Here is a 144179-nt window from a genome sequence, read left to right as displayed (position 1 = left end):
CCCGCTACATCTGAGAGTAGACGTACTGGAGACCCCTTTTGACTTTTTTCTGCTAATCCTAAATTTGAAATCACCTGCATGAGCAGGTCGGGGGAGAACAGATTGTTCAGCTTTACTGTTTTCTGTTTTGCTTGTAGAACACACGATGTAGTTTGTAAAGCTGGTGCTGGTGCTGGTCCTGAGTTTGCTCAGCTGAAAGCGATTTAGGTTGAGTAATTTAATGATTGGAACATTTTGGGGCCTTTTCTAGGGAACTGAAACTCTGAACATGGTTTATGAATCCTACAGCCTCTGACTGTTCCCAGCTGTTCTCAGCCTTTACAAAGTCTCTCAGCAACTTTTCATATCTGGCCTCACAGAGATAGATTTTCATACATTTTGTTTCCTTGAAATATTTTCCAGTTAGGATCAGGCTTTGATTGTGATGAAATCCCAGAGGCAAGAATAATCCAAATGGGCAAACACTTACTAATCATTTTGCTGGAAGAGTCTTTGGACCTGGAGTCGGGGAACATGCGAAATTCCTTCTGAAGGCCTGACAGTGTTCTGTTGAGCACAGAGATTCATGCAAAGGGAACTACGAGAACAAAGCCTGCAGTGACGGTTACCGCTTTGTCGGCTTCTTGGGGATGAACAGTAATTTGTGGATTAAGTGAATGATGCTTGAATCTAAAAAACTGTCCTCAGCTGAACTCGGAGCACCCGTGGTCAGAGAGCAGATTTCATCTCCTCCATTGAGACGGCTCTGGACAAGGTTGTCACTGATGGAGCGGACTTCACAACAGCGTCAGGGTGAATGCTTGCGCATCCTCAACAAATACTTTCTTCTTGTCCTCGCATTTTTCTATGCTCCCTTCATGTTTTAAACTTGATTTCATGTAAAGGCCAAGATCATTACTGATCTTAAGTCGTTTTAAAGAGCTGGACGTATGTCAAGGAGAAAAACATTGAGGGCAGGGTTCCAGAAAACACATGCCCAGATGACTTCATCTCTAGCTTGTCGCACGGTGTTGCTCTTGGCCAGAATGTGGTGATTAATATTCCCTTCAAACTCTGGAAGAGCTAGAAGCTTCTAAAATGTTGGGGTTTGCAGCAAAGTGTTTTGTTTAGGTTTTTAAATAACCGTTCCACTGTGGCGGAGAGTTATTTTTGGTTCATTCTTCTTCAATCATGTGTGATTTTGGATAAGCAGAGGCTTCTCAAATTAAGTTGTGGATCTGTTAAGACTATTATGAGACGTCTGCTGTTTAAGAGTCTTAGACTAGCAGGACATGGATTTTGGTTTCTATGATTAACAAGCAACAACTCTGGGCTCAGGTGAATTGAGGCAATTCACTTGGCTAAAAGGAGCAGGGAGTAGAACTTCCAGAAGGTCTTAGGACTCTTCAGTTTCACTCAGTGTTTATGAAGCAGCTGTTCCATTGAAGATTCCTTCCTGGCAGGCAAGAATCACTGATGATAAAGCTTGTCCTCCTGCCCGCAAGGATCTTAGAGTATGATTGAAGGGGAGGGGGAGGGGGGAAAAACATTAATATTAACAAAAAGACTTGATCCTCCCCAGAGAGACAGTCTGTACATGTGTAAAATGGTATCAAGTGCTGACCTATATTCACCTTCAAAATGTACGGTATGGAAATCCATGAAACTCAGGTTGTGTGAGTACGTACTCAAGGAATGAATCAAGTGATGTGCTGGGTAGACACTGCATTTTGCATGGTGGCTAAGTACCACTTGAGATGCCCACATCCTACATCAGAGTCCCAGAGTTCCAGCCCCAGCTTCACTTGGGATCCGGCTGCCTGATAATGTGCACCTGGTGAGGCAGCAGATGGTGGCTCAAGTACTTGGGGCCCTGTCACCCACGTGGCAGACCTGGATAGAGTTCTCAGCTCCTAGTTTTGCCTTGGTCTGGCCCTGGCTGTTGTTGCTTTCCCTTTCTCTATCTCTTCCTCCCTCCCTCCCTTTCAAACAGATATATGAAATAAATATTTCCGTTAAAAAATTAGTGCTGGATGACTGTATTTAAAAATATGTGCTCAATTATTTCTGTCTCTGAGAAACGAAACGGGATTAGCTAATGGAACACGCTGTAATTGGTGAGGTCCGTGTCTATTTCTAAAAAACCTTGAAGAGATTCCAAAATAAGGCCAACTGAGAGCACTCATGGTGCCTGGGGATCTCTCTGTCAGCGGTATGAAGTGCAAGTGCAGACAGCATCCACAAGTTTTCCCAAAACATCCCTCTTCCCAGGCTTATGGGCCATAGAAAAGTTCAGTCTCAGTAGCATGTGAGCCTCCCAAGGGAGCTCATCAAAACCTGGTGGAGGGAGAAGGGTGATCAACCAGCCTTTAGGTCTGAGCCACATTTTCCAGGAAGTAGAAGGAGGGGCCCGCAAGGTATTAAAAGGTAGGGTGATTGCAGATATGAACATGAAGGTGCCTCCAGGGAATAGAAAGCTACTTGGTGGCCCCTTATGGACTGGTTTTTCCTCCATGGCCATTCTTGCCTCTGAATTCTGCTCACCCTGTTTGACTTTCTTTTCTTCGACAGTTTCGGTGCACACCTGTCTCCCCATCATTTGAGCAATTCCTCACTTATTTTCTGTGCAAGGTGTACATCTTGACTCTGTAATTAGATCATACACGAAGTGATTCGTTTATTCAAACTTGGGGCATCCCCCATATGGCAGGCACCAAGCTCAGACTGAGGTGCAACAGTCAACAAGATCCCTGCCCCTACGGATGCAAACTAATGGCATGATTACAACTAATGAGAGATGCCAGGAAGGGAATGACCAAGGGGCTCTGATGGAAAATAGCAGGTGGAAAGTCTCAGAGGAGGCAACCTTTACCCTGAGGCTAAAGGAAGGGAAAAGGCAAAGGGGCTTAAGTAAAAGAACATTCTAGGCAGAAGCATGTGTGAAGGAAAAGAAGTGGAAGAAACTCGACCTCTTCAAGGAAGTGGCTAGATGGTCAAGAAGATGAAAGCTTGGAGAGCTACAGGGAGCACAGGAGACGAGCAGTTTAAACTTGAGATGAGGAAGGGCGGGCCCAGATCAAGCGGGCTATGAAGGGGTCCCCATGTTACATTTCAATCTTTTAACATCTGCTGCTCGGCCCAGGACTTCCTTCCATAGTCTCTTTGGCCCCCAACACAGACTTTTGGGTCAGAATAAACTTGGAACAGGTGCTCAGCTGTTGAAAGGACTGAACTCCTAGTCCCAGAGCAACACTTCCAGAATCTGGCTGCCTGTCCATCCTCCCAGCCCGGCTGCAGCATGAGCTGAGACAGCCACAGGCCGCTCCCCAACGCTTGTGTTCAGCCGTGTTCAGCCCTTGCTCAGGCTTCCCTCAGAAAACGGCCAGTTCAGTGGATGGGGTTGACTTTCGTTAGCCATGCCTTGTTATGAACTCCCTTCAGGCAGGTGGGCCAGCATTGTGGCAAGAGAGCCACACTGCCAGGGATTCTGGTCCTGGCTTCTTTTTGCAGCCTGTCTGCTGTGGGGTAATTCAGTTAACCTCTTGAGCCTCAGGCTCCTCTCCTGTGAAACAGGGGTAATAGGTGGGCTGTCTAGGGGTGTCTATGAGGATTCAACGGGATGCTGCATAAGAAGCCCTTAACACAGTGCCTGGCACATGGTAAGCCCACAGTAAGTTGGTAGCTTCTGTTATAACTATTAGTGTTAGCATTGTCAACCAGACAATACTGGCAATTCCCTAATTCCACCCTTCCATCCTCTCTTTGAAGAAGCACCAAGGCTCAGCTTCACCTCTAAGGGGTTCCCAGGCAACCTCAGGCAGAAGTGGTGATTTGCAAACCTCCACCACCGCGGCAGTTCATTTACTTGTCTTCAGTGGTACTGGATCCTTTCCACACAGCGTGACAGTGCCTGGGTCTGTCCCTCCTTACTCAGACGTGAAGCCCTTGAGAACAGGCATGGAGCCTCTGTACAGTAACTATTGATTCACATCCTTTTACATTTTCATATCACTGAGAATGCAGCTTAATAATGGCGTGTTGAAGTTAACTGACAGCACTCTTTTTTAATTAAAAAAATTGATTAATTGATTGATTTGAAAGGCAGAGTTACAGAGAGGGGGAAGGAGAGACAGAGCAGTCTTCAATCTGCTGGTTCACTTCCTAAATGGCCACAATGGCCAGGGCTGGGCCAGACCAAAGCCAGGAGCCAACAGCTTCATCCAGGTTGCCCACATACTTGGGCCATCTTCCACTGCTTTCCCAAGAATGTTAGCAAGGAGCTGGATTGGAAGAGGCTCAGCCAGGACTGGAATTGGTGCCCATATGGGATGCTGGTGCTGCAGGCAGTAGCCACCTCAGATTTGATGAACTATGGCAGCTTTGGGCACAGGCTTTAGGGTAAGGCCGCCGGGGTCATTTATCTAGCATGTGATCTCAAGCATATTCAACCTTCATGCCTATTTACCCCTCACAGGCCTGTCTAATTCCATCATTGCTTCTGATTCTTGGAAGGCCAGACTGACCTATTAGTGAACCTCCTAGAAAACACATCAGTGCCTACTGGACCCAAGCAACATTTCCCCACTGTCTTTCCTGGAGAAGGGTCGTCCTGCCAGGGAGCTGAACTGAGAGGCTAACCCCACGGAGGCCTGTGCCAACATGTGGCACATGGGATCCACCCGGCCACACCTGCTTACGTGACTCTCTCTGCCCTCTCCCTTCGTGGGCCACAGGAAGTCTGTCTGAGATCCCTCTGTGAAGGCAGAACTCAGGGATGACCTTCAGCCAGGCCCTTTCCCCTCCTGCCCCGCAGCTGACCTGGCCGTGTGGGGAGACCTTTCCCCTGGTTCTTGATGTCCACTGTAAACATGACTTTGGCAGTGCCTGAGTAGAGCCCCAGGGAGTGCTGCCTTTGGGATCGTTTCTTGGCCAGAAGCCAAAGAGCCCCAGTTTTGTCTTCTACCAAAAATATATCCTGTTTCTTCCCAAGTCCTTTGCTTGATTAAAGAGTAACTAAAATGCTAGGTAAACACACACACTATTTTTTTTTAAATTTTCTTTAATGAATATAAATTTCCAGTGTACAGCTTATGGATTACAATGGCTTCCCCCTCCCATAACTTCCCTCCCACCCACAACCCTCCCCTCTTCCACTCCCTCTCCCCTTCCATTCACATCAAGATTCATTGTCAATTCTCTTTATATACAGAAGATCAATTTAGTATAAAGATTTCAACAGTTTGCACCCACATAGAAACACAAAATGAAACATACTGTTTGAGTACTAGTTATAGCATTAAATCAAAATGTACAGCACATTAAGGACAGAGATCCCACATGAGGAGCAAGTGCACAGTGGCTCCTGTTGTTGACCCAACAAATTGACACTCTAGTTTATGGTGCCAGTAACCACCCTAGGCTGTCGTCATGAGTTGCCAAGGCTATGGAAGCCTTCCAAGTTTGCCGACTCTGATCATATTTAGACAAGGTCATAAAAGACAGAGTGAGGATAGTAACCAATGATCCTAAGAGTGGCATTAACCAGGTTTGAACAATTATACAGCATTAAGTGGGGAAGAGGACCATCAGTACACACAGGTTGGGAGTAGAGCCATTGGTGGTAGAGTAGAGGTTATGATTATGAAGGAATGAGGCCCAAGTGCACTAGACAGGGTCTAGAACAAAGGACAGAGTCATTATTAGATGTGCTAAGAAAGGTGCTGTCTAAGCTACAATTATGTTTTCTGATTGAGAGGCAAATAGAACCTGATAGAAGGGGCTTGATAATAATCTGGTGGGCTTTAGGCCTTATAAATTCAGAGGCCCAGACCTATCTATCTCTTCACATGGGGTATATCCTAAGGGAGGTGTGAACCTCCTAGGGGAAGGCACTCTGTTGACTTTCATTACTTGGCTGGCCTGGGAGGAGAGCTGGCCAGGTAAAGGCAGGGGGCATCTCTAACAAGAAATTTACAGTTCTGCCTGCAATGTTGCTGACCCTACTTGACCATCCCCTCAGCTGCAGTGGTCACTTTGGAAGTTGGGCTGAGTGAAGGGCTTTTCAGCTTAGAGCCAATAAGATCTGTGGCTCTGACCTGGGCATCCTTCGACTCCAGGGCAGGTCCATTTCCAGTGATCCAAGTCTTGGCAGAGCTGCCAGGGCTCTTCACAAGCTGTCTTCTGCTGAAGCCCAGGCTTACCACATTGAATGCACTGCAGTGGACTAGCCTGTTGGGTCTCCTTGAGGGCAGATCACTGTACAGATCAGCCATTAATAGGCCTGCCACCCATTGCTTCTGATGCCTAGCTTTCTTTTCCTCCTGGTTTGTGTTAAAGCAGACCAGAGGATGCAAGTCAAGGGAGTGCCCAAGTCCCATCTCTAATCTTTGGTGGCCTGAACTACAAGTCTATAGTCACAGGCATGTTCTGTAGTAGTTTGTCTAAGGTAGACAATGCCCATGAGGAAAATTATATTCTCACTTTAAAACTTTATTTCCCTTTGGTCTGAAAGGGAGGTTTTTTCTACTTACTGTATACTTCGCTGATGGCGAAGTGAATCTAGCTATGAGATTATTATTTAAGTTCTTATTTTGGCTATGCTATTACAGAAAAATGTTAGCCATCTCTTTTATAAGGTCTAAAGGTTAAATTGTGCGTCCTACAGATTCCTTCATAATAGAATTAGCTTCCTACCTTGAAGAGAATAGAGAAATGAAAGAATAAGTTGGGCTTAGAATAGAGAAATGAGGGAGCAAGTCCTAGATCGCTTGCTGACAATAGCAATATCACATGAATACTTAGCAAACCGTTTCAACCATTAGATAACAACTTAAGAAAACATTTACCAGAAGGTCCAATGCCTTCTATAAATTTTAAGAATCATGTATTTGAAAACACCTCTTAAATATCTAACATGGTGTAGTTTGTTTAACCTGTAAACTTAAGCACAACCATTTAAAATGTTTTTAGTTTCTTTCTACCAACAAGTTTAAAACATATGATACACAGATTCAGGTCACACAAATTAAAATGTATCTTTGATTGATTTTAGCAGCTTAAATTTATGGACAATCTTATCTATAAGCCATTTAAAATAAAACTCTTAATAAAATTTCCTATGTGGACATACAATATGTACACACATATAACATAGCATAATAGACCAATATAGCAATTTTAATAATAGCTTTTAAAATCTTTAACTCTTTTTGTAGATTGCCAATTGATTTGAATTGCTTTTTGTTTTTAGATTACTTTAACACATTGGTTTAACAGAGCATCAGAGTTTAATTCTATGTCAAAGAGAAATTGAGCTTCCTGTGATCTTTTGCTGTGAGGTTTCCTTCCTTTACCTTCTTTCATATTGGTGACCATGTTTCTGTGTTTCTGTGTGTAACACATCTTTAAGCATCTTTTGCAGGGCAGGATGAGTGGCAACAAATTCTTTCAGTTTCTGTTTGCTATGAAAAGTCTTAATTTCACCTTCATTCACAAATGAGAGCTTTGCAGGATATAGTATTCTGGGCTGGCAGTTTTTCTCTCTTAGTACCTGGGCTATATCTCGTCATTCCCTTCTAGCTTGTAGGGTTTCTGATGAGAAGTCTGCTGTGAGTCTAATTGGAGATCCTCTGAGAGTACTCTGACGTTTCTCTCTTGCACGTTTTAGAATATTTTCTTTGTGTTTCACTGTGGTGAGTTTGATTACAATGTGTCGTGGTGAGGATCTCTTTTGGTCATGTTTATTAGGGGTTCTATAAGCTTCCTGTACTAAGATGCCTCTGTCCTTCTCCAAACCTGGGAAATTTTCTGCTAGTATCTCACTGAAAATGCCTTCTAATCCTTTCTCCCTCTCCATGCCTTCAGGAACTCCTAGAACCCGAATGTTGGGTTTTTTAATAGTATCCTGTAGATTCCCAACAATATTTTTTAGATTTCTAATTTCTTCTTCTTTTCTTTGGTTTGCCTGTTTCCTTTCCTGTTCTCTGTCTTCTAAGTCTGATATTCTCTCTTCTGCTTCGCCCATTCTGTTTTTAAGGCTCTCTAATGTGTTTGTCATTTGATCTATTGAGTTCTTCATTTCATTGTGGTTTTTTGTCACTATCACAGTTTCATGTTCTACTAGTTGTTTCATTTCATTTTGATTCCTCCTTAATATGTCATTTTCATGAGAGAGATTTTCTATCTTGTCCATGAAGGATTTCTGTAGTTCAAGAATTTGTTTTTGAGAACTTCTTAATGTTCTTATCAGTTTTTTGAGATCCGCTTCTTGCATTTCTTCTATCTCATCATCTTCATAATCTTGAATTGGGGTGTCTTTTTCATTTGGGGGCGTCATAGTGTCTTCCTTGTTCTTGTTACCTCGGTTTTTGCATTTGTTGTATGGCATGTTGGAGATATTTGGTTTCTTCACTGTGGTGTTTTTTCTTGTTACACTATGGCTCTATATTAAGTGGACTGTCTGCTTTCGGTGGAGCCTTAGAGGCTTGAGATGAGTGTGGACTGAGAGCTGTGTTTGGTTCCTCAGGGTTGAGGGTGTGTCAAAGATGACACTCCCAGGTTAGGCGTGGTAAATCTCTCTTTCTTTCTTTCTTTTTTTTTTTTTTGATTCAAAAGGGAAGTAATTCCGCACAGCTGAACGTAATTGGAGGTAGTTAGCAGGCGAATGATATACCCACAGGAGCCAGAGATTGGAAGCTCTTTCCCAAGGACCACACAGGGAATCTGTGCTGCCCTCAGTGTGGGCTCCAATTCTCTTGAAGTCTCCCACTGGGTTGCCAAGTTAGATGCTAATCTCCTGTTATTTCACCCCTCCCCCAGAGTCAGGTGTTTCTGCTAGGCTCAGGGCCGGTGCAGACCTGAGGTCGCCCTGCTTATGACGTATGTCCAAAATGGCGCCTGCTCTTTGTCTTGCTCGCCTTTGAGGGGTGAGCAGAGAGAGAGAAACTCGTGTCCGTATCGGTCACTTTTTTTTTTTTTCCCCTCTCTCTCTTCTAGTTAGCCTGGTGAACTTTCCCCCACGGAGTTTCAAGCCTCATTCCCTCTAGTCTCCTCTTTCTGCTTGCCCGCTGGTGTCTCGGGCTATGGAGGTTCGGCTCACCTCGCGTTCCAGCGCTGGTGCGTTGAGTCTGCCGCTGGTGTCCCGAACTTGGGCTCCCACGCTCTCCACGCAGGTCCACTATGAATCACTAGTTCCGGAAGAGTTTCCTCTGCTGTTTCTTCCCCTACTCTTCCTTGACCCTGCAGTATCTCCACTTTTATTAACCTGTGTGTCTTGCTGAACTATCAATGTGCTCCCTTCCTATTCCGCCATCTTGCCCGACCCCACACACACACTATTTTTATTCCCACCTCCCATGCATATATGCTTGCCCCATCCCAAATGTAGGCTTCAGATCTTAGAGTGATGCAGCAGCCCCATTGTTGCAATGGAAAAAAATGAAGATACCTTCCCTCAATCCAATGAACACTTACTTCTGTGGTCTTCCCTTGTTCGCATTGCCCACTTGACCAGCTCAGCCACAGGGTGAGTAGCCATGGCAGGAAGGAGGGAGACTTTGGTTTCTATCCAAAGAAACCAGTGACTTTCTGGAGATGAATTACACATGGTAGCCTCAAGGACAACCTGCGCTTTAGCCATCAACACGATGAGACCTGGATTGGAGGCCAACCCCTCACCCTTAGACTGGCCCACCATTTTTGGAAGCTATGCTCTTTGTCTGGAGGGCTCAGATGGCTTACAAATGACCAACACAGAGTACATAACTCAGATTATCATTTTGAACTGTCCAGTGGAGCTTGCATTATAATGATATGTGAGACTAAAAACATGAAAAAATCAATAAAATGCAATGTAATTATAAATTAGTCTTTTTACATCATCAGTATTATTTCAAATAACTGCCCTCCTAGGACATGCCCAAGACAGTCATCAGACACATGCATACATTTGGACACTTTGGAAAGCTGCAGCTGTGGTGAAAAGCGAAATGCTGCACTTCTGGCTCCCTGGTTTTCAAAGGGAGCTATCCCTGCTGCAAGCGAGAACCAACTCCTTTCCCCTCAGCTTTGTGCTGGGATCACAGGTCCTGATGCGGTGGTCTCAGTGCCTTGTGCCCCTCTTCCCTGATGGATCCCTGGGGCCCAGGAAGAGGCTGCCTGCACAGCACACCACCCTACCTTCCCTGAGTTCCAGGTCATGGTTGGCATCTGGGATAAAAGTGCCCCGGGGGTGCAGGGGATTGGAGAATAGATGTTTAAAAAATGCGGGGGGTGGGGGGAGAGTAAGACTCTATCAGTAAGCTCAGGCTGCCACAACAAAACTCTGTAGACTGTGGGCCTTAACAACATACGTGCATTTCTCACAGTTCTGGAGGCTGGAAGCCCAGATCAGTGCCCGCCAGGCTCAGTTTCTGGGTGACTCCCTGGGTTGCAGGTGGCCCCTTCATGACTGTGTCCTCCCATTGCCTTTCCTCTCTGGATGTGAGAGAGAACAAACTCTGGTGTCTCTCTCCTTCAGAAGATGCTGATCCTGTCAGACTAGACTTAGGACCTACCCTGCCTGCCCCCCCTCCCCCCCATTTAAGCTGAATTACCTCCAAGAAGCCCTGCCTCTATATATAGTCATGCTAGGGGTTAAGGTTTTGGGGCTGGCTCTGTGGCGCAGCAGATTAATGCCCTGGCCTAAAGCACTGGCATCCCGTATCAGTGCCAGTTCTAGTCTCAGCTGCTCCCCTTCTGATCCAGCTCTCTGCTGTTGCCTGGAAAGGCAGAAGATGGCCCAAGTCCTTGGGCCTGCACCCATGTGGGAGACCCAGAAGAAGCTCCTGGCTCCTGGCTTCAGATTGGTGCAGTTCCAGCCATTGCGGCCAATTGGGGAGTGAACCAGTGGAAGGAAGACCCTCTCTCTCTCTCTCTCTCTCTGTCTCTCTGTCTCTCTCTCTCTCTGCCTCTCCTCTCTCTGTGTAACTCTGACTTTCAAATAAATAAATACATCTTAAAAAAGGACTTCAACATATAAATTTGGAGGGACAGGGACACTTTGATCTAATGGACGTATAAAGAATCATATTCCACACTAGTTTGGTACTAACAGTCTCCCAAGGGTTGTGAGGATCAAGGGTTCTAAGCTGTGGCTGGAAAATGATCATCTCCTAGGGAGACTTTACAAATACTAAGGCCAAGGACTCCTGCCCAGAGATGCTAATCCAGCTGGGGGTGGGGCCCTGAAGTATTTTCCTAAAAGCTCATTCAGGTGATTCTAACATGTATACTGTTAAAAATAAACTGAGGCACAATGGGGATTTTACAAGTTTATTTGAGCAAACAGTGACTTCATGAATCAGCAACTTCAGTCCAGGAGCGGTTCAGGAGCTCCACTAAGAGAACACGAGGGGAAGGCTATTACAGGATGAACCAAGAGTAACACGAAGACGGAATTTCATTGGCTAGTGTTGCCTTACTCAGACTGTCCCATTGTTGATAAGTTTGTGGACTGCTTCTGGTTGGTGGTTGGTCTTAAGTTCTGTTTTTCTTCAATATAGGTGTTTATAAGAAATAGCTCATCCAGTTTCACCTTTGTTTGCATATCAAGCAAGGTTTAGGAACCCATGGGACCTAATCGATTTTATCTGCTTGAGGATTCTTTGGACCTGGCCCACACATTCATTTTCATTAATAATCCATTGAGACCAGCTGTAGGAGACAGCTGGTCAACCAACACCTGACCATGCTCCTGGGGCTCAGCCAGAACAAGACAGACTTCAGTGAAGAGGAAGTTGGGATGAGTGTCTATGGTGTATGGGGAATACACATGTATTGGGTGCACATGGGGAGAACATGGTATCTTCACATGCATGCCAAATGTGCACGTGGTGAATACCGTGTAAGACACATGAATGCATACAAAACCACAAACAGCATAAGCCCTGAGACCGTCTCCTCACTGGGTAAATTCCAGGTGATGCTACTTTATCTTCTTCTCTGTTAGTCTTTTAAAATCTATTTTTGAATATTGATACTGTAGACAAGTACCATGTGATTTCTTTTATATGAGTTACCTAAACTAGTGAACTCATAGATACAGGAAGTAGAATGATGGTATCCAAGGACTCAGGGGAAGGAGGATGGGCAGTGATTGTTGAATGAGTACAGAGTTTCATTTGGAAGCATGGGAACATTCTGGGGATGGATGGTGGCGATCATTGCACAACACTAGCAATGTGCTGAATGCCACTGAACTGTATACTTGAAAACGGTTGAAAAGAGTTTTTGCTTTTTTTATGGGGAGGTTTCCATTTTTTGTTTTTTTCATTAATGTGTAATACCTGTACATTGTTATGGCATGCAGTGCAATATTTCAACATATATATACTCAAAAAATCATAAACTGATCTAATCAGGTAATTAGCATTTCCTTTTCTTTGGAGCCTATGAAATCATCTCTTCTGGATCATCATACAGTATAAAATACATTATTGTGAACTGTAGTCACCTTACTCTGTTATGCTTATTACCTCTATCTGTTTTGCTATCCATTATCCAACCACCCACTCTTTTATCCTTCCTAGCCTCTAGTAATCACTATTCAGACTTTTTAAAAAAAATTTATTAATTTATTTGAAAGGCAGATTTAGTAGGGGAGAGGTCAGGAGAAGGGAGGAGGAAGCAGAAAGAAGAGGGGGGAGGGGAAGGGAGAGAGGAGGGGAGAAGAGGGAGGGGAGAGGAGAAGGGAAAAAAAGACTGTAATAGTATATAGTTCCTATCAATTTGTTTGACAAAGATTTAAAGCATGCGGCTGGCGTTGTGGCATAGGTAAAGCCACCATCTGCGACACCAGCATCCTATCTAGGTGCGGGTTCCAGTCCTGGCTGTTCCACTTCTGATCCAGCTTCCTGCTAATGTGCCTGGGAAGGCAGCAGAAGGTGGCCCAAGGCCTTGGTCCCTGACATTCATGTTGTGGGAGACCCAGAAGAAGCTTCTATCTTTGGCCTGGCCTGGCTCCAGCTGTTGTGGCAATCTGGGGAGTGAACCAGTGGATGGAAGATCTCTCTCTTTGTCTCTCCCTCTCTCTGTGTGTAACTCTGGCTTTCAAATAAGTAAACCTTTTTAAAAAAGATTTAAAGCAGAGTTTGACAAAACTCTGTACAGAAAAACTAATTCATAGAGAGATTTCTGTTCTTTTTTTAAATTTTAGTTCCCATGTAAGGGAGAACACGTAACATTTGTTTTTCTGTTATCTGCCTTATTTCACTCAACATGATGTCCCCCAGTTCCAACCATTTTGCTGCAAATGATAGAATTTTATTCTGTTTATAGCTGAATTATATTCCATTGTATATATATCTGTATAATATTGCATTGTGTATATATATATATATCACATTTTCCTTATTCTTCATCTATTGATGGGCATCATGGTTAATTCCATATTTTGGCTACTGTGAACAGTGTTTTATAAACAAACATGGTAGTGCAAGCATCTCTTTGATACAATGTGTTCCTATCTTTTGGATACATACCCACTTGTGAAATGGCTGGATCATATGGCAAATCTATTTCTAGTTTAAGAAATCATGCTCTTTTCCACAGTAGCTATACTAGTTTACATTTACATTCCCATTGACAGTGTATGAGAGTTCCACTTCCTCTTTTTCCAAATCCTCATTGAGCACTTGTTCTCTGTCTTTTGGATTATAGCTATTCTGACAGTGGTAAGGTGATATCTCATTGTGATTTTGATTTGCATTTACCTGATGCTATTGATATCAAGCATTTTTTTTCATATATTTGTTGCCCTTTTGTATTCTTTTCAGAGCTGTCTATTGATATATTTTGCCTATTTTTTTTAACTGGATTGGATATGTTTTTGTTATTGAGTTTTTTGAGTTGCTGATATATTCTGGATATTAATCCTTTGCCCAGATAAGTAGATTCAAATATTTTCACCCGTTCTCTTGAATGTCTCTTCACTTATTGTTTCCTTTGCTGTGTGGAAGCTTCTGAGTTTGATATAATCCCTTTTGTCTAGTTTTGCTTTTGTTGGCTGTGTTTTAGAGGTTTTATCCAAGAAGTCATCACCAATACCAATGTCTTGAAGTTTCCCATACATTTTCTCCTACCAATTTCATGGTCTCACATCTTAAATTTAGGTCTTTGGTCCATATTGAGTTGATTTTTGTGTATGGTGAGAGGTAGGGATCTAATTTCATTTTTTTACATAATCCAGTTTTGCCATTACCACTTTCTAAAGAGACTATCCTTTCTCCACTGTGTTCTGATCACTTCTGTCAAAAATCAGTTGGCTGTCTACTCTATACATGCACTAATTTCTGGGTTCTCTATTCTGTTTCATTGATCTATTGTCAGTTTTTATGCCAGGAGCTTTGAAATCAGGTATTGTAGTACCTCTAGCTTTCTTTTTTTGTTTGCTTTTTTGTTTTTTGCTTCTTGTGTGTGTGTGTGTTTTGTGTTTTTTGTTTTTCTTTCTTTTTTTTTTTTTTTTGACAGAGTTAGAGAGACAGACAGAAAGGTCTTCCTTCTGTTGGTTCACCCCCCAAATGGCTGCTATGGCCAGCATGCTGCACTGATCCAAAGCCGGGAGCCAGGTGCTTCCTCCTGGTCTTCCATGCAGGTGCAGGGCCCAAGCACTTGGACCATCCTCCACTGCCTTCCCGGGCCACAGCAGAGAGCTGGACTGAAAGAGGAGCAACTGGGACAGAATCCGGCGCCCCAACCGGGACTAGAACCCGGGGTGCTGGTGCCGCAGGTGGAGGATTAGCCTAGTGAGCTGTGGCACCAGCCTGTGTTTTTGTTTTTCAAGATCACTAGCTATTTTGGTCTTTGTTATTTCATATGAAATTAAGGGTTGCTTTTTATAATTCTGTAAAAAATGTCATTAGTATTTTTTTCTTTTTTTTTCCCCTAGAAATCAATATTTAAGGCATACAAGCTTCTTGCATTTCATAAGTAAAACTCTAGGAACATAGTGATTCTTCCCACCATATTTGTCCTTCACCCGCACTCCCGCATTTCTTCCTCCTCCCTCTCTAATTCCCATTCATATTTTTTACTAAGATCTATTTTCAATTAACTGTATACATTTAAAATTAACTCTATACTAAGTAAAGAGTTCAACAAATAGTATTTAAAAAAAGCTGTTCCTCAACAGTTAAGACAAGGGCTGTTCAAAGTCATCGCATTTCAAAATGTCACTTCAACTTCTATAGATTACCGTTTAGGTGCTCTATTAGTTTCCATAGATCAGGGAGAACCTACAATATTTGTCCTTTTGGAACTGGCTTATTTCACTAGGTATAATGTTTTCTAGATTCATCCATTGTGTTGTAAATGACAGGATTTCATTTTTTCATGCTGTGTAGTATTCCCTGGTATATATATTCCACAATTTCTTAGTACAGTCTTTAGTTGACAGGCATTTGAGTTGATTTCATATCTTAGCTATTGTGAATTGAGCTGCAGTGAACATGTAGGTATAGATAACTCTTTCATATCTGATTTCATTTTCCTTGGGTAAATTTCCAGGAATGGGATGGCTGGTCATATGATAGGTCTATATTCAGATTTCTGAGGTATCTCCATACTGTTCTCCACAGTGGCTGTACCAGCTTACAGTAGATTAGGATACCCTTCTTCCCACATCTTTGCCAGCATTTGTTGTTTGTTGATTTCTGTATGAAAACCATTCTAACTGGGATTAGGTGGAACCTCATTCTGGTTTTGATTTGCATTTCCATGATGGCTAGTGATCCTGAGTATTTTTTCATGTGTCTGTTGGCCTTTTGGATTTCTTTTTTTTTTTAAGCTTTTATTTAATGAATATAAATTTCCAAAGTACAGCCTATGGATTACAATGGCTTCCCCCCCATAACTTCCCTCCCACCCACAACCCTCCCCTTTCTCGCTCTCTCTCCCCTTCCATTCACATCAAGATTCAATTTCAAATCTCTTTATATACAGAAAATCAGTTGAATATATCTAAAGTAAAGATTTCAGCAGTTTGCCCTCACATAGCAACACAAAGTGAAAAATACTGTTGGAGTACTAGTTATAGCATTAAATCACAATGTACAGCACATTAAAGACAGAGATCCTACATGATATATTTTTTAAAAAAATTGATTAATTTTCTATATAATTCCCAATTTAACACCAAGTTTTTTTTTCATTTTCAATTATCTTTATATACAGGAGATCGATTCAGTATATACTAAGTAAAGATTTCATCCGTTTGCACCCACACGGAAACACAAAGTGTAAAAATACTGTTTCAGTACTAGTTATAGCATTACTTCACATTGGACAACACATTAAGGACCGATCCCACATGGGATGTAAGTACACAATGACTCTTGATGTTGATTCAACAATTAAACACTCTTGTTTATGGCGTCAGTAATCTCCCTAGACTCTAGTCATGAGTTGCCGAGGCTATGAAAGCCTTTAGGGTTCGCCGACTTCGATCTTATTCCGACAGGGTCATAGTCAAAGTGGAAGTTCTCTCCTCCCTTCAGAGAAAGGTACCTCCTACTTTAATGGCTCCGTTCTTTCCACTGGGATCTCACTCGCAGAGATCTTTCATTTAGGTCTTCTTCTTTTTTTCTTTTTTTTTTTTCCAGAGTGTCTTGGATTTCCATGCCTAAAATACTCTCATGGGCTCTTCAGCCAGATCTGAATGCCTTAAGGGCTGATTCTGAGGCCAGAGTGCTATTTAGGACATCTGCCATTCTATGAGTCTGCTGTGTATCCCATTTCCCATGTTGGATCTTTCTTTCTCTTTTTGATTCTATCAGTTAGTATTAGCAGACAGTAGTCTTGTTTGTGTGATCCCTTTGACTCTTAGACCTATCAGCGTGATCAATTGTGAACTGAAATTGATCACATGGACTAGTGAGATGGCATTGGTACATGCCACCTTGATGGGATTGTATTGAAATCCCCTGGCACGTTTCTAACTCCATCATTTGGGGCAAGTCCGATTGAGCATGTCCCCAATTGTACATCTCCTCCCTCTCTTTTTCTCATTCTTGTATTTAACTGGGATCACTTTTCAGTTAAAATTTAAACACACTAAGAATAATTGCATGTTAATTACAGAGTTCAACCACTAGTACTAGAACAAAAAAATACTAAAATTGATAAAGTATTACATTGTACATCAACAGTCAGGACAAGAGCTGATCAAGACAATGTTTCTCATAGTGTCCCTTTCACTTCAACAGGTTTCCCCTTTGGTGCTCAGTTAGTTGTCACCGATCAGGGAAAACAAATGATATTTTTCTCTTTGGGACTGGCTTAATTCACTCAGCATGATGTTTTCCAGATTCCTCCATCTTGTTGTAAATGACTGGATTTCATTGTTTTTGACTGCTGTATATTATTCTATGGAGTACATGTCCCATAATTTCTTTATCCAGTCTACTGTTGATGGGCATTTGGGTTGGTTCCAGGTCTTAGCTATTGTGAATTGAGCTGCAATAAACATTAACGTGCAGACGGCTTTTTTGTTTGCCAATTTAATTTCCTTTGGGTAAATTCCAAGGTGTGGGATGGCTGAGTTGCATTAGGTAGGGTTATATTCAGGTTTCTGAGGAATCTCCAGACTGACTTCCGTAGTGGCTTAACCAGTTTGCATTCCCACCAACAGTGGGTTAGTGTCCCTTTTTCCACACATCCTCTCCAGCATGTATTGTTGGTAGATTTCTAACCATTCTAACCGGAGTGAGGTGAAACCTCATTGTGGTTTTGATTTGCATTTCCCTGATTGCTAGTGATCTTGGACATTTTTTCATGTGTCTGTTGGCCATTTGGATTTCCTCTTTGGAAAGATGCCTATTGAGGTCTTTGGCCCATCTCTTAAGTGGGTTGTTTGTTTTGATGTTGTGGAGTTTCTTTATTTCTTTGTAGATTCTGGTTATCAACCCTTTATCTGTTGTGTAGTTTGCGAATATTTTTTCCCATTCTGTTGGTTGCCTCTTCACTTTCCTGACTGTTTCTTTTGAAGTACAGAAACTTCTCAATTTGATGCCATCCCAAATGTTAATTTTGGTTTTGACTGCCTGTGCTTCTGGGGTCTTTTCCAAGAAATCTTTGCCAGTACCTATATCTTGCACGGTTTCTCCAATACTCTCTAATAATTTGATGGTGTTGGGTCATAGATTTAAGTCTTTAATCCATATTGAGTGAATTTTTGTGTAAGGTGAAAGGTAGGGATCTTGCTTCAAGCTTCTGCATGTGGAAATCCATTTTTCCCATCACCATTTATTGAATAGACTGTCCTTACTCCAGGGATTGGTTTTGGATCCTTGATCAAATATGAGTTGGCTGCAGATGTTTGGGTTGATTTCTGGTGTTTCTATTCTGTTCCATTGGTCTATCCATCTGTTTCTGTACCAGTACCAGGCTGTTTTGATAACTACTGCCCTGTAGTATGTCTTGAAATCTGGTATTGTGATGCCTCCGGCTTTGTTTTTGTTGTACAAGATTGTTTTAGCTATTCGAGGTCTTCTGTGTCTCCATATGAATTTCAGCATCATTTTTTCCAGATCTGAGAAGAAGGTCTTTGGTATCTTGATTGGTATTGCATTGAATCTGTAAATTGCTTTTGGGAGAATGGACATTTTGATGATATTGATTCTTCCAATCCATGAGCGTAGAAGAATTTTCCATTTTTTGGTATCCTCTTCTATTTCTTTCTTTAAGGTTTTGTAATTTTCATCATAGAGATCTTTAATGTCCTTTGTTAAGTTTATTCCAAGGTATTTGATTGTTTTTGTAGCTATTGTGAATGGGATTGATCTTAGAAGTTCTTCCTCAGCCGTGGCATTGCCTGTGTGTACAAAGGCTGTTGATTTTTGTGCATTGATTTTATATCCTGCTACTTTGCCTAACTCTTCGATGAGTTCCAGTAGTCTCTTAGTAGAGTTCTTTGGGTCCCTTAAATAAAGAATCATATCGTCTGCAAAGAGGGATAGTTTGAGTTCTTCCTTCCCAATTTGTATCCCTTTAATTTCTTTTTCTTGCCTAATAGCTCTGGCTAGGACTTCCAGAACTATATTGAATAGCAGGGGTGAGAGTGGGCATCCCTGTCTGGTACCAGAACTCAGTGGAAATGCTTCTAACTTTTCCCCATTCAATAGGATACTGGCCGTGGGTTTTTCATAAATTGCTTTGATTGTATTGAGGAATGTTCCTTCCATACCCAGTTTGCTTAGAGTTTTCATCATGAAAGGGTGTTGTATTTTATCAAATGCTTTCTCTGCATATATTGAGAGAATCATATGGTTTTTCTTCAGCAGTCTGTTAATGTGGTATATCACGTTGATTGTTTTGTGAACATTGAACCATCCCTGCATACCAGGGATAAATCCCACTTGGTCTGGGTGGATGATCTTTCTAATGTGATGTTGCATTCTATTGGCCACAATTTTATTGAGGATTTTTGCATCTGTGTTCATCAGGGACATGGGTCTGTAATTCTCTTTCAATGCTGCATCTTTTTCCGGCTTAGGAATTAGAAAGAATTTGGGAGGATTCCCTCTTTTTCAATTGCTCTGAATAGTTTGAGAAGAATTGGAGTTAGTTCTTCTCTAAATGTCTGGTAGAACTCAGCAGTGAATCCATCTGGTCCTGGGCTTTTCTTTGTTGGGAGGGCCTTTATTACTGTTTCAATATCTGTCTCAGTTATGGGTCTGTTTAGGTTTTCTGTGTCTTCCTGGTTCAATTTAGGTAGGTTGTATGTGTCCAGGAATCTATCTATTTCTGATAGATTTCCCTGTTTGCTGGCATACAAGTCCTTGTAGTAATTTCTGATGATTCTTTTTATTTCTGTGGTGTCTGTTGTTACATTTCCTTTTTCATCTCTGATGCTATTGATTTGGGTCTTTTCTCTTCTTTTTTTAGTTAGTTGGGTCAATGGGGTGTCAATTTTGTTTGTTTTTTCAAAAAACCAGCTCCTCGTTTGGCTGATTTTTTGTAATGTTTTTTTTTTATTCAATCCTGTTAATTTCTTCTCTGATTTTAATTATTTCTCTTCTCCTACTGGGTTTGGGTTTGGTTTGCTGCAGATTTTCTAGATCCTTGAGATGACTTGAAAGCTCATCTATTTGGTGCCTTTCCAATTTCTTGATGTAGGCACCTATTGATATAAACTTTCCTCTTAACACTGCTTTTGTTGTATCCCATAGGTTTCGGTATGATGTGCTGTTATCCTCATTTACTTCCAGAAAATTTTTGATTTCTCTTTTAATTTCTTCTATGACCCATTGTTCATTCAGGAACATGTTATTCAGTCTCCATGTGTTTGCACGTGCTCTAGGGATTCCTGAGTTGCTAATTTCCAACTTCATTCCTTTATGGTCTGAGAAGCTGCATGGTATGATTCTAATTTTTTTTTTTGACAGGCAGAGTGGACAGTGAGAGAGAGAGAGAGCCAGAGAGAAAGGTCTTCCTTTTGCCGTTGGTTCACCCTCCAATGGCCGCCGCGGTAGCACGCTGCGGCCGGTGCGCCGCGCTGTTCCGATGGCAGGAGCCAGGTGCTTATCCTGGTCTCCCATGGGGTGCAGGGCCCAAGCACTTGGGCCATCCTCCACTGCACTCCCTGGCCACAGCAGAGAGCTGGCCTGGAAGAGGGGCAACTGGGACAGGATCGGTGCCCCGACCGGGACTAGAACCCGGTGTGCCGGCGCCGCAAGGTGGAGGATTAGCCTGTTGAGCCACAGCGCCAGCCGATTCTAATTCTTTTGAATTTGCTGAGACTTGCTTTATGGCCTAGTATGTGGTCAATCCTAGAGAAGGTTCCATGTACTGCTGAGAAGAATGTAAATGCTTTCTGTGTAGGATGAAAAGTTCTGTAGATATCTGTTAGGTCCATTTGGTCTATAGTGTCATTGAAATCTACTGTCTCCTTGTTGATCTTCTGTCCTGTTGATCTGTCTATCTCTGAGAGTGGAGTATTGAAGTCCCCCAGTACTATTGTACTGGTGCCCTGTAATTAGGTGCATCTACATTGATGATCGTTATATCTTTCTGTTGAATGGATCCCTTAATCATTATATAGTGCCCCTCTTTGTCTCTCGTAATAGTTTTTGTGGTAAAGTTTATGTTGTCCGATATTAAGATGACTACGCCCGCTCTTTTTTCATTTCTGTTGGCATGGTATATATTTTTCCAGCCTTTCACTTTCAGTCTGTATGGATCATTGTTGGAAAGATGAGTTTCTTGTAAGCAGCAAAAAGATGGGTTTTGCTCTTTAACCCAATCAGCCAATCGGTGTCTTTTAACTGGACAGTTCATGCCATTAACATTCAATGTGACTATTGAGAAGGAGTAATTTTGCCCTGTCATTTGCCAAAGATTTTTTTCTAATATGTGGTTTGAGACTCCTGTGATCTTTTGCTGTGAGGTTTCCTTCCTTTATCTTCTTTCATATTGGTTACCGTGTTTCTGTGTTTCTGTATGTAAGACATCTTTAAGCATCTTTTGCAGGGCTGGACGAGTGGCGACAAATTCTTTCAGTTTCTGTTTGCTGTGAAAGGTCTTTATTTCACCTTCATTCACAAATGAGAGCTTTGCAGGATATAATATTCTGGGCTGGCAGTTTTTCTCTCTTAGTACCTGGGCTATATCTCGCCATTCCCTTCTAGCTTGTAGGGTTTCTGATGAGAAGTCAGCTGTGAGTCTAATTGGAGATCCTCTGAGAGTAATCTGGCGTTTCTCTCTTGCACATTTTAGGATCTTTTCTTTGTGTTTCACTGTGGTGAGTTTGATTACGACATGTCGTGGTGAGGATCTCTTTTGATCATGTTTATTAGGGGTTCTATGAGCTTCCTGTACTAGGATGTCTCTGTCCTTCTCCAAACCTGGGAAATTTTCTGCTAATATCTCACTAAAAAGGCCTTCTAATCCTTTCTCCCTTTCCATGCCTTCAGGAACTCCTAGAACCCGAATGTTGGGTTTTTTAATAGTATCCTGTAGATTCCTGACAGTATTTTTTAGATTTCTAATTTCTTCTTCTTTTCTTTGATTTGACTGTTTCCTTTCCTGTTCTCTGTCTTCTAATTCCGATATTCTCTCTTCTGCTTCACCCATTCTGTTTTTAAGGCTTTCTAATGCGTTTGTCATTTGATCTATTGAGTTCTTCATTTCATTGTGGTTTTTTGTCACTATCACAGTTTCATGTTCTACTAGTTGTTTCATTTCATTTTGATTCCTCCTTAATATTTCATTTTCACGGGAGAGATTTTCCATCTTGTCCATTAAGGATTTCTGTAGTTCAAGAATTTGTTTTTGAGAACTTCTTAATGTTCTTATTAGTTTTTTGAGATCTGCTTCTTGCATTTCCTCTATCTCTTCATCTTCATAATCTTGCATTGGCGTGTCTTGTTCATTTGGAGGCATCATAGTGTCTTCCTTGCTCTTGTTACCTCGTCTTCTACGTTTGTTGTTTGGCATGTTGGAGATAATTTATGTGTGTGTTTTTTTTTTTTTTTTTTTTGCTGTGGTGTTTTTTTCTCGCTATACTATGCCTCTAAGTGGGCTGTCTGCTTTGATGGATCCTTAGGGGCTGTGATGGGTGTGGCCAGAGAGCTCTGCTTGATTCTTCAGGTTTAAGGCTGTGCAAAAAGCGACTCACCCAGATTGTTCACTCCCTTGCTCCTTACTGGATCGTGCTCTCTCTCTCTCTCTCTTTTTTTTTTTTTTTTTTTTTGACTCAGTTGGGAAGTAATCCCGAATGGCTGAGTGAAATTGAGGGTAGTTGAAATCTGGCCTCTGTGAGTATTCGTTTGATCTACCCCTGGGACCACACAAAGAGTTTATGCAGCCCTCAATGTGTTCTCAAGTTTCACCAAATTCCAAAGTTACTGAGTTTGTGGCTGCGCTTTAGATATGTAAAATGGCTCCTGCTCTTTGTGACAAGAGAGGCCTCTGCTTTTCCCCCCAATGTCTCGGGTTTCTGCTGTCTTTGTCTTACCTCCCTCCCATTCCCGCGCTGGCGAGAGTCTGCAGCTCGTCTCCGGTGGTTGAGTTTCCACGCGGTGGGCTCCCTGTAGGTCCTCTGTGTCACATCCACTAGATCCGGAAGCGTTTCCTCTGCAGTTTTTTTCTTGAGTCTTTTCCTGAGGCTACAGTAATTCCACTTTTATGAAACTTTATTTTCCCAAACTACGGCGCACGTCCTCACTATCCGCCATCTTGGCTCCGGCCCCCTGAGTGTTTCTTTTGCAGTACGGAAGCTTCTCAATTTGATGTAATCCCATTTTTAATTTTGGCTTTGATTGCCTGTGCTTCTGATGTCTTTTCCAAGAACTCTTTTCCTATGCCAATGTCTTGCCGAGTTTCCCCAATGTTCTCTAACAATTTAATGGTATTGGGTCATAGATTTAGGTCTTTGATCCATCTTGAGTGGGTTTTGTTTAAGGTGTAAGGTAGATGTCTTGCTTCATACTTCTGCATGTGGAGATCCAGGGTTTTTTTTTTAGCACCATTTGCTGAAAAGACTGTTCTTCCTCCAGGGATTGATTTTTAGCTCCTTTGTCAAAGATAAATTGGTTGTAGATGTATGGGTTGATTTCTGGAGTTTCTATTCTGTTCCATTGGTCTATCCATCAGTTTTTATACCACCACAAGGCTGTTTTGATTATAACTACCCTGTCATATATCTTGAAATCTGGTAGTACATCCTGAAATCTGGTATTGTGATGCCTCTGCTTTGTTTTTGTTGTGTAAGACTGCTTTAGCTATTCAGGGTCTCCTCTGTTTCCATTTGAATTTCAGCATCATTTTTTCTACATCTGAGAAGAATGTCCTTAGCATTTTGATTGGCATTGAATCTACTAATTGCTTTCAGTAGTATGGACATTTTAATGATAATGAATATATGTCTTTCATTAAATCCATTAACATTTCTTTTAAATAGCTAGGTGCCCTGTAATTAGGTGCATATACATTTATAATAGTCACATCTTCCTATTGAATTGATCTCTTAATCATTATAGTGCCCTTCTTTGTCTCTTTTAATAGTTTTTGTATTAAAGTCTATTTTGTCTGATATTAGGATGGCTACATCAGCTCTTTTTTGGTTTCTGTTAGCATGGATTATCTTTTTCCATCCTTCTACTTTCAATCTGTATGTTTCTTTGTTGGTGAGATGTGTTTCTTTGAGGCAGCAAATAGATGGGTTTTGTTTTTTAATTCATTTAGTCAGTCTGTGTCTTTTAACTGCAGAGTTGAGGCTGTTATATTCAGGGTGACTATTGTTAAATAATTATTTTGCCCTGCCATATTTCCATTAATAGTACTATTTTTTTAGTTTGGATTTCCTTTGTACTTTTACTGGGCAATTTTCTGCTTTCACCTTCTTTCATAGTGATGTTCCTGTTTCTGTGTGTAGCACATCCTAAGCATCTTTTGTAAGGCTGGGCAGGTAGTTAGAAATTCATTCAATTTCCGTTTGTCATGGAAGGTCTTTATTTCACTTTGATTCATAAATGAGAGCTTTGCAGCATGCAGTATTCTGTGTTGACAGTGTTTTTTCTCTTAATACTTGGAATATATCTCAGCATTCTCTCCTAGCCTGTAGGGTTTCTGATGAGAAATATGCTGTGAATCTAATTGGGGTTCCTCTGAATGTAATCTGGCATTTCTTTTGTGCACATTTTAGAATATTTTCTTTGTTTTACTGTGGATTGTTTTACTACAATGTGTCATGTTGAAGATCTTTTCTGGTTGTGTCTATTGGGAGTTCTGTTTGCTTCCTGTTCTTGGATGTCCCTTTCTCCAAATTGGGGAAATTTTCTGTTATTTCATTAAAAAGGCCTTCTAACCCTTTTCTCTTTCCATGCCTTCATGAACTCCTAGGACGTGTATGTTGGCTCATTTTATAGTTTCTTGTAGATCTCCAAATTAGAAATTAGTTTTTTCTTTTTTTTTTTTATCTGACTGTAAAATTTCCAGAAATTTGTCTTCTGGTTTGGATAGTCTTTCTTCTGCCTCTCCTACTCTGTTGTTAAGACTTTCTACTGCATTTTTTTATTTGATCTGATTTTTTTTTCTCAATTTCAAGGGATAAATTTAATTTAGTTTGTGAATTTGTTTCTGATTGCTTCTAAGTAATTTGGTGATTAATTTTCTGAATTGCATCTGGCATATTCTCAATCTCTTCATCTTCACCTTCTATTGATGTATTGTTTCTTTGGTGGCTCATAGTGTCTTCCTTATTCTTATTTAAGTTTCTTCCTTTGTTTTTCAGCATTTGTATAGTGGGTGTTTTTTGGTTGTCTGGTTGCTTTTATCCTTGATTTGTGTCTTTGTGACCTAGTGGGACTAATACTTTCAGTGATTACCAGGAGGTGTGTGCTGGGTGTGGCCTGGGTGCTCTGTTCAATATTCCAGGGTGGAGCAAGTATCCAAGTTAAGGGCCCATGGGGCCTTGCAGCTCTCCTCTGATAATCTGGAGGGAGGAGGGTGTTCACTTTTGTTTGTGTTATCCGCCCTTCTCCTCACAGCTGTGGGATGCCCCGGTATTAGTCCCTGGTGTGTTCAGCACTCATTCACACTGCTTAATGAACTGCACCTTTGATCTGTGGAGTCTTTCCTGTCAGCATGATTCCCTCTGTTAGGTAACCAATGAGCTTGGGGGTGTGGGGAAGTGCACTGTGGTTGCCCAGGGCCTAGCCACACTTTGTCTCAGACTCAGCTCCCAGGGTGTTTTTTTAGGTCTGTGGGTTGTGGGCAGAGGTATACAGAGCCCCTGCCCACTGGAGGCTGGCTCACTTCTCAATGGTGGTGAATGGGTACAAGCTTCCCATAGGTGGGGCTTCCCCTTGCTGTACAGCTTTCATGGAGGGGAAGGAATTATTAATTGTTGTGGCCCTCACTGTTTGGGTGGGGGGTGAGGTGACCCCTGCTATTTCTGGGCACAAGCATGGCAGATAGGGATAGCAACCACTTGCCTGTATCCAAATAAATAAATAAGTAAATAAAACAAAGAAGCAAAATGGCTTCTCCCAGCTGCAGGGTGAGGGGAGGGAGGAGAGAGGTGCACCGCTTTCTTATTTATACATTCATTCATTCATCCCCATGTGGAACTTCAAAACCAGTTCTCCAAGCTCTCCCTCCTATCTGCAGCTCCATGGGCCTGTGGATTCCCCTGTCACCTGGCCTGCCAGTCTGGCATTCTCCTGCCCAGATCCAAGCCTGCACTGGTTTTGTTTGTTTGTTTGTTTTTTCTTATTTGCTCATTCGGCATGGACCTGGACTGTCTCTGTTGTTTCCGCTGGGTTTCCCACTGCAAATTTCCCATGGTTTTTTCTTAGGTCTGTAGTTTCTCCCCTTTTTAAAAATGAATTTTGTGCCACATGATTCAGACCATCCTGTCACTATTCCATCATCTTGGAACCCCTCTGGATTTGTTTAACTCATGAATTTGCTTCTGATTACTTCTAAGTAATCCTGCAATCAATTTTTTGAATTCTTTTCCCAGCATTTCTTCAGTCTCTTTATCTTCACATTCTTGTATTGTTGTTGTGTCTTGTACAGTGTCGTTGTGTCCCTTTGGGGGCGTCATATTGTCTTCCTTGTTCTTGAATTGCTGGTTTTGTTCTTGTTTTTTTTTTGTTTTTTTTTTTTTGTTTGTTTTGTTTTTTTGTTTTTTTTTTTGTTTTTTTTTTTTTTTAGGCATTTGTGGAGATACTTGTTTTTCCCCCTCTGTGATGGATTTTATTTTTGGACTATTCCTGTGTGGCTTAGTGGAGTGTCTGCTCTTTCAGTGACTACCTAGTGATGTGTACTGGGTGTGGCTAGGGAGCTCTGTTCAGTGCCCCAGTATGAGTGGAATGTCCAAGGTGACATCCAAGTTGGGCATGTTATGCTTCCCTCCCTCCCTCCCTCCCTCCCTCCTTCTCTGTTTATCAGAGGGGAGGTTTGTTCAGCTCTGTTGGCCTAGTCTCATGTTTACGACCTCTCCTCCAAGGAGACCAATGCCTGGATGCTAGCCCTAGTGGGTACAATATTCATCTATGCTGCCACAGGAACCACACAATGGATCTGTGCATTCCTTGGTGTGAGCATGGATCCCACAGCAATAATCCTCACCAGGGAATCGGGGAGCCCTGAGCATGTGGAGCTACCCACAGTGACTGTCCAAAGACCCAGCCATGCCATGCACTCTCCCATGCAGTCACAATGTTTTCACAGTCCCAGCATATAAGGCTCCAAAATCATGAACACTCAGCCTCCAATCAATTCTCCAGCCAGACTCAGGTGTCTCCTCTCAGCTGGTTGCTGGGCAAGTGGACACAAGCTGGAGTAGCTGTTATGTATATCCAAAATGGCACCTGTCCTCTTTCAGCTAGTTATAGGATGATGGTGCTGGGTGGTCAGCGAGTGAGAAATGTGTCCCTTTTTTCCCTCTAGATTGGCTGGTACACCATTCCCCACAGGGCTCCAAGCCATACTCATGTCAGGCTCTTCCCATAGGTTTATTGCCAGTGGCTTGGGCTGCTACAGTATGGTCTCACCTCACTCTTCAAAACTGGTACTGAAGCTCTTGGCTGCTCAGGTCCTGAGCTGTATATGTTCACACCCTCCAGGTAGATCCACAGTGTCCCTCTAATTTGTGTGGGGCTTCCTCTGCAGTATTCTCCCTAACTCTTCCCTGAGATTACATGCTCTCCACTTTTTAAAACTATCTTTCTCTAGACTAGAGCAGTAAGCTCCCTCCCTATTCCACCATATCGGAATCCTCCTTTGTACTCTAAATCATTAGTATTTTAATAGGGATTTCTCATTATGGCTTCAATTTGCTTTTCCCTGATGGCTAGTGATATTGAGTATTTCTTCATATATCATTTGCCATTTGTGTTTCTTTTGTAAAGTATCCAGCTTCTTCCTCTACTTTACTGTATTATCTTTGTTCTTATTGTGTTTTTGGGTTCCTTTTCTATTCTAGATAATAATCCTTTGTCAGATGAATAGTTTCTCCTATTCTCAGTTTTTTTGCTCGATTGTTTACCTTGCAGAAGTTTGATGTAACTCCTTTTGTCAAATTTTGCTTCTGTTGCCTATGTTTTTGAGATCTTATCCAAAGAAGGTATTGCCTATACTAATGTCTTCAAGTATTTCCCCCATGTTTTCTTCTAATAGTTTTAAGTCTTGCATTTAGGTCTTTCATCAATTTGGAGTTGATTTTTGTACAGGATGAGTCAAGCTTGGGTGGGGAGCAGAGGTGTCAAATTTCAATCTCCTGCACATAGACATCCATTTTTCCCACCACCATTTATGGAAGAGGATGTCTTCCTCCAATGTACATTTTTGGTATCTTTGTCAAGAATTGATTGGCTGTTGATGTATGAATTCATTTCTGGGATCTACACATTGTTCCATAACTCTATACATCTGTTTTTTATCCCAATACCATGCTGTTTTAGTTGCTATAGATCTGTAATATGTCTTGAAATCAAGTATTGTTCCAGTTTTATTCTTTTTGTTCAAGTTTGCTTTGGCTCTTCTGGGCTTCCATATGAGTTTAAGATTGCTATTTATTTATTTAGCTATGAAGAATGCCCTTGGTAATTTGGGGATTATGCAGTAACTATTCATTGCTTTGGATAATATGGATATTTTAATGATAGTAATTCCTCCAATCCATGAACTTAGGAAGTCTTTCCACTTTTGTGTGTGTCATCTTCAACTGTTTTCATTGGTGTTTTGTAGTTTTCATTATAGAAGTCTTTTCATATCCTTGCTTAGATTTGTTCCAAGGCAGGCTTTGATGTTGCTGTAAGCTATCCTAAATGGTACTACTCTTATCATGTCTTCCTCAGAAAGTTTATTATTGGGATATAAAAATGACACGGATTTCTGCATGTTGATTTTATACCTTCCCACTTTACTGACTCTGTTTATCAGTTCTGTTAGGTTTTTGGTGGAATCTCTAGGTTTTTCTATATATAAAGTCATGTCATCTGTACAGAGGGATAATTTAACATCCTCCTTTTCCTCCTTGTATGTCTCTTTCTGTTGCCTAATTGTTCTGCACAAAATTCCTAGCACTATATTGAGTAACAGCTGAAAAAAAAAGTAAAATTCCTTTTCAGGTTACAGATAATAGAGGAAATGCTTTCAGCTTTTCATCATTTATGATGATGGTGGCTATGTGATTGTCATATATAGGCTTTACTATATTGAGATATCTCCCTTCCATACCTAAAGTATTCAGGATTTTTATTATGAATGGATATTAAATTTTATTATACATTTTTTCCTATTGAGATGATGATTTTTATACTTCATTTTGTTGATGTGATGTATTGAATTTATTCATTTTTGTGTGTTGACCCATCCCTGCCTCCTTGAGATAAAGATCACTCACTAATCAAGTGGGATTTATGTGATGTTTCAGTTTTTCAGTATTGTTAAATATCTTTGCATCTGTGTTCATCAGGGATATGGTGTAGAATTTTCTTTTTTCTGTCTTGGTCTATTCTGTTTTCAGGGTAACACTGGATTCATAGAGTGAGTTTGGAACCCTTTGAATTATTTTTGAATAGTTTGAGAAGAATTGGTGTTAATCTTTCCTTAACAGGGAGGATTTGGCAGTGAAACTATCTGGATCTGTGCTTTATTGGGAGACTTTATTTATTTGAATGGCAGAGACCGAGATCTCCCACCCACTCCCCAAATTCCCAGGACAGACAGGTCTGTGCCCAGCCAAAGCCATGAGTCCAGAACTCCATCCAGGTCTCCTAAATAGGTGATAGGGACCCAGGTACCTGAGCCATCACCTGCTGCCTCCCAGGGTGTACATTAGCAAGAAGCTGGATTTGAAACAGAGTGAGGATTCACACACAAGCGTCCAATATGGGATGTGGACATCTCAAGCATCTTAATAACTGTACCATAAAGCCCTCACCTTTTGTATTTTTTTGTCTCCATTTATTTCTTCTCTAATTTTTATTTCTTTCCTTCCAATAACTTTGGTTCTTGCTTTTCTATGTCCTTGAGATGCTGCACTGCTACATTGTTTATTGGAAGTGCTTATTGCTATTAAATGTCTCTTCATACTGCCTTTTGCTCTATCCCATGGGTTTTGGTATGTTCTGTTTCCATTTTTGATTCCAAGAAATTTAAAAAATTTGCCTTTTGATTTCTTCAATGACCTATTGTTCAGCCTTCATGTGTTTTTGTTACTTCCAAAGTTTGCTTTGTTTAGTCTGTTGTGGTCATAAAAGATACATACTATTCCTTTGGTTTTAATTTATTGGGACTTATAGCTTAATATATATGGTCTTTGATTGTGATCCATGTACTGATGAAAAGATTGCATTTTGCAGCTATTGGATATGTCTGTTAGGTACATTTGGTCTTCACTCTAGTTTGACTTTTTTGGTTGTTTTTTTGTTTGGTCTGTCCATTGATGAAAGTGGAGTGGAGGTCATTTTGGAGTTTTCTCACCATTTAGATCTAATAATGTTTATTCTGTAAAGTTCTGTGCTCCAGCATTAGGTGCATACACATTTATAATCATTATATCTTATTGAATTAATCCCTTAATTATTATAGTAACTTTGTCTTTACAATTTTTGTCTTAAAGTCTATTTTAAGTCTGCCTACTTTGTTTTCCTTTGCATTGGAATTTCTGTATTCTTTCACTTGGAGATTCTGTGTGTCTTTACAGTGAAATGAATTTCTTGCAGACAGCATATATTGTTAAGTCTTGTTTTCTTTATATCTATTCAGCCAATCTTAAAATGGCTTTTTAAAGTTGATATTATAAGGTACTATGTCCTTTCAGGTAAATGTTAAGGTTTTCAGTTTACCAAGCTCCCATTATTCCTGTCACATTGCACAGAACCCTGCAAGCAACCATTCCTCTCTTGTATTATCTATTTCAGAGGCAATCTTATTGTTCTGCTTGTGAATTTTCGGTACCATGATCCTTCAGCATGCCTCCACTCTCCATCTATGGCTCCACAGAAACCCCTTAGACTTCTACACAGCTGCTCATGGTCTCCACTTTCATCCCCGCCCTACCCCCAGCCCCTTTTTATCTCACAGCTATTTCCTAACCATCCAGAAATTCTCATTTACCACAATAGCCTACTCCAAGGAAGTTTGAAGAGAGTGTCAGGGTTTGTGTGTGGGGAAAAGGAGTGGGAATTTAAGGGATCTTTGAGAATACTGTAAGTGAACACAAAGGATAAGTGGTATGCCATTTCCTTTAGATTTTATCAAATGGGTGGCAGTGAAGTGATGATAGCATAAGTGGCCAAAATGAATTAGCTATTTCATCTATTCATTCTAAAAATTATGGAAAAGCCATTAGGAGCCAGAACTTGCATTCACACAGTAGCATTGAGAGATTTTGAGAAATCCAAGACTCACTGGGAAGTGTATGAGCTAGCTTTTTGGTAACACAACTAAAGTTCCTGAGAAGAGCTCCTTAGGAAAGGAAGGAGGTTTATTTCAGCTTAGAGTTTGGGAGGTTCATAGGCCGAGATGGGTGACTCCGTTAGTCTGGAATCTGATGGGGATGGCGGAGAAACGATCCCAGGGTGAGCCAGGAAGCAGAGAGACACAGAGCAGGCTCGTCTTCCGTGTCCTTCAGGGGCTCCACCCCGGCAACCTAGTTCAACTGAATTGCTTCCCAAAAGCCCACTTTCAGATACAGCAGTTGGATGAAGCCTGCACTCTTAATCCCTCAAGAATTAATATTCATGCATTAACTGCTCACACAAGACATTAGGATTTAAACATCTGCATAGTCTGAGGAGTCGAATTCTACTCAAACCACAGAGGGGACCAGACAGACTGTGGACTATTCATTCTGTGGAACAGGAGAAAGGCCAAACATGAGGCAAAAACATCTACTCTTTCGATTGCAAGGGGCAGACATTCATTGTTGTCTAAGTTCAAAAAATGTATTGGCTCACAGGATAGAAAAGTCCAGGACGAGTTTGCCTTCAGACTCAGCTGGACCCAGGTACTGAACATCTTGAAAAATTTATCCTCTCTTCTCTGGAATCTCTGTGGTCTTCGTTCTGGGGAAGACTGATCTCTTATGGTAACCAGAATGTCACAAGTTTACTTCTAGTTAGCTTAGAATTTCCAAGTGATAAATAAAGGTCTTTTCTAAGAATTTCAATGAGCTCAACTCCAGATCAGAGGGAAAACAGAAAAACAAGAGGTTGGCTCTACCCAAACTGTACAGACTATGTGTGGGGTCTTGCTCGGATGTTTTCCCAGTGGCAAATCCAACTTCCCCTTCCCAGAGAGGGAATGGATCCTGGCCGAGGAAATCATTTTCCTCACCAGAGTGTGGAAATTTAGATAATGCAGTGTCCTGATGATCTAGTAAAAATCAGAATATGTTTCCCTGAGGGACCAGTACTTAAACTTGTCTGAGCTTTTAAGAAGGATATGATCTGGCCAGAGAAGGTTGAGAGAGAGGGGAGACCTATCTGGGGAGGAAACAGAATGAGTAGTGTGAATCCTAATCAGTGATTCTACACGAGAAAGTTCTGCATGGTCAGCCTGCTGTCAGGTGATACCAGTACCTGCACAGTGTGGAATGGAGCCCTGAGAGATGCCATGAGTCTACCACAGCAGAGCAGCCTCAGGACTGCCTCTGTCTTTTAGCAATGCTATAAGCAGGACAAGCAATAATGCGAATTGAATTGGCCTCAATGTCCTATCACAGTTACCCACTGGTTAAAAACACACAAGTGAAATACTTACAGAGCTGATGAGAAAGTTGCACTATTGCTCAGCTTAGGGCACAATCTGCAAAGTAAATTTGCTTTGGTACTCTTGGGTTTTTTTTTTTTTTTTTAGTCTTTGAATGTGAGCTAAGATAGGAGATACCTTTACCATTAAGCTTTCCATAAGCCCTGTGTGAAAAGTCAGGTTAGAGTTTGAAGCACAGTATAATAGAAGAAAGTGATCCTGAGCACTTCAAAACGGACTCTGGGCATTTACTTATTTTGCCTTTTAAAAATATAGATCATAAAGAAGATTTGTGAAAAATCCAGCCCTTAGCCTGCTTGAACATCCTTCACAGTTGGGTTCATCATGATTTAAATTCCATGTTCAAATCAGGAGCCGGAGGATAGCTCCAAGTCCAGAAATGCTTTGACATTTCTAAGGTTCTTGGGTTTAAAACTTCTGGTATACTTCCCTCAAACACCTGGATCCATTATCAAGGAATTTTATTTTACTGTGGGGCTCTCCACATGTGCTAATTCTACAGGGGAGGCAGTTTTGATAAATAGTAGGTAACCTTTGTTAGGCAGTCCAGCCCCTAAACAGATGAAAAGAACCAGAAAACACAGCCAGAGAGACTGATCAGGGCCATAAAAACCACCCCAACCAACGTTTATTCTTGACTTTTGTCACTGCTCCTTTCATGCTTCCTCATTTTCTTCCACATGTTAAATATATAATAACCAAAGTTTTATTAATACACAAATAGAGAAGACACGTGCAGCATATAGCATGATGGGTAGTGAGTAGACTTGAGCCACCTGTTGACTCCAGCACCGGGGTTTGAGAGGGAGGCCTCTGTGGAAACAATAACTTTGTTCCATACATCCCCAATCCCCAAGTTGATGAACTTCAGTCAAAGAGCACCCATTAGCCATGCGGGGTTAAAGACAGTTAATAACAACACAGAAGAGTTCCTGTTGGTACTAAGGGACAAGGATGCTCTTTTATTTTTTTCTCCTGAGACCGCTCTTTTTTCTCTGACAAATGTTATAAATTCAGTGAGCTCTACCAAAGGAGATATTGATGAAGGGAACACAGGTTGGAATGAGAAAAAGCATAAACGGAATCCAGGAAGTTCTGTAGTAGACAACTGATAAATCTTCTTGATGAAGAAAAAGAATGTACAGGGAATTTAATCAGCGCATCCTTCCCCAAAGGAGAAAGCCATATACATTTCTGGTTTGGGAGTTTGCAGAAGGGAAAAATGTTAATGTCCATGGCTCATGAAACATTAGTAGTATAAAATTAAATGGCAAGAAGGAATATCTGTAAAAAAACATTATACGTGCTGGATGAAAAGTAAAATTATGAGACTAACTGCTATGTTATTGAAATAGCACTTGATATTTCCACTTAAACATTGCTTTCAAAATCAGCTTCTCAGGGGTCTGGCTTCAGGTGCCTGAGCATTCTCAACATTATCTTTGCTGTTATTCTTCTTCATGCGGATAAACACGACTGCTAAAATTATCCCTAAAAGAGAGAAGCCAAGGTCAAATTGATGGAATCTTAAAATGTACTGTCACATTCATTGCTGAAGCAGTATCTTGGTAGGAAAAAGTGACTCATGTAACTTCGTTTTGTTTGTAGTTAAACGAAGTCTCATTGTCTTAATGAATGAGGGACTCGGGCACTGGCTTTTTTGGATAAGTAAGTATACCACTGTAACTATGAGTGTGCATCAAGTTCAAAATCATTCCTAACCTGGGTCTAAGTGTCTTACAGAGCTCCTGAACATATAGACCCTCAGTAAATATTGATGCCTGTCCTTCTTCCCCTTCCTTATGGATCCAGGCTATGCTACTGAGTAGAAAACCTAAAATACCTAAGCTTTCTGGTTTCTCCCATCTCAGCAGTAAATATGTATTGTCAGTCAGGGCCCACTGTGAAAAAAGAGGGTTCTTCAATTCGTTTGTTTTAAAGAAATGAGTCTGTCAGTAGGTTTACAGGAAGGATCATGGCAGAAAAGGCTATGTGCTCAAATTCATTCAGAATTTTGCAATAATTCATTCCCTGTTTTGAAAAGAATGGGGTCTGAAACTTAAAATCCTATTGTTTCTATATATCCCCCAAATCATGCAATCTTTACTAGTGGTAATATTATGAAATTAAATGGATAAGAAAATTGGTCCAGAAATTCAATCCATTCAAGATGGGAGAAAAAATGCAGTAAGAAAAAGCATAGAAGTAGAGCTCCATTGGTATGAAAGGTACACAGTAGTGCACAGAGAGACACGATGGTACCATGCACATGTTAGGGTGGGTCACGGCCATGTCATAAGGACTTTGTACTTAAGAATATAACGAAATAAGATCCCTGTTAGACCCATAATCAAGAGTTCACATTGGCAGGTTAAGGTTAGAAAAGGCCAGGGGTAGAGAACAATCAGGAATATTTACAATTATCCCAGTTCTTCATTCAAGAGAGAAAGGACATGAAACTGTGCTCATGAATCAATGGAATATATATTTCTAATACATTTGTTTTGAAGACAACAGTTGAAAGAGGGTAGTTACTGTGGTGAGCACTGAGTTGTTTCTAGGGGAAAGAAGGAGAGAGCCAGTGTGAGACAGAAGAGGGGACTCTGCTTTGTGGCCAGGGGCCATAGCAGTCAAGGCTGTGATACAGTACAGTTATTCTGGGTCATAAAGAACAGGGTCCCCAGTCAGAAGATACACAAAGGGAAGATCCACAGCATTTCAGGTACATTAGCATTTCCATGGGAAAGCTAATGTGTCTCTATTGCAACAATGACAAACACTGTAAGATCTGGGTATGTCTTAGCCATTGCTTTTTGCAAGCATGGGGCCTGACACATAGCAGGGGCACAGCTACTGCATTCCTCTCCCATCATGAAAGTTTGCTAACCAGACATAAAACAGACCATAAAATAAACTTATACTTGAAAGCTTTTCCTGTTTCCTAAACTAACCAATGATGCAGTGATAGGTAGAGGGTGGTACTAATGCACTGTCTTCCAGCCCGGAAAATTTGATGTGGTCAACTCGGGCACTAGGCAAGAATATAAACCACCAGTGGACGTCTGAGCAGCCACCAGACCAGCACAGGACAGCAATCCTTAACTGTGAGAAGTTATACTCACCAATGATCAGAAAGGTGGTCAGGAGGATTCCAACTGCCATGCCCACAGTGGGTATCCCCGACTGTTTAGCTACTGGCCGGAAACACCTTTCTTCCACACATGAGCAGAAACTAACTGAAAAGCAGAACAGTGTTTGGTAGAACAAATGTTCAAGTGAAAAGTTGTAGCATCCCAAGTCAAACACAAGAATTCCTTCTAACTGCTCATGCTGACAGATACGATCCTAAGTTGCCCGTGGCTAAATACCTACCTGGTAAAGTGACAGTCCCTTCCAAGGGTGGCCGGCCCCCATCATTGATGCGAACTGAGATGTTATAAACCCTCTCCTCAAACTTTGTGTGCTTTGTAGAGAGTCTGGCATGGGTACCTACCAAAACAGAGCAAAATGAATGTCAGGAAAATGCAGCTTCGGACCCCTGGGTGGGCAGGAAGAAAGCTCATCCTTGCATGATATACTCAGGTTGCCTGGGAGGTATCACCTATATCCCTCCACAAGTATCTTCTCATAGTGGAAAAAGAGCTAAATCTTACCATAAGTTACAAATTCATGAGTTCTTTGTAGAAATGGATTCTAAGTACAGCTGGTCCTCATGACTTCCAATAGTTATGCTGGGTTATTACAGGGTTAGGTTACTGTGAGCTGCTACTCACATTTTCATCAACCGATCCATACATCACCTCATTTTCTGTGTATTTTTAATAATAATGTTGACTCAATATTAAACTCACAGCCAACAGGACTGGAATTCATGCCCGAGCAAAGCTTATTTAAATGTTGTATTTTTTTATAGGGCATACATCATAGCCTCTTGCACATGGGGATAACTAGACTATAGCCCCGTGTTTTGGAGCCATTTTAAACAACACAATCACAAGCATGCAGAACACTGGGTAAAAAGAACCTCTGTTAAAAGAATGACAGCTGAAACAAAAAGGCAGAGTGTCATGTTGGTCAATCTCAGCAGGGAACTTTTGTGTCTGGTAAATCAGATTTTCACTATCCATTAGTGTCCATAATGCTAAAAGCACTTTTAAGTATTGATCTTTGGATTATAAATTTTACTAAGTACTTGAATTTGCAAATATAAAATGTAATTAATAAGGATTGACTGCAAAACAATATAGCATGGGATTTGCAGAATACAGGACAGAACATCTGTAGACTAAATCCTGAGTCTCAAATCTGCCTCTGGTTAGTTTTATAACCTTGGGAAAATTATAACATCTGTATGCCTGAGAATCCCTTCCACTGCCAAAACAGGGAATGCATAATGTTCTACCTGGTTTCCAACATTTTTACTTCCTTTTTTTTTTTTTTTTACCAGAAAATTAGTGCAAGGTAACACAAAATTTCAAATTTCTGAAGATAATCTTGATCTTGTTGCAATTCTTTTTTTGTACCATTCCCAAATTTTCCAGAACTGAGAAGAGGTTTGTATACCTAAAGATCATTGTGGCAGACATTTCCAGTCCTTGCCCAGATTTACCATCCTACCAAAAACAACCAAAATAGGTGAAACCACTGGATTTTAGACAATGAAGGACAAGGATCCCTGAAAGCAAATGATAGAAGTCCTACAACTGGCCCAGCTTACTACACAGGGAGAACACCCAGGTCATAGTGCATGGAGAGGAAACCCAGGCCAAGCCCAGTGATGTCCCTAAGTGGAGGCAATGGAGCTGGAATAAGAGTAGATCAGGACAACTAAAAGTTCACAAAGAAGAGTTCAAAACAGAGGGAGAGTGAGCTATGGAAAGTGGCTAAGGGGACCCCTCCTCCCAACTTGCCCCCAGTCTTTATTTTTTAAATTTATTTATTTGAAAAGCAAAGAGAGGGGACATCTTCCCTCTGCTGGTTCACTCCCTAAAGGGCTGGACCAGACCAGACCCAGGAGCCTGGAACTCCATCTTGGTCATCCACGTGAGTGGCAAGTGCCCAAGGACTTGAGCCATCTCCTGCTTTTCCCACGTCATTAGCAGGGAGTTGGATTGGTAGTGAAAGAAGCCAGGTCTTGAATTGGTGTTCACAGGGGCTGTCGGTATCACAGGCTGTAGCTTAACCTGCTGTGTCGCCATAGTGCCAATGAGAATGTGTATATATGAAAACTACCCATAAGTGGGGAAAGCAGCCCCCAACAAGACTAGAGAGAACAATCTTTGGAATCATGAAGGACCAGGAATAGCCTCTGTTCCCAAGAGCCACAGTAGAAACATCTCAGAATTGCTGGGGCAGGGGGTACAGCACACCAAAGGTTTTTACTTTAGCACATAGGAAAAAATGAGCCCTTAAATAAATATTGCTCTGATCTTGTCTAACAAAATATAACTGCATTTCAGAATTGGGCTCAAAAAGGTTTCTGGGAATACAAAAATTTTGGCATCCAATATCTGGCATTTAACACTTTTTTAAAAAGCCAGACATGCAATGAAAGAGGAAAATATAATCCTAACAAAGAAAACTCAACCAATGGCAACCTACCCAGAAATGACACAGGGCAAGTACAAGAAAGCAGTTAAAAATATCTCATATATTCAAGAAGTGAGAAGATTGACAGACATGGAAGATATGAAGACCCAAATCTATAAGGTTTGATTATGACAAATTGGACACATACGAAGGAGAATCAATGAGTCTGAGACAACCTCAAGTAGCCTTATGTATATGTGACTGGAACCCTGGAAGGCAGGACAGTTGCCATGTGTATTTGGCCGGGCAGGAGTGGGACAGATAACATAAGAGCTAATGTTTTTTTCTGAAAACTCTAAACCCTCAGACTCAAGATGAGCAAACCTGAGGAATGAGAAAAATGAACAAAACTATAGCAAGGAACATAATTATCAAATTAGAGATAGAATGTTTTTAAGGCATTCAGAGGAAAACAGATACATATTCAAGAGAACAAAGAAGAAATATTACAAACCAGAACACAATGGAAAAATACCTTTAAAGTCTGAATAAATTTAAAAGTATCCCAGTCTCAAGTTCTCTGGCCATGAAAGAATAAAATTAGAGACCATAAAGACACAGAAAATAATTCCCCAAATATTTGGAAACCAAATCACACACTTATAAGTAACCCATGAGTCAAATGTAAAGGAAAATAATAGTGTTTTGAACTAATGAGAATGCAAACACATCAAACTTTGTGGAACATAGCTAAATTAACAACTAAGATATAAATTTCCAGCACCAAATACTTATATAAAAGGTATCAAATTTATTCCTTCAACTTTCACCTTAAAAAAAGAGAATAAAACACAACCTGAGAAGAATAAAGGAAATAATAAAGATCTGATAAGTGGAATACAAAACAGAAAATCAAACAAAAAGCTGGTTCTTCAAGAATTATTAATAAGATTAATAAACTGGCTAGATTTATGAGGAGAAACCTATAATTTGACAATATAATGAGGTAGTATAACTATGTATCTGCAGATAACAAAAGGATAAAAATAACATGCCAATAAATTAGGCAAATATAATGAAATAGACATTATTTGAAAGATAATTAACAAGTTCAACCAAGAATAAGTAACTAGAATATCTATATCTATTAAAGAAACTGAATTTGTGATTAAAACTTCTCCCACAAAAAAATTCTAGGCTGAAATGGCTTCGCTGGTAATTCTCTCAAACTTTAAGGAGGAGATAATACCAATTTTACACAAACTCTTCCAGATCACTTAAGAGGTGGAACACTTCCTGAGTCAATCTACTAGTCCAGCAGCACTCTAACAAAAAAGACATTATAGACCATAACCTCCATAAATATAAATGCAAAAATGCTTACAATTGTAGCAGTTTGTTTATTTTTGACAGTCAGAGAGAGAGAGAGAAAGGTCTTCCTTCCGTTGGTTCACCTCCAAATGGCTGTTACGGCTGGCGCGCTGCGCTGATCCGAAGCCAGGAGCCAGGTGCTTCCTCCTGGTCTCCCATGCGGGTGCAGGGCCCAAGCACTTGGGCCATCCTCCACTGCCTTCCCGGGCTACAGCAGGGAGCTGCACTGGAAGAGGAGCAACCGGGACAGGATCTGGCACCCTAACCGGGCCTAGAACCCAGGGTGCCGGTGCCTCAGGCAGAGGATTAGCCTAGTGAGTCATGGCGCCGGCCCAGCAGTTTATTTTAAAATAACAATATTTCATCACTAACTGGGCTTTATCCCGGAAGTGGATGGCTGGTTTGAGATTCAAAAGTAGAACAATGTAATTCATCAATTAACAGACAAAAATGCACAAACCAACCATAAAGTTATCTCATTAAGTGCAAAAAAAAAGCACTTTAAATAGTATACTATCCATTCCTAACTTAGAAAAAAACTCTCAGAAATAGAAGGAAAATGTTAGTTAATATCATAATTTAATGGTGAAAAAAAATTTTCCCCCTAAGATCATGAGAAAGTAAAATTTCTGTTCTCACATGTCTATTTACATTAGACTAAATATTTTAGCCAATAATGTGGAAAAATAAACTCGCCAGTATTCAGACAACATGATTGTCTATGTAGAAAGATCTAAGGAATCTAAAATAAGTGATGTCAGCAAGATTATAGAATACAAGACCAATAGCCACAAGTCATCAGTTACAGTGTCATTCTAGAAATATTTAGAAATTTTAAGATAGCATCAAATATATGAAATGCTGAGGACAAGCTTTATATGAACTATAATGAAAACGCCATTGCGGCCATTTGGGGAGTGAACCAGCAGATGGAAGACCTTTCTCTCCCTCTGCCTCTCAAGTAGATTAAAATATAGATAAAAAGTGAGCCACAGTAATTAAGATCATATGGTTTGGGCTGGCATTGTAGCACAGCAGGTTAAGCCACCTCCTGTGATACAGGCATCCCATATGAGTACCAATTCAAGTCCAGACTGCTTCACTTCTGATCCATTTCCCTGTTAATCAGCCTGAGAAAGCAGAGGAAGATGGCCCAAGTACTGGACTCCATACCACCCACACGGGAGACCTAGATAGAGTTCCAGGCTCCTGGCTTTGGCCTGACCCAGCCCCAGCCATTTGGGGAGTAAACCAGCAGATGGAAGAAATCTAACTCTGCATTTTGAATAAGTTAAACACAGAAAAAAAAAGATTTTAAGACATTTATTTTTTTGAAAGAGAGAGATCTTTCATCTGCTGATTCACTCCCCAGATGGCTGCAGTGGCGGGAACCATGCCAATCCAAAGCCAAGAGCTTCTTCTGGGTCTCCCACGTGGGTGCAGGGGCCCAAGGACTTGGGCCATCTTCTACTGCTTTCCCAGGCCATAGCAGAGAGCTGGATGGGAAGTGGAGCAGCTGGGACTAGAACCCGCGCCCATATCAGATGCTGGCACTGCAGGCAGAAGCCCCAGTAAAATCTTCAAAAAAAAAAATCATATGGGATTAAACAGAAGAGAAAGTTTAGAAATAGTACATATACATATATATATATATATATATATATATATATATGTGTGTGTGTGTGTGTGTGTGTGTGTGGTCACTTGATTTTTATAAGGTCAACAATATAATGTGAAAAGGACAATGTTTGAAATTAATGGCATTGGAACAATTAGATATATTAAAAGCAATGTACTGGGGCCAGCGCTGTGGTGTAGTGGGTAAAGCTGCTGCCTGCAGTGCCGGCATCTCATATGGGTGCTAGTTTGAGTCCTGGCTGCTCCACTTCCGATCCAGCTCGCTCTGAGCCAGGTGCAGTAGTACTGTACCCCGGCCAGCATCCCCAGGGTCTGACATTGGGAAGCTAGCCCACCTCAGCAACAGGCAATGGCAGGGTGAGCACTGACCCAGCGCCCAGGCTGCATTAGACTTGGTGGTCTGAGGGCTCCCAATGCAATCTAGCATCTTGGCATTTTTAGACACAGGACAAGGAGTCCGAGCCTGCCACAGGTCCAGGAAGTAGCTTGTAAGATGGACTACCCCTTTTTAGGTACTTCTCTAGTTCATACAATACTTCAACTGTAGATGTGGGACAAACTTACTTTTGGAAGTATTGTTAAGACCAAGTAAAAACACATCAACAGCAAACCTGGGGGCAAGCCACAACTTACGGTGATATCTAGTACTAAAATAACAGAAACATCCATAGGCTCAGAGAAATTTCTGGGACAATCATTAAGTAAAACTGAAAGTAGATCTTTGTAAAAATCAAGAGTGGGAATGGGAGAAGGAAGAGGAAGTGTTTCGACATGGGCAGGAGAGAGGGTAGAGTGGGAAGTATCACTATGTTCCTAAATCTATATATATGAAATACATGAAGCTTGTATAGCTTATAAATTTTTTTCAAAATATATTAGATTTGGTTTTTATTGTAGAGCACACGTATCAGGGCAAAGTGCTGCATACACAACTACAAATCATTTTTTGGGAAAAAAAAAAGCTATAAAAAAATAAAACTGCAACTGCTTTAGTTATGCAGTCCTGACTTGAGGAATCCATGCTGGCAAAGGAGTCTAGGACAGCCACTGTCACTATAATGGATCCTTCACTGCTCAGACAATGCTGTACACCAAGAAGCATCAGAAATTTCCAGGGAACCATGGCCTCACCTGAAGAGTGAAAGAAGGTACCAGAAACTAACCATCTAGGAATTTAAACCCACAAATGCCCACATGAATATTTCAAAATAGCTGTTTTAAAGAAATTCAATAAAACTTGAGAGCATACAGGAATTCTTCAATATTCTAGTAGATTTGACAGGTAGAAGTAATTAAGTAAGTCAAGCAGAAATCCTTAAGATGAAAAGTACACTAAGTGAAATCTGAAAATGCAACAGAAGGCATCAGTAGCAGAGTAGAGCAAGCAAAAGAAAGAATTGTAAGCTTGAAAATAAGCTATTTGAAAATACACAATGAAGGAGAAAAAAGAAGGAATGAAGAAAGCTCATGGGAAATATGAGATAGCATGAAAAGAGCAAATATTCAAGTTATTGAGATCCAAGGCAGATTTGGCAATACCAAATGGGTCGAAAGCATATTCAATATTAAAACTTCCAAAACCTGGAGAAAGATACAAGGATCCAGGCACAGGACAGTCAAAGGTCACCAGTCAGATTCAATCCGACTACATCCACCCCCCCCCCAAGACATATTATAATCAAGTCCTCCAATGATAAAGATTAAGAAGGGATTCTCAGAGATGCAAGAGAAAAGAAGCAAATAGCACCATAAAGGGTATCAATTTGCCTGAATGCAGATTTATCAGCAAAAACCTTATAAACAAGAAGGAATGAGAAGAGACTTTCATAGCACTGAAGGGAAAAAAATTGTCAACCAAGAATACTGAATCTAGAAGTTTCCTTCAGATATGAGGAAGACATAAAGATACTCCCTGACAAACAAAAGCTGAGAGAATTTATCTCCACTGGACCTGTTCTTCAAACTGCAAAGAGAGAGGTTAACAAATAAGAAAATATCAGAAGGTAGAGAAGTCATAGGTAACAGTAACTATTACAAACAAATTCAGAAGGCTCTAACATTGTAAACATGGTATATAAACCATTTATACCTTTAATATGAATACTAAAAAATCACTAAGATGTTAAAAGACAAGCAATATTGAAAGAGATCAAATGCAACATTATAAAATTTAAAATGTAGGGAGGAATGGATCACAAATGTACACATCTTTATTAGGATTTCTTATCATTGTTTTTTGTCTTTTTGCCTGTATCTATAATCAATATTAAGTTATCATTTCAAGATGCTTCGTTATAGCTAGAGAAATATTTTTGGTAAACCTCCTGATAACTATAAAACAATAACCTTAACACATTTACCAAAAATCATAGTATACACTTAGAGGAAATCATTCAACCACAAAGGAAGAGTGTAAAAGAAAGAAGGGAACTACAATCAAAATATAAAACAAGTATCAAATTGCAGTACTAAAACCTCACATATCAGTAAGTGGCACAGCAGTCGAAGGCAGCCACTGTGACTACTGCATCCCATACTGGAGTGCCTGGTTGAAACAGCTGCTCTACTTCTGACCCAACTTTCTTTGAATGCCCCTGGGAAGGCAGCAGAGGATGGTCCAAGTACTTGGGCCCTTCCCACGCATGGGAGACCCAGATGGAGTTCCTGTCTCCTGGTTTGTGAGCATTTGGGGCATGAATTAGCAGATGAAGGATATCTCTCTTTCTCTCACTCTGACCTCTCCCTGCCATTCAAAAAAATGAGTAAATAAATCTTAAAGACACAGGATGACTGAATGGATTAAAAATTGGACCCAAATATTTGATACTTATAAGAAATGTACTTTACCTTTAAGGACACACATATACTGAAAGTAAAAGCATGGAGCAAGATACTCCATGCAAATGGAGCCCAAAAGAAAGCAGGAGTAGCCATACTTCTGATACAAATAGATTTTAAATCAAAAGCAGCAAAAAAAGAGAAAAGGTCATAAAATAATAAAGGTTCAATCCAGCAAGGAGAAATAAGAATTGTAAACATATATACACTCAATATTAGAGCATACAAATATATAAGGCAAATATTAATGGGTCTAAAGGGAATTATAGACTCCAATACAGTAATATCAGGGGAGTTTAACACCTCACCTTCAGAAATAGATCATCTGGACAGAAATTGAAACAAAGAAACACAGTTAAAGTGTGTACCTTATATCAACTGGACCTAACATATCCACAGAACTTTTCTTCAACCAGCTGCAGGATATACGGTCTTCTAAACAGCACATGGAATATTTTCCAGGATAGATTATATAGTAGGTCACAGAGTAAGTCTCAACAAATTTAAAGGAATAGAAATCATATCAAGTACCATTTCTGATCATAATACAATAAAATTAGAAATCAATAACAACAGTAACCTTGGAAACAACACAATTACATGATAGCTAACCAACTTACTCTTGAACAGTCAATGGTCTAGAAAGAAATCAAGTGGAAATTTTTAAAAATGAATGAAAATGAAAATACAACTTACCAAAAGCTATGAGATATAGTAAAAGCAACACTAAGAGGGAAGTTTTTAACAATCAATGCCTGCATCAAAAAAAAAAAACAAAACCCAAAAAGTTCTCAAACAATTTATCAGTGCACTTCAAGGAACTAGAAAAACAAGAATAAACCAAATCCAAAATTGGTAGAGGGGAAGAGATAATAAAAGAATACAAGTAAACGACAATAAAGACTTAAAAAATAAATACAAAGCAATGAATTGAACAACTGGTTCTTGGAAAACATAAACCAAATTGACCCCTAGCTAGACTAACCAAGAAAAAAGATTCAAATACGTAGAATGATAGGTGAACATGGTGGCATTACAACAAATACCATAGAAATACTTCATCCCAGGGGCTCTACTTTCAATCCAGCTCCCTGCTGATGGCCTGGGAAAGCAGTGGAAGATGAACCAAGCCCTTGCACTCACATGGGAGACCTGGAAGAAGCTCCTGGCTTCCAATCAGCTCACCTCCAGCCATTGCGGCCATTTGGGGAGTGAACCAGTGGATAGAAGATCTCTCTCTCTCTCCCTGTCCCTCAAATAAATAAATCTTAAAAAATTCAAAACTAATAAAAACCATGCCCATATTTCAAAACTTGCATACCAAAATCTCTATTTCCCACCACCTTTTTAAAGTACCTTTACATATAAATATATCAATTCTTATAAAACTGTTAATTATATCTTCAAAGTCCTTTTTAAAAATGATGATGAAGTCTGTTTTTAGCATTCATTGGAAATCCTGCAAATGACCCTCAGTTATCTAAGCCAAGGGGCCCCTGTGCAGTTACAATCCCTCCTCCCTCCAAAGCTGGGGACTTTGTCGCCTTGGAAACCTTCCCTAGGAGAGTTTGCAAAGCATGACCTCCTTTCCTGGAACAGGGAAGCAAGCTAAAGCTCTGTGTTGAGTTCTGCAAACCCCCAGGGCAAATAAGTTCATCGTCCATCATGGTTTTTCCAGATGTAGTTTTGACAACTCACCATTGATTCTGGAAACTTCCCAGTCCGTTTTTAGGCTTTCACTGCCAAGGGAAAATGTGAACTGGTGACCCCGGAATGACAGCTGATCATCATCAGTGGCCTCGAAAATGAGACTTCCAGGTGCACTGAGGGGATGGCAGAAGAACAAGCCTGTGTATTCCTTGGCGAGCCGCGGGGGGTTGTCATTCACATCCTGAAGGATCAGTAGGAAATCCGCCGTGGAGCTCAAGGAGGACCTGCCTGAGGAATTGAATGATTGAAACCTGGTGTCAGCCTGCTCCCTTTCCCCTTAGATTGAGGTAGTACAAAGAAGACAAGCTTGAATCATTGCTGGTTTAAAAGCCTTAGTAACAGTACCTAATATCTATGTGCTAATATTTTCCATACATCACATCAAAACAACTCCGATGTACATTTACAGACGACAATGCTGAGGCTCAAGAAGTGTGTGTGACTTGCCCAGGGTCACCCAGCTACTGAGTAGTAGACAGGTTTCTAATCCAGGAGGTCTAATCCTAGCACTCACACCTTTAGACAACAGTAAAGAATTACACGAATGGTATGTACTATGCTATAGTGTTGAAAAATATGGGTTCTGCCGCATGGTCAGTTGGTAACTGTGCAATCTTGGAAGTTTTTCGATTTCTCAGTGCCTGGGTTTCCTTGCCCATAAAATATGTTCAGTGACGGTGCCTGCCCTGTAGTGTGGTCTAAGGAGTAAGTTACTACACTAAGTGCTTACTAGGGGGCTGTCAGCAAATTGTAAGCGCTGCTGTTTTCCAGTATCTGTTACAGACTGTTTCTGTACTTTCTGATGGACCTGCTTCCGTTCCAGTGAAACCTGCTTTCTTGCTTTTCTTGTCCACTGTCTTCTGTGTCCTGCCTACACCTAACTCAAGGAAGAAAAAAAACCATTGCGCTCTTGAAGTCATTTCATTTATTCACATTATTTCATTGCCGACAACTGAAACTTAGCAGAACAGGGTGTTAGACCCCGATTTTGATCTGTGAAATTTCTAAAAATGCAAGAAACCCTCAGGGCGCATCCAAAGAGAAGTGTTGATCCCCGTGGGATGATGTAGGGGAGTGCATGGCATAAAGGCTCAGCCAGAAATCTGCTGCTGATGAACCGGGAGCTTTTAAATCGAGAGTTAATGTACACAGCGCGACAGTGGAATGCACTCGGAGCAAGCGACAGAGACGGGCAGCCTGTGGCTGACGCCCCGCTGGAAGGCCCGTCCACTTACACCCAGGCCGCCCAGAGTCGGCGCACGGTCTGCCCTTCCACCACTGGGCCTTCATCTCACAACAGGACTTCTGTTTTTCTGAATCGTGTCATGTGCAGGGACTGGCTTAATGGTTTCTGTCTCTGTTCCTCTTCCTGGGCCTCCCATTTTCAGAGCTTATTTTGGGGATCTGCAAACTTTATTTAGCAATAATTTGCTCAAACTTTTTTTTTTTTTTTTGGTAAATCAAGCAGACATATCACTGCTAAGCATACTATTCCTGTGAGTTTATTTTTAATTTTAAAAACTCCCTGCAACTCCAAGTTCAAAGCCTGGGGGAGACTTAGTATTTCCACAACCGACTTTAAGGGGATGCAAGGGTTCTAAAGAGTGCACGGATGGCTCAGACATCCTGTGGTTAACTGTAGAATAGTGTTTCCTTTCCAAAGTTCTCCCTATTTTACAAAAACACAAATATAGTTTCACCCAAATCTCCTGCAGTCCCAGGATTTCTATTCTGCAAGCTCCAGCAAAGTGGATAACATGGCACCAAGCCTTTTCTGTTACGAACAGGATGCCACCTGAGGAGCTGTAAGTTGAGGCTAGAGGATCAAGTAGTGGTCTAGATCAATAGGGCACTGATTTGACCTTGCTCCCAGGAGAAACCCATACCCCACAGCCCCTCTGAAAGAAGGGAGGTGATTCAGCCAGAAATGCAGGAACTTTCCTAGAAAAAGCTGTAGCCCCTATAGGACACCACAGAGCAGGGGGCATCCCTGTAGCCTGCCTGGAAGAAGCTCTGTTTAGGGGCACATCTTCAATAATAACAAGAAGGCAGGGACACTCCCCTACACACTTGTATCCTCCTCGTCCTTCCACCTTGATGACATTTGCACCATCCCACTTCCTGATAATCGATTTTCTTTTTCTTTTTGCTTACCTTTTTCCGTGGCCACTACTTGTACCTGATACACACTCTCAGCTTCTCTGTCCAGCGGAGCCACAGTAAAGATATCCCCGGTGGTGGAGTCGATTCTAAGCCAGCCTCTCTTGTCGTTTCTCAGTGAATAACTTCATAAAGTAAAAACAGTGGAAAAGAAGCCCACGTTACTTTCCATGAAAACGTTGAGGATAGTTCATGCATCAACGTAGTATTCTATCATCAGCATTCACAACATATTCAAACAATCACTCTTTCATTGAATGCTTTATTTGCATAGCATCTGTCTTCATCTGACGTGTTTGACTGGTTTTGTTAGGAAAGGTCCAGTCACAAACTCTGGAAGAAAAGTTAAGCTTCTCTGGCAATTAGAGAACTCAAAACAAGCTAGAAGTAGCATTCAAACCCTCCTCGCAGACCTGCCCCTCTCAGGAGCTGGAGCAGCCGGTGGTGGTGACGTTGGGGGGACGCTCTTGGACTGCTGGTGACATGGTGAGTCCTTCATGAATCAACAAACAGCTATGGAGTGCTTAACAGAATCGGGTCGTAGACCAAGGGAAAGGTTTACAAAAAGGGGTTCTTAGGCCAGTGGGGGAAATGAGACATAAAAGCAGACAATTCCAAGTAAGTGTGGTCGATAAATTGGAAGGGCACTTCTGGAATCCCAGAGAAGTTTATGGGAATCAGACAAGTCTGTCTGCAGGAGTAGATTTTAACAAAGGTGAGAAGAAAGATGACTCGAGCAGAAGGAAGGGCACGAGCTGGAGTCGAGAGGCGAGGAGGAGCTTGGTGGGTGTCAAACAGTCCAGACACTTCCGCAGTGATGGCGAAGGATAAAGCCACAGAGACCTGAAGATCAGATCCATGGGCAGTTGTCAAATGGTGTTAGACAGGAAGGTGACTCAGCCATGTTTGTGCATTCAAAAGGGCTCATCAGTCGGTGATGAATTTGAGAGAGACAAGACAAAGAACCACAGGAGACCCCACCTGTATGCCCACCTGCCAGTCAGGCTACGTAACCACTCCCCTTTGGAAGTGGATTAAAGGCCTGGAGCAGAGTCGGCCTTTCCCCTGTTTGGGATTTTATCCTGAAACAGACAGGAGCCCTTTGGGAAGTTTTGAAAGAGGACAGACTGTCTACTTTACTTTTCTAAAGGACCATTCTCACTGGTGCAGAGAACAGGCTCAAGGAATATGGACCTGGCAGGTGCAAGGCTAGACCAGCCCAGAGATGGTAGTGCCTTGGACCATGGTACAAAACATTTGGATTCTGGATATTTTTCAGTGAAAGAATCTATCTGCTGATGAATTGCATTAGCATTCATTGAATGCTGGTGGACTCTGTTTGGACGCAGGTCAACACTTTGGAGTCATCCTCAATTCTCAACTGACTTCTTATTGGCATCTGAGCTACTGATTATTCCTCATTCTAGAGACCTTTTTCTCATTTATCTTCCAGAACTGTATCTTAGAGAACCCCCTTCTCAGTCTCCTGTACACACAAGGGTCCTTCAGAAAGTTGGTTGCAATGTGTATTATGAAAAAAAATTATGCATGAATTTTTAAAACCTCTGCAACAACACAATTTTCTGTTAATTCTATTTCCCACTGAGTTGCTGAAGTGCCTTTGTATCTGTCTTGAGCCAACTACTCATCACTGCCATCACTTCAAGGTTAATACGTGTGGGTCGTATTACACTGTAAAAAACAATGGCTGTGAACCACTATTATGGAAATAGTTCATTTTCTCAGCCACCTCAGCCTGAGCATGAGCCACTCCGGGGTAGCCTATGGAATGAGTCTTGCTGTTCCAGACCAGCTCTCTAAGTAACTTAAGCATCCTACTTCAAGAGAATCTCTTTAACCCTATAAGGTGGCCTAGTGTGTGTGGTTGGCTGTTGCTTTATTCTCTCTGTCCAGAATGGAACCCTCCCCAAGCCCTAGCTCATGTGACTGGTTCAGATCCAAGGCCTGGCTCTGGTTTGCTCAGTGTCTGGGAGGTGACCCTCTTCCTGAACTTGCCAGTGCTTAACTGGGATCTGCAACAAGTGTCCTGGGAAGGGTGCCTGTGCATTCTCAATGTCTCAGCCTGGATTCCCAATGATGAGCCACCATCCCTTGGAATGTCGCCCAGGGCATTGACCCTTGCCTGAACCAAGGCCAAGGACACTGCTACAGATTGCTGACAGCCTTGGAGTCAGTGCAAGGCAGCTCCTCTGTCCTCACCCCTTCCACCTTCCCTCTGACCTTGGTTGCAGTGTACAGCTGGGCCTGCCCAGCACTCCTTTACCTTACATGCAGGCCTTCTGGATCCTTGGCAGTCACATTGCCCACTCTGGTGCCAACAGGTGCATCCTCACTGACTGTGGCTTGGAAAGCATACTCTGAAAACTGGGGTGCTTCATTCACATCTGTCACAGTGAGCTGGAATCTGGCTAGGGAGCTCGCGTTGTATGAAACACCAGACACCAGAGGCTCCGGATTTTCTGCTTGGACCACAATGTTGGAAATGGGTGCTGTTTCAAAATCAAGAGGCTGTAGAGAGGGGAAAAAGAGGGGAAATGAATGGGGGGAGGTGACCAGCTTCCTTGAAAGATTGATTCCATAGAGCACCTCAAAAACCTTGCATGTAGAGCAGCAGTTCTTAATCCAGGGTCAGCAAAAACCTGCTTCTCTAAAAGTTAATAGACCTACGTGTCAGAGCTTTAATACGGTAATGTGCATTGTCACTCTCCTGATGCAACACTCCTCAAATCTCCTTTAACCCTGGGATATTTTCATCCAGCAGAGACTGATTGAGGCACTCTAGACAGTTCTCAGAAGACAGCTTAGGAAATATTTACACTGTCGAGATATTTCCAATTGTTTTGTGGGGAATTATTTCCCAGTGGCCCGAAGGCCCAAGGGCCCAAATAAGACTCTAAACTCATGGAGGGTGGGAGGGGTGAAGAGAAATGATGGAAAGAGAGGTCATCTGCTCTTTTTTCAGGTCATTGAGAGGCCAGACCAGGAATGAAAATCAAGAAGCCAACTTTGGTTTGGTTGGAGAGAGGATTTAATAGTTAGGGTTACCCAAGACACAAATAAGAGTAAAGTTCTCTATCTGAAAGTTTTTAAGCATAGGCTTAAGGCTACATGTGATGGGCCAACATAGGAAGGACTTAGAGATGATAAAAGCAATTCGCTCCATGTGACTCTTCAGATCCCTTTAGGGTGGAGTCTAGGATTCTATATGGGAACGTTTCCTAATCCTGGAGACTTTGAAAGTGGAGCAGCCTCTATGGCAGACCTTCCTACCTGAGACTGACACACTTCAGAGGATCCCTGAAACTCTAGGAAGAAAAATCTAAATATTGTATATTTAAGGGAACTCCAAAAGTTCATAGAAATGGAATTAAAAGAAATTTATTTTAGTGCAAAAATTTTGAAGTCTGGGGTGGGTATTTGGCACAGTGGTTAAGATGCCACTTGGGACACCTGCGTCCCCTATATGCAAGTGTCTTGGTTTGAGTTTTGGCTCTACTTCAGATTCCAACTTCCTGGTAACGCACTCCCTGGGAGACAGCAGGTGACAGCTCAAGTAGCTGGGTCTGTGCCACCCATGTGGGAGACCTGGATTGAGTTCTGGGCTCCTGGCTTCAGACTGGCCCAGCCCCAGATGTTGCAGGCATTTGGGGAGAGAACCAACAGATGGAAGATCTGTCTTTCAACCAAAATGAAAATAAAATTTTTAGAAACTGTTTTTGAAATTTACAGCTAAGAATACATATTTGCTATGAACCTTTTGAAAACCCCTAATATTTCTAATATTTATGATTCCAAACTTTTAGTTCCATTCTCCATGAACTTTTTTTTTTTTTGACAGGCAGAGTGGATAGTGAGAGAGAGAGAGACAGAGAGAAAGGTCTTCCTTTTTGCCGTTGATTCACCCTCCAAGGGGCGCCGCGGTAGCGCGCTGCGGCAGGCGCACCGCGCTGATCCGATGGCAGGAGCCAGATGCTTCTCCTGGTCTCCCATGGGGTGCAGGGCCCAAGGACTTGGGCCATCCTCCACTGCACTCCCTGGCCACAGCAGAGAGCTGGCCTGGAAGAGGGGCAACCGGGACAGGATCGGTGCCCCGACTGGGACTAGAACCCGGTGTGCCGGCGCCGCAAGGCGGAGGATTAGCCTATTGAGCCGTGGCGGCGGCCAATTCTCCATGAACCTTTTAAAGTACCATGGTTTTCATCAAGTAAGCTGATACCGGCTGTTCAAGCAACAGTTCCTCGTCTGCACACAACTGCCTTGAAAGGTCAAGCCTAGTGATTTAGATTCACTCTGGAAGCACAGATAGAGTGCTGAGGGAAAGAGCATAGGACTGGGGGAATGTAACATTTTCACCAATGATCAGTGATGGGGAAAAGTATGCACATTCATTTTCCAGCTGACGTTCCTGCTGGGTAAAAAGACTCATGATCTGAGAATTCAACAGGAGCAGATACAGTGGAGAAGGGACACAGTTTGTATTTTTCATAAAGCTGAAACCAAAGCAAAACCCCAAAGAGCAAGAAAGTGGATCCCAGGAGAGATACTGATGAGCCACAGGGCTCAAGGGAATGGTTTTCCTGCTCATGACCCTTGCTTGGCCCCAAGACTGTGATGATCCGTACCCCGCACCTGCAGAGCCTAGGGCAGCAGTAAATGTGTAGGAGGGCAGCACTGTTCAAACTTGTTTCACCTGCAGCTTTGCTCCCGGCACACACATCACAGTTCCTGACTTCGAGGCCAGCCCCTGGAGAGGCTGAGGCAGCAGTCACCAGTGTGTGTAATCCACGACTGAGTTAGGCCAAGTTTGGCTGCCTTGGGTAAGAGACGAAGGCGTACCTACCCACAGGCAGAATCCTGACTCCATAATTAAGGTAATGTCAGACATGCATTGAGTGCTAAGAACTCTGTGTATTTCCCACTCAATTCTCCAGTATCCTTATTAGAAAGCTGCTACCATTTGACCTATTTTAACAGACTGGGAAACCAGGGCCTGAGTGGTTTCCTCATTTGGTCAAGGTCACAGAGCTAGTAAGTGACGAGGCCAACCTCCACAGAAAACACTTCCTGAGAGGAACCAGGGACTGGGTTCAAATTCCCAGTTCTGTCATTGCTGGGCGGCCTGGCGGCATCGTGCTATGGGCTTGAACCCTTGACTGTACGTGGGGGGTTACTTCTGCCTCCCTCACGGTCAGTGTGAAGTAATGAGAGGCTGTGCAGAAGTGCCTCAACCTTATCCAAACAATGGCGTTCTTCACAGAAATCGGCAAAAGGACCACAGATTTCACACGGAGCCACCAAAGACCTTGAAGAGCCACGGCAACCTTAAAAGAACAAAGCTGAAGACAGCACAGTACCTGATCTCAAGACATACTGCAGAGCTATTGTAACCCAAACAGAATGACAGTGGCCTGAAAACAGACTCAAAGACCAATGGAACAGAATAGAAACACCCGAAATTAATCCACGGACCTATGGCAGACTTTTTTTTTTTTTTTTTGACAAAAATGCCAAGAACATATATTGGACGGAATACAGTCTGTTCAATAAACAGTGATGGGAGAGTATATTTTTTTTTTTTTGACAGGCAGAGTTAGACAGTGAGAGAGAGAGACAGAGAGAAAGGTCTTCCTTCTGTTGGTTCACCCCCCCAAATGGCCACTACGGCTGAAATTACGCCAATCCAAAGCCAGGAGCCAGGTGCCTCCTCCTGGTCTCCCATGCAGGCGCAGGGCTCAAGCACTTGGGCCATCCTCCACTGCACTCCCGGGCCACAGAAGAGAACTGGACTGGAAGAGGAGCAACCGGGACAGAATCTGGTAGCCCAACCAGGACTAGAACCCGGGGTACCGGTGCCACAGGCTGAGGATTAGCCTAGTGAGCTGCGGTGCCAGCCGGGAGAGTGTATTCTTATCTCTCATTATGTATAAGAATCAACTCAAAATAGGTTATTGACCTAAATGTAACTCCTGAAACTATGAAATTACTAGGAGAAAACATAGGGGAAACACTTCAAGACAGTGGTGTAGGCAAGGATATTTTAGATAAGACCCAAAAGCTTCAGGCAACAAGGGCAAAACCAGACAAATGGGAGTAGATTATAAGAGACTAAGAAGCTTCTACACAACAGAGGAGTCGAGCAGCAGAATGGGAGAAAATACTTGCAAACTTCTCATCTGGCAAAGATTACTATCCAGAAAATACAAGAAATTCAAACAGCAAAAATAATCTGGTTTAAAAATGAGCAAATTATCTAAACAGACAATTCACAAAAGATATGCAAATGGCCAAAATATATGAAAAAAATGATTATCATTAATCATCAAGGACATGCAAATCATTAGTACAATGAGACATCATCTCATATCAGTTAGAATGGCTATTATTAAAAAGATGTAAATGGAGCCAGCACTGTGGCATAGCAGGTAAAGCTGCTGCTTGCACCGCATATGGGCATGGATTTGTGCCTAGGAAAGCAGCAGAGCATGGTCTAAGTGCTTGGATCCCTGCACCCATGCAGGAGACCTAGAAGAAGCTCTTGGCTCCTGGCTTCAGATCAGCGCAGCTCCAGCCATTGCGGCCATTTGGGGAGTGAGCCAGCAGATGGAAGATCTCTCTAACTCTGCCTTTCAAATAAATAAATAAATCTTTTTTAAAAAAAAAAATGACATAGATACTGGCAAGGATGTAGCAAGAGGGGAACTCTTACACTGATGTGGGAATGTAAATTAGTACAACCACTATGGAAAACACTATGGAGATTCCTTTAAAAACTAAAAATAGAACCACCATATGATCCAGTTATCCCACTATTGATTATATATATCCAGCAAATGAAATTATCAAATAAATACCTTCACTTTCAAGTTTATGGTAGCACTATTCTCAACAGACAAGATATAGAATTAACTAAGGTGTCCACCAACAGAAGAATGGATAAAGAAAATGTGTAAGTACACGATGGAATATTGTTCAGCCATAAAAAAGTGGAATTCTGTAATTTGCATCAAAGTGCATGGACATGGAGGGTATCAGATTAACTGAAATAAGCCAGGCACAGAAGATTGATAGTGCATATCCTCACTCATTGTGGAAACTAAAAACTCAGTGTGACTGAAGACCACAATGGTTGAGTGATCACTAACGACTGGGAAGCATGGGAGGGAAGAGTAAAGAGGTGAGATAAGAGACATCAAAACACAGAAAGGAGGTATTTGTTCTGGTGTTCTATAGATTAGTAGGGTAACGATCATCTATGATAGTCTATGATCTATTTCAAAACACCTAGAAAAGAATCCAAATGTTCTTTGGTTCCCAACACATAGAAATGATCAGTGTTGGAAAAGATGGAAATGCTCTATTACTCTGATTTGATAAGCCCTTATATACATCTGTGGAATTATCATACTGTATCCCATTAATACAAATAATACAAAAAACCAATTGAAATTAATAAGAAAAATCTCCAAGGGCCACCTTATACTTTTTTCTCTTTGTAGATCATAAATAACTGAATGCTGGAATTCTGCCAGGCAGGTGTGCAGGACACAGAGACCTGGGGTGGCAGCACAGGAGAGGAACTAAGTGCCCCCTGACTGCAGCCTGTCAGGCATCCCCCTGCAGAGGGGAAGGTAAATAGAAGAGCTTTACTAGTGCCCATCTCCATGGATGCCTTACACTGGCAATCCTTGCGACAGGAGAGTTCACGGTCATTGCCGGCCTGGAGCCCAATACAGGAGCTACCTGGCATATATACAGTAGCTTTGCTTCAGAGAAGGAACTCCTGCTGTCTCCCCAACAGCTCCCAGGGCAGTTGTGGCACTGACTTGGCAAAGGAGTCACAGTCAGAATCCATACTGTCTTAGGGGTTGGAAACCCCTACATGTCCTGACCCATGGGGCTCCACTGACACCCCACCACCCTAGCAAAAGAAACCACAGCCTCACAAGCTCAACTACAACTAGCAGAGCAACTCGGACCCCAGTGCCCTGGCCCAGGCAGCACTCAGCACTGCAGGGCACAGGGGCATCCTGCGCCCAGGACCTAGGAGCAGGGACACCTGCCCTACCAGATTTCAGGCCCAACACCCTTGCTGACTGTGGGACCCTGCAAGGACTACCAGCTCGAGACTTCAGCCACTTGGACCATTGCTGTGCCTTTTCACTTCACCCAGACTGCTTGCTAACCGCAACCTGTGACCTGGGATGATGAGCCATCCCTCCCCCAACATGCCCCATCAGGACTACAGGCCAATGCTCCTGGGACCCTGCCCTTTCCACTCTGGACCACTACCAGGACCATTCTCTCAGTCCTAACTGTGGTCCAAAGCTCCTACAGCCCCAGCCACACACCCTGCTAAGAGCAGGCCACGGCCAGAAGCACAGCACCTCACAAGGATAATAGGCTGGCGTTCCTGTGAACCCATTTGCACAGCCAAAGCTCGAAATGCTTGCTCCACTCAGATCATCTGCCAAGAGCATTTCTAAAACCATGGCCCTGACCTATGGGCTACCACAGACCCATTCTTGGACAGCTGCCAGGACCCAGCATCCAACCAGTACTACAGATAAGTGCTTCTGCAGCCCCCCACTGGACACAATGACACCACTGGGACTGAAGAGCACCCTAAGGCTCCACCGCTGTAGCCATCAATTACAGCAGAGGAAAGTATAGGGAGAAGACACTGTGTGCTCCCTCTGGAACTAAAGCCAAAGCAGCAGACCAAACTGACACCTGAAAACACATCTTCAGGAAACAAGCCTTCTACCACAAAAGCCACACTTAAAAAGCAGCAGAGCAAGTGATCTACCAAATGCGCAAACATCACTGCATGGACACAGCAAATATTAAAAAGCTAGGCATTCTGTGCCTCTAAAGGAAAACAATAATACTTTAGTGATAGACATCAAAGAAGAGGAAACTGAAATGCCTGACAAAGAATGGTTACAATGATACTCAAAAAGATAGGAGAGAGCAGAGGATATTCTTTTGTACAAATATAAGGAATAAAGAAATTAGTAAAACAATGCACGACATGAATGTGAAATTAAATGATAGAGATCTTGAAAAGGGATCAGACAGAAATCTTAGAAATGAAAAACTCTTGGGCCCTGCACCTGCATGGGAGACCAGGAAGAAGCACCTGGCTCCTGGCTTTGGATTGGCACAGTGCCAGCCACAGCAGCCACTTAGGGGGTGAACCAACGGAAAAAGGAAGACCTTTCTCTCTCTCTCACTGTCTAACTCTGCCTGTCAAAAAAAAAAAAAGAAATGAAAAACTAAGAAAATTTTAAAATGCTGTTGAAAACCTTAATAAGACTAGATCAAGCAGAAGACAGAACATCTGAACTTGAAGACAGATCTGTGAAATGTCCCAGTCAGCCACATGCACAGTGACAAAGAAGGAACACAGCCACTGAGACCCTCACAAGTAAATGAAAAACCTTCCAAATTTTTGGGTATCCATGAGAAGGAAGAGAGGACTAAAAGCACATAAAACCTATTCAATGAATAGTTGAAAATGTTCCCAACCAGCTGGCGCCACGGCTCACTAGGCTAATCCTCCACCTGCGGCGCCGGCACACTGGGTTCTAGTCCCGGTTGGGGTGCCAGATTCTGTCCTGGTTGCCCCTCTTCCAGGCCAGCTCTCCGCTGTGGCCCGGGAGTGCAGTGGAGGATGGCCCAAGTCCTTGGGCCCTGCATCCCATGGGAGACCAGGAGAAGCACCTGGCTCCTGCCTTCGGATCAGCGCAGTGCGCCGGCCACAGCACACCAGTGGCAGCAGCCATTGGAGGGTGAACCAATGGCAAAAGAAGACCTTTCTCTCTGTCTCTCTCTCACTGTCCACTCTGCCTGTCAAAAAAAAAAAAAAAAAAAAGAAAGAAAGAAAATGTTCCCAACCTATAGGACTATAGGATACCAAATACATATGACCAGAGAAGTAACTGGGGTTCACAAAGGAATTTAAAATACCAAAAGAGTAAAAATATATTCAAAGAGGTAATAACAGAAGACTTGCCAGACCTAGAAAAAGATACAGTTCTCTAGGTATAAGAAGGTCACAGGTCATCAGATTCAATTCAACCACATCTGCCCCAAGAGACCGTATAATCAAGCTCTCCAAGGCTAAAGACAGGATTCTCAAAGCTGCAAGAGAGAAGAAATAAAAACACAAAGAGTTCCCAGTTCATCTGACTTCAGACTTCTTCCTTCAGAAGGAGGGATTAGAATGAGATTTTAACAGTACTGAAGGAAAAAAAACCTGACCCCCAAAAACGCTGAACCTGGCAAAACTATCCTTCAGACATGAAGCCGAGATAAAGACATTCCCAAACAAAAACAGAGACTAGACTGCCACCAGACCTGCCTTATAATAAATGCTAAAGGGAGAGTTTTGCAAATTAAAAGAAAGAGGTGCTAAGAAGAAACTATCAGAAGGTATAAAACTTACTGGTAAGAGTAGCTACATGGACAAATTCAGAATGCTTCTAATACAGTAAATATGGTACATAAGCTATTTACATCTTTAAACTAGAAAGCAAAGCAACTGAAAATAAAAACTACATTAATATGTTGAGAGTCAGGTATTTCTATCAAGATATAAAATGAGACATCAAAAATCCAAAAATATGGGGAGGGATAGAATGTACATGTAAGAGTTCTTAATGTGTATTTCTTAGCTCTTGTTGTTTCTTTCTCTACATTTATGGTAACCACAAAGCAAAAAATTCCATAATAAACTTACCAAAATTAATGAACAGTGAGTCAAAGTACACTACTAGAGAAACTCATTTAACAACAAATGAGAGGGAGAAAGAAACTACAGTGATACTAGAAAACAAGTCTCAAAAAGCAGGAATAAGACCTTACCACCAATAATTACCTTATTAAATTCTCCAAGTAAAAGACATATTGTGACTGAATGGATAAAGCAAGATCCAGTTATACGCTACTTGGAAGAAACTCACTTTACCCTTAAAGACACATATGGAAAGTGAAATAGAATAATATATCCCAGGCAAGTGAACACAAAAGAAAGCAAGACTAACATACTTCTATCAGATAAAGTAGATTTCAGATCAAAAGCAGTAAAGAGAGACAAGTAAGGTCATTATATAGTGATAAAGGACTTAATCCAGAAAGAGGAAATAATTGTGAATATGTATGTACCCAAATCAGAGTACTCAAATAAAGCAAATATTAATATATTTATATTAGATAAACTCTAATGAAATAATGGAAGGGAACTTCAACACTCACTTTCAGAAATCAACAGATCATCCAGATAGAAAATCAACAAAGAAATACTGAAGTGTATCCTATGGACACGTACAGAATTTTCCATCCAACAGCCGCAGAATATACAGTCTTCTCAGAAGCACAAGGAACATTTTCAAGGATAGATCAAAACAATCTCCACAAATTTCTAAGTCATATCAGCTACGTATTCTGATCCCAATGCAATAAACTTAAAAATCAATAACAAGAAAAACTTTGGCAATTAAATAAATACATGGAAATTAAGGAATTTACTCCTGAAAAAATCAATAGATCAAGGAAAAGATTAAGAAGGAAATTTAAAAATTTTTTTCTTGAAACAAATGAAAATGAAAACACAACATCTCCAAACTTATGAAATTCAGCAATACCAGGACTAAGAGGGAAATTTATAGCAGTCATTGCCTACATCAAAAACAGAAAGATCTCAAACAACTCATTATTGCATCTCAATGAAAAAGAAAAGAACTAAAACCAAAATTTAATATAAGGAAAGAAATAAAGCTCAGAGCAGAAATAAATGACATAGAAACAAAAATACAAAAAAAAAATCAATGAAACAGAGTGGTACTTTGAAAAGATAAATAAAACTGACAAACCCTTAGCTAGTCTAAGAAAAAAAAAATTCAAATAAATAAAATCAGAGTCAAGAAGGGAGGCATTACAAGTGAGAACACAGAAATGAAAAGCATTATTATGGACAATTATATGGCAACAGATTTGATAACCTAGAAGAAATGGATAACTTCACAGACATATAGGGACACCTTACGAAGGATGGGGATGAACGGATGAACTTGTCTTTAGCCTTGAATGAAGAACTACCAATGAAGACTCTAGGCCTGGCACTTTAGAAGTATTTGTAGCCTAAAGGACCCACAGGGCTCATCCATCCAAACTCATGTCTGCAAAGGGGCAAGTGAAGCCCCGAGTGCCACTCCCCACCCCTCATGGTTGCCGGAGTTAGCAAATAAAAATAGAGTACTGCTAAGGAAATGTGATGTCAGGTAAGCAAGTTTTTCGGGTATGTCCCAAATACTGCATGGAACATATTGATGCTAAAAAATTGTATCATGTTTTATATATTTTACTTGGGAACATTACTTCCCTGTAAAAGTCACTTAGCCAGTTAGTGACAGAGCCAAGACTAGAATCCTTCCTTTCTGTCTGGCAGGAGGGCAGACATGACAAGTGTTCTAGGAGTGCACTGCCATGAGCCGAGCGGTCACCGTTAATGTTACCTCTGCTTGCAGGTCTTCGCACGATCACAAGTAAATTAATCCAGCAAGAAGGACAAATGCAATTGGCTACTCACCTTTTTGATCTTGACATAGCCCACATTGGTTTGGGGATCCGTGTCAACCTCCAGTCGTCCCTCACTGTCTCCCTCTATAACCCGATAGAGGATTTTAGAACTCCCAGTAAACGGCTCATCAGCATCGGTGGCTCGGATGGTTAAGATGACGGACCCCACAGCTGTGTCTTCAGCAAGAGTCAGGTTTCCATACTGAGGAGGAACAGGCGAAGAAAACAGTGAGAAAGTCCATTGTTATCAAATATAACCATCTCTTTGGTTTCACAATGGACACAAGTCATAGTTTTATTAATATTGATGGGGTAGGTTTTTCCTGTTGATGGATAAATTGCAGTTGATTTTCACATCAGCCATATTCATGAACCGATATCCATGGCACCAAGGAAAACAACATTTCAGAGAGCAACTACTAGAATTCTAAAACACATTCCTCCTCCTCTATCCAAGTATGTTTAATCAACTGTAACTATTATTATAGCAATTTTATCAATAAACAGTTGCGATATTTTGAGTACCTACAATGTGGCAGGCACTATTCCTACACTTTTTACATTGATTCTTAAATCAACCAAGGAACAGAGGTTAAAAGTTTGAATTCTGGGACCATATGGCCTGATTAGGAGTCCTAAACTTGTTGTTTATTAGTTGGGTGACTTGTAGCAAGTTACCTCACTTTTTAAGGGTCAGTGTCACCATCTGTGTTATGGAGATAATAGGAGCTACGCTACTTCATGCTTGCTGTGTAGGATAGGAGAGATAATACATGGAAAGTCCCTGAACACCTGGTACACAGTACGTGCTCAATAAAGACAAGCAAGAAGACACCTTATATTAGCTCCATTTTGTAAAGGAAACTTTTATTTAATATAAATTTTGAAAGTCCAAAAAAAAAAAAAACTTTTGGATTATAGCAGTTTGCCCCCCATAACCACCTTCCCACCTGCAAACCATCCTATCTCCTGCTCCCTCTCCCATCCCATTCTTCATTAAGATTCATTTCTTAATTATCTTTACATACAGAAGATCAACTTAGCATTAAGTAAAGATTTCAACAGATTGCACCCACACAGACACCAAAGTATAAAGTACTGTTTGAAGACTAGCTTTACCATTAATTTGCATATATTATCTCCATTTAACAAAGGAGCAAAGAATTGGAGAGGTTAAACCCAGGATCACACAGCCGGTGAATCACAGAGTTAGAATTCAATGCCATCATTATTCAACTCCTAAAACCCTGGCATAGAACATCTCCCACTCCCCCTACAAGTTCCCCAGGTCAGCTCTCTTGGCATCATATCTTAAAGATGGCAACAGGGAGGCTCGAGAGAGGACCATGGTAGTGACAGAGGCAAGCTCACCCTCTCTATAGCCAGATTTGCACTTCTCATTATGCCCAAGACTCCCAAAGCAAGCTTCCAGCCCTCAATCTAAAAAGTGCCATCTAGATGAAATACAGAGAAATTATGACACTAGGAAGAGACGAGATGCCCACAAAAACGGAGGCTAAGAAGAAACAGGTCCTTTAAGTCCTGCTTGCTTAATCACAGTCACCTTTTAAAAAATTTTATTTAAGTTGTCCAAGTTTCATGTATTTCATATATACAAATTTAGGAACATAGTGATACTTCCTACCCTACCCTCCCTCCCTTTTTCCTCCTCCCTCTCCTATCCCCACTCTTAATTTTTACAAAGATCTACTTCCAGTGACTGTTCTACAAGATAACATCCAGTCACACCCCTTACCTCCCTGAGCCTCCTCAGAAATCAATTCCCTTCTTTGTCACAGCCTTGTCCCTGTTTAGATTTATGAACATCATCGCAGGGCTCTGGCTGGCCCATAACTGCTTCGAACGTGACCTAACAACCCAGTCAAATGGGCTTCTCTCTCCTTGCAAATAAACAGAGCCATCTCTATTCAGGGAAGCAGTGACAACGCCATCACCAAGTCTTAAGCCCATTTCACCAACAAGGAAAGAGTAACCTGCATTTTTCTTGATGTTCTAAATAACCTTCTTATTATGCCCACTTCTCCCGATTCTTGCAAATGTCACAGCACATTTTTTTTCCTTTGGCTCAAGCCAGAGATTCATTTATTTCTTCTCTTTTGCTCTTACTCCATTATTACAAAATAACTTTCACTTGCTGATATTCCAAATCCTAAATTTTTGGCCAAAAAATGCTGTTTAAGACTTAGCAGTAATCTATTTATTACCCTAACACACACAAAATAGGTAGTGACAAACTACAAGTAGCTATTCAATTCCCTTCCATTTGACAAAGATTGTGGCTGTAGCTTTTAAGCAGCCCTTGGAATAAATGAAGGCTGGCAGGAATTTATAAACAGTTGTTCCCAGATACAATAACAGTAAATATTACTTTCCCTGGAGATTTGCACTGAAGATGGTATCCGGGTTTGTTATTGGTGTACTAACCAAGGCTGTGTGTTAAGTCTGGCATTTTCCCCCTGGAAATTTATCTGTCTTTATCCCAGAAGTCAGGGTCAAGTATAATATAAACAAAGGAAAGAAAAAATGAACAGTGACAACTACTCACATCTGACTTTTCAAAGATGGGGATCTGATCATTGATATCAATAACGTTGATTTGCACAAGACAGAGGGTCTTGAAATCTGAAAACCAAAGTCACATCACAGAAGTTTTCACTGAAAATCATGCATTAAGATCAGAAATCTACAAGAAAAATGACAAGTGAAATAACAGCTAGTGCCACAATTATTGCAACTGATTTGTAATTTACATGGAAAGAGATTTCTCTGCTCCTCACCTGCACTCACCACAAGCAGGTCACCAAGGTGGAGGCGGGGGCTGAAGAAAGACTGGAGAAAAGTTTCCCTGGGCTCCCCATTGCTCTCCTCCTGCCTGCATCCCAGGGAAGGGTTGTTCCTGAGCAGGATGGCCACTTTTTTTGTGAAGGAGTCTCTCTCCTTCTGACTAGTGCAACGCATATAGTCTTCAAAATCCACTACAGAACTACCCTGCCAGAAATGCTTCCCTGGGCATTCCAGCGAATGTTTTTCCTTTTCTGAATACAGCCATCCTACATCTGGTCTGGCTCTTTGATGGGGAGATTCAGGGTTACTAGCCCCCTCCCCTCTTTAAGAAGAGAGGAAGTGGAACAATTACCTTCTCCTAAAGGAGGCTAAGGGGCCACCATGGGACCCTGGGAAACAGCCCAGGCTTTTAGGGGCAGGTTTGACTGTTCAAAGACCGACTCAGATACAGCAGGTTGACCCCAGATCTGAGACGAGCATGGAGGCCAGGTGGGTGTGCAATGCCTGGGGAGAGAGCCAGCACAAGCAAGAAGATGGCAGGTTCTCGGTTGTGGTTGCCACTGTTATGACCACAGCAAACTGTACTGCATGATGGCCAGGACTCGGGGCTTAGAGATTCTGGCTATCAGATATGTGAGAGCTTGGATGTGCTGCGCAGTGTCTGTGACCTCAGTTTGTCTACAAAATGTACACAATAACAGAATCGAGGCTCTCCTCATAACAATGATGAGTGGCACCTATGTGCCAGGCCCTGGATTGAGTGCTTTACCTGTGTTGTTTACCTTCAGAATCACGTCCTGACCAAGATACTGTTATTGTTCCACTTATGTGACAGATGGAGCCTCCCGGAGATGGAGAAGGTAAGTAACTGCCTAAGGTCACACAGCTAGCGAGGGCGCCAGGACTCAAACCCTGTGCACTTTCCACCACTGCCACTCCTCGCCCTGCTCCGTGCCCCAGGAGGCTGACCTCACCACCTACACCAGCGGATGCCATCCCCTCTGGGTAAGAGTTGGGTTCTGCCATCGGGAGGCCCTGGCAGGACACTGAGGAAGGGCAGGAGTCACGTGGCTGGGGGGTCCCCCTCTTCCATGGCTACAGACACATGCCTTTGCTCCCTTCCCTTGATGCTGTGGGCTCCCCACCCTGCCTCATACCTCCTGTTGGTTTCCCTTGACCCTGCCTAGAACCTTACAACCTTAACAAATAATCCTTTCTTCAGATTCTTTTTGGTACCTTTTGCAAAACCCATCCCATTCCTGCAGGGATCTGAGATACTCAGATAGTCTAACCCGAGACCTTGTGATCCAAACATCAGATATGATGCTGGGCACTGATCAAATGATCAGCAAGCAGCTACTGGTTCAAGTTGGGTCCAGCTTCCAGAATATGTGGAGACACACACATGACTGAAGACTGGGGTGGTCACAGGCCCTGAACTCACGGACTCAATGCTCCGCTCAAACCTTGTGTGGGCCAACAGCACACTTTTTAGGTAACAGGCCCTCCTTGATTTTTATGTAAAGCCATGTTAATGATAGCCTAGTCTCTAGTTTTCTGTAGTGTACAATTAAGTGTTTCATTCCATCAACATATACACTTATATATAAGTTTTATAATCTGGTCCAATTTTCTATAGTAGCACTTATGAACATAAGCAATTTATAATCTAATTTCTATTTTATGCTCTTATCACTTTGAACTGCTTCAGGTCTCCCAGCATTAGCGTGTGGGATTGCTGCTCCCACCATAAGCCCTACACAGATTTTTCACTTTTCACAATCTTCCAAGACTCCGCAGTGACACCTTCCATAAAGCCATAGCTCTGTCTCTCCACTGAGTTCCTCATTTCCTTCATGGGCTATGTAGGACGTGTCCCTTGAAATGTATTGATTCACTTGTCCCTCTCCTCCATCAGAATTACCCTTCTTTCCTGAGGGCCCTTCAGGACAAACCTTGGGTCCTACTCATCTGTATATCCCAGTAACCTGCCTGGTGCCTCAGAGTAAATGCTCAATGGCTGTTTGCTGAAAGAATGGATGGCTAATGTGTGAAATTCTTAGTTCATCATAGATAAGGTTGATGTATTATAGTAACTTCTGCTGCACCTCAACACAACGTGAGACAAACATTGGAACCTCAATATTTGTCAGGCTGTTGGCTTTCAAATGTTCTGCTCTGGGGGCCTGCTAAACACTGGTTCTCCCAGCATATGAACATCCATGCAAAGGAGATAAGTGTGAAGCCCAGTGTGAAATCATGTTCTTTCTTTTCTTCTTTATCTCTACACAATCTGTGACTCGCAGTACAACAATTACTACATTATTTGGTAATTTTTGATCGAGTGCTAGTTAACTCAAGGAAGGGTTCTTGAGCATCTACACTCATCTGAGTGCCCTGTAAATGACTCACTCTCTCTCTCACTCTCTCTAGATAAGTATATTTTTATGTATCCATGCACTTTTGTCTAACACAGTGAGCAACTGTTTGAGAAAACATGGTTTTCATCAGATTCTTAAAGGGTCTTGTGACCCAACCAATATTAAAAACCACCTGCTCTGAAGTGAGGAATTAAGTCTGGTGATGTCATCAAACTGTCAACTGGAAGCACACAGGAGAAGACAGAACTTCCCCAAAAGATGCACTACTCCTCCACCTTCATACAGCGGTCCAAAAGGAAAAATTGGGAAATATAATGATTTTCCTACTTATGAGCGTGGAATGTGCAGGGAGCTGACGCTGTGCTACAGTAGGTTAATCCTCTGCCTGCGGTGCCAGCATCCCATAACTGGTTCAAGTTGCGGCTGCTCTACTTCTGATCCAGTTCTCTGCTATGGCCTGGGAAAGCAGTAGAAGAAGGCCCAAATCCCTGGGCCCCTGCACCCACATGGGAGACCTGGAAGAAGCTCTTGGCTCTGGATCAGCACAGCTCTGGCCATTTTAGCCATTTGGGGAGTGAACCAATGGAAGGAAGACCTTTCTATCTGCCTCTCCCTCTGTCTAACTCTACCTCTCAGAACAAAAGAATGTGCAGACCTCTACAACTGGAATATGAATTGATGACAGCCCCATGGCTGTGCTCTGAAATCCAACGCTGCAGTTGCACTGGGACCTCACTTCCTTGGGACGCCCACAGCCAGCGGCTGAGCACAGCAGTGATACCACGGTAGGCCCACTGGCAGAGAAAACAGACTCCTGTGATAGCCCGTGTTGGACTCCCTGACCACCACGACAATCTTTCGATAGACTTCCCAGGGGTCCAGGACATTCCTACCAGCTTCCTTCCCCACTCTCTCCTTCGCTCAGGGTCAGGCTTGTATTATGGTCTACGGGCTCACCCAGCCCTCTCTGTGTACCCTCCTCCCCATTTTTTCTCAAAGGCATCTACCTAGTAAAATCCTTATAACTCTAATGCCCTCTTGGCACCTGCTTTTCAGAGGACCCAGCCAATGCAACGGTGTTGCCTGAGCCACATCATTGACCTTTATGGTACAGAATTGGCCACCTCTGCGTGCATGTAGTTCACAAGGAAAGCAAAGAACTGGAGCTGGCCTCCTCCTCCAAGTCTCACATATCCAGGGATCAGAGCATCCTAACAGAGAAGAACTAGAAGGGAAGCAGTTTTGTATACTCACGGCAGCAGCTCCAATACTAACCTTGGTCGGATACTTCTACCGTTAAATTGTACTGAGGAGTATCTTGCTTCTTCAAGGACTGTTTACCTAACTGGAACTTCCCCTCAAATTTTTCAACCAGGAAGAGTTCATCTACAGGAATTTTGGGGACTTGCTCCACAATCCGGTACATTAACAAGCTGCTGGGGGTGTTTTCCTTATCCCTGTCTTGGGCAGTCAGTGTCCCAATATTGCTGCCTATGGAGAACAAGAGAGAGAATGCACTCATTACAGGCTCTATGCAATCTCTTACTTTTCAAAAGGCTTTGCTGGATAAATAGGTTCCTAGAAAATCCCATAAATAACTCCGAGGAGCAGACACAGGCTCTCAGATTTACTTCGGCCCCGTGACCCTTTCCATGGTGTCGTGGGTCAAACACTGTAGCGTATCACTTTGCTAAGGCTGCCATAAAGTGTCATGAACTGAGTGACTTCAACCATGGAAATTCATTTTCTTCCAGTTCTGCAGGCTGACAGTCTGAGGTCAAAGTGTTGCTTGGGTTCGTGTCTTCGGAAGCCTCTCTCCTTGGCTCGAAGCTGGCTCTCTTCTCTTCCCAGGGCTTCATATCCTCCTCCCTCTGCACCTCACTGGGTCCACATCTCCCCTTCTAAGAGGACACTCGTCATTTGGGATTAGGGCCCCTGGTAAGGACCTCACTTTACCTTAGTTACCTCTTTAAAAACCCTATGCCCAAATATAGGCATGTTTCAATAAAAATTTTAAAAGACTAAGAGGAGTAATGGGTGAAAGGAGAGGAGAGGAAGGGAGAAGGGAGGAAGAGGAAGGAGGAGGAGGAAGAGGAGGAAGAAAGACAGGAGTTTAGTGATTAAGATGCACTTGATACACCCGTATCCTAAATCAGAGTACCTGGGTTGCAGCCCTGGCTCCACTCCCTTTTCCAGCTTCCTGCTAATGTGCCTTGGAGACAGCATACGATGGTCCAGGTACTTGGGTCCCTGCCGTCTGCATGGGAGACCCTGATTATATTTCAGGCTCCTGATTTTGACCTGGCCAGCCCTGGATATTGAGTATTTGAGGAGTAAACTAACAGATGGGAGATCTCTCTCTCTGTGTCTTCCAAATAAATAAATAAATACAAACTTTTTTAAAAAGAATTCTACCCAAGTGCTTTTTGATCCAAAATACTGTACCTCCATGACTCCTAAGTTGGGTTCAACATTTTCTATGACCCCAATTAGGTTTACCTACCCACATTTTAGCCAACAGAGAGAAGGGGTTGCAAAGTTAACACAGGGAGGAAGTTACACGGCACTGAATAGCTCATTTCTTACCCAATCTTTCATTCTCCTGGACCTCAAATACAGTCAGTGCAGATGGACACGTAGGTGGATTATCATTGATGTCTTCAACAGTCACATAAATTTCCAGTGGGTATGCAAGTGGTTTTCCATCCTCATCCTTTGCAACTGCATAAAAAACATACTGAAACAGGAAGGTCGGGGTTAAGACAAGACTCCTTCACTAGCCCCTTCAAAAGGCAGAGAAAAGAGTCTTTTCATTTCTATATCGGGAGGTCCCTTATTTTCAATTTAGTTACAAATAGGAAATAAGACTAAAGTGAAATGGGTTGGATTTGTGGGGAAATGCCAAATGATTGTGCCTCTGAGAGCCAATGATATGATGGGGTGTAGAAAACATTTTTTTTCTTTCTATTTTTAAAGTAAAATCCATTTTCTCTCAAGTGCAGGCGGCCATCGGACTTTTCCTCATCGCCTTTGCTACTCTTCCTCTGTTACTCACCGAGTCCTTTTCTTCTCGGTCCAAGGGCTGCATCACGTAAATGTCTCCTTCCTGGTCAACAGAAAATGGGAATCTCGGCAGCTTCTCCTTCTCCACTAGGGCATACTGTGCACCTGGGTCATTCCACTGCACCTACAGGGCCGAAAATGGATGGAATGAGAGACATTTGGATCACGAACACTGGAAAGGAAGTGAGCAATCTTCTGGTTCTCCATTTGCAGTTTCTGACAACCTGGTTTATAAGTTGGCGGTTTCTTGAAACAACAAAACCACGTTTTTCACTTTCAACCTAAAAATAAGACTTTAAAAAATGACAGTACTCAAGAAAACCACAGCAACGGAATTTGTCTTCTCAAATCCTCTCAGGAGTCTATGGGTTGTTTGCATTTGGAAGTCTGACCCTGAAGGATTCATATCCGTGAAATGTCAATTTAGGAAACAAAATGGACTTTGTAGCAAGCATTGGCTGAGAAAGAAGCTGTGATGTATGATGAGCTTTGAAATTCACCAATGAAGAGGAATGAGAGACCTTTGAACTCTCCATACTACTATTCAAATTAGGACAAATGGCACACAAGGAAGGCCCATCCTGTCCCCGGAATCTTCAGTGTTAAAAACTTCAGGGATGGGACCAGCACTGTGGCATAGCAGGTAAAGCCGCCGCCTGCAGTGCCAGCATCCCATTTGGATGCCAGTTTGAGCCCCATCTGCTCCATTTCCAATCCAGCTCTCTGCTATGGTCTGGGAAAGCAGTAGAAGATAGCCAAGTCCTTGGGCCCCCACATTCACATTGCAGACCCAGAAGAAGCTCCTGGCTTTGGATCGGTGCAGCCCTGGCCATTGCAGCTAATTGGGGAATGAACCAGTGGATGGAAGACAGACCGACAGACTGCCCTCCCTCTCTCTCTCTCTCTCTTTCCCTCCCTCCCTCTCCTTCTGTGTAACTCTTTCAAATAAATAATAAATCTTAAAAAAAAAACTTACTGAAAATGTGTATTATAAAAACCTATATATGGATTTCAAGTTAAAAAAAAAATCTTCAGGGATAAGAAAAACTGCAAACTCCTAGAGTTGCTTCGCAAAAAACTTGATAAAAATAAATAATCTCAGTTTTAAGACCAGTCTACTGGCTGTACAGAGCCTGATGTCTCTGATATTCTAATACTAATATTAACTTTTATTAAGAGTTTACCACATGCCAAACATAATTCTAAACATGTTGATATATTATCTCATGTAATCCTCGCACAGTCCTATACAATTACTATTATTCCCATTTTACAAATGAGGAAACTCGGGCGTGCACACACACACACTCACAAATGCAATCGATCTGCCCAAGGCCCTAGAGCTAGTCAAGGTTTCCATACTAAACTGTTCTCTCATGGAGTGTGTGTCGTGGCACAGAGTTAAGCTGCCACTCGGGGTACCTGCACCCTATATTGTAATGCCTGGCTTCAGGTTCCAGCTACACTGCTGTCAATCCAGCTTCCTGCTAATGCACACCCTGAGAGGCAGCAAGTGATGGCTCAAGTACTTGAGTCTCTGCCTCCCATGTGAGAGACCCAGATGGTATCTCTGGCTCTGGCCTCCGCCTGGCCCAGCCCTGATTGCTATAGCCATTTGGTGAGTGAACCAGCAGATGGGAGATCTCTCTCTCTCTCTCTCTCTCTCTCTCTCTCTCTCTCTGTTGCTTTGCCTTTCAAGTAAATAAACATCAAGAAAAAAACATTCTCTCAGAGTAGCTTGGGAAAGTAGCAAGGGAACCACTTTTTGTCCATTGCCAGCTATTGCAGCACCACCCACTGTCCATGCCAAAGCTCTTCCTTCTAAAGCGAGCGCCCCTGTGGCCTAAAAACTCAGCCTGCGCTGGGCTTTCTTGAACGGTGCCCCGCCACCCTTCTTCATGGCTTCAGAGCACACAAAGCACTTTCTCCAGCCCTGAAAATTGCAGGTGGCATCCCCAGAGTTTCTCTTCTTTGACAGTCCCCAAATCAACTAAGCCTGGAGTTCTTTCTAGCACTTGTACATTTCTATGGGAATAACCTGAATAATAAATAGGAAAACTCTAATTCAGGCCCCAATCTAAAATTCTCATGGTAACAATTGTTGACTTGCTCTCTTTTATGGCAAAACAATCCTTGCATTCATTCATCTTTTTTAAAAAAAATAAATGTAACTGTAAATTCAATTAATCCAACATTCAGTAAATAAAAGTCCTTTAGGTTAGGCAAAAGATATGACTGAATGGGCCATTCCAGAGTGCTTTAAAAATAATAGCATCATTATTTTCATCTTAGGGAAATGATACACTGGTGCCTGTTTATAATATTATAATACTTTTTATCCATTTTCACAGATACTACCTCACTGAGTCTTCACAACAAACATGAGAAGTGTTATTATTCCCATTTTCCTGATGAGAAATTATGATTCAGAATGTTACACTACTTGTTTATAATCAACCATTAAAATGATGGACAAAGAACATGGTTTTGATCATCTGCTCCCAAATCCAGGGCTCTCCCACTAACCCACGGCTTTTCATGCCCAGGAACCTCCTGAGCTTCCAGAAAATATTAGCTCTGTGTGAAGTCCAGAGCGGATTTCTAGAAGCTAAGGTTGGGAAGGGAGTAAGGAGGAGAATTTGAATGGAAATGGGGAGAGGTACACACAGGAGATGGAAGAAGGGTGTCTCCAAGGTAAAGGCTGCCTACTGTGACTCCTTTAACCCTTGGTAAGTGCCACCTCTATCTCTCAGCCTCCAATGGGGTGTCTCCATTGGTGAAGATTTTTCCCACAAAACTGAAAAGCAGGCCTTCAAAAACATTTGTAATCCCAGATTCAAACCATGTACATGTATATGATGTGTGCACCATACACAACCTGCTCTAAGAGAATCACATCCCACAGTACTGTCTGGGAACAACAAATATCTCTATTACCAATTTTAAGGTGACAGTGAGTGAAATTCTCTCTGAAAGCTGAATCCAAGTTTTCTGTCCATGATGGTGAACTTCAGAGACTCAGGACCAGAGACTATCGAACTTGCTTTATGATTATGTCACACAAAAAGATGTCTAATAAATGTGTCAAAGAAGACCATGAGGGTGAATCTCTACAAAGTAAGGCCATTTATCTAGTAGGTTCTAGCTGTGATTTTGGTACTACCTGAGTGATTTTGAAGGGGTGAGGCTCCGTGGAGTTTTCTACAATCGTCACGGGTGGTGGTGCTTTCCAAATATTCTCCTTCACCAGAATGTCCACAGATGCGGTGTCACTGAAGGAATTGTCACTCTGGCCTCCCATGTCCTTCACTGAGACCATCAGTTTGTAGGAAGGATTCTTAGCAGGATCCAGTTCCTTAGCTCCTGTGGGAAGTAGAGGGGGAAGAAAACAGAAAATGACTCTGAAGGCCACAGCTCCAAGTCCCATTCTACAATCCTGACAGTCCTGTGAGAGCCTCGCTTGCCTTACCTTGCAGGGTAAGTGATATCGCCCCCGTTTTGTTGTTGATCTGAAAGTACATGACATCATTGACCTTGGGAAGCTGGATGGCAATCTGATAGAAAAGCTGACCATTGGGAGTAGTAGGATCATCCAGGTCTGTAGCATTGACATACATGAAGGGCTTTCCTGATGAACAAAACATACCCAGAAAGAACACAGAGAGTAATTAAAACCCAAATCAACCACAGCCACTTCCGCCTCTAAGAATCAGGTGTAAAATAGGGTAAAGTTCCATAATTCATGTCAGTGGGAAAATTAACCTTTATTCTACTCCCCTCATCCAGAATAGGGTTCCTCAAAGTGTGGCCCAGGGTCCCATGGGAATCCCTGAGACTATTTCAAGGGGCTTATGGAATTAAAAAACATGCATGTACAAAAGACCCACTCAAAGTGCAAGATAATTTAATGGTTGTTAGTATAAAGGAGCACAAAATATGTCATGGATACGTTTTCAGATTTCACATTGCAACTAATCATTAGGAAACTACCACTTGATGAGTTTTGGGGTAGTATCAAAGAATGTTCACAGTTACCAGAAACCCTATCAAAATAGTTCCCTCTTTCTCAACTGCACAGCGTGTCTGCTCCATGAGGCTAATTTTTCTTCACATGCTTCAACCAAAATAGCATGTGGCACAGAATGAATGCAGAAAAGATATGAGAAGCCAATGGTTTTCTATTGATCCAGACATTAAAGAAATTTGCAAAGATTAAAACAATGCCATTCTTCTTACAAAAATAGTGATTAATACTCTTAAAGGAATTAATAAATATTAAATTTCTTTTTTTTTTTTTTTGACAGGCAGAGTGGATAGTGAGAGAGACACAGAGAGAAAGGTCTTCCTTTTTGCCGTTGGTTCACCCTCCAATGGCCGCTGCGGCCGGCGCATTGTGCTGATCCGAAGCCAGGAGCCAGGTGCTTCTCCTGGTCTCCCACAGGGTACAGGGCCCAAGCACTTGGGCCATCCTCCACTGCCTTCCCAGGCCATAGCAGAGAGCTGGCCTGGAAGAGGGGCAACCGGGATAGAATCTGGCTCCCCAACCGGGACTAGAACCCGGTGTGCCGGCGCTGCAAGGCAGAGGATTAGCCTATTAGGCCACGGCGCCGGCCAAAATATTAAATTTCTAATACAGTAAATATTGATAGATACAACCAGCAGGTACTGGGATCAGCTCATCAGAGCCAACTATTGACTTTTCAGAAATTTTGTGAATGAATTTTTAACATATTGGTAATAGAACGGGTAGTGGGATGATTTATATGATGCAAAGGGCACAAATCGGGGCTTTCCCACCCCCAGAAGGGCAACTATTAAACATTTACCAGAGTACCACTGGATATAATCTCTCTAAGAGTCCTGGGCAGCACTCAATAATTTTCAGAGCATATAGCAGTGCTGACACCAAAAAGTGTGAGAACCATTTCTCAAGAAGATCTCGTTGGTAAGGAGACAGAGGGAAAGCCTGGAGGATTTCTGTACAAAAGACCCTGGGAGTGGGACTTTTGCAAGCAAATTCAGGGGCCGGGATGGGGAAATTATTCCATGTAATAAAGTGGGAGGATTCGCTTCCCCCTCCATTACTGGAGACGGACACTGAAAGCTGAGAGCAGGAAAACAGGAAGCAGCAGAAAGAGATTCTTGATGGTGAGTTGACGGAAATGATCAGGACTCTGAGAACTCAAGAAGTCTAACACTCATTCTCGTTGTGTGCTCTGTGTGAAGTGCTGCTCCTGTACAGGTGTCTACTGCATTATGCCCTGACAGAGGGCTTTTGTAGAAGTGATGACCGACGTAGCACAGAGAAGGGATGAGCCAGGGCTGGGGGATGGATGCAAGCAAAGAAAAGTCATGGGTACCAGTAGAGACAATGGTTATGTATGTTCCTCAGAGAACATGGGAGAGTGAGTTCACCTTCCAAGAGTGGTCTGGAGCTCTAGGTTGTCTCAAAACTCAACCTTGGGGGCTGGTGTTGTGGCGTAGCAGGTAAAGCTGCCACCTGCAGTGCCAGCATCCCATATGGGCGCTGGTTCGAGTCCTGACTGCTCCACTTCCAATCCAGCTCTCTGCTATAGCCTGGGAAAGCAGTAGAAGATGGGAGACCTGGAAAAAGTTCCTGGCTCCTGGCTTTGGATCAGCGCAGCTCCAGCCGTTGCGGCCAGTTGGGGAGTGAACCAGCGGATGGAAGACCTCTCTCTCTACCTCTCCTTCTCTCTTTCAAATAAGTAAATTAATCTTTAAAAAAAAATCTCAGCCTAGAACAGACTTTCTCAACTGTGGATGATTTTGTGCTTCTCCAATCCCCACTCAAAGACATGTCTGGAGACATTCTTGTTGTCTCAACTTGATGAGAAAGAGGTTGCTACTAACATTTAGCAGGTAGAGGTCAGAGACACTGGTAAATATCCTACAAGATACCCATGCACCAGACAGCTCCAAAGAAAAGTAAAAGTATCAAGCCTAAGATGTCAGCGGTGCCAAAGCTGAAAAACCCTGCTCTCGAGCAATAGGGATAATAAAACAACTCCCAGAAGATCACTGTGAAATTTAAATGATAGAAAGGCTTTGATGAGCAATAGCTGTGGCTGTTAGCCACAAAAATCAGACCCTTCTACCCAATACCCTTCCATTTCTCCATTAATATCTCCAGGCACCTGCCTATTACCTGGGCGAGAGTTCTCCCTCACTGAGCCTTCGTACTTCGACTGGAGAAACATGGGCCGATTGTCATTGATGTCCTTCACCTCTATGGTGATGGGGACTGGGCCCTCCACAATGGTTCCGTGACTGTCCAGGGCTGCAACCTGACGTGGAAGAAAAGCAAACAACCTTGGTGAGACTCGACTCCAGAGCACAGGCCCGAAAGCCGCTTGAAGGAGAGTAGAGCTCAAAGAACCAGTGGTCAGGTGACTTCAGGGCGAAAAGAACCCACAAAAGCCCAGACTGGGAATTGGTAAGACAGGGGCCCTATCAGTGAAGCCTGGCTGTTCATGGCAGTGGCTCTTCAGCCGTTGGGCATGCTGGACACTGGACATGCTCTTCCTAGTGTCTGGAGTTAGGGAAATGACAGCACTCTGACCCTTGAGACTGTGAAGCACCCCGTCCTCTTACAGAGCCACGATGCTGGTCCCCCTGCTGCACCCACAGCAGAAGGTGCCAGGCAGACAGCTGTTGACTTCCTCTTTCTCACAAGCAGCTCTCTCCATTCCTAGGTATCCAGATGGAAACCATGAAAATGAATGGGAAAAAAGAGGGAGAAGGATCTCTTTTGTTGGCCTCTGACCACTGGCTCCTTCTGCTTCCCCCAAGGCCCAAAGGAGCCCAATGTCAGCACCAACGCTGCCTGTGTTGTGGGTCCAGAGCCCACGCAGTAGCTGGAGGTATACCCCAGTGAAGTATCAGTGAAGTATTGGCTTGGTTTTGACCCAGGTGCCCAAGTATAAGGACAGCATTTCTGAGTAATGCCATCTGAGGGTCATGGCAATGCAAATTAGGTTATTTTGGGGGCAGGCAATGTGGCATAGTGAGTTAAGCTGATGCCTGGGACACCCCCATCCCATATCGGATTGCCAGTTTCAGTCTCAACTGCTCTGCTTCTGATCCAGCTCCCTGTTATTGTGCCAAAGAAGCAGAGGGTAATGGCTCAAATACCCGAATATCTGCCACCCACATGGAAGACTTGGATGAGGTTCCTGGCTTCTGGCTTCAGCCTGGCCCAACCTCAGCTATTGAAGTTATTCGGGCGCTGAACCAGCAGATTAAGATATTTTGATCTGTGTATGTATATCTGTCGCTCTCCTTCCCACTCTGCCTTCCAAATAAATAACTAGATAACTAATTAACCAAATAAGTAAGATATCAAAGTTAGGTTACTCTGTTCAAAAAGCCTAAAGAAGAGGGTGCTTTGCCATGCCCTCTGTAGTTGGTAAGAAACAGACGCGATTGGCAAGGCAAGCCATTACTGTTAGGATTTGTAATGGGATGCCAGGGACGAAGGCGCCAGTGCACAGAGAGGACCAGGGTGCACAGAGAAGATGGGTCAGATGCTTCTGTCTGTCCCAGCTCACCTGGAGATTGTGGACAGCCCTCGTTTCCCTGTCCAGGGCCCGGACACAATACAGAAGTCCATCTGGTTGGATCTGAAACACGCCATCTGTCTCCCCAGATAGTTCAAAAGTCACAGCAGGAGGATTGGCCTTAAACTGGGAAAAAGCAAAAAAAATTATTAGGTTGTAAGAAAAAACAGTACTGTGGAATTTACAGCAAGTCACCAACTCCAGGCTTTTACCTTTGCACAACCACTAAATAAGAAATCCTCCACTTGTAAAGCGGCACATTCTAAAAGCTTGCTTGTGCCTCAACCATGTGACATTCAAAAGATACTTTCCTCAAAATCAGTGCATAATCCAATATATCAACAAAAGCCATTGATGCTTTAAATTGTAGCTGGGGGCCAGCACCGCGGCTCAATAGGCTAATCTTGCGGCGCCGGCACACCGGGTTCTAGTCCCGGTAGGGGCGCCGGATTCTGTCCTGGTTGCCCCTCTTCCAGGCCAGCTCTCTGCTGTGGCCCGGGAAGGCAGTGGAGGATGGCCCAAGTCCTTGGGCCCTGCACCTGCATGGGAGACCAGGAGAAGCACCTAGCTCCTGGCTTCGGATCAGCATGGTGCGCCAGCCATTGGAGGGTGAACCAACGGCAAAAGGAAGACCTTTCTCTCTGTCTCTCTCTCTCACTATCCACTCTGCCTGTCAAAAAAAAAAAAAATTGTAGCTGGGATTAAGGGGGGGGGGGGGTTTCTCTGGGATCACCTGAAAGATATGCTATTAGTAGCTTCTAAGAAATTGAAAAAGTAGCTTTGTTGCTGGAATAACAAAAGATGTCCCTCGGTTCTTCTAAAAATTGTGGCAGAGATCAAGAGACATGTTAATATTAAGGAAGACAATTCATAAATGACTTCAAGTTGATATAATTCTGTATAACAATCTCATTTTTTCAGATGTGAAAAAATACCAACCACTCTTCATGGGACAGCTCTAGCACTTTTTAAGGCCATTAGAATGGATGATCCACATTAAACTGGAAGAAGACATAAAAGTGATTCAATCTCATTAATATTTTTTAAATATTTTATTAGTTAATTTAAAAATAATGCCAATGTGAATAGGGATATAAATAAGTACATATATTATTAATTAAAATATAAACTCATGCAATTCTTTTGGAAGTAACTGAAGCATAACATGTTTGTGGCTTTGATATTAAGCTTTATCATACAGAATTTATTCTAAGGAAATATTTTCTTGAAGAAAGGATAAACTACATATTGTTAGTGTAAGTAACATTATTCATAGTACTAGTAAACTTGAAAACTCCTATATGATCAAAACAAGAAGATGGTGAAATTATTATGCCATATAAACTTTATAGAATATTAATCACAAAATGTTGAATGTGGAACAGCCAATGTTGTGGCACAGCAGGTTAAGCTGCACTCAGCACTCCTATATCCCATTTCTGAGTGTAGGGTCAAGTCCCAGCTACTCTGCTTCTGATCTAGCTCCCTGCCAACGTACCTGGGAAGCAGTGGATAATGGTTCAAGTCCTTGAGTTGCTGCCACCCATGTGAGAGACTTGGAGGTGTTCCCGACTCCTGGCTTCAGCCTGGCCCAGCCCTAGCTGATGCAGCCATTTGGGGAGTGAACCAGCAAACGAAAGGACAGATCTATTCTTCCCCCTGCCCCCACTTCTCCCTCCCTCTGTCACTCAGCCTTTGAAATAAATAAATATTTATAAAGGAGTTCATTGTGGGGGTGAATATTTTGCACAGCATCTAAACCTTCACTTGGGACGCCTGCATCCCATATCAGAGTGCCTGGTTCGAGTTCTGGCTGCTCTGCTGCCCACCCAGCTTCCTGCTAGCACACACCCTGGGAGGCAGCAGATAACGGTGTAATGACTTGGGTCTCTGCCTCCCACATGGGATACCCACATGGAGTTCCTTGCTCCTGGCTTTGGCATGGCCCAGCCTCGGCTGTTACACTCATGTGGGAAGTGAGCTAGTGGATCAAGGAAACTTCTCTCTCTTTCTCTCTCTCTGCTTTTCAAAATAAAAACAAAAGAATAGGAGAATAAATCTAGCCTATGATTGTGACAGTACTAAATTTATTCATAGCAGTAGAACAGAACATGAAATTTTTATAAAAACAAGAGAAACTGTGGAAGACATCATGTTGAGTGAAATAATCCAGACACAGAAAGACAAATACTGCATGTTTTCTCTTCTATGAGAGAGCGAAAGTTTAAAAAAAGAAAGAAATGCCTGTGTGTATCGGTTCTAAATATTTGTCAGATTGGTAGGAATTCTATACTACCACATTTTTAATGATTTTGTGACTATTTTTAAATTTACTTTATGTGAGTGAAGTTGAACTCTTTGCCTTCGATGATTGTGTATAGCCCATGCCACTTCCCTGCTGGACCACAGCCTCTTTAACTTTGTGGTTGTTGAACTCTTCATTTATTTAGTAGAGCCAGTAAGTCCTTGATGAAAATGTAAATTAAAAGTTATCTCAAAAAATTTTAAAAAGAGCTGATGTGTTAGGTGATTAAGACTTAACAGAATTCCTGTGAGTGTTTGTTTGGTGGGATTATGTTGTTTAAATTATAAATGAAAAATGTTGCTGTTTGTTTCAAGGAAAAGGCTGAGCATCAGTGGGAAAGGTGGAGTGAGGGCTGCACACAATCACTTCTCCACAAAGCCATGAAAACATAAGTTGTAAATATCAACTTTTTCCCAACTTGGGAAGTAAACCAAATGCTTACAAAAGCCAAGAAATGTTTATCATTTTTAAAACTACTGAACATCTGTAAAAACAAGCTTTGTGGTGTTTCTGCTTGCCCTAACTCCATCATTCCTTCCAAAGATCCGCAGTAGTCTTGAAAATCCACAGCTTCGCAACCAGACAAGGGGCAGAGGGGGCATGGAGCTTCCCAAAGGCCCTGCCGCCAGAGGACTGTTGCTATCTGACTTGCCCGGGAACACCTCCTCACAAGCCTGCCTTTATTTGGCCCGGCTCAGAACGCACTATAAACAACAGTGCACTGGGGCATCTGAGGAAAAAAGTCAGCAGGGACTGTTTAAATTGGTAGATGCCTAAGGCTATGATTATCGTTGAAGCAAATAAGAAGCTGACCACAATACTTAAAAGAAAAGGCTGGGGAATGAGATGTCCTCAGGAGGCGCTGACAGTCTGACTGACAGAAGATTTCTGGGACTCTGGAGAGCCAATGCATGAGCAAGACTGTGCCCCTGTTCAGGAGGGGCTTGAGAAGGCCCTGGTCCCTCACCTCGGGCTGACCTCAGCGCTCCCTACAAGGAGGTGAGCCCTAAGGCAAGGCTGTACATCCCTGCCACATGGTTGAAGGTGTGCTCAAACCTACACAGAGTGGCCTTCGGTAAGGGCTCGGAGACAGACTGGCTCCAGACCGAACACTAAGCTGAGCAGAGTACTTCAGTGACCACGCATGCCAGAGAATACATATTTTACAGAATTAGTTCAGGAAAGTCACTGAACAAATCACCAGCAATAAACTCTCGGGGAAGGAAAGGATGCGAGTTCTAGAGTTGCCACATTCTATTACTTTAAATGTCCACCTTTCAACAAATCACCATGAAACATACAACCCAGTTTAAAAATAAAGAGCAGTCAATATAAAATATAAACTATCCCTGAGAAGGTCCGACACTTCTACTACTAGATAACTATGTAAATCACCAATGAGTGTACATTAAAAGGTTCATGGGGAATAGAATTACAAGATAAGTTTATTTTGGTGCAAAAAATATTTTTAAACTATGCATATGAGGAGTATTCAAAAAGTTCATGAAAATTCCTTTATGACAAAACCACACACCGATTTCAAAAATTTTATGCTCAACTCTGGCCTCAGAATCAGCCCTTAAGGCATTCGGATATGGCTGAAGAGCCCATAAGAGTATTTTAGGCATGGAAAGCCAAGACACTCTGGGAAAAAAAAAAAAAGAAGGCCTAAATGAAAGGTCTCTTCGAGTGAGATCCCAGTAGGAAGAATGGGGCCATCAAAGAAGGAGGTACCTTTCTCTGAAGGGAGGAGAGAACTTCCACTTTGACTATGACCCTATCGGAATAAGATCAAAGTCGGCAAACTCTAACGGCTTCCATAGCCTTGGCAACTCATGCCTAGAGCCTAGGGAGATTACTGACGCCATAAACAAGAGTGTCAAATTGTTAAGTCAACAACAGGAGTCACTGTGTACTTACTTCTCAGGTGGGATCTGTCCTTAATGTGTTGTCCAATGTGAAGTAATGCTGTAACTAGTACTGAAACAGTATTTTTACACTTTGTGTTTCTGTGTGGGTGCAAACTGATGAAATCTTTACTTAATATATACTAAATCAAGCTTCTGTATATAAAGATAATTGAAAATGAATCTTGATGTGAATGGAATGGGAGAGGGAGCAGGATATGGGAGGGGTGCGAGTGGGAGGGAAATTATGGGGGGGGGGGAGCCATTGTAATCCATAAGCTGCACTTTGGAAATTTATATTTACTAAATAAAAATAAATAAATAATTTTATGCTCAGAAATAATCATCTTTTAATTCCATTTTCTACAACGTTTTGGGAGTACCCCTGTAACTTAATAGGTTAAAAAACTAAAGGAAACTATTTCTAAAAAACTAAAGTATGAAAACAGTATCTTACCAGATAGAGAACATTAGTAAGCCAGTGGAAATTCTGTGTTTTTTTTTTTTTTTAAATAAGAATTCTGGAGTTGAAAAGTACAATAACTAAATGAAAAATTCATTTAGTGGGCTCAAAAGCAGATTTGAAAAAAGAATCAAAAAACTAAGTCAATTGAGATTATTCAGTCTGAAGTACAGAGAGAAAAAGGAATAAAAATGAACTGAACCTCAAAGACAGTGGAACACCATTCAACAAACCCATATAGTGAGATTACTTGAAGACATCATGACAAAAAGTTCCCAAATTAAAAGAAGACACTATGGGCCAGTGTTGTGGTGCAGCAGGTTAATCCTCCACTGTGATGTGGCCATCCCACTAGAGAGGGCCAGTTCAAGTTCTGGCTACTCCACTTCCAATCCAGCTTCCTGCTCACACACCTGAAAAGGCAGTGGAACATGGCCCGAGTACTTGTGCCCCTGCCACTCATGTGGGAGACCAGCATGGAGTTTCTGGTTTTGGCCTGGCCTAGTCCTGACTGTTGAAGCTACCTGGGGGAGTGAACCAACGGATGGAAGCTCTCTCTCTCTCTGACTTTCAAATAAATAAATCCTTAAAAAAAGGAAAAAAGAAAAAAAAAAACATAGACTAATCTACACATCCAAAGTACTGGACTCTAGCAGGACAAACTCAAAGAAATTGAAACTTGGACACATCATAAGCAAACATCTGAAAGACAAAGTGAATCTTCAATGCAGCAGGAAAGAACCTAGGAACTGTACAAGGAGTCCTCAATGAAATTAACAGCTGATTCCTCACAGAGACTAGAAGGCAGTAATTTGACACCTTTAAAGGGATTAAAAGGAAAACTTTCCAAGTAAGAATTATAACTCCAACAAAGTCTCCACCAAAATGAGGGTGAAATTACACTATACTATTATCAAACAAAACAGACTTTAAGATAGAATTGTTGGACAAAAAAGGTTATTCTGAAATGACACACAGGCCAATCAAAGAAAACTTAACAATTCTAAACATATAGGCATCTGACAACAGATGCCAAAATACATGAAGACTGACAGAATTGAAGCGAATATATAGTTTAACAGTAATAGTTAGAGATTTCAAGACAGAAAGTGGACAAGGAAATAGAAGACTCAAACAACACTGTGAAACTGACTAGAAACTAACAAACACCTATGGAACACTTACCAACAAAAATCAACCACATGGAGCATTGTCTGTGATAGATTATATGTTAGGCAATAAACAAGTCTCTTTCAATCCAGCTTCCAGCTATTATGTACTCTGGGAGGCAGCAAGTTTTGGTTCAAGTGCTTGGGTCCCTGCCACCTTCAGGGTAACCAGATGGAGTTCCAGGCTCCTACTTTGGCCTGGCCCAGACCCAACTATTGCAGGTATTTGAGGAGTGAACCAGCAGATAAAAGTGCTTGCTTTCTTTTCTCTCCCTCCCCCTCCTCTTTCCCCTCCCCCCTCCCCCTCTCCCCTCCCCCTTCCCTCTCCTTCCCTTCCTCCTCCCCCCTCCCCTTCCCTCTCCCTCCCTCTATCCCCTCCTCCTTCTCTCTCCCTTCCCTCCTCCCCCTTTCAAATAAATGAAAATGTAAAAGGATTGAAGTCATATAAGGGAAGGCATTTGCATAGCAATTAAGCCATCAGTTGAGATACCTGCATCTCCCATATTGGAGTGCCTAGGTTTGCATACTGGCTCCACTCCCTATTCAGCTTCCTGCTAATATGCACCTTAGGAGGCAACAAATGATAGCTCAAGTACTTGGATCCCTGCCACCTATGTTGGTGACTTGGATTGAAGCCAGTTCCTGGCTTCATGCTGGCCCAGCCCCAGTTATTGCAGTCATTTGGATAGCACACCAGTGGATGGGTGTGCTCACTCAGTCTCTTTCTGACTCTGTATTGCTCCCCCTTCTCTTTCTCAAATAAATTTTAAAATAATATTTTTTATTTTAAAAAAAGTCATATAAAGTATCTTCTCTTACCACAATGGAATGAAATCAGCAAACAATAATAGGTGGAAATTTGGAGAGTTCACAAATACATGGAAATAACAACACACTCTAATAACCAACAGGTTTTTAGAACTGTAACAAGAAGTTAAATTAGCAGTTAAAAATTCCCACAAAACAAAGCCCTGGACCAGATGGCTTCACTGGTAAAATCTACCTAGGATACAGAGTAATTACCACCAAAGCTTCACAAATTCTTTTTAAACCTAGAAGAATAAGGGATACTTCCTAACTCATTCTGTGAGTCCAATAATATCCTGGTACCCGGAACAAGAAAAACAGACCAATATCTCTTATGCATAGAGATACAAACATTTCAGTGAAATACTACCAACCTGATTCCAGCAATATATAAAAAGTATTACATGTCATTATCAAGTAGCATTTATCCCAGAATGAAAGGCCAGTTGAATATATGAAAATCAGTTAACATTATTAAAAATAGTATTAATAAAGGACAAAAACCATATGAGTATCTCAATAGAGGCAGAAAATTATTTGACAAAATCCAACATCCTTTTCTGATTAAAAAATATACTAGGAACAGGAGGTAAGTTCTCGATCTGATAAACAGCATCTAAGAAAACCCTACAGCTAACATCATATTAAATAAAGGAGGTTCCATCAAAGGGAAATAGACAAGGGAAATAAATAAAAGCTATCCAGATTGGAAAGAGAAAAGTAAAACTATCCCTGTTCTCAGAGAATATGATTCTAAATATGGAAAATCCTAAGAAACCCCCCAAAAATCATAACGGTTAATAAACAGTTAATAAACTCTTTTAAGGTTGCAAGAAAAAGATTAGTTAAAAAAAAACTGCATTTTGAAGCACTATCAAAGAGCAACCTAAGGATAAAAAATAACATACTTCAGAATAAATTTAACCAAATAAATACAAGATTTATAAAGTGGAAATTATAAAACATTGTTGAAAGAAATTAAAGAATATCTAAATAAATTCTCCATAGTTATGGATTTAAAACTTAATAGTGTCAAGGTGACAATGCTCCCTAAGCTAATCAACAAATTCAACACATTTCCTATCAAAATTACTGTTGCCTTGCAGACTGATCCTAAAATTCATATAGGAATTCAAAAGATTCAGAATAGCCAAAACACTCTTGAAAAAGGAAGAAAGAGTTGCAGGACTTAACGCTGATTTCAGATTTACCACAGGGGTGGGCATTTATCCCAGCACTCAGGACTTTCTGTTGGTCAGTGTTTCCACAGGCATCTGTTCGTGGTTTCTCATCAGTTGCATAGTGTTGTCTGAGTCTTCTATGCCCTTGCCCACTTTCTCTCTTGAAATCTCTATTACTGTTAAATTACGTATTCTCTTCACGCCAGTGAGGACCACTATGTCCTACATCAGAGTATGTGGGTTCAATGCCCAGTTCCAGCTCCTAGCTGCAGCTTCGTGCCGACACAGACCTCGAAGGTAGTGGTGATGGTGCAGGCAAGTAGGTGCCTGACCTCACAGGTGTGCGGACTTCTGTGCATTGTCTCCCCGACTAGACTCGGGACCACCTGCCGCCTGCCATTTTCTCACTAAATGCACACCCCCATGCTTACCCCTCTGCTGTGCTCAGAGCCTGCTTCCTATTTGGAATCGAGCACTTATCTCTGAATATTCAGGTTAGGAGCTGTTGAAACCTTTTCTGGTCACCCACTACCGTCCTCATGGAAACATTAGTAACTCTTAGATTTTAAATGTACTTACCATTAAAAAAAAATGTGACGTAATACATGTGTCAATTGGCTCGATTTAGCCAGCCCACAATCTCCACAGAGTTCCAAGCAACATGTTGTACATGATAGATCCAATTTTCACTCATCAATTTTTTTCAAAATAAATTTTAAAAATCAGTCACTCTTTTGCCACCTAAGCTTGCCCTTCTGCATCCCACCAGACGTGCTCCAGAACCTTCCGGGCATGCACCTGTGTTCTTGTCACTTGCCTGCCCACTGGGGCAGGCACAGCACCTGGGTCATCCATATCCCTGGTACCTAGCTTAGCGTCTGCTTTAACAGTAGGCACTCCATACATGGTCAATTAAAAAAAAAAAAAAAGTGTACTGAGCACATAAAGTTCTTACCAGCTTGTGAAGCATAATGCACAAATGAAAGGAATTTTAAAAAGAGCGAGTCTGCACCCACGGGTTCCCGGGCTGAGCAGGGAAGTAAGCAAACAAGGAGATGGCTCTGGATGAGTAGTGGGGCCGGCTAACCAGTTCCCCACAGTGGCCTTTCTCCCTCCCATTTTGTAGCCACAAGGGTCTTTTCTGAACTTGACTGAGGCCCACTGCTTTGGGGGAGAGGGGAACCTGAGCGCTTTGGAGCCAGCGCCCGTCTGTCTCCGAAGCCCCCTCTCCCAGCCTCTTTCCTGGGCTCTCCCGCCGCAGCCGCCAGCCTCCTGGAGCCCTTCGCCTCTGCCCGCACAGAGCAGCTGTCCTGGCCTGCCTTTGCCAGACACTCTGCCCTCACTTCCTCTCCAGGTCAGTCCTGTCCGTTTCTGGACTCTCAACGCATCCACACATCCTCAGGGCCCAACCCCCTTTTCACACCATGCACGGCAGAGCCGGCCATAGACGCACGTGCACTCCTGCCAGTTGATTGAAGGGAGCCCCTCTGCGATGACCCTGTACCGTGTCTCCTCTGTGGTCCAGAACTGTCCCCCCAAAACCAATACTCAGTAGTTAATGGAAGGCACCTGCTTTAGAAGGTAGTGTAGCAACCCCCGCGGCTCCCCTGTAAAAGCAGTGAGGAGGGGTCCTGGACGCCCCCTGAGGCTTGTTAAAGCCCCTCCCCCATCTCTGGGCACCAGCTGCTTCCTGAGGGGACATGTGCCCAACCCAGCCCTATGTTACCGCCCTTCGCCATTACATTTCCAGAATTGGTTCAGTGCCGCCGGTAACGGAAGTCCCTCATGCCACCTGCAGTCCGCCCTGATGCCCCTCACAGGTATCTAACCAAGTGAGACAGCCACCCACCACCGCTGGCGTGCCTTGGCCAGCCCGCAGGTGCGGCCCCAAACCTGGGCCCAGAGGAAGAGGCGAGGGAAAGACCGGCCTTTGGCCAGTCTATTCCAATGCTGAGTTCAGAGAAGCCCGGTATCAGACGCTGCAGGCAGCAAGTCTATGGAGCAGACAGCCCCTGGGGGTCAGGGATCAGATGGCCAGCGCTCTGGCCAGAGACTGGGCCACTCCAATGAACAGGCAGAGTCTGCAGGCACCAGGCTCCCGCGAGCGGGGTGAGCTCACTGGCTCTGCAGGTGACTAAGGAAGTCTGAATGAGGAGCAGGAGCGGTGCTGCCCTCACTGTGCCCGACCCCCTCTGTTTCACTCAGCTGGGTCATTCTTGATCATGAGATTTGTCGTGCCGCTGCTGGACCGCAGATAAGGGAGTAAGAGTTCACGTAAGAGTTCACGCGAGAACTGAGAAGTCAAGATGACAGGGATCCAGGGGAGCCTTTACCTGGAATATGATTTGACTTGGTTCTTGGCCTTCATACATGGAAAATGTCATGGGTTTCAGGGGTCCACTAAACTTCCCGTCTTGGCCATATCCAGCTGCCTGTGAACAAAGAGAGAAAGTGAGCATCCTTCATGACTCTGTGTGTGTGTGTGTGTGTGTGTGACTTGCTGATTTCTGTCAGGTCTTCCAGAACTGACCCCTGAAACACAGGATTCTCTCACGGCTGCAATGTGAAATACGATCATGACACACAGGGGCTCCAGCTTGGTCCGAAGTTTGCATTGCTTTTCAAGTTTAACCATCAGAACAATGGGGAAGAAAAAAACAGGAAGAATATTAACATTCCTGTGTAATAAAAGGGGCTTAGAGAGGTGACGCTGGAAGTCCGACTGAGCGAATGCACAGGGTCTCCCACACTGCCACTCTGCCTTCTCAGTTCTACTTGATTGGCATCAGCTTCTTCAAACACCTCTCGCTACTCTTGTGATTGGATAAGGACAGTCAAGGCACAGTCTTGGTGCTTTGGAGTTCAGAGTCACCTCAAGGATAACCAAATTTATAAGGGAGAAAAAAATATGCAGACATGTTTAGTCTAATGCTTGCTCGGCACACGGTTACGTGGTAATCTTTGGCCAAATCTGAGTCTGAATTTGGAGTCTTAAGAATTTGCACTTCAAGAAACGCTTACTGGTTTTAACACTTGATTAGCTCATTTAGAAAGAAAAAATGAAAACACAAAAAGATTTACTCCAAGCAGTAGTCCCAAGTAGTAGAACCCCTGCTTTGGGTTCAGAAATGCAAAGAGCCTAAACTTAAAAGCGAAGCAGCCCCTCAGCCAGCCACACCCAGGTGGAATAGTAACCAGAGCGCTAGGACAGTAAGGAAAGCTCTTACACCTGCTACGTAAGCATAAGGAACTCTGCCCTAGCACGGTTCACCCCGGGGACTATCCTGCCGGAGGGAATGACTACTGTTAGCCCAGTTTTATAGGTGCTGTGACTCAGGTGCAGGGAAGTTAAGCAATTTTCCCAGGGAGTAGCTGGAACCAACAGTCTCAGCCACTACGCATCACTGCCCATGGTGGGGGTGCAGAAGTGACCAAGGTGACCTGCAGCATAGCCAGCCTCACTGGGGACATGCATGCAGGGTGACTCTGTCTCCAGTCGGAGAATGGGGGGCACTGAGTCTCCCCAGGAGGGCCCTCTGAAAGGAACGGCAGAGCGGGGGCACACAGGAAGGGTGAGCCAGTCATGCACTCACACAGATGTCTTCTAGGACAGGGACCTGGTGCCCCATACCCAGCGGCAGCCTTCCCTCCTTCCCAGGTGTTTCTCTAGGTCTCCTGTTCGTGGTGGAAGTCAGAGGTGGGAAAGATTAGCATGAGAAGCATGACATGGCCAGTCAGTGGTTTTTGGAGCAAGATCAGCAAAACCAAAACAGTAAGCACTGGGCAGGGGAGAGGAGAGTTCGTTTTCCACTTTAAGGAGAACAAGGTCAGTCTTGCCATGGAAACTACTGCCTGCAGGGAATAGCCCAAGAACAACCAGTCTATGAGAGACGGGGGGGAAGGTCTTACACTACATCCCTCCTGTGCTGAGTCTTCACTAAGTTGATCCTGGTTGTCTGATAATACAGAAATAACAAGAAGCCAACTGTCACTTTCCCAGCTCCCCTGCAGCCACAAGGGTGGCCAAGTGACCCTGTTATTATTCATATTCATGAAGCAAGAGGAGGAAGTCTAAGAAGGGTGGGAGAGATCCTGGCAAGGTTCTGGTTTTCGGTTGAAAGAGGACTGGGGTAGTGTTTGGCCCAGCAGTCAAGATACCACTTGAGACACTTGCATCCCGTATCAGAGTACCCAAGTTCAAGTCCCAGCTCCACTCCCAATTCTAGTTTCCTGCTCTCATACAATCCTAGGAGACAGCAACGATGGCTCAAGTACTTGGGTCCCTGCCACCCACATTCATGATCTATATTCAGTTTCTGACACCTGGCTCCAGCCTGGCCCAGCCCCAGCTGTTTTGGGCATCTGGGAAGTGAATCAATGGATGGGAGTGCTCGCTTCTATGCATGCTCTCTTCTGAGCATGCTTGCTCGCTCTCTCCCTGTGTGTGTCTCTTTGTTTGTTTCTCTGCCTCTCAAAATGAAAATTTTAAAAAGGACAGGGGCCAACACTGTGGCTCAGCAGGGTAAGCCCCTGCCTGCAATGCTGGCATCCCGCAGGAGCCCTAGTTCAAGTCCTGGCTGCTCTACTTCCAATACAACTCCCTGCTAATGCACCTGGGAAATCAGAAGATGGCCCAAATGCTGACAACCATGTGGGAGACCCTCAAGAAGCTTCTGGCTCCTGTCTTAACCCCCCCCCCCGCCCCAGCCCAGCCCCAGCCATTGTAGTCATTTAGGGAGTGAACCAGTAGATGGAGATCTCTTGAGCTCTCTGTCTTGTCTTTGTAACTCTGCCTTTCAAATAAATAAATCTCTTTTAAAAACATCAAAAAAGAAAAGATATGGCCAGCATTGCCATTCCCCTTGATTCTTGCTGAGACAGGGATGTATCTGCAGTTTGGGAAGCCATCAGGAACCATGAGGGACAGTTGAGCTCAAAAGGTGGTGGAGGGCCAACACCGACATCCCATGTGGAAGGGCCCGGTTTGTTCTAGCTACTCTGCTTCTGATCCAGCTTCCAGCTAATGTGCCTGGGGAGCAGCAGATGATATCCCAAGTATTTGAGTTCTTGCCACTCGCATGGGAGATCCAGGTGGAGTTTCTGGCTCCTGGCTTCAGGCTAGCTGTTGCGGGCGTTTGGGGAGAGAACCAGAGGACAGAAGATCGAGCTCTCTCTCTCTCTCTCACTCTCTTTTTCTCCCTGTCACTTTGCCTTTCCAACAAATACATACCTTTTTTTTTTTTTTAAGATTTATTTATTTGAAAGGTAGAGTTCCAGAGGCAGAGAAACAGAGAGATAAAGAGAAGGAATGAATCTTCTACCTACTGGTTCACTCCCCAAATGGCTGCAATGGCCAGAGCTGGGCCAGTCTGAAACCAGGAGCCAGGAACTTCTTCCAGGCCTCCTACATAGGTGCAGGGGCCCAAGCACTTGGGCCAGCTTCTACTGCTTTCTCAGGCCATAGCAGAGATCTGGATCAGAAGTGGAGCAGCTGGGATTCGAACCGGCACCAATATGGGATGCCAGCACTGCAGGTGGCAACTTAACCCACTACACTACAGTGCTGGTCCCATAAATACATCTTTTAAAAAAATGGTAGTGGCAAGAGAGATAAGCCCAAGCCTCTGATAACACAGTGGAACTGCCAACCTGTCCTGAGTTGCCACTCCAGGCTCCATGTTACCTGAGATCATAAACCCCTATTTATTTAAGATGCTCTAAAGTCAAATTTCCTGTGACTAGCAGCCAAAAACATTTTTAATTGTTAATAATAATTTTAACTAGGCCGGCACCGTGGCTCACTAGGCGAATCCTCTGCCTGCGGCACTGGCACCCCGGGTTCTAGTCCCGGTTGGGGTGCCGGATTCTGTCCCGGTTGCTCCTCTTCCAGTCCAGCTTTCTGCTCTGGCCCGGGAAGGCAATAGAGGATGGCCCAAGTGCTTGGGTCCTGCACCCACATGGGAGACCAGGAGAAGCATCTGGCTTCTGGCTTTGGATTTGAGCAGCACACTGGCCATAGCGGCCATTTGGGGGGTGAACCAACAGAAGGAAGACCTTTCTCTCTGTCTCTTTCTCTCACTGTCTGACTCTCCCTGTCAAAAAAAAAATAATAATGACAATAACTTTAACTGATATATAAAAAATTGTACATTTTTATGTGCACCATGTGATATTTCAATACATGTATACATAACGTTCAAATCCAGGCACAATCTCTATGTCCCCAAATACTTATTGAAAGCATTCTTAACCCGCACAATAATTCTGCAGACTTTCAGCTGGCTCTTCCTTCCTCCTCCTCCTCCGCCCTCCCACTCCATTTCCAGTCTTCGCCAGTTCCAGTATCTCCTCTGGAAGGTGGGGCACAAGTTCTTGGTACAGCTGGCGGCGTGGCGCTGTGGCTGATGCAAGAGGAGGATTGTGCCTTCCTGCCTGACACCAGGCACCTTCAGCAGCTTTGCCCCTGGTCAGCAGGTGGTCAGCCTTCCCGCTGGCCACATCTGAGAACACTACACTCACCAGCCTGCCTGCGGGGAGCAAGGCTGTGGTTTGCATAGGCAGACAAGCTGCCTGGCCTAATCAGGAACGGCAGGCTGTGTCTGAGCTCGAGGGTTCAAAGTTGCATCCTTGTATCAGGGCAACGAATCTCTTCCTGCCCATTAGGGCGACTATCGGGGCTATAAAGATTTCAAAATCCGTGTGCACACCTATGGTGAGTCACCAAGCCTCACCGCCGGAAGTGGGCAGGACTGTGTGGTGGAAACCTAGGAATGAGCAAGAGGGTGGCTCCATGCCGGCCTTGGACGGAGAGCACCCATCATCTTTTCAGCAAGGAGCTGAACCGAAGGCAAGTGAGTGGGATGACACAGCCAGCTTCTCCTGCGTGGCAGCCATGGACGTGGCACCCACATACCCCATCTCTTCTGATCCGTGCTCTCAGGATACCGTTCTGCAGAGTAGCCCCACAGCAGAGGCAACGCACTCACAGATCACTTAGTGCTGCCCCAAGACAGCTGCCAGCCCTGGTGCCCCACCAAGTCCCGACTCTCAACCACATTGCCACACTGCCTTCTAGACCAACGGAGCCACAGCACTTGCCAGGTCGGCCTGCTTTGGAGACGCCAGCAAGAGTTCAACATATTGTTGTGTAGAATTTGTGCCAAGCCCTCCTTCTCCCAGAAGTCCCAGGCAAATTCTAGAATAGGTGGCTTCTGCTTGGGTTCCCCTGCCTCCCTGCTCAGCACCCTTTCTATATCCCTAGGTTGCCTACTTGCTCTCTTCCGTGCTCTGCACTGTGTCACTGCTGTGTTTCCAATCTCCTGTGAAACCAGCTCTTAGCACAGAGGAGGGACCAGTGCTGTGGCATAGCGGATGAAGCCACAGCCTGTGGCACCAGCATCCCATATGGGTACCGGTTCGAGTCCCAGTTGTTCTACTTTCGATCCAGGTTCCTGTAAGTGCACCTTGGAAAAGCAGCAGAGAATCACACAAATGCCCGGGCCCCTGCACCCATGTGGAAGACCTGGCAGAAGCTCCTGGCTTCAGACCGACCCAGCTCTTGCTGTTGTGGCCATTTGGGGAGTGAACCAGTTGATGAAAGCCCTTTCTCTCTCTCTCTCTTCTCTCTCTCTCTTCACCCTCCCATCCGCTCCCTTCCTCCCTGTCACTCTGCCTTTAAAAGAAAAAAAAAAAAAATTAAAAAAAAAAAACAGAAGAGCCATGCACAGTGTTAGAATAATTGGCTGATGAGTCTCAAGTGGCAGGCAGAACACTCCAACTAAACTTCTAGTCTTCATTCTATGAAGGGGGTTGGGATATGAGGTGGACAGAGGCAAGAGGGAGAAGTGGTTATGGCAATACCCCCAAGATCTCATTGAGGAGGGAGCAGCCTCCTGCCTTCACCCGAAGACGACTCCTCCGCTGAGCCACCTCCTGGGCAAGGCTCTCGCTGCCAGCAGTGCTTTGGGCCATTGTTTCACTCTAAGTAGAAATCCCATAGGGGTGCAAGTAGAGAAGGGAACCTCATTTTCACGTTTGTCCAGGAAGAAAAATGTGTGTTCCATGCTCAGGCAACAAGCAAGAGTCTACTAATATCAAATTGCTGAGACAGAATCTTGCCCCTCCCCACAGATCTCAGAGTGCCATTTCTTTTTTTTTTTTTTTTTTTTTGACAGGCAGAATGGACAGAGAGAGAGAGAGACAGAGAGAAAGGTCTTCCTTTTTGCCGTTGGTTCACCCTCCAATGGCCGCCGTGGTAGGCGTGCTGCGGCCGGCGCACCGCGCTGATCCGATGGCAGGAGCCAGGTGCTTCTCCTGGTCTCCCACGGGGTGCAGGGCCCAAGCACTTGGGCCATCCTCCACTGCACTCCCTGGCCACAGCAGAGAGCTGGACTGGAAGAGGGGCAACCGGGACAGGATCGGTGCCCCGACCGGGACTAGAACCCGGTGTGCTGGTGCCGCAAGGCGGAGGATTAGCCATTTCTTAACATAAGCCTCCATTTGCATATTTCCTTTCTACCCTGTTGCCACCACTCTGTAGGCACTAAATCTGCAAAGGTGACCAAATGCAGTCCCTTCCTTGTGGAAAGCAGGGCCCATTCAGATGCATGCCCTGAGGACCCAAAATGCTATAGTGATAAAAAGCTACTGTTCATTGAGTTCTTAGAGTGTGCCAATCACTGATCCAAGAGTTTAATAAATGTGGTCTGATTAAATTACAACAGCATCTCTTAAGGCAAGTACTACAGATTGAGTATCCCTTCTCCAGAATTCATGGGACCAGAAATGTCCCAATTTTCTGATTTTTTCAGACTTTGAAAAACATGTACAGACTTGACAGACTGGGCATCCCTAATGCCCTGGTCCCAGCTGTATCATGAGACCTGTGTCACGGGGCAGAGATCTGAAGTGGAAAGCTTGGGTGAGTCACTCAGTTTCTGCTTCCTGGTATGTGGCTGCGCTGAGTTTGAAGCCAGGCTTGACTTTGCCACCATCCTTGGATACTGTAAATATCAAAGGGTGTCCAGGAGGACAGGAAGAAGAGAGACGGTGAGTGGGGGTGTTTGAACCAGCCGTTACAGCACAGCGCGTCCTGGGGACAAGCTTCGAATCCGCAGACCATGAGGATACACACTGCTCAAGAAGTTTGAACTACATCCCCCCACCACCCACACACACACATACACACACACACTGTCCAACAGGGACGGCTCTGCTAGCTGTACAAGTCTGACTCTCTTTATAAATATTTTGAAATGTGTAGGCTCTTGGGGCTCTCTGGGATTTGGAGTTTGGTGTGTTATTTGTGGATTCCAGAGAAAGGGAAACAAGATTTGAGGTGTAAGGATCTAGGAACTTCTATATTAGAGAAAGGAAAATACACTCCCATAATCCTGCTTTATAATACAACAAATTTCTTGGCAAGCTTTGGGAATATCAGGAGCCCCGTGGGAAAACAAGGATTGAATCCCACTATCTAGCCCAAGGATGATGGCTGGGACCCCCCAGTTCCATCCAGCTCTAAGCTCAGGAAACCTTTGTCAACAAATGGCTGAGAACCAATTTAACCCCAAAATTCCAAGCCACCTATGAAAAGAACAGGGTGGGAGGGAGTCAAAAATAGAGAAAATGCTTTTCTTGATGTTTGGGTGCAATTTTTTCATTGTCAAAGTAAAAAAAAAAAAAAGTCAAGTTTAAGGGACATAGACTAATGAATATGTACATATTCATATATATCACTCTCATTTTTTTCTGGATTCCTTGAGCTACGCATGAAGGTCTAGACCTGAATGGATCGTTTTAAACTTTGCCCATCAAATGATACTGGCTTTTAAGAGCTGACAAGAAAGTGCTTCCCCAGGTTGAAGGAGAGACAGATGATAGGTAACATCTCACTGAAAATATATGATGACAAACTAGTGCCCACTCCATATGGCAACTTAATATTCATGAGTACATTTTTTTTTCTTGACAGGGATGATTGCTATTCTTTCCCTGGTAAGGGCAGGAAGATGGCAGACGTATTCTAGTAAATAAATGGAGAAACACATCTACTCTCTTACCAAATATAGTATAAGAAGACACAGGGAATGAAGATGGGCTTGAGTCATCATGATACTCTTCATTCAAATGCCTGCAAATAAACCGGAGATAAATATGATTAGTTACCAGTCTGTGAAAATCATGTCTTCCAACCCATAAAGACTCATGGATGTGATTCAGTGATAAATGTAGTAAAATGAGATCCCTAAAGACCAAACTCTCCTCTATAAGGGACGGGTTGACCTTCCAGGAGCTTCATGAAACCTCATCCATGGTAACCTGCAAGTCAACACTTTGAAACAAATGCTCCATAATGTCATGTCTTTAACTGCCTCACTCTTAGTCTCCTTCATTCTAAGGCTTACATGATAGGCAATAAATATAATCCCCACTCATTTTTTGTTAATGCTTTAAAATAATTTTACCCTTATTATATGTTTTACTCATTAAATTATACTATTATACTCTTATTATTATATATAATTTATATTATAAATTTTATTAATATATGGGTCAGGAACAGCCAAGATAACTAGACACAAGATTTTAGTAGTTCTGGGGCTGAACATTTAGCCTAGCAGCTAAGCTACCCGTTAAGATACCAACATCTCATATCAGAGTACCTGGGTTCAATTCCCAGCTCTAGCTTCTGACTCCAGCTTCTTGCTAAAGTAGACCCAAAGAGACAGCAGTGATAGCTCAAGTGACTGGACTCCTACCACCAATATTGGAGACCTGGATTGAGTTTCTAGTTCCAAACTTCAGCCCAACCCAGTCCCAGCCATTGCAGGAGTTTGGGGAGTATTTCTGTCTTTCAGTATCTATGCATCTCAAATACATACATAAGGAGGTCAATTTAAGTTTAATGGTTCTGATTCAAAGCTTCACAATATTAGACTTCTCAGGTGGGAAGCACTAAAGAACATTGGCAATCCTTCATTCAGAGATCTCACCGGCTGTCTCTTTGGCCTTCTAAATAAAGTTCATACCCTTGTAATACACTTCAGGAAAAAATGTGTTACCTATGCCTCCAAAAGAGACCAAATGAGAATCCCAAGTCTGCCCTTATTGTCTTCTGTTCAATATTATTTTCCCTTTCTTCCTTGAGGCTCTACATTTCACAGAAATTATACTTTCACTGAGACATGTCATGACTACTTGATGCAAAAATGTGGGCTATGTTTCCCATGTGGCCTACAAAGCATTGCTGCCCAGCACAATGCTGGACTCCAGAAAGCAAACCAAAAGATTCAAGGAAATCAAAAATACATCCACTGCCTAAAATTCCAACCACTTTATTATCTCTGGTTATCATTTTATGATCCTGGTTTACTTCTTCATCCTCTTTCATTTTTAAAGCTTTTATGCACTGAAAACATATCACCAGTATACTCATTGTTGGAAAATCATTAAAATTTTAACCACTCTAGGGGGAGATGTTTGGCACAGTGGTTAAGATATCACTTGAGACACCTGCATCCCCTATCTGACTGCCAGGGTTCAAATCCCCACTCTGCTCTTAATTCCACCTTCCTGCTAATGCATATCCCAGTAGGCAGCAGGCACTGACTCAAGTACTTGGGAGACATGTACTGAGTTCCCAGCTCTTGGCTTTGACCTGGCCCAGGCACCACCTGTTGGAGGCATTTGGGGAGTAGACCAATAGATAGGAGAACTCTCTCTTTCAAATAATATTTTTTCAAATTAACCACTCCAAAAATTTAGATGCTAAAAATGATAATTCCAAATGCTGTCAAGTGATGTACCATTTTTACATTTTTTCCTTCAATTTTATCCTTGAATGTTCCATATCTGTCTTTGTCACTCACTAAAGAAAGGATATACTACAAGAAATCAAATGGAGAGTAGAAATTTCTCTATAAGAATCAAAATAAAGAAGATGCAAATATAGCAACAAACTTTAAACCACACAAGTCAAATTAACTACAGAAGGAAACAATTCTTTAAAATACAGATTTGAGTTTTCTCACATTTTAACTAGCTTGTTTCCTGAATTCACATTTAATAAAATATGCAAGTGGCAAACTTCTTTAGAGAGCATTTAACCATTTTCCTTTTAGCACTTGGTAAATTCTGATAAAAATGTCAGTACTGCTTTTGGAGATGGACAGGTAGAGGCTGTTGGAGGGAAGAAAAGGATCTTTGTAGAAACAACAGGAGAGCCGAGAGAGTAATCTGAAGGAAGAAATAAAAATATTTGAATTCATTTTCTTATATTCTATTTTTCATTTATTAGAGTTGTAAAATGTTTTGACTTATTAGCACTCTAATAAAGTGTGTCTCAGATACTATGGTGTACAACTATTTTTGGCTCTGCTTATAAATTGACTTCTGGGATAATTCCTTATCTATTCCATATTGGAATTCTTACACAAATGAAAAAATATACAGAACTTCATAAAAAGGAAATGCTTTTTAGTATTTTACAGATTTTTTTTATTTATTTGAAAAGCAGAGTGACTAAGAGAGGGAGAGACAGAGAGAGATCTTCCATCTACTGGTTCATTCCTGAAATGGCCACAACAGCCCAGGCTGGGACAGACTAAGCTGAGAGACCGGAACTTCTCCCACATGGGTGGCAGGAGCCCAAAATACTTGGGTCGTCTTCCACTGCTGCTTTCTGTGGCACATTAGTAGTCAACTGGATTGGAAGCAATACAGCTGGGTCTCAACCTATCACTCTGAAATGGGATGCCAGCATAAGCAGCAGCTTAACCCTCTGAACCACATGCTAGCACATACTTTAAAAATATCATGTTTAATCTTGTCTCAGTTAAAAAAAATCTTCATCTGTTAAAGCTTGCATTGAAATGTTGGAAGTTTAGGGAGCAGGCATTGTGACACAGAGGGTTAGGCCACCACGTGTGAAGCTGGCATCCCATATGGATGCTGGTTCAATTCCTGACTGCTCTACTTCTAATCCAGCTCCCTGCTAAGGCACCTGAGAAAGCAGCAGGAAATGGCCCAAGTGCTTGGGCCCCTATGTGCACATGGACGATCCAGATGGAGTTCCAGGTTCCTGGTTTCAGCCTGGCCCAGCCCCAGCTATTGCAGCCACTGGGGAATAAACCAGTGGATACAAGATCCCTCTCTCCCTGCCTCTCCTCTCTCTATAACTCTGCCTTTCAAATAAATCTTTTTTTTTTAATGTGAGTTTAGCTTAACAATATATATGGAGTTCAAAAGAAAGTAGCAACTATGACTACATGATTAGAAAATAGGAGATAAAATATTTTAAAAAAATAATAATCAGCTTGTCAAGCACACACACATTCTTGTTCTCTCTCTCACACACACACACACACACGCACACACAGCTGGTACATCACTTGACAACATTTTGAAAGTAGTTAAAAGCAAACATAACCAATTGTTTTACAGATTTACCTGGGTCATATCGAGGAGAAATAAATATGGAAGCAGAATGAGGAGTTCAGGCAATGTTAACAGAATCTTCAAACAACTTCAATGGCTACACAAGAAAAATAGTTTTCTCCTATGGGGAGCTTTACATTCATACAAGGAGAAATTTTCCTTTTTCTAAGACATTTCATCTTTGAAGACAAAGATAGGGATAACACCATGGCTTTTGGGTCTATTTGTAGAGTTGATACTTGAACTGTAAAGAGGCAAAAGTCTTAGGAATGCCCTGGGCGATAAGGAAGAAATGACCACGTATTTAGCAGAGCCAATGAGGCAGATTTGTGGAGGGACCTTTAAAAGCAGCGGAGCCTGGAGCAGGCGTTCAGCCTACCTGTTAGGAAGCCTGCACCCCACATTGACTCCTGGCTCCAACTCTTACCTTCAGCACAGGAGGCCGTAGTGACGGCTTAAGTAACTGGGTTCCTGCCACTATTGTGGGAGACCTGGGTTGCATTCCTGGCTCCTGGCTCTGACCTTGGTTCCAGGCATTGGGGGCATTTGGGGAGTAAATCAGCAAATAGGGAAGCTCACTTGCTTTCTCCAAAATAACTTTTTTAAAATAATAAACATTTTTTAAAGGAAGGGGGAATGAAGAGAAGGCATTTTGCCTAGTGGTTAAGATGGCTGCATCTCAGGCCAGCGATGTGGAGTAATAGGCTAAGCCTCCGCCTGCGGCACCGGTTCGTGTACTGGCTGCCCCTCTTCCAATCCAGCTCTCTGCTGTGGCCTGGGAAAGCAGTAGAAGATGGCCCACGTGCTTGGGCCTCTGCACCCACATGGGAGACCTGGAGGAAGTTCCCAACTCCTGGCTTCGGATCAGCCTAGCTCTGGCCGTTGCGGCTATTTGGGGAGTGAACCACTGGACAGAAGACCTCTCTGTCTACATCTATAACTCTACCTCTCAAAAAATAAAATCTTAAAAAGAAAGCTGCATCTCACAGCAGAGGACCTGGGTGCAATCCCAGCTCTGGTTCCTAACGCCACCTTTTGGCTCATGTAGACCTTGGGAGGCAGTGGTGATAGCTCAAGCAGCTGGGTCCATGCTGCCTACCTGGAAGAGCTGGATTCTGTTCTCAGCTCCCTGCTTCTGGTCAGCCCAGCCCCAGTCATCGTGGGCATTTGGATAGTAAATAAGAGGATGGGAGCTCTCTCCTTCTCAAATAATTTTTAATTTTTTTTTTTTTGACAGGTGGAGTGGATAGTGAGAGAGACAGAGAGAAAGGTCTTCCTTTTTGCTGCTGGTTCACCCTCCAGTGGCCGCTGCGGCCGGCACATCATGCTGGTCCAAAGCCAGGAGCCAGGTGCTTCTCCTGGTCTCCCATGGGGTGCAGGGCCCAAGCACTTGGGCCATCCTCCACTGCCTTCCCGGGCCATAGCAGAGAGCTGGCCTGGAAGAGGGGCAACTGGGATAGAATCCGGCACCCCAACCGGAACTAGAACCTGGTGTGCCGGCGCCGCAAGGCGGAGGATTAGCCTGTTAAGCCACGGCGCTGGCCTTAATTTTTAATTTTTTTAAAATGGCATAAGAGGATAATGCAAAAGGCAGGCTCCGAGTCAGAGAGCCTGGACAGGAAATCCAGTTCTGCGTTTTCCGAGCTGATCTTCCACAAGTGGATGACGTCACCTCTGTGCCTCAGTCTCCTCCCGTGGAAAATACCCAGAAATTACTCAGTAATAAATAGATGCTCTTATGGCTTTCTCACACACATAATGCGTTGGGAATTGTTATTCTCATTTTATAGACGAGGAAATTGAGGTTCAAAGTTAAGCAGTTTGCCTAAGGTCAAGCAATTTGCTGATAAGTAAGCCACTCATGCTTCCGACAAGATCTGTGAATTCTAAAGCCCAAAACTTCTTACAAAGCTTTCTACTGCTTCCCATATAGCCTGATAGCTACAGAAAATGGATGCAGGCGCAGGTGCAGACGTACATGTCATAATGTATATGTAAAATTTCATACATGCTGTATAAGTTAAGTACCTTACTCCATGGTTTCAAAGATATTTTAAGGAAAAGCTAGGATTAAAATCCTTCTGGACTTTTAGATCCATGAATTTCTTGAATATATAAAAATTAGCTTTTCAACACAATCAATCTGATTTCAGGTCCAAATATTTTTTAGAATTAACTCATTATCATTAAACATGACTTTCTTGGGGGCTGCTTTACATTGCTTGTTTGATTTGGAAACACAAACAAGCAACAATCCCAGGTTCCAGATTGAAGATGAAGTCCATGGTCTTCTGGAGCCCCAGTTTCCTTATTAACAAATTCAACACCACATTGAAAATATTCAAGACAAGAAATTGTGGGCTGGCTCTGTGGTGCAGTGGGCTAGGCCACTGTTTGCAGTGCCGGCATCCCACATGGGTACCAGCTGGAGTTATGGCTACTCCCCTTTGGACCCAATTCCCTGCTAACACACCTAGGAAAGCAGTAGAGGATGGCCCAAGTCTTTGGGCCCCTGCACCCATGTGGAAGACCTGGAAGAGGCTCCTGGCTTTGGTTTGGTCCAGCCCTGGCCGTTATAGCCATTTGGGGAGTGAACCAGAGGATGGAAGATTTCTCTTTCTGTAATTCTGCCCTTCAAATAAATAAATCTTTAAAAAACTTTGTACTGTACAAAATTTATTTTTCATCATTATTCTCTAAACAATATAACAACTATCTACACAGCATTTACACTGTAGTAGGTATTCTAAGTAACCTAGAGATGGTTTAAGTATGTGGGAGGATTGTTTAGGTCATATGCAAACACTGCACCAGTAAGAGATTTCAGTACCCACAGAGTCCAGAGTCCATGGGGGCAGAGGCGTGTCCTTGAATCAGTCTCCAAGGATACAGAGGGACACATGTATATATACAACTGCATATATTGATTTTCTTAAGCCTAACAACGCTTTTACATTAGCAAAATACACATGACCATGTTACCAGCCGATTTTTCCTTCACAGAAGTAGAAATGCAGACAATGATGACACATTCGGGGTTCTTTCTCAACCAACCCTTCAGCAGCCCAGGTCTTTCCATGCTGTTCCCACCTCTTCTAGCCTTATCTGCCACTCCCTCCCCACACCCAGCCACGCTGTCCCCCGGGATGGACCTTGCACCCAGCTCCCCTCGGTCCATGCTTCAGCACTTGCTGCTCTCCCCGCCTGGCACCGGGCCTGGCCCAGAGTAAGTGAATTGCTTCGTGAGCGTGGGTTGAGATTATCCTTCCTCATCTCTACTTCCACTTCTCCCATCTTACCATCTAGGTCCACTTTATCCATTTATTTTAAAAACAGTGCATTGGGCTTCTAGTATGTTCCAGATACCATGCTAGGAACTGAGGTACTGAAACAAGGGTACCGGGTTGGCCTTTGTGGAGCTAGGACCTAAATCCTACTTCCTTCAGCAAATCTTCTTTGATTTCCAGCTAGAATCCTCTTCTTCTTGAAGCCCCATCCTGCCAGTATTTTCTTTAATGTTTATTTGCTTATCTTTATCTATTTGAAAGAGAGATCAATCTTCCATCCACTCAAATGGGCTAGGAGCCCAGAACCTCATCCACGTATCCCAAATAGGTGCAGGAGCCCAGGCACCGGATCCATCATCCATTGCCTCCCTGGAGGCAGGGAGCTGGATTGGAAGTACAGTAGCTGGAACTCAACCAGCACTCTGATATGGGATGCAGGAGCCCCAAGCGGCAGCTTGACTTGTGCTACAACACTGCCCCTTACCCTGCATTTTATTTCTTATCATTTATTTACCTGATAATGTTAATGCCTCAACTAAAAACTGAAATCCATCAGAGGAGAGGCTACATCATTATTTTACTTAACCTTTCAGAGATCTTTATATACTGTCTTATATACACTAAGCCCTCAACAGATATTTGTTAAATTCTAAAACATTTGTGATTGCCTAGTTAAGTATGTATATCTAGTAGTTTGTTCTCACCTATAAGACCTTCCAGAACTAACATGTCAAAGGAAACTAACTTGAGATTGAAAACTTTAAATACATAGCTAAGAACAGGTTGAAACAGATCATCTGTACTTTGATTTTTTAAAATTTATTCATTTGAAGGGCAGAGAGACACACACAGAGAGACATAGAGACATAGAGAGAGAGGGAGAGAGGGAGGGAGGGAGAGGGAGAGAGAGATCTACCGTTTCATTCTCCCAATGTCTGTGATGCCCCTGGGCCAGGCCAGGCCAGGCCAGAGGCCCAAGCCAGGAGACAAGAAAGTCAATCCAGGCAGCAACAGAATCACCTGAGCTGTCACTGCTGCTCTCCAAGCTGTGCACTGCGAGGAGCAAGAGCCAGCTCAAACCCAGGTATTCCCATGTGGGACATGGATCTCAGCAGCAGGCCAAATGCTCCCGATTTTTTTCCTTGAGCGATTTTAATCCACAAAAGAAATACAAACAAGTTGAATGACAGAAAAGAACATGAAAATAAAGTGAATGTCTTCTTTTAATCAGATGATCAATCAAAGAGGCTGCTGTCTGGGACATTTTAATGAAATCTAAAAATGTAAAAGTAAAAATGAACTTGTCCTTTAAAGACACAGAAAAGTTTCCAGTGGCAAAGAGGAGCAATCGCCTTCCCCTCCCATGAGTAGGGTGCTGGGATATCCCAGGACAAGCCTGCCACACCCTGCAGTGGTTGGGAGCGCAGACTCTGGACCTGGACTGGCGGCTCAGGGACCCGGCCCCAAGTGCTCTCCTGTAAGGCGGAGATAATAACGGCGTCCATCTCTCAGAGTGATGGGATTCAATGAGCTCATATTTGGAGCAATGTTCGTCAAATAAAAATTTGTTCTGCTGCCCAAGTTGGCCTCACCAGAGCTCAAACATCAGACAATAAATCTCATTTCCCAGTTCTCGGCTTTTGGTGGCCCTGCTAAGGCGAATATCCAAGAAGCCTTTGTAGCAACATCCTCTGACCAATTCCAAGCAGATGACACTGATGCCAGGGTTAAGCCAGAAGGGGACTCTGGTCTGTCAAACAAGCCCTACTCGTATTTCCTCTTTGCAGGGACAAAATTCCCTACTGAGCATCATACCCCGAGTCACGACGACATGGTGAGACGCTGTCGCTTCAGACTGAGCTCACCTAAAAGCAACAAGATATATGCACATGATAGACTGCTTCATGAGCAGTGCTTGGAAAGGATCTGAGTACAACTCCAGATAACTCAGGGCCATTGCATGTAAATTCTTTGAAATAGCTGATCCCACCAACTGCTTAGCATTCTTGCTGTTTGTCAGGTTTCCCTCAGATACAAGGACTGAATTCAGACCTTTTCTATACCAACTATCTGAGAGTCCAAGCATACTCTTAACAACATAGCTAAAAGGCTTTCCAAAATAGTAATAGGCCAGCATTTTGGCACAGTAGATAAAGCTGCTGCCTGCAACACCAGCATCCCATATACGCACCAGTTTGTGTCCTGGCTGCTCCCCCTTCCAATCCAGCTCCTTGCTAATGGCCTGGGGAAAGCAGTAAAAGATGGTCCAAGTATTTGGATCCCTACCACTCACATAGGAGACCCGGATGAAACTCTTGGCTCAGGACTAGCCCTTGGAGCCATCTGGGGAATGAACCAGCAGATGGAAAATGTGTGTGTGTGTCTTCTCTCTATAACTCTGCTTTTCAAATAAATAAATAAATAAATCTTCAAAAATAGTAAGGGCAGGCATTTGGCACAACGGTTAAAGACACCACGTGGGATGCCCACATCGCATATGGGAGTGTCAGGGTTTGCATCTCGGCTCTACTTCTTTGCTGTTGATGTGCACCTGGGGATGCTGCAGATAATGACCCAAGCACTTAGGTCCCTGCCACCCATAGGAGAGACCTGGACTGAGTTCCTGCCTCCTGGCTTCAGCCTGGCCCAACCCTGGCTGCCACAGGCATTTGGTGGGAGAAGCAACAGATGGGAGATCTCTCTTCCTCAAACAGACAAATAAAAATTTAGGCACACAAAAGAAAATCAATTAGGGGAGGAATTTTTAAAAGAAGGTCTCAGTCCTTAAAATGTGGAGGCACCTTAGCTAGCAGATGTCTCCACCACCACCTGCTGTGACTACCAGCTGGGGTCTCTGCTGACAATGTGTGATCAGAGCTGCAGCCTGGCATGCAGGGTTGGTGCCTTCATTTAGTTCACCACAGCCCAGAGAACACAGGAATCCCTGCACATCCCAGATCAGTGGCCAGCCAGAACAACAACACTACGGCAGCTAATATTTATTGAAAACAATGTGCACACAGTGCTGAGATCTTGATATGAATCCTCTTATTGATGTCTCAGAAGCTCCTGAAGCACATACAATTGGAATTTACCTCTTTTTTTAAAAAAATATTTATTTTATTTATTTGAAATACAGTTACAGAGAGGTAGAGACAGAGAGAAGTCTTCCACCTGTTGGTTCACTTCCCAGATGGCCACAATGGCTAGAGCTAAACTGATCCAAAGCCAGGAGCCAGGAGCTTCTTCTAGGTTTCCCACGTGGGTGCAGGGGTCCAAGGACTTGGGCCATCTTCCACTGCTATCCCAGTCCATAACAGAGAGCTGGATCAGAAGAGGAGCAGCCAGGACTAGAACCAGTGCCCATATGGGATGCTGGCGCTTCAGGCCAGGGCTTTAACCCGCTGTGCCACAGTGCCAGCCTCAGAATCCACCTCTTAAAGATTGAAAATCAAGGAGGGGCTGGCGCTGTAGCTTAGCAGGTAAAGCCGCTGCCTGCCATGCCGGCATCCCATATGGGCACCGGTTTGAGGCTTGGCTGCTCCACTTCCAATCCAGCTCTCTACTATTGCCTGGGAGAGCAGAAGATGGCCCAAATCCTTGGGCCCCTGCACCCACGTGGGAGACCCAGAGGAAGCTCCTGACTCTTGGCTTTGGATCAGCATAGCTCCGGCCTTCATGGCCATCTGGGGAGTGAACCAGCAGATGGAAGACACCTTGCTCTCTCTTACTGCCTTTGCCTCTCTGTAACTCTGCTTTCCAAATAAAATAAATAAATCTTTTTTTAAAAAAAGATTGAAAGTCAAAAGGTGACATTCTAGGAAGTTCAGAGACTTGCCCAAGGTCCCACTGCCTGTGCTGTTAATCATACATGCCTTTTAAAAACTTGGGGGAGGGGTAGTGTGGCATAACGGGTAAAGCTGCCATCTGTGATGCCAGCCTCCTATATGAGCGCCAGTTGAGGCCCAGGCACACCTCTTCCAATCCAGCTCCCTGATAATGCTCCTGGGAAAAGCAGAAGTTGACCCAAGTGCTTTGACCCTGCACCCACATGGGAGATCCGGATAGAGTTCCAGGCTCCTGGGTTGAGCCTGGCCCAGCCTCAACCACTGTGCTCATTTGGGGAGGGAGGCAGTGAATGGAAGCTCTTTCTCTATCTCTCTTCCTCTCTCTGTAACTATGCCTTTCAAATAAGTAAATAAAATCTCAAAAATATATTTTTAAAAAAAGAAAAACCATACTCTTCTCCCTCAGAAAACATAAACATTCATATAAAACACCAAGCATAATTCAATCCATCACTTATCCCTCCAAAGAATTTGAAAAGAGTTTTGTTGTTGTGTTTACTTTGTGATTGCTCTTCCTCATCACATGCTAATACCACACACACACACACACACACAAAGGGAGAGCTATGTCAGCCTGGGGCACTGTTCCTACTGTGAACGTCTCTATGTTGTACAGTCTCATTCCCCCACTGAGTTTTACAAGAGACTCCCAATATTTAATCCAGCCAAGTGTTATGGGTTAAATTGTGCTCTATCTCCTCCCCTCGACCCTGTCCCACAAAAAAAAAAAAAAAAAAAAAAAATCCAGATGTTGGAATCCTACCTCCCAGATACCTTATTTGGAGCCTTCATAGAATTAATGAAATTAAGATGAAGTCATAAGGGTGGGCCCTACTCCAAGCTGACCGGTATCCTTATCCAAAGAGAAAACGTGGAAACAGCCTCCTGTACGGAAAGAACACCACGTACACAGGAAGCCAGGCAGCCACAGACTCCAAAGAGAGACCTGGAACGGATGCTTCCTTCACAGGCCTCAGGAACCACCCACACCTTGATCCTGGACTTCAGCTTCCACAGCTGTGAGACTACTCATGTCTGGGGTTTAAGCCATCCGTTCTGCAGTGTGTTGTTACGGCAGCTCAAGCAAACTAATACAAACTAATACTCCGGAGTCGCCTGAGGAAAGTGGCCTCCGGGGGGCAGTGCCCACACATGCTGGGGGCTTCCCGATTCTCCTGCCAGGCTCCAAAGCCTCCAGGAGACAGGTTCAGGCACTTGGGATTGCCCTACTTTTCTAAGGACAGGAATTTCTAGGTCCCAGAACCACAAGTAACTCAACATGCCAACATTGATGTCTTAGCCCCTGCATACAGCTAACCATTAGGCAAATCTTAAACAGAGACAAGACTATTTGTCCTTTTTCTTTAAAAAAAAAAAAAAAAAGCCTTAAGTGTTTTCCATACAAAAACAATTCATGCAGTTCCAAAGAACAAAGCAAGTGCAGGAGGAGAAGATGGCACAATTTGTTTTCAAATATCCTGAGGTGGTGTGGGCAGGAGAGAAGGTGACTGGAATTCACAATATCACCAGGGCCAAAAGGCACCAAATACCCCGGGTGCCACTTATTTCCCCTCTGCAGCACGCACTGCTAAGCACCGAATCAGTTTTAGGCGAGGCCAGATATGAATGAGATCCGACTCAAAGCTTGCTCACACCATCGCTCATCCGGTGACGTCTGCACTTTGCTTTTGGAATAGAGAGGGGGGAAGAGAAAACGTGGCTATGTGGGAAGAGGAAGGAAAAGGGGGAGGGATGCAAGCATACCCACCACCCACATGCACGCGAGCTCTCTTTTTCTCTCATTAAACTTTGCAAGATAGATATACACCAGTCTTGGAATATATGAAAATCTGGATTTACAAGTACGCATAACTGGAGGTTGTTATTGATCAGTAGGCTTCATGATAAGGTTGATGGGCTTGTAGGAAGAATAGACGCCTCCTCTGAGGAACTGAAAATGGTTGAAATTGGGGCAGGTATTTAGCCTAGTGGTTAAGATGTCACATGGGCCTGGCACTGTGGCGTAGAGTGTAAAGCCGCTGCCTGCAGTGCCACATTCCATATGGGCACTGGTTCAAGTCCCAGCTGCTGCACTTCAGATCTAGCTCTCTGCTATGGCCTGGGAAAGCAGTAGAAAATGGCCCAAGTCCTTGGGCTCCTGCACCCATGTGGGAGACCCAGAAGAAACTCCTGGCTTTGGTTTGGTCCAGCTCCAGCCATTGCAGCCATTTGGGGAGTGAACCATCGGATGGAAGAGCGCTCTCTCTGCTTCTGTCTCTGCCTAACTCTGCCTTTCAAAAAAAATAAAATCTTAAAAAAAAAAAGACATCACATTAGGGGGTTGCCATTATGGAGGAGCAGGTAAAGCAATGACTTGCGATGCCAGCATCCCATGTGGGCACAAGTTCGTGTCCCAGCTGCTCCACTTCTGACCCAGCTCCCTATTAATGGACTAGGAAAGCCGCGGAAAATGGCCCAGGTGCTTGGGTCCCTACCACCCATGCAAGGGGCCTGGAGGAAGCTCAGGTTGGCCATGGCAGCCAGCTGGGGAGTGAAACCAGCAGGTGGAAGATCTCTGTCTCTCCCTGTCTCCCTGCAACTCTGCCTTTCAAGTAAGTAAATAAATCTTGAGAGAGAGAGAGAGAGACAGACAGACAGACAGAGACAGACAGAGACAGAGACAGACATCACATCAGAGTTCCTGGGTTTGATACCTAACTCCACTTCTGACCCCAGCTTTCTGCTGACGTACACCCTGGGAGGCAGAGGTTGTGACCCAAGTGGTTGGCTTCTTGTCGCTCACAAGGAAGACCTGTATTGAGTTCCCAGCTACTCGCTTTGGCATTGGATGTGGCCCTTGCAGACATCTGGGGAGTGAAACAGTAGATAGGAGTTTCTTTCTCTCTCTTTCTTTCTGCCTCTCAAATAAGTTTTTTTAAATTGTTCATTACAATATGAGTCACTAGCATAATTCTTATCAAAGAAAAGAATAATGAGCTCCAAGGTCTATCACTGAAATGTGGTTCTGCTCATGCCCGGTTGGCATTTGCTCCACCCAGCACCCTGCAGACTGAGCAAGGGAGGTCAGCAAGGAAGAGAGTCCCCTCCTCCGAGCTGCAGGCCAGGCCAGCCCCGAGTGGAAGGGAGGCCCCAGTCTGGGGTGACAGGGCTTAGCACCGAACTCCTTGTGCTGTACAGGTTCACGCGGCAGAAGCCCCAGGAGGAGGGCAGGGCCAGGACCCTCCTAGGTCTCCAGCAGAGCATCACCCGTGTCTCACCCAGCCTCATGGGAACACAACTTCTCATCAAAGGTGCTTGATTGGTTGTGACAGTGTTTCTTCCTGTGTTGTACAACACACCTTGATGTTGAGTAAAGGATACAGATGAACATTTTGTCAAAGTAATAAAGTCGCACATTCGGGCCTTAGAAAGTCAGTAGGAGGAAAGTCCACATCAGATTTCACCCCGTAGGATTTGGACACTGAACAATTAGACAAAAAGCCTTGCTGTGATACTAATTCATTTATAAGGTAACCCGAAGGCAACAATGTGCAGTCATATTCAAGGACAGCAGGTTAACGTCCTCATTTCTGTAATTAAATCATAAGTGACAACTGGGATGGAAGGAGAGAAAGCAAAAATTTAATCCCATTTAATTAATAGTACCAAACCATGAGGAAACCTCATCAAGAATTGGATTTCTTATCATTGAAACATTAAAAGATTTGCATTTTCTGAGTATCCACTAAGCACTTTGAACAACTCATGTCAGCTAAACAGCACAACAATCTTACAATGCAGAGTGATTGTCCTACAGGGCGGGAAACTGAGGAAGGGTTATGAACTGAACACAGAGCTCAAGCGTGGCACCACTCAGCCACGCGGCCTCCAGGTAAGGAAGAGGGACTCATCTTTAGCTTAAACCAACCTACACTTTTGAGTCTATTTGTCTCTTACACAAGAACTTTAAGTCCTAATGTTTTCAAACAATTACTAGATGGTAAGAAATTATTGACTCAGATTCCACGGATGAGACTATTCAACATGTCAGCATTATAGGATATTTTAAGAGAAAATGAGTGTTCTTTGTAGCACGTACACAACAATCAGGTATAGCTTAGTCTGCTATATGTTGTCGAAAAAACTAATCAACTTTAATGTAATTAAAACCTCAGACACTGGGTTGATATCTGTTTCTATTAAGTTGGTATGTTTTATACCTAAGTACACATTACTGTTTGCTCTCAAGTAACAAATAGATTATCTCACAAGTAACAGATAGATTATCTAAACAAGGAAATAGGAGATTATGTATGAGTAGGCTAGTCCCCATTTGAAACAACACCAGGGATTTCTGAATGAATGCAATTTTAGGCCAACAAATAAATCTATGTATCTCTCTCATATAAACCAGCGCTTGTACGAGTGCTTATTTATGGACCTTCAGAGAAGTGAGCAGGCTGATGCCTAGCCTTCTCCCTTGGAGCCATCGTTTTTTTTTTTTTTGACAGGCAGAGTGGATAGTGAGAGAGAGAGACAGAGAGAAAGGTCTTCCTTTGCTGTTGGTTCACCCTCCAATGGCCGCTGCGGCCGGCACATCATGCTGGTCCGAAGCCAGGAGCCAGGTTCTTTTCCTGGTCTCCCATGCGGGTGCAGGGCCCCAGGACTTAGGCCATCCTCCACTGCCTTCCCGGGCCATAGCAGAGAGCTGGCCTGGAAGAGGGGCAACCGGGACAGAATCTGGCGCCCCAACCGGGACTAGAACCCGGTGTGCCGGCGCCACAAGGCGGAGGATTAGCCTGTTAAGCTACGGCGCCGGCCTGAGCCATCGCTCGACATGGAAAAAGTGGGGGGCTCATTCCCCTTTCCACAAACTTCCTTTGACAATGGAACAAGAGGCTGAGATTCTGCCAGGATATATTTTGGGTTTTTGAAGAGCAGGGAGGAGGTGATAGAGAGGCACCTTCCCTTTGAACTAGGATGGCTTCTTTTAGGGGTCATCACAGTGAATTTCAAAGGACATCATCTGTACACCTCACCTGAAGACATATGGGAACCACAAGAGACTTCTAAGTGCTTCTTACAAAGAAAAAACCATTCTCTTATTCCCTTTTGACACTGTTGTGTCCCACTTCCTTGCTAGAAAAGTACTCTCCTACAGAACGAAAATCATTCTTTGTCTGGCATCACTTCTGCCTTTCCCTACAGAATCAAACAGTGACTTTTTGGTTTCATCTGAGTCACCAACTTGGACTTCCTCATGGAAAAGGGAGATGATATCACTGAATGTCTACCATATGCCATGCAGTGTAGTAAGTTATTCAGCTGCTTATGTAGCTTACCTCTCGCAAAGCTCCAGTTAGACAAGTACTTCCATTTTATAGATGAGAAAATTAAGCTTCAAGGAGCAAAGCTCTCTGCTTGGAGCGTCCTGGCTGATCATGACAAACCTGCCCAGCCCTGAAGACTCAGGAGCTGCATGTCCTATGACCCACTGTAAACCCTGACTCAGGATAGGCTTCTGTTTCCTGGTGAGAGCTGAATGTCATCTATTCCCCCTGTGGTATAAATGAGATTTCGTCTTTTTTTTCTTGAAGAAAAATAAAGACAATAGAAATGCAATGCATTCTCTGGTATTTCAATCTCCTGCTTGATATCCCCCACCACAGAGGCCATCTATCCCCATAAAGTCCTTTGTAATAAAGAAAAAACTAAAACAGACAAGGACTGGGCTTTGGAAGATACCAAGCTGAATGTAACTTAACATCACAACACAATCGTTCATGATCAGATAGCACATCCACCAGCAAGGCCAACAGCAGCACCAGGATCTGACCAACACATACAACCATCTTCCTTTCCCAACTGCACAGGCAGCTCTAGTTCCGTCTTCAGTCCTTATCCCAGCTCTTTTCTACAAAGACTATTTCTCCTCTCTACTCTGCTTCCACACTGTGTCCCAGACAATAAGAATCCCAAATCCAATCTCCTTCTCTGGGAAGCAGATAGAACAAATGCTGAATTTGTAAAGACTGCATCTGAGAACTGAAGCCCTTTGCCAGAATGAGAGTCCAACTCCAATTTCTGGAACACAAGAATCCCAGAGCATCGTTAGATCAGGCACTCTTATAGGTTCATCACAAAGGAGTGGGTATAACACTTGTTACATCATCAGAGAAGCCAACCTTCCTTTAACTCCACTACCAACTTGGATTCAGCCAAAGCCACTTCTTCAAATGAATGTGTAAAACATCAACTTATGAAAAGAAATTGTGCCCTGCCAGCAAAACTTGTCACACCAGGAATAAATGTCTCTATCATCCAGCACGGTTACATAGCCCACCTCAAAGATTAAATTTGTTCAACAACTTCCTAAGTGATCCCACTCCCCCAGATATTTTGTCATCCTTAAAGAAAAATATTATTGACATAGTTAAGAAATGTCCACCCTTACCTTTCTGTAAGTAACAAAACGATGGTTAGAAAATGCCTTCCATTCGGTTGTTGAGACTCTTGCCGTGACTTGAGTCTCTCCCAGGAGGACACTCCTTCAACACTGCTCTGTCTCCCGGCCTCTCCCTTTACCTTCGGTCAAACATTAACCATTAACATTTTTATTGATCTTTATGAACCACGGGGTATCATAAAAGGTATCATTATATTCACTCCAGGAAAGAATATAGCAAAAGCAGTTTCATTCACTTGCAACACATCTCAAAAATAGGTTGCCAAAGTTTTTAGTAAAAAATGAGTAAATTAGAAGACAGGGAGAAGCTGGAGTGAAAAGCTCTTTGTGTATTCAACCATCCCCAGGGTGTGAGACCCAAGACATCAAAGACAGTTTTGTTCCCATTTTGCACCCCCGACACAGGAGACTCAATCAACAAATATTTGCGTAGATTCCATTTCAGACACAGAAGGCAGAGCACAGGGTGCCAAGCCCAAGTTGTGACACAGTTCACTGATAACCAGCCACAAGAGACGGCATAAATGATTCAGGCATGACCCAAGACGTAAGCTGGCTGCACCTGCTTCTGGAATGCAACAGCCCCCATCACAGTCTACATGAGACAATCGAAAGTAAACTTTCCCCAAAATGCAAACTGAGTGCTTTTTTTTTCCACAATTCCAAGAGTGAATTTACCCAAAAGTGAGTTAGTTTTTTTTATTCAAAATGAGGTGCTTAAGTAACTTATACACACTAATACCCTGAGGTTTCTTAAGCCCAGCCCTCTTTTAGACCAATTTCTGATTTCTGCTCTCCAGTTATATGGAGAATAGAGTCCACAGGGAGGGTTACATAGGTCACCCCTTCTCCTGTTTCTGCGGACCTTCTCGTGTTCATTTCTGGGCCTCTCGTGGGCTGTGCTCCTAGCACATGGAAGCGCCAGGTAGCTCACACACTGGATGGGCTCCCTCCTTCCCAGATCCCAGGAGGCGGCTTTGGGAGGGCTCCAAGGCACAAGTGGGAATAGACCTCACTCACCTTGGGGAACCTTGAAGTGAAACCACACCCTTGCATGACAGTGGTTAGAATACTCGTGGAGTCACAGGTCCAGGAAGGACCCTTCTTCCCTTTTCTCACAGCCAACATCCCATTTAGAGAAATGGCGTTAGTGAGGCCAATTATTTCTCAAATTCCGAACACCTCTGCCCTCCCATCATCTGCACAAAATGACCTGGTTTCAGGAACTCAAGCAGCTTCCTCTCGCTGCTGTGGGTTTCCCTTTCTGGAATTCATGACAAGCATCACACAGCACTGCTCTGAAAGGAGTTTACTTCTTCCCTGGAAGCCTTTTAATAATATATGTTTAAAAGTGCTCTAAAATCCAAGTTTATGGGGCAGGAGTTTAACACAGAAGTTAAGTTGCTACTTGGGATGCTGGCATTCCATGCTGGAGTTCCTGGTTCCCGTCCCAACCCTGCAGCCAATCCAGGGTTCTCCTGTTACATGCCCTAGGAGGCAGCAGATGCACTGAAGCACTTGGGTCCCTGCCACCCTTGTAGGATTGAGCTTTTGGCTCCTGGCTTCCGCTTGGGCCAGCCTTGACTATTGTGACCATTTGGGGAGTGAACAAATGGATGGATAATCTCTTTCTATCTGTCTCTTTGCCTTTCAAATAAATGAAAACGGTTTTAAAACTGTCAGGTTTAAGTGCATGTATTGTTTTTAGTTGTTAGTGCTTTTCAGCAACAGAAGGCTTCCAGTCCCTTCTAATGCACACCCTTGTACATTCTTCTCGATTAAACCCAAAGAGTTAAGAGCACGCACGTTTTAGGCTGAATACTGCTGCATTTTAGCCATCTGTTGTGCAAAAGTGAGACACTGCTGGTTCAATAGCTTAATATTCATGACTGAAAAGAATAATAGGTCTAAGGACATGTACTTGATAAAGATTATTGATTTCATTTTCCAGAGTAAAGGAGATATGATTCATGTAATGAAAACAAGCGAACAATTAAAAAGGACTTGGGAAAATGCTTCTGATGAACAGATTCCTGGTGGTGAAAATATTTTATCACTTTTGTCTATGCAATTATTTTAATTATTCCTCCAATATTAGCCCTATAAAAAGAAATAATTTACACACTGTGTTAGTAACCAATAAAATCTAGATAACCTCCCAGACAATAATGCTATAAAAACTTGGATTTATTCTTGAAATTCAAATTGTGGGAGCAGGCGTTTGGTGTGGCAGTTAAGACACACTTGGCACACCCATCTTCCATATCTGAGCGTCTAGTTTGAGTCCTGGCTCTACTCCTAATTTCAGCTCCCTTCTAATGCATACCCTGGGAGGCAGCAGGTACTTGGTTCCTGCCACCCATGTGGGAGACCCCGATTGAGTCCCAGATTCCTGGTTTGGGCCTGGCCCAGCCCTGGTTGTTATGAGCATTTGGGAAGTAAGTCAGGTGATGAAAGACCTCTGCCTGTCAAATAAAAATAAATACAAATTTCTTAAAAGATAAGGGTATCTTATTAAGCATGCTTAGTAGGGGCTGGTGCTGCGGCGAAGTGGGTAAAGCCGCTGCCTGCAGTGCCGGCATCCCATATGGGCGCCGGTTCCAGTCCCAGCTGCTCCACTTCCAATCCAGCTCTCTGCTATGGCCTGGGAAAGCAGAAGATGGCCCAAATCCCTAGGCCCCTCTACCCACATGGGAGACCCAGAAAAAGTTCCTGGCTTCAAATTGGCACAGCTCCAGCTTTTGTGGTCATCTGGGGAGTAAACCAGCAGATGTAAGACCAACCTCTCTCTCTCTCTCTGCCTCTCCTTCTCTGTTTAACTCTTACTTTCAAATAAATAAATCTTTAAAAAATAAAAAATTAAAAATCCTTAGATTTAAAAAAATTTACAGTTCTAGTATTTCTATTTACAACTCTAAGTTAAATCTATGAACGCTAACTTTTTTCATTTTTCATGTACTTCTATTTTAATATTCTTTATTTGTACATTACATATTGCATATTTTGAGAATATTCTGAGTCTATCAACATACAAGCCCACCTAGCAAAAGTATTTAATAATTATTTATTTTAATTACTTAATTTCTGTCTTGCTCTTGTTAACTTGATGTTGGCAGAAACTATCTTCTATCAGCTCTTAGTAACTATTTCTTAGCCCTAAAATTCCTTCAGTTAGTTAACTCAATAATTCCCAATAGTCAGGATTACCTGGAGGCTCAACCACGGTGATAGGACCACAAATAAGCAAATGATTTTGCACCCCCTCCAACCGGGAATTTAGCCTTCATTGCAGATTTATTTAGGAGGAGGAGGTGAAACTAATTTTCTGTTAGAGTTGCAGGCTGAAGCAGAATCTTCCCTAGTTACTTTCACTGACCAGGTCAGAGTCCTTTCCTGATGAGCAAAATAGCTTCCACGTCCGTGTAGATCTTTTGCTTGTGTGAGTCTCCTAGAGTTTGGGTGTTTGTTTGTGTGTTTGGCAGCCTTTTCATTGTTGTTTTGCTCCCAGATCACTTTCGGGAATCACTGAAGGATTTAGAAGCAAGATACAGCAAACCACTAGTTCCCAATAAGAAACACTGAACCACACGTAATACTCTTGCAAAATCTTTGCCAACAGCCAAGCTGCACTTCCTCCTAAAAATATTCAACACAGACAGTCTGGGCCAGCAAAGATTTTTGGGGGGGTCCTAGCATCTGCTCTGACAGAAGTGAACCCACTTTGCAGTGATTGATTCTAAGAATCGTTTAACTCCATCTGCAGATAGTGGCTCCAAGCCCCTGCCCAGTAGCAAGGCCCTTTGTTGGGCTCCAGTTACGCAGGCCGAGACGTTACTGAGGAATCCATAGACGGACTGGTTAGTGAGTATTCACATCCTCAGCTGAACACTGGACCAACGCCTTCCAGGGCTGTCCAACCTGGGAGTTTATTGACATTGGGCTATGATATCCTGATTCAGTAGGGCTAGGGTGCATCCCAGAAAATCAGATGTTGGATTTCTAATGCCGGTGATAACGTGGGCCCTTCCACAAGAAACATTAGCACAGGGATTCTGTGCTTTTCCTGTCAGTGACTATTCCTTAGCAATACCTATACTTGACTGAGATGAATTAAAAAAAAAAAAAAATCCAGGCCGGCGCCGCGGCTCACTAGGCTAATCCTCCGCCTTGCGGCGCCGGCACACCGGGTTCTAGTCCCGGTCAGGGCACCGATCCTGTCCCGGTTGCCCCTCTTCCAGGCCAGCTCTCTGCTGTGGCCGGGGAGTGCAGTGGAGGATGGCCCAAGTGTTTGGGCTCTGCACCCCATGGGAGACCAGGAGAAGCACCTGGCTCCTGCCATCGGAACAGCGCGGTGCGCCGGCCACAGCGCGCTACCGTGGCGGCCATTGGAGGGTGAACCAACGGCAAAAGGAAGACCTTTCTCTCTGTCTCTCTCTCACTATCCACTCTGCCTGTCAAAAAAAAAAAAAAAAAAAAAAAAAAAATCCAGAATAATCAAGACAAGAAGAAGAGCTGAAGGACAGGAAGTTTTTTGGGGGGATGATAAAAATTTTCCAAGATTTATTGTGCTGGTGGTTGCACAGCTCTGAGACTATACTAAAGACTGTAGGATTGCACACTTTAAGTGGTAAATGGTATGGAATATGCACATCTTAATAAAGCTACCATTAACAAAATGAAGAAAGATTCCCTGCCACCAATGCCACTTGGATATTCAACATAGAAGACACGGGCTAAACATTTCTGATCTCTAGCCTCATCACTGCCTAACATTTGTGACCTATTATCACAGATGTTTGGGGATTTGATCCATTTATTTTCCTTTAAATACAAGGGTACTTCAAAAACTTTGTGGAAAATAAGTATTATGAAAAAACTATACATGGGTTTCAAAACTTTTTCTGCAAGGTAAACTTATTTGTAAATTTCACTTTTTCGTGAACTTTCTGAAATACTCTCATATGTGAGTTTTCACTAGTTTTACCTAGTATGTGATATTTCTTATGTTCTACTTTTTAAAGAGCATTTCAGGACATGATGATTCTCTTTGCCCTGAGCAAAGCAGGAGAAAAACACCGTGTGACCCCATGGCCTTTAGTGCCTGCCCCACCGGGTAATTCAGCCCAAGAAGTCAACACTAGCTGAACTTCCTGACTTCACTGCCCAAACGGGAGGCCGACTTGCTTGTTCATTGGCTAAACCTAGAAAGTTGGGAGACCAAGGGGCTAGGTGTTCCTTCCTTTGGTTCTCCTGTTCAGGATCATAGTCAGCCTGGTCCCAGAAACAACCCGGCAGAATTTCCGGAAAAGCTGTGTTCTCTTAAAACTGGAATTTTCTGGTTGCTGTATGAGGACACATAGGAACTGTAAATGCCCACAGGAGTAGCCCCGCTCACAGAGGCAGGAGCAGGGAAGGATGGGAGCCCTCTGAGATAGTCTGCGAGTGTCAGCCACACCTGGCTCCCCTGCAACAAGACAGCGCCGTGGCCCCAGTACAGGATCCCTATTTACACCACTGGAGTTCCGCTTAGCCCACCTGCTGTTGCTTTACCCCTTGTTGGACTGACTGGCTTCTCAGACAGACAGGATATGAGAAGCAGAGAGAGCTGCCTGGAGCCAGAATTCTCTCTCACCAGATTCACTAGTACAAGACAGAGGCTGTGAGTTACCACTGCGTACAAAAAAAAACCAGTGTTAACAATGCAGGACTTGACAAAAAGTTAACCAAACTCTACTGTTCTTTTCCATTGCCTAAAAGTTTTCTGAGAGCAAATAATGAATGTTTAGTCTAGGACCTCTCGACCCTGGCTGCACAGAATCGTAGGGATTCTGAAAGCTGGGGGTTTGGGTGCAACCTGACACCAATCATGTTTAAAATTCCCTTTGAGCGCCGGTTCAAGACCTGGCTGCTCCACTTCTGATCCAGCTCTCTGCTATGGCCTGGGAAAGCAGTGGAAGATGGCCCAAGTCCTTGGGCCCCTGCACCCATGTGGGAGACCAAGAAGAAGCTCCTGGCTCCTGGCTTCAGCCTGGCCCATCCCTGGCCATTGCAGTCATTTGGGGAGTGAACCAGCAGATGGAAGACCTCTCTCTCTCTTTCTCTGCCCCTCCTTCTCTCTCTGTATAACTCTTTCAAATAAATAAATAGTTTTTTTTTAAATTCCCTTTGAGTCCACTGTGTTGCTGAGATTAAGAACTGCCAGTTTAATGCCTACCCTCTACCAGGCACTTTTATAATTGCTCTGTCCGTATTATCTCATTTAATCTTCGCAACACTGGGAGACAATTGCTATTGCTTAGGTACAAAGAAGATAAAAGTAGATTCTCTGAGGTTTGAATCAAGCTCGCATTTAAAAAATAAAACCAAAACGTCCAAGTACTGTGTTCTGGAGCATTCCAGGAACAGCCATGGAACACGTTGCCTGCAGAGCCCAGCTTACCTGTGAGGAACGGCAATCGGACAGGGGCGGCTCAAGTGCACAGAGAAGACTGCTCGGCTCACGGCTCCACAGCCTAAATGTCCCTGCCTCCACCCCAGCTGCTCTTGCGCCAGCTGTCGCTCCCCTCACTCCCTCCTGAGTTACGTCAGTGGGAGACCTGCTTCAGCTGAGAAACTCGCTCAGGTGGGACTTCCAGCAACTGACCGCACCAACCACGCTACCCCAGACCTTCTCTCCAGCTGACAGGCCTTGATCCTTGACTGCCTGCTGCCCTCCCCTGTCCCGGAGCAAGAGCCTCACCTGGCAGCTGCCTGTTGCTCTCCTTGGGCCGATCAGGACGGTCATCCTGTCCCACAGTGAATAGGAAGTGGTTAGCTTTTCTTAGCGCAGCTCAAACACGACAGGCAGGGCCAGCCAATGTGATGCGGAGGTATATATAACTCCACAAGCACCCCAACCCCACAACAACTGAATTATCTCAACTCAGTGGGTTTTCTAAGCTGGCTCCTGCCCTCCATACTGAAAATCCTGTCCCAGACTCGGATGGGATGTGGTCCCCTATATAACAATGCTGACCTGCTGATCTCTGTTCTGGAGTTTAACATTGACCTACAAGGACTTTGGACTTTTGAAAACTGATTTTCTGATAACTTTGGATTTGGGGGTCTTTCCGCTGTGATCACAAAGTAAAGGAATGTAGGGAGAACCATCAGGGCCCCAATCCCAATGGGATTCAGTGTCCATTGCCACATTTCCTGAGCCTGGTATGAGGCAATGAGACCTTATTTCTCCCCATCTTGACTCTGGCCCCTAGGAAATTAGTATTTTCTAAGGTATAATGTTTAAGACCACAGACCCTGGAGATGGGCAGCCTGGGACCTGAATCCCAATTCCAATGCTACCTTCTGGCCTCAGTAGTAATCACCAGCATGGAGGAAATCTGCCATGACTCAACAGAGGAGGTGAAGACTCAGGTAGAGCAGAGGTGTTAGGGAGCCATGAACCCTGTGTGTCTGAAAGGGGTACGAAGTTCTTTAAGTACATATTGGAGGTGGCAGGAGAGATCCCAACATTTTGTAAATAACTTTTCTAAAGGACTTTCATAGCTCTGTCCCCCAAGCACACTCAGACCAGAAACCAACAGCAATTAGCCTTATCTGTCACAAGCCCAGGCAACCAGGAGGCTGAACACTCGATCTGATGCTATTACAAAGATCATTAGAAAACTTTATCTCGTCAAATACAAAGGAAGTCACAGAAAGTTGAAATCCTCATATAAGTTTCTATTTTAAAAAATAGAGTAAAATAAAATACAGCGAACATCAGTGAGGCCTTGAGATCACCCATTAGACATCAGAGTGAACAGGATTTGAACCCACTGTTTTTGCCAATGGCTTCTGGAAGCCTGGTAGGCTCTCCGATTTCTGTTCATAGCTACCAAAAGCTGCCTGGAATATACAGGCCTGAAGCAGTGTGTCCATATCTGGCAAAGCCTTGGACTCCTTCCAGCGAGACCCTGGGACACTTTCCCAAGAAAGGTGACCTGGGCAAAGGGACACATCCAGACTGCCCTGCCCGAGTGCATGGTCTGCGCGGCAGAAGCTGCCTGGAGTCACCACAGCTCTCCTGAGGTTGAAGACGACAGCTGGAGGTGGCTCACCTTGCCTTAGCATTTTCCAGGCCCAAGTCTCTGTGCCATGCTGTGTCATCATAAGGAAATGCTTCTCCTATGCAAATCTTCCAGCTATTAAATGGGGGGAGAGGATGAGAGGTGTGAATATCACCATTTTGCAAACTACAAAAATAGGTCTAGGCAAGGGTCCTTGATGGCTGTCATGGCACAGAGAGACCCCCCGGTCGCTGTGCACTTCTTGGTAGAATGCTATAATCCAATACTACTTAGGGAGGGCTCTTGTTGAAAAAAAACCTGCCTGGATCAGATCCAATCCATTCTAGAATACAGATTAAACAACGTCAGAGACCTCTTTGCTGCGATGGCATAGAAGACACAGGGACATCCTCTGCACGGCACTGTTTTTTTCCAGTTTTATGAAAGCAAAGGATGAAGCGTGAAAGGGTAGCTTGGTGAAAACTGTTCTACAGGAGTATAAGTTAACGAGGTCCACCTGGGACACAGCTTTCCGGTGATTAATTTCACGGAAGGATAGTGTAGAAGACCCTGCGGAGTATACGTATCAGCTACCAAACGCCTCAGCCAGGCATTTTCCCATTTTAACAATTTGTAATAGAGAGCCTCCAACAGAAACAGAAATAGTGAGGACAACATAACGAACCCTCTTGTTCGATCACGCAGCTTCGCTGATTATCAGCTAATATTTCCTGAACTGTAGCATGTACCCCCCCCCCACACACACACACACCAAAGCATCCAAATTGGCTTCTTGGGAGAAAAAAAGTGGTCTTCTGAGGAGGTAACCCTCTGGACCATTCTGGAGGAGGTAGAGTGGCCTTCCCTCCACCAGGAATACAGGCCAGGCTTGCCAATTCTTATGAAGTCTTCCAAAAACTTATGGAAAAATGCATATTATAAAAAAGTTATGTTTTTTTTAGACTTCAGAAATTCACTTTTCCTTGAATTTTTTGAAGTAGTCTCATAATGTCAAACATCCACTTTGCTCTTTCCCTGACTGGTATCCAAAATAAAGAAGCTCTTCTACTTACAAAAAGGTTGAGTTTTAGAAAGATTTTTTTTTCAAGTCCATCTGTGCTTAAGTCTGAAGCAACACCACTAAAGTTGTCTCTAACACCAACTGCTTGTGGTCAATAATTTTGATGAACATTTGCTTTTTTTTTTTTTTTTTTTTTTTTTAGTTTTCAAAAATTTATTCATTTTCATTTTACATGAAAGGCAGGGAGAGATCTTCCATTCACTTGCTCATTCCTCAATTGCACACAAGAACCAGGCCTCCGTCTGTCCAAAGCCGGGAGCCTGGTACTCTATACAGGCCTCCCTTGTGGGTGGCAGGAATCCAAGTACTCAGGCCATCACCTACTGCCTTCTGGGCTGCACATTAGAGGAAGCTGGAATCAGAGTGAAACTGGCACTCAAACCAGGCTCCAATATGGGATGAGGGCATACAACGCAGTGACCGAAGCACCGCATCGAACGGCTGCCCCCCGCTCGGACTCCTGGCCGCAGAAGTCCCTGTGCGGAAGACAGGGGTCATAGCGGTCACTCCTGCGGTCAGCACCTCGGAGCAACTGCCCTCTGGGCTCCAGCCACCTGGCTGAACCTGCGGCTGCGACTGCCCTGCTCTGATCAAAAACCGAAATGAATATGGGAGAGAACCCCTCCTCCTTCCACACACCACTGTTATGTTTCCTGTAGGTCAGAGGTTTAAATGTTTAAAAATAACAAAAAAGGAAAAGGGATCCTGTAAGTACGAGTACCAGAGGAAGACACGAGTGAATTCCTCCAGAACCAGGGAGCAGAACATTTTTCTTGGGGCCAGCATTATGCCATACCAGCTAAAGCCTATTATCCCACATGGATGCCGGTTCATGTCCCAGCTGCTCCACTTCTGATCCACCCTGCTCATGACCTGGGAAAAGCAGTGGAGGACGGCCCAAGTGTTTGGGTCCCCACTACCCATATGGGAAACTCAGATGAAGCTCCTGGCTCCTGGCTTCATCCTGGCCTAGCTCTGACCATTGTGGCCACTTGGGTAGTGAACCAGCAATGGAAAATCTTTTGACTTTTAAATAAATAAATACTTACTTTTAAGTAGCTTAGACCCATGACATCTATGTCAGAAATTCAGAGTTCCAGGCTCCTGGCTTCAGCCCAGTCCAGCCCCGATCATCATGACCATTTTGATCCAGCACATGAAATGTCTCTCTGTGTCTCACTCTGCCTTTTAACTAGATAAAAATGTTTTTTAGAAAAAGAAATCATATGTTTAGAAATGATATCAATATTTATTATTCTGAAACAGGTATGGTAAAGCATGTTGATATGGTTTGGAACCAAGATATTAATAGAAATGATATACAAATATAAAATGGATGTTAAATCCTCCAACATTAAATTCAAATTCAAAATATTAATAGAAATGTGTGATGTATTTTATAAGTATTGCTTTTAATTATGCCCACTTAATAAGACTAAAAGCAATGACCAATTCTTAAACTATAGCCCTAATGCCAGCTTGTGATTTTTAAGAATCATTAGAAATTGCTGACTCTAGATCTCAGACAGCAAACATACAAGATAATGTGTAGAATGTTTATCAGACCAGACAGCAAGGAAGTTGCCAAAAGCTAACCTTGTGTCACAGCATTCCAAAGCCAACAAGAAGAGGTGCCCACTAGTAAAAGATGGGAAAACGTGAGTATCAGTGATGTGACCTTAAACACGTCAAATATGTTCAAGTCCATGGGGTTGGGTTCCATGCTGTGGCGTAGCAGGTAAAGCCACTGCCTGCAGTGCCGGCATCCCATATGGGTGCTGGTTAGAGTCCTGGCTGCCCCACTTCTGATCCAGCTCTCTGCTATGGCCTGGGATAGCAGTGGAAGATGGCCCAAGTCCTTGGGCCCCTGCACCCACATGCGTAGACCTGGAAGAAGCTCCTGGCTTCAAATCAGCACAGCTCTGGCCATTGTGGTCAGTTGGGGAGTGAACCAGCAGATGGAAGACCTCTCTCTCTTTCTCTGCCCCTCCTTCTCTCTCTGTATAACTCTTTCAAATAAATAAATAAATATTTGTTTTAAAAAACCCATGAGGTCATAGTTATCCTCAACTGCAAATTCTCACTCGCCACCCGTAGAGGATACCAGGGGACTGATTATTCTGGAAACACATCAATACAGGACAAGAAGGATGTAGCCTGCCCTCACTATGTAAACTGCATCTTGGGTAAATAAGCACTCCTGGTTTTTTCCTAAGTTTCTCTTTATGGAAGTTTTCTAGCTAATAAATAAAGGAATGAAAGAATTAGAATATTACCATTTTACAACCACTACAGAAATCACACATATAGGCAAAACTCAATGTTATATGTGTATATATATATGTGTGTGTGTGTGTGTGTGTATCACCAACAGACTACTATCTGAAATGTATTGTTAAAAGAAAAGGAAATATAAAATTAGGGGAATTTTAATGTTGTCCATTTTTTAGGGAATCAATTTTTTTTAATTTATTTATTGGAAAGGCAAAGTTACAGAAAGGAGGGAGGGAGGGAGGGGGGAGGGACAGAGAGAGGGACAGAGAGAGAGGGGGAGAGAGGGAGACAGACAGATCTTCTATCTGCTGATTCACTACCCCAAGTAGCCACAATGGCCAGCACTGAGCCAGGCTGATGCCAGTGGTTAGAATGTCATCTGGGTCTCTCACATGAGTGGCAGGGACCCAAGGACTTGGGCCATCCCCAGCTGCTTTCCAAGGCACATTGGCAGGGAGCTGGATGGGAAGCAGAACCACCAAGACTTGAATCAATGCTCACATGGGATGCCAGCATTGCAGGCAGCAGCTTAACCAACTGTACTACTACACTGGCTCCAGGGGTATCCATTTTTAAAAGGAGTTCTTATCATTTGCAGACATATATGAAAATAGTCATGAATGGAAGTGGTTTCCCATCTGAGATTTGCCTGAAAAGAATGAAAATAATTCATCTGGGCTGGCCTAAGGCAGGTGGTGTGGGCTACAGGGGGAACATAGGTGAAATACGACTGGGCATGAGTAGCTGACTCCCAAAGCTAGGTGAAGGCACATAGGGGTTCATAAGATTATTCTCCTTGCTTTTACATATGTTGTAAGTCTATTAAAATGAGAAACCTCAAGTCTCCCTCCCTCCCCCTCTCCCGTGCTCTCTCTCCCCCTCTCCCCCTCCCCACCTCTCTCTCTCTCTCTCACACACACACACACACACACACCCCGACTTCCTCTACCTTCTTTCTCCTGGTCAAGTGTTGGTCAATAATGACAGAATGGTGATTATTTTTTTTTGAACAATCAAGTCTTTTACTACTTTAAGGATAGTAATAAGCACACTCTAGTTAGAAAGCTGCCCAACGAACGAGTAGTCAATGGCAGCGTCTTGTGCTGAATCCTCTTATATCATCCTCTGGATCCGGCCCTACAGAAAATTTGAATGAAGCCTCCTAAATTAGAAGGTAAATTTGGAGGTAGGTGTTTAGCCAAGTGGCTAAGATGCCAGCCTCCCATATCAGAGAACCCAGTTCAAGTCCCAGCTCAAGCTAATGCAGACCCTGGGAGGCAGCAGGTGATGCCCCAAATGACTAGGCGCCTGTCACCCACATGGGAGATGTGGACCGAGTTCCTGACTTCTAGCTTTAACTCTGGGCCAGCCTTGGCCATTGCAACCACTTGGGGAGAGAACCAGAATACAGGAGCTCACTCTCTCTCCCAGCCTCCATAAATAAATCAATAATTGTTTAAAAGACGGTAAATTTGAGGTCCAAGTCCTAAAATGTGAGTATTGAAACTTGAGAATAGATCTACCTGTTAGCACAGGCAAATAATGTAAGAAGGGGCGCCTGGGCTGGGATCCTGCCCAGGTTGGTGCAGACTGAAATAGACATAGCACCTGCAGATACACAGGCCTGGGAGCACAGGGGAGGTGGGGATGGTGGGCAGATTGCTCTCTTGAGACTAAGCACACCAAGAATGTGAAGGAATTGGGGCGATGTCAGTAGCCGGTCATAGCGTGAGGTGAGGTTATAGGAAGTTTGTTCGGAATCTCCAATTGTCAGGGAACTCAGAATTGATAATGGAGTTACAAGCAATCATACTCCCTGCCACTTGTGAATTGGCATTCCAGGCCACATGCCAGGCATCGGATTTCAATGACCTCATTGAAGCTTGGCAATTGCCACCGCCACACTTTGGCAAACAAGAAGGAGGCTGAGAGAGTTTGAATAACTTAGGGTTGCACAGCTGGCAAGTGACCTGGCTTGTCCTCTAACCTAGGGCAGTCTGCATGCAAAACCCTTTCTCTACTGTCTGGGTTTGCTGGGCGAGAAGGCGGCACTTTCTGGACACCAATGCCTGGTGTCACTGCAGCGGTCGAACACAACGCACTTCCTGGGTAAAACTTCTAACCATTGCAATAAAGGAATAGGTCCATCCGGGAAGGCCGGGGAGTTCCACAGGCAGCGCCTGCCTCAGTCCTTATCTTGGCAGCAAATCCAGGGTACACGCATTGAGAGTCTGCCAAGTGAGGGTGAGAAACAAGCAAAGGAGCAAGTGTACGTCCCAGCTCCTTCTTCCCATCGCCTTACAGCCCCTTGAAACAGATGGTGAACAATGTTCCAGACAAATACAGGTCTTGTTCCCCTGGGGCAGGCAATTCAATGAAAGTTAATTTATTTAGCATCCTATTGATTAGAAAGTGGTGATAAAATGCACTGAGAATTGATAACTGCAAACATGACCCAAAGGCAGCAAGACATCCTAAAGAAGCTTATGACTCATCACCAAAACATAATTATAGTCCAAAGAGGCAGAGCTTTCAAGGTAACTTATTGAATTAAATTTATCTCACTACCATTCACCCACACATGATTCTGTGAAACCATAGAACCAAAATACTTGATTGTCAGCATCACACATTCCCTGACCATGACAGATTTTTGTCATTAGCACTCATTAAAGATGACCCTCTGTGTCAGACACATTTACCCCCAGCACTTGAAGATGGTTGCCTGGATGGACTTAGAACTGAATTGGAAAGAATGTGCTAGAAAATGATCAACAGGGGCCGGCACCATGGCTCACTTGGTTAATCTTCCACCTGCGGTGCCGGCATCCCATATGGGCACCAGATTCTGTCCCGGTTGCTCCTCTTCCAGTCCAGCTCTCTGCTATGGCCCAGGTGCTTGGACCCCTGCACCTGCATGGGAGACCAGGAGGAAGCACCTGGCTCCTGGCTTTGGATCAGCGTAGCACGCCGGCCATGGCAGCCATTTTGGGGGGTGAATCAACAGAAGGAAGACCTTTCTTTCTCTCACTGTCTAACTCTGTCAAAAAAAAAAAAAAAAAAAAAAAGAAAGAAAGAAAGAAAGAAAGAAAATGACCAACAGACAACTCTTTCATAAAATACCATTTCCAGGGAGAAATTAAGTGCTACCACTTGGGAGCTACAGCGACACCCTGTATATACAGCGAGGCCCCAGCATTTATTATTTTGTTTAAGAAATAAAGGCATTTGGTACAGTGGTTAAGCTGAGACACCCACATCCCATACTGGAGTGCCTGTGTCCCAGTCCTGCCTGCACTTGAAGTTCTGGCTTCATGCTAATGGGTACCCTGGGGGGCAGCAGGGACAGCTCAAGTACTTGGGTTCCTGCCACCCATGAGGGAGATCTGGATTGAGTTCTCTTGGCTCCTGGCTTTAGCCTGGCCCAGTTCCACCTCTCGCAGGCATTTGGAGGGTGAACCAGCAGATGGGAGATCCTTTTCTCTCCTTCCTTCTCTCTCTCCTCCCCTCTGTCTCTGCCATTCAAATGAGTAATTTTTTAAAGGTTTTTTTTTTTATTTATTTACTTGAATGTCAGAGTCAGAGTGAGAGAGAGATCTTCCATCTGCTGGTTCACCCCCAAAATGGCCGCAACAGCCAGGGCTGGGCCAGACCGAAACCAGGATCTTCTTCTGGGTCTCTCACATGGGTGACAGGGGCCCAAGGACTTGTGCCATCCTCCACTGCTTTTCAAAGCACACTAGCAGGGAGCTGGATTGGAAATGGAGCCTCCAGGACTTGAACCGGCATCCATATGGGATGCTGGCACTGTAGACAGCAGCTTAACCCACTATGCCACAGCACCGGCCCCCAAATAAATAATTTTAATTTAAATAAGACACAGTAAAGGTAAAGGGCCTGTATATGCTGATACGGGTAAGCTACTGTTACTTTCATACTGCAATTACTAAGTTGTGATGCTTGCCCCATAGGTTCTTCTCACAGCACTACGTTAGCAGTATCTGGCTGTGTTGTTTGCATTTTGTCTTCAAAAGAGTAGGCTTGTGTCTGATGGAACAAGGACGTAAGCCTCAGCCATTTTAGTTCCTTGCCTGAAAGTTAGTCCAGTTCCTGGATGGACTTTTACTTCTGCATTCTTTCAGAAGACCAGTTCCATCCCACACCCCGGATTCTCCCCACCCCACCACCTGCATTCTTTCCCAAGTTCGAAAGGCCTCGAAAAACCCACACAATCTAGCTCAGCTCCCGCACTGCCCTCCTCTCCAGACACGTCGCCCACAGTGGTATAGAAGACCCAGCCTGCTGGAAGGGTGTACTCTGTGCCACGTGTTCAGTCTCATGCACGCTGGCAGTTGGCCACCTCTGCGAATTTCTTTTTCTTCTTGAATAAATTCGTTTTGGCTGTGAGTTCCTATCCTGTCTCCTCTCTGCCCTGCTCCCCTTTTCCTAACTGTGTCCTTGGTCTCCAAGTTTCCCTTAAGCAGAATGCAATCCAATAATTACCAGAGTGTCCCCCATTTTACACTTCTCATCTATCCCAAGTAAGCAAATCAATGCAAAGCAGGCATGAGGCAAAAAGGCTGTGTGCCCCGTGGTCAAGCAGGGTCCCTCTGCCTCCATAAGGTGGCAGAGGAGGCTGACGCCCTCACTGTCTCTCCGTCTCTGTAGGAGCGAGATGGAACCGACAGGACCTGAATCCACGAGGGTGCAGAGATCTGATTTCAAGAATTGGATCACACAGTTCCAGAAACTAGCAAGTCCAGAATCTGTGGGAAGAGCCGCGCTGTGGTGCCAGCCTGACGCTATCTGCGTCAGAGTCCCCTCTCGCTTGCAGGTAGTCCGTCTGGGTTCTACTCAGACCATCGACTGATGGGATGAGGCCCACCATGCCGGGAAGGCCATCTACTCTATCAGGGACTTTCATGTTAATTTCACCAGCACTCTCCCATGAATATCTAGAATGATCTTCAACTGCATTATCTGGCCACCAGGGCCCAGCCAAGTAGGCACACAAAATAAACCACCAGAATCTGTCTCACACACCGAGTCGAGCAAGGTTCATCACAAAGTGAGGAAGGAAGCATCCAGGTGGGACCCTCCAAGGAAACCACTCGTATGGTCATTGGATCAACTGCAAGGAAAGATGGTATCTCTTCTTTATTAAAAAAAAGTCCCTCAATTCTGAAAATGGACAGTGTTTATCTAGGATGCAAACCGAATCCTCTGGGGTAAACATTATTGTATTCTCACCTCACCGGGGAAGAACTCTTTGCCATGAGTGACTCACCCCAGCATCCATCAGCCAATAGATGGAAGAACCTAAATGTGAACAAAAGTTCTTGGGTATCCCTTCTGACTTCATGCTGTCCACGGGTAAGGGAAACAGACGGTCAGGGGATGTCTGTAGCGGAGGGCTGTGGTATAGAGTGGAATATTCCATGTTGGTCCATGATTTCATCTTGGGTTACAGGGATTGTGGGAAGGGGCACTCTTGCAGAAATGAAAGCACTCCAATAAGTTCACAGAAAATCAAATAAAAAATAAATTTTTGGTGCAAAAAATATTTTTGAAATCCACACACACAAGAAGTCTTCAAAAGGTTCATGGAAGCTGCATATTTGAAACAACTCCGCCTGGATATCAAAATTTTTGTTACAAAATAAATGTATCTTTGGAGTCTATTTTCTATGAACTTTTTTGAAATTCTCTCAAAAAGCCAAAACCTCCTCCTTCTAAAGAGATTTGTGGGCGCTTTGGAGAGCGAGATATGGCCTCCATTACCCACCCCACCACTGTCTCTTACATGATCACTTGTTAGAGATTCTTCCTGAGGCATCAGAAGGCTCTCACACAGGCCTCCGGCCCGGCCTCTGATCTCTGCCAGCCACAAACCCAGGCTCGTCACTGCCTGTAGTTGGGAACAGCTAATAGCAGAGCTCCTGTTTGGTCTCTAGCTGCCCTGCCAGCACCCTGGGTAATGCACTCCAGGGCTGCCCTTGGCTCACGCTCGGAACCGCCCCTGCTCAGGACTGGGTGGCTGTGGAAGAGGCACTTGAGCTGTTTGCTTTTAAAGCTGCTGTGGGGATCTGGGCTGAGAAAGTGGTCTATCTCCTTACTTCTCTCTGCCCCACCATTTCCCCAGCTTTGTACATTCAAATAGTAATGAGAGTGCTATTCTTGCTTTAGTTGCTAATCTGGGACCGGCAGCCTGGGGCCTGGAGGAGAGGCTGAGTGTGTGGCACAGCACAGGCATTCCAGACACAGACACGATTGAAAAAATCACAAACCAGTCCATAGCATGGAACCCAACTGGGACCCCAGGGCCAAGCGCTTCTGCCATGGCTATCTTCTGGTGAGAGTGAGCCAGGAGGACCTGCTAATCCCTCTGGGGTGCTTTTTTTGCAAGCAATCACCAATGCACACTTTGCCAAAGCTCTGAAAAACCTAGCTAAGCTGCAAAATACTGCAAGATCAGCCTGGGTAAGCCAAGGAGCTATGGGCCAGTACCAAAGTACAGTTGCCAAGGGGCAATCCCAGGCAGCTCTGGACAAAGGTAAAGACCAGAAACTAGGGGAGTGGTTGCTCCAATTCAAAAACCACACCACTAGCAATAAAACGCCAACCACAGAAGGATCCACGTAAAGAGAATTCTGCATCAGGACACACATAATATGAACTCATTCAGATCTGAAAACAACGTGATCCATGACAAGGAAACTCGGGCAGAGGGAAAGCAAGAAAACGTGCCCAAAGTGACTCAACTAATAAAGTGCAGCCTCCAAGATATGAACCCAGGAAATCAGCTCCCCAGTCTAAACACGGAACCACCGCATTACACCGCATTCTAATTGTGCAATTTTTGGGTGCTTTTGAGACATTATCACGCCTGTTTAACTCTGTTAATTCTCCCATCTTATGTGGTATAATAGTATCACACATACTGCTCAATAAAAGATAGCATGATAAAATTGTATGTTTTCTAAATATTTTATGGCAGCAACATTGTGCTACAGCAGGTTAAGCCACTGCTTAGGACACCCACATCTCATACCGAGATCGAGCCCTGCTTCCACTTCCAATCCAGCTTCCTGCCAAGGCACACCCCGAGAGGCCTCAGGTGATGGATCAGATACTGGGTCCCTGCCACCCATGTGGGAGACTTGGACTGACTTCTTACCTGCTCACTGGTTTGACCTAGCGCCAGCTGTTGAAGGCATTTGGGGAGTGAACCAGTGGGTGGAAGACACCTCTCTCTTTCTCTCTCTCTCTCTTTCTGTATGTGTATGTGTTCCTGCCTTTCAAATAAATAAAATGTTTTAAATTTAGATTTTTCCACTACATAAGATCATGTCTCTCTGCCTTTCTTCCATAATTCTCCAAATAAGGGACTTGTTTGGGGCTGGTCCATTTTAACCCACAGATGGGACTTCCAATGTGAATCACACACAGTGCCCATCCCCCAAATCATATGGCTTCTCTGAGGTCACAAGTCTTTGCTTCTCTCAGCTGTCTTTCCATTTTATCAGAAATCAAAGCTTTAAGTTCCGATTTATTTTCACATCTCAGTGAATGAGATGAAAAGAACATGATGTGAGATCTTGGTTTTCTGGTTTTTGCCTTTAGGGAAGAGTTTGTTGTTGTTTTAATCAGATTCCTCCTAACATAAGACCATGAAGACAGTATGAACAGTCTGTCCCAAGAAACAGAAATGTTATAAGATTTTTGTTTTTGTTTGAGATTTAGTTATTTGAAAGAGTTACAGAGGGAGGGAAAGTTAGAAAGATCTTCTGTCCGCTGGTTCCCTCCCCAGATGGCCAAAACGGCCAAGGCTGGGCCAGGCTGAAACCAGGTGCTTCATCTGGGTCTCCCATGTGGGTGGCAGGGATCCAAGTACTCAGGCCATCTCATGATGCTTTTCCCAGGCCATCAGCAGGGAGCTGGATCAGAAGCAGAGCAATCAGAACACAAACTAGCACCCATACAGGATGCTGGCATCGCAGGCGGTGGCTCTACTTGCTACACCACAATGCCAGCCCCCTTTAGGGTTGCTTTTTAAATATCATTCCAACACTTTAAATGGTCCCCCTAGTGTTACAGGCTATATTGTGCCCTGACCCTTCACATACTTGCTATAATACCAGAATACCTCAGTTCTCTAACTACCCAATGGCACTGATAAAAAACAGCCGCTTCTACACATCGTGCGGTACAGCTACGAAAGTCAAGATAAAGATTTACCACAAAGCCTGACACAGGGTGGGCCCAGTGGTGGTCGTAATCCCCATAGTCCCCCTGCCCGAGCTTCACCCGTTGCCAGTTGTGCAACTTTGGATGCACTTAACTCTCCCAGGTTCTGTGTCCTCACAGACATGTCTAGATGTCAAACAGCCCCACTGATTCTAACTCTGGGATTCCAAGACGTCATCTGCCACCCCCCTCAACCTCCCACCTGGCCCAGGCCCCCATGAGAAGATGTTTGGATCCTTGCTCGTGCCCACTATGCCCAGGACACCCCAGCTGAGCTACACTACTCAATTAATCACACATTGAAATGAGTATTAGGCTCCAGAAAACTCCACTTGGAAAACAAAGAGGAGACCTAAGTACACTAGAGAATTTTCTTAATGCTCTTAATAATCTTGCATTGGCAGAGCTCAGGGCTCCCCAGACAACAGGAACGGCTCTCTTCTGCTCTCTTCCAACAATAATGTACTCCAGCCCAGTGTCAGGGCACCACTACGTCACCCTAGCCACTGCCATCACATTTGCTTTGGAAACTGGACCAAAGAGTGAGCCAGCTGAGGGGTGAACTGAGTGAACAAGACAATAATCCCATCATATCTTATATCTATTATTATTTATATCAAAATATACCCATGTATATATACATCATGTCCTCATAGCAATCCTAGGCTGTAGGATGCAAGCAGTCATGAAGTGGGCGTTCTTATAAATTTATTCCTGGTGGAGAGGGAGAGAAACAGAGACAGAGTCCTATATCCTGGTACACCCCTCTCCCAAATACTTGCAATGCCCAGGACTGGGCCAGGCTGAAGCCAAGGACCGGGGACTCCATCCAGGTCTCCCATGGGAGTGACAGGGATCCAACGGCACGAGCCCCACCCCTGCCTGCCCAGGACTGCTTTGGCAGGAAGCTCTGGTGTCTCCGCTGCTAGGCTAAACGCCCACCCCCGGAGTCGGGGTTTTCATTTGGTCATGTTACAGACGAGGAGTCGGGCAGACAGCGGTGAAGCGTCTGTCTTCACAACCTCGTTCCTCACCCCTCCCTAGGTTGCCCTCGGGAGCAACAGTACAAGTGAAGGCGGCTCGGCTTCGGCGAGTTCCTGTCATGCCCTGGATGCTCCACCACTGTGTGACAGTAAGGAGAAAACTGCTCAAGGAGAACTAATAAAACGAAAAATGGCTTCAAGATGTCCATACTATAGGGAAGCAAAATTCATCTCAGACACACGGTGCTTTTACTCCAATTGCTTTCAGCCCACCTACTATTAGAGCCACCTGGGGATCTTTTAAAAAAACAAGCTAACAATAGTCAAAGCCTACCACAGTTCTGGGCATTAAGATTTATTTTATTTATTTGAAAGGCAGAGTGACAGAGAGGGAGAGACAGAGAGGGAGGGAGAGATAGCTAACATCTACTGGTTAACTCCCCAAATGGCTACAACAACTGGAGCTATGCTGGGCCAAAGCCAGAAGCCCTGAGCTTCACTCGTCTTCCACGTGGCTGCAGGGGCCCAAGCACTTAGGTCATCCTCTGCTGCTTTCCCAGGTGCATTAGCAGGGAGTTGGATTGGAAGTAGAGCAGCTGGGACTCGAACCTGTACACCAATATGGAATGCTGGCACTGCAAGCAGTAGCTCAACCTGCTTTACCACAACACGAGTCCCAGGACTGTAGGTAGGGGCTGGCACTGTGGTGTAGCAGGTTAAGCTGCCGCTTGTGGTGCCTGCATCCCATATGGGTGCCAGTCCTAGTCCCAGCTGCTCCACTTCCCATCCAGTTCTCTGCTATGGCCTGGGAAAGCAGAAGAAGACAGCCTAAATCCTTGGGCCTCTGAACCCATGTGGGAGAGCTGGAAGAAGCTCCTGGCTCCTGGCTATGGCCTGGCCCAGCTCTGGCCAGTGAGGCCATTTGAGGAGTCACCCAACAGAGATCTCTCTGTCTCTCCCTCTCGATCTAACTCTGCCTTTCAAATAAATAAAATATTAATAAATAAAATTAAATATTGTAGGTTACTCCCATGCCCAGACAGGCTGATAACTACTGGTTTACCTTAGTCAAACATACTTTGGACCATTTTCAGTTGTGAACATACTTACAAGGGGGAAAAACTATTAATAAAGGAAAACATTATATATGATAAAATTATAAGAAGGTGGAGTTGGACTGGCACTCTGGTATGGTGAGTAAACCCGCCATCTGCAGTGCTGGCATCCCATATGGGCACTGGTTTGAGTCCTGGCTGTCCCACTTCCAATCCAGCTCCCTGCTGATGGCCTGGGGAAGCAGCAAAAGTTGGTCCAAGTCTTTGGGCCCCTGCACCCATGTGGGAGACCAGGAAGAAGCCCCTGGCTCCTGGCTTCAGCCTGGCCCAGCCCTGGCCATTGCAGCCATTTGGGGAGTGAACCAGCAGATGGAAGATCTCTGTGCACATCTCTCTCTGCCTCTGCTCCCCCTCTCTGTAACTCTGCCTTTCAAATAAATAAATCTTAAAAAAAAAAAAAAAATGGAGTCTTCTTCAAACGGGAAAAACAACCGGGGCCCTTAGAACAGGAAAAAAAATAAATAAATAAGAGTACTTCAGAAGAACTCTAGACTGCCAGGAGGAGAGACTCACTTGCAGGTTGTTGCTCCATCTTCGAACCATACCCAGCTAGGCCGAGTCTTCAGCAGTGCCCGCCCTTAATGAGTGATGCTTTCCCTGGTGGATAAGAGAGGAGCAGGCATGCGGAGTGAGGAACAAGACAACAGTTATGGCAGGAGAGAGGTGGGGTGGGGGTGGGGCACTTGGAAACGCTGCAGAGGCAGGAAATTCGAGGGAGAAGTCCTAGGCAGGACAACAGAGTTCCGAGGGCTTTGAAGGGGGCGCGGTGGGGCAGTCAGATCTGGGGGAAGGGCCGGGGGTTGGTCTGTGGTGCTGTTGAGGGAGGGGGACTTGGCCGGGCAGTAGGGCCTGAACCATACCATACCCGGCCCTCGGGCGCAGCTCCGATGGCTCCCATGCTGGCTCTGCGGATTACCACCATTTTATAAACGAGAAACCTGGGTTTCAGAGAGATTAAGTAGCTTCCCCAAGGAGCTCCGACAGGTGCAGCCGGGTTTGGCTCACTCAGGTTCTCTGGATAAATCTAATTAGGTGGTCAGAGTTCAGAACATGTATCCCCAAACTCCAGACTCCCCGCCACGGCACGCTGGCCTTACCTACAGGCTCAAGAAGTGGCGCCAAGTCCCCAGACCCCAATCCTCCCGCCTCACCCTGCCCTCGGGGACTTGCCAGCCTCCCCTACCCCCATCACCAGTCTCCTTGGCTTCCCCAATCCCCTCTACCCTGACTCCAACAGGAGCCTGTGCTTGGCTGTTCCTGAGGCCCTCTGGGGGGCCCCGGGGGTCTTGGCTCAGGGGCTGACAGCCAGCCGGGGATCCAATGAACACACATGGCACACACAGGCCAGGAATCGCACTCCTGCTGTCCAGGCTCGTGCCTGGGGCCAGCCACACACAGCAGCATCGTGGCTATGCTTCTGAATTGGGCCGGAGGGCAAAGCAAGAGCTGCTAGGGGCCACAGCCACCCTCATCCAGACCCAAAAGGAGCCCCTCCTCAGCTCCCTTTGCATCCCTCCCTCCTGCCACTGCGGGATCCAAATCCATGGGCACTGGAAATTTCCCTCTTAAAATACTCTATTTCTTGAGCAAGAGGAAAAACCTGCTGCCACATTTCCCTCTTACATTCCAGGAGCACTTGATTTTACCTCCCCGGGTCTCCAGGGGGTGGGCAAGAGAATTAAGCTCATTACTCGCCCATCTGTTCGGCTTTTGTCATCTCTATTTTACGGGGCTGTGACCGCCCCGGGCCCTGACAGGCAATTCAGTGCTTTCAGCTCGAGCAGGGCCCTTCCCTGGCAGGCCAGATAAAAATTAATCGAATGTGAACTGCCAGACTCAGGCTGACGGCAAACCCGGTGCAGAGGCTCCCATTTGCAAGGTGCTTTTATGATCATTAATCACGGGTTCTATGGGAGGGCGGCTGTGGACACGGCTCGGTCCGGGGACATGGGTTTCGGGGCATGGCTGCGAGTTTCTCCCACGGTGACTCACAGGTGCCAGCCTCACGCCCGCCTCTGTGGAACCCGTGACCTTCCTCTGTTAGCATGTGTCACCCCGGAGTGACTTCAGCCCCTGGGGCCTGCAGGGCTTGGTTTACTCCCCCTACAGCTTGCAGCTTCCTCCCTGGCCCTGACTGTTCCTGAGCCACCTGGCTATCTTCAAAGGTCCCCTGCAGAGCCGCCACAGGTCCCACACACTTCCTGTAGCTAAGAAATGAGTCTCAGCCTGCAAGGTCATCGTTCGGCGAGTTAGGAGGCCACCTCCTGGCTGTAAGGCACCCAGGGAGCCTTGCAGGTGGGGAGAATCTCAGGGTGGGGTGGAAGGAGAGGGGACGGGGTGTGTGGGGGGACATGGTGGCAGGAGCCCTGAGCAAATTTGTTCTCCTCAGGACCTCCCTGTGCGGGGGCAGACTGTGGGGGGAAGAGAGTCCTCTCCCGGTGGGGGGCCCAGGGCAGGGGAGAGAGGCCAGGGCAGCAGGCACCACGGAGGGAAGCACAGGCCTCACCCCTTAGTGGGGAAGATGTCTTCCTGACCATCCACGGTGTCCCTCGGGGAATAGGGTAGCCTCTGCTGGCTCCCAGCAGGCTCTTCCTTGGGATCGCTGAGCCCCCAGGACTCAGAATGTCTTTGGGGCCTTGAAAGTTGACATTTGGCCCAGAACAGGCCCTGGCCAGAGTCTCTTCACAGCTGGCTCTCCAGGCTCCTCTGTTATTCCGCCTCCTCCAGCAGGAGCCTGGGGAAGAAGCCTACCAATGGGAATACCTTCTGCTTTCTGGGCAAGAACAGAGCCCGTGTCCTCCCAGTGGTGTCTCATGATGACTCCAGGAGGCAGTGCAGCATAGCAGCTCCAGACAGGGCTGCAATCAAATACTGCAGACAAGCTGTGTGACTCTGGGCAAAGAACACAACCTCTCTGACAATACTGACAACAGCAGTACCTACTGGGGCTGATATGCATATCCTTGAGATATGCCTGGGAAGTGTTTGGCAGGTGGTAGCTCTTATGCCACTGGATAGAAGAGTCTGGGAGGAGAGGGGCAGGGGCAGAGGTAGCAGGCTTCAGAGCAGAGAGCACTGGACTGGGAGTCCGCTACTTAATAGCTGTGTATCCTTAGACCTGTGGCTTGAAGGCCAGCCCTGGGAGGAAGAGTGCCACTGTGCCAAGGCCTTGGAAAGCACCCAGTGTCCCAGGGCTTCTGGGAGTTCAGAGTCCTTAGAAATCACCTTCCCAGGGACACGCAGCAAGAATTCTTTAATGGCACGTCCCTCTATCACAGAGCCTGTTGCATCACTGAAGTTCAGTAGATGTTGGGTTTTGAATGAATTGAGCCTAACTCTTCACTTTATAGAGAACAAGTTCTAGCCACAGAGGCGACCAGAAGCTGGTGGAGGAGCTGCAGCTGAACCCCAGATCCTCAGCGTCCTGCCTCCCATCTCACATCCTAGACATCACCACCCAGGGGACAAGGACCATCCCCACTGCCCATGCTCTCTGGTCTGATTATTGCATTCAGCATTGATCCCCAAACCCAGCCCTGGAAGGAGCAGGGCCAGCCTTGGAGACCAGAGGCTTAGGAAGCTGACTTCAAACCTTAAGAGGCTCCCAGGGAAGCCCCAAAACCCAGGCACCAAATCACCCTGCCAATCAGCACTCACTTTTAGAATGCAAAAACAGCCATGCCCACCTTACCTGGAGCTGGTGAGGGAGGGGAGCCGTGGCCCGGGTGGGTGGCCCTGTGGTGCTCACATGCCAGGGTTTATGAAGTGGCAGAAGTACAGATGCCTGCTTGCAAACTGGAGAAGCTGGACATAGCGGGCAGTGCTGGCAGCAGAAACCAAAAACCAATTCTGAAAGTCACAAAAGAAGCCCAACTCAGCAATGGATTCATGGACCGGCCCCCGCCCAGCTGCCACCTCTCTCTCTGCCTCCAATCTCTCCGAGACTGAGGCCAGTCAGACACTCACGACGTAGCCAACCAGACACCTGGCCGAGCCAAGCCAGTGCGTACCAGGTCACAATAGGCAGACTCTCTCTTCTGTGTTTACAGGGACTTCCTTCCAAAATCCAGCTCTCATGTGGGTAGTCGTGGGGAATTTAACTGTCGGGGTAGGGAAGCTGGATCGTGTCGGCTGAATGCCGTTGCCTGCATTTGCATTTTTGGAAGCTTGGTAGTGCATTGTGAGAGAACAGCTCTTCCCTTGATCCAGAAGCTTTCTCTGGCCTTTGCCATGGAGCGTGGAGCAGTGTGCAGCACAATGTGCTCACAAGGCCTGCTCGCATCAGACTCTCCCAGGGAAGCTGCACACATCCGGAGTTGTTTTTCGTAGCACGACAGTACACTTCCCAACACGTGTTCTGAGGAACATTCCTCCTTGAAGCCGTCCCCAAGGGTTTTGTGGATAAGCAGGGAAGTGCTCACACGCTGTGCCTCCCGGCCCAGGATGCACAAAGCAACGTCAATTGTGCTAAGGAAGAGAAGTAGTGGGCGTCTGTTGTCGGGCCTGCCCAGGCCGCCCTCCTCCCTGCTTTGGTAACAGCACTCGCGTTTCCTTGGGGAACCACTCCTGCCACCCATCCACCCTTGCCCTGCGTAGTTTATGTAGTATGCTTGTTGAGAACATGAAATGATAGTGCTGCCTCATCCTCAGCATGCACACACACATGTACACACACATGCATGTACACATGCATGTACACACACACGCGCACACACACTTCCACCTATAGGCCCCAATGTGGTCTCCAGCTCAGAATCACACATAAAGTTATTGGAGCTGAGTCTCACAGGTCATGGCTCCCTTAGGAAGAGTGTACGAGTTCCTGTGATTAAAGTTCCTAAATCTTTCCCAGATCCTATATATCCAGAGACATGACTATTCGGTTTTTCCCTTAATTCATAAATTTCTTTCAATAATTTTCCTTAAAGTAGCCCATCTCAGTTTCTGTTCCTTGCAACCAACAAACTCTAGCTGATGCAAGAAACCTATTCCCATGTGAAAATAAAATAAAGTCAGGTCTTACCTTACATGACATGGAAGAGTTAAAGCAGACCACAGACCTAAACACAAGAGGTAAGACTGTAAAACTCTCAGAAGAAAGCACAGGGGAAATTGTCGCCATGTTGGATTTGGCAATGATAGATATGCCATTAAAGGCATAGGTGACAAAAGAAACATAAATTGGACATCATCAAAATTAAAAACTTTTGTGCACCAAAGGCATTAGCAATAGAGTACAGAGGGAAGTCAAAGAGTGGGAGAAAATATTTGTAAATCATACATCTGTTAAGGAATAATATCCAGAACACATAAAGAACCCATACAATTCAAAAAGAAAACAGTAACCCAACTAAAATATAGGCAGGTGGCAGGCAACCTGCTTTGCCATTAAGACACCCACATCCCATAGCAGAGCCTGGTTCAATCCCTGGCTCTGGCTCCCAGGACTTACTTCCTGCTGATGCTGACCCTGAGAGGCAGCAGGGGATTGAGTCCCTGCCACCCACGTGACAAACCTGCATTGAGTTCCTGGCTCCTGGCTTCGGCACAGCCCTGTCCTGGCCATTGTAGACATTTGAAGGATGAACCAGTGGACGGGGAACTTGCGCTCTCTCTCTCTCTTTTTCTCTCCACACCCCCATCTCTGCCTCTCAAATAAAACAAAAAGAGAGAGAGAGGGGCCGGCTCCGTGACTCACTTGGTTAATCCTCCCATATGGGCACCGGGTTCTAGTCCCGGTTGCTCCTCTTCCAGTCCAGCTCTCTGCTATGGCCCAGGAAGGCAATGGAGGATGGCCCAAGTGCTTGGGCCCTGCACCCGTATGGGAGACCAGGAGGAAGCACCTGGCTCCTGGCTTCGGATCGGCGTAGCTCCTGCCGTAGCGGCCATTTGAGGGGGTGAACCAACAGAAGGAAGACCTTTCTCTCTGTCTCTCTCTCTCTCTCACTGTCTAACTCTGTCAAATAAATAAAAAAGAGAGGAAGGAAGCAAAGTACTCAAAAAATAAAAACAGAATTGCCTGATGATTCAGAAATTCCACTTCCAGGTATATGCTCAAAATAACTGAAATCAGGGCCTCAGGCAGATTTTTTAGGCCCAAATTTATGGGAGAATTATTCACAATAGCCAAAAGGTCAAAGCAACCCAAGTGGCCATCATCAATAAATGGAGAAACATCGTGTGGTAGACACACACAATGGAACATTATTCAGCCTTGAAAAGGAAGGAAATTCTGACATATGCTCCAACGTGCATGAACCTTGAGGATACTACGCCACGTGAAAGAAGCCAGTCTCAAAAGGACAAGCAGAGTTTGATTCCACTCATGTGAGGCGCTGGCACTGACAAATTCATAGAGACCCCCAGTCAAGTGAATTGCCAGGGGCTAGGGGTAGGGGGAACCCCAGGGTGTTATTCCTGAATGGGTCCAGATTTTCACGTTGGATGACGAAAACCTTCTGGATGCAGATGGTGGTGATGGCTGCACAGCAGTGTGAATATGCTTAGTGTCACAGAACTGCATGATTAAAATGGTAAATTCTTATGAGGTTTTTTCCCACAATAAAAATAGACCTATTTCCTGTTCTTTAATTTTCCCTGCATGTATTTGACTATGGAGACCTCCTCCTCAGCAGAATTCACATTCATCCAACAGTGAGCAAGGACCCCAGAGAACATGCTTTGGGAAAGTGGCACGTGGCACAGCGTCTGGACGGTCGAGGGTAAAGTCCCAGGTGGAGCAGGGGCAGGCTCACACCTCACCAGGAGAAACATACTGGGCCAGTCCTCTAGGGAAGGGAGATGCCTGGATCTCATTCAGGGACCTAGGATTAAGAAAGACGGTCGGGGCAGCTGTTATGCACAGCAGTTAAGACATCGCTTGGGATGCCACTTCCAATAGCGGAGTGCCTGGGTGTGAGTCCTGGCTCAAGTCAAGTCCAGCTTCCTGCTAACACACACCATGGGAGGCAGCAGGGGACAGCTTAAGTACTTGAGTCTCTGCCACTCATGTGGGACCCTGGATGGAGTTCCTGGCACCTGGCTTTGCCCTGGCCCAGCACTGGCTGTTGTGGGCATTTGAGGAGTGAACCACTGGGTGGAGGATCCCTGTCTCTGCATTTCAAATACATAATTTTTTACTGAGAGAGAACAGAGAAGGCTTCTAATTCCATGAGATCATTCCTGAGTGGGGAGTCCTTAAGGGGAACCGTCTCATAGAGGTTTGGGAGCTTGGAAACAAGAAATTCCAGTAAGAGGCCTGAGACCATCTGGACCCCAGCATATGCCCAAGGGGTTGGGAGCTAATTACCTCTACCATTGTGGTCTATCTGGATACGTTCAGAAATCAAGTTGCTGAGTGACCTCAGAACTTAATAAAGCCTTTTTGACATGTCTAGCCTATTCTCAGCTGCCAAGGGGGAAGTTCTTTGGCCAGGAAGAGTGGTCCACTCTTGGGTCAGGACACTAAGTCAGGTCACCCACAGATGAGAATCAAGACTGCCCAAGGAGAAAATGAAAATTGAGAACAATGGAGTAAGGTGGTCTCCCAATAGACAGCCTTCCTCGCTTCCGGATTCCTCCTTGGACTCACCTCTGATGGCTCTTAGTTTGGGTTTGAATAAAGAAAATCATGAAACACTGCTCAAAGTTTTTGACCCTTCACAGGGTGCCAAGGGCTTCTTCGAGTACATAGTACGCATTTTCCCATGTGTTCCCCCGTACAACCTAAGAAGTTCAATTTTTTTATGCTGTCATTCAATGTTTCCATTCAGATGAAAAGAACCAAGCTTTAGAAAGATGCCCAAGTGACGCAGCCTGGATCAGGCGAAGCCAGGACTCCAACGTGGGCCCCTGGATGGCAGAGGGCCCCCTCCTCACAGCCATCCCATCCCATCTTTTTAGCCACCCACTCTAGTCTGCACCTTCCTTCTCAGGCACAGAACAGGTGGATTCTTTGTGTTCACTGCTGCCTTCAATGCCGCACTCAGTTATAACCGGAAGCCCCTGCGAAACCCTACAGCCTCGTTGGCCTGTTGGATGCAGCCGTGTGCAGCTTCCCAGCAGGAGAACAGACCAGGTCACCAAGCAACCTAATTTTTTTATGAGTCAAACGTCCTCATCTTCACCTAAAATAGCATTTCTCATTGCCCAGTCTGTTCAAAGACACAATAAAGGAAATCAAATTAAGAGTTCCCTTCCTTGGCTGCCAGAGGAGATGTGTGGCATTTTCCCAGCTGCTAATGTTTTTTAACTGGCTTTATACATCCTCGGGGACGATGACCAGGCCAGTCCAATACATCAGCGAAGTAGGTACGCGTCTGTCTATGCGCTGGAATCAGGAGCTGAGCTGGGGTGGGCGCTGAGAGACCCACCTACTCCAAAAGAGCTTTTCTTTTTCTTTTTAAGATTTATTTATTTATTTGAAAGTCAGAGTTATACAGAGAGAGAAGGAGAGGCAGAGAGAGAGAGAGAGAGAGAGAGAGAGAGAGAGAGAGGTCTTCCATCCACTGGTTCACTCCCCAGTTGGCAGCAATGGCCGGAGCTGCACCGATCCAAAGCCAGAAGCCAGGAGCTTCTTCCACGTCTCCCACGTGGTGCAGGAGCCCAAGGACTTGAGCCATTTTCTGCTATCCCAGGCCACAGCAGAGAGCTGGATCGGAAGAGGAGCAGCCAGGACTTGAACCAGCTCCCATATGGGATGCCGGTGCCGCAGGTGGCAGCTTTACTTGCTATACCATAGCACCAGCCCCCCCCCCCCCCCAAAGAGCTTTTGACCTCACACTGGAGCACAAAAGCCCTGAACCAACTCAGGGCTGCACAGCGCTGTAGCAACCTTGTAAGATTTGAACACCTTTCAGGGGTTACAGTTCATCACAGTTACTTATCTCTGTCTGTCGTCTCCAAACCCCTCTGGGGTTAGTATCGTTATTCTTATTCTCTATGTGAGGATTGTAAGCTCACTAAGCACAGGACTAGCGTCTCGGGCTTCTCCGCGCCAAGCCCGGTGTTCTCTGGAGGGAGGACATTAGCGCTCACCAACACTTCTTACACAATTCTTTCACCTGGCAGAGGCCTGAAGCCCAGGACACTTGAGCTTGATCTGGGTATTCAGGACAAGGTTTGGAGAGGGGCGTAAGGCCCAGAAGCAGAAGTCCAAGCGAAACAGCCAAGTGCTCCTCCCTGAAGAACGGGAAAGGGGGGCAGCTGTCTGACTGCAGTGTGGGTCCAGGGAACCGCTGAGCTGGGTGGGCCCTGGGTTCTAGGCCAACTGGGCTACTGAGTCATCGGGCCAAATTACACTCATCCGAGTCCCGATTTCTGTCTGCTGTGTACACAGGAGGAGGCGGATCTGATAGTGCAGATCCTCTCGCGCTCAACCTTGAGTCATCTTTTGGAGACAACAGGTCTGCGTGTGCTGCTGAATGACAAAGAGGGAGAGAGCTAAGCGTCAGTCACTTCATCCCCATCCACGCCGTCATCGCGCTGTGACTCAGCTGCTCACACTTGACAGTCAGAACGCACCCTTCACGCAGGGCTGGGGGCGGGGCACCAGGCCAAGGGCCTTCCTGCCTGCCTGCCTGCCTGCCTCTCTGGGGTTGCAGTTCTTGGCCAAAAGACATCTGGAGGCCCTGCTTCCACTTCATTTTCTTTTCCGTCCCAGTTCACCTGTTCCTCAAATAAACCAAGCTCCTCACTCTGCTGTCTTCAAATATTGAAGCCCGTTACAGCAGACCACCGGTTCCATCTCAGCATCAAATAGATGAATCACAAGGCCATTTTCCTTGTTTTTGTTAATAGGACTTGCACTCCCACCTCATTGCTTTGTCTAGACTGCTGTTTACAGAAAAAGAAATTACTGCTTGTAAATATATCTGCTTGTGTTATTTAGGCAAATAAAGGCTGACAAACTGCTCAAATTGCTTCCTCATAGCTCTTCTCTTTGCCCATTTTCTGATAGCCACACACTTGTGCTTCCCTTGTGTCTGGGGTGCTCCCCTCCCCAGGATGCAGCCCAGCCCAACAGATACGTGCTAGCTAGAGTTCCCCACCAGATGTTTAAAACATCTGTCATCTGTACCCTCACTCCCTACCTTTAAATGAGACTGGTGCAAACTGGTGTGTGTATCTGTACGTGTGTGCAAATACTATTCCAGAAAGGGCCCTCCGAAATCCAATCAAATCATCCTCAAGTCAAACAAGTGCCTTGGCACTTCTGGGTGGTACCAGCAAGCGTGCCTCTTGGTCCTCCCGTACTTCGGCCTTGCTAAAAGCTTCCCTCTGCCCCACTCTCTGTCATTTTGCACCACTCTCTGGCATTTGAGGGCATCAGGTTTTGTTGCTTTCTGAGTACTTCTCATCTAAAACGTTAATGCTGCCAGATGTGTGCACCCAGTCCAATAAACACCCCAAGTGCATTTTGGGAGGCTCCAATGAATGGCCTCCCTCCCAGCACCCGCAGTGCCTTCTGTGGGCTCTGGTCCAGGCCTCATGGAGGCCTCCCTGAGCTGGGGCTGGTGCCTTCCACTCCCCACGAGGCTCAGCTCTCCTGGGTCATCCTGAAACAGCTCCTCTTTAACCTGTCACACCTCTGGAAATAGGCAGGCCCTGGCCCTTGTCTCTGGAGCCAAGTCCACTTCCCAGCCTGGAGCTCCGAGCTCCCCCACCACTCTCAGGCTTACCTTTCCTGCTGGCTCACTCCCAGCTGCTCCCATGACAGGCAGTTAGTACATCAAGTGCTTCACTGTCAATCCTCACGGTATTTCTATGGGATGGGCATGAGTATCCTTGAACAAATTGCGGTTTATCCACACCAAGTACTTGCTGTTAAGTAAACCCATGCACTTAGTTTTCTTACGGCTAAATAAACTCAGTGAGAAAAGCAACAGAAATGTATTCTCTCGCAGTCAGAGATGCCAGAAACCCACACAGTGGGGTCGGCAGGGCCATGATCCCCGCTGAAGGCTTTAGGGGGACGCTTCTTGTGCCTCCCACTCTGGGGGTACCACCCACCCCTTGGCTTGGAACTGCATCTGCCCCATCTCTGTGTGGCCTTCCTCTCTGTATCCCAACCTCTTCCTCTTCTAAGGGCGCCACACAGTGGGCTTAGGGCCCACCCTAAATCCAGGATGCATTCGCTCAAGCTCCTTCCC

At 44.2% G+C, this 144179-nt stretch overlaps 1 protein-coding gene across 2 annotated transcripts; it reads right to left on the bottom strand.

The window, feature by feature from the left end:
* Window positions 1–33481: 33481 nt before the first annotated feature.
* On the bottom strand, window positions 33482–111577 carry CDH17 (cadherin 17). Of its 2 annotated transcripts, XM_062189503.1 has the most exons (18): window positions 111270–111577; window positions 94305–94375; window positions 86577–86675; window positions 76403–76537; window positions 75001–75139; window positions 72304–72462; window positions 71998–72197; window positions 68827–68958; window positions 68358–68508; window positions 67047–67262; window positions 63152–63228; window positions 60596–60787; window positions 50270–50514; window positions 47980–48110; window positions 45814–46053; window positions 36112–36228; window positions 35862–35975; window positions 33482–34230 (listed from the first exon to the last, which is right to left on the bottom strand). In XM_062189503.1, the coding sequence occupies exons 2-18, from the start codon at window positions 94365–94367 to the stop codon at window positions 34130–34132; spliced, it is 2511 nt and encodes an 836-aa protein (XP_062045487.1). In that variant the 5' UTR covers window positions 94368–94375; window positions 111270–111577; the 3' UTR covers window positions 33482–34129. The 2 variants fall into 2 exon arrangements, with proteins under 2 accessions (XP_062045487.1, XP_062045488.1); XM_062189504.1 differs by lacking the exons at window positions 71998–72197; window positions 75001–75139; window positions 76403–76537; ... (1 more) ...; window positions 94305–94375; window positions 111270–111577 and having other exon boundaries at window positions 72304–72360.
* Window positions 111578–144179: the final 32602 nt, after the last annotated feature.

The sequence above is a fragment of the Lepus europaeus genome, chromosome 4 (genome assembly GCF_033115175.1).
Source record: "Lepus europaeus isolate LE1 chromosome 4, mLepTim1.pri, whole genome shotgun sequence".
Classification (NCBI taxonomy): Eukaryota; Metazoa; Chordata; class Mammalia; order Lagomorpha; family Leporidae; genus Lepus; species Lepus europaeus.
This window is presented reverse-complemented; position numbering and strand designations above follow the sequence as displayed.

What these genes read in the sequence shown, in the direction of transcription:
- CDH17 (XM_062189503.1), bottom strand. Translation starts at nt 94,367, where the DNA reads ATGAAGAGTATCATGATGACTCAAGCCCATCTTCATTCCCTGTGTCTT. An exon ending in GTCTTCTTATACTATATTTG is followed by an intron (nt 86,676 to 94,304) that starts GTAAGAGAGTAG and finishes CTTTGTTCACAG; the next exon opens with GCAGCTGGATATGGCCAAGA. An exon ending in AGTAGTGGCCACGGAAAAAG is followed by an intron (nt 46,054 to 47,979) that starts GTAAGCAAAAAG and finishes TCAATTCCTCAG; the next exon opens with GCAGGTCCTCCTTGAGCTCC.